We start from the raw sequence: 144,179 nt of genomic DNA, 5'->3' as shown, positions 1-144,179 counted from the left end.
TAGGTCCCAGTTTTGTTGTTTTCTGCATGGTAGTTGTATGTTTCTGAGATTGCACTGTTAGCTGTTTTGCAAAAATTCCTAGTTTATCTATGACATTGTAGAATTAAGGAGGGTTTCAAACTTATTCTGCATTATCATTTGTAATATATTAGTTTTGTGCACTCAATCTTGTATTATTGCTTACTGAGAGACATTACTGGCATTTCTTGTCAACTTGCCAAATGTGCAGATTATCATGAAAATGATTAAGTAAGTGATAAATGGTTTCCTGTATACTGTAAGGATTGATATAAAGTGAAAGAACTGTAACATAATGTTTTGTGATACAATGTGATTCATCATTATGTTACAAACTGCACTGTGGAAATCAAATGTTCATATATTATGAATCCGTAAACTGAAGCATTTGATATTTATGTTGATGAATTCATATAATATTTTAAAGCTTTACAGTGATATTATGTTAAAAAATAATCCAGAAAGCCATTTTAATTTAACTACAGTTTTCCCCAAATTAATTGATCTTAGCAGAATACTGGATTCATTGAAATGCATTTTGTTACTGCACAGACAGTTCATTATGACTAGGCTTTAAAGATTTTTGATAGAAGCAGACACCACAGTTGCCATGTCCACTACTGCTTCAGGTTACTACACTTATGATTTGATCCGTGTATTTTCTACGTTTTGGCTATACATGGAGCAGTTTTCCATTTTGCATTGTCTGTTATTTAATTGTAGGTTATTATTACAGTATAATGCTGTAATTGATAAGTGGACTCGCACAGTGACAACATCTGGAATTAGCTGGGATTTTTAGATAGAGACCTACATTGCACTGAGAATCACATATGGTTGCGTTGTGGTATATAACAGTAATGATTTGGAATAATCTGTATGGATGTCTGGCGATTTAGATGATTGAGGCATGTGTTGTGCAACATGATGCAAAGTCAGTTACTGTCACTGCCATAGAAGTACAGATGCATTATAGTCATACATGAGAACTGTTACTTATGTATGTACGTATTAACTGGATATATTTTTAATTATGGATCTTTTTTTTTTTTTTGCATCATTCAAACTTTAAGATTCAGATTTATTTCAGTACCTATAAGTTAAGCAGTAGTGCAAAGTGTAAAAGAAATAAAAATAAACAAATAATGACAAATGGTTCAAACAAATATAGCAGAATATAGCAAAAACAGAAGATTTTTTTCTATCTTTACCTGTGTATTTTGTCAGAGTCCCTTAGTTATTTTTCATAGGTGCACAGATTGGAGGTATCTGCCAATGACAGGACTGTTAGAGAATATCTGATAATGTATGTGGTGGAGCAGGCAGATGTTTGTTTAGGTCTGGAATAATTAATTTATTACACTAAAAATTCCAGTGAGTTAGAGAGCAGATGTCAGGTTACTCAGCCTTGCATATAAAACATTAGTAATAAGTGAACATTCTGCCTTTGCCCACATATAGTGCTACAGGTGCATAGATGAGTACCCTAAAGGGTTTTACTATTTGTATATAAGAGACTGTGAATGGGTTTTTTTATAGTTTCTTAAATAAACAGAATATTGATATCTCATTGAAACATAACTAAAGTAAGTCTCACGGTGTCTTGTAAACATTGCTGTTGAGGTAGTTCAGTTACATTCGTGTTTTTGTGAAGACTGGGGATTCGAGTTTGTCACAGGAAACAATTTTTGTGCCCTTTTACCCTGTTCATGTAGAAATCAACAGTTCTTGGTAATGCCACTAATGGCTTCCTGTTAACTTATTTGATTCATTGTTTTGCTGTAGAAACCATAGTAAATCATTGCTAACAGGTAGATGGTGTGATAAGCAGTATTTACTAGAACTTGTTTGCCTTTTATTGTATATGTTGTAGCTTAGTTTATATTAAGGATGTACTAATAATCCATGATATCTGAAGATTTGTCAGTCTGCATTGCAGAGGATGCATGCAATGAAAAATGGGAAAACAGTATGAAAAGGAAAATCATAAACATGTCAAGATTTGTGTTTTCTGGCTGTTTATCTCTACTGAAGAGCTGCCTGCTTTGTGTGTGTGTTTTTAAGGTTGTAATTCAATTTATGCTGGATTTAGACTGTGTATAATGGTGTGATTTACAAAGAAATTAAATTAGAAATGCTTAGTGTATAGAAACTTAATCTCTAAATTTATAGTTTCAATACATTGCACCTAAAACAGACCCCAGGAAGCTATTGTGCTTAGCTGGTAAACAAAATTAAATAAACATCCATTGATTATCACAAGAAAAAGAAGATGAAGAGAAGTATACCCCTCTGTTGTGAAGTGGTTGATGTCAGGAGCCTGTTCTATATCAAACTGCTTATGATACTACTGAAAAATAGAACTGTTTATAAAGCCTTGTTGATGTTTGAGGCTTCTAATATACATAAAAATAAAAGACTGACAGCAAGCTAAATGATGAATACTCCTGAGTGAATGGCCTAGAAGACAGTATGTTAGGACTACAAACACAGGTAATATGCAGCTATGCATTCATTTTACTTTACTTCTTTAAAGTTACCATCGACCAGCAGTAGATTTTGAACTTTAGTCTGATAACATTTTTTTCGTCTGCAAACTACTTATTTTGTGCCTGCCAGCTAGGGGTGTAGGGTGGATTGTCCACTGGATAGAAACAGTTTTTAATGCAGGACCTGGGGATTAAACCTCTTTAAAACAAGTCTTCTGGCAGCTGAGGGACAGTCAGCAGTGCAGAATTAATGTAAGAGTATCTTCCAATGTTGGATTAGAGCTGGTTTACATAGATAAGCTGCAGAACATCTGACCAAGTTTTACGACCATACTGTTATAAAGGAGCCAGACTCATATTAGATCAGCTAGATGTGTCCCATTGTACTGCTCTAATATTCGTGTATCTTACAGCTGCTGAGCTCTCCTACTTATAGGCTGTGTCCGAACCATTGCAGGTGTTTGTGTGGTATAATACCAAACTGGGACTTGCTGTGGAATGTGGATCTGAGACCAAAGGAAAGACAAGACAATAAAATATAAAATGCCCACCTTACAATATGCAAAGCAGACACTCATATGCCTGTATTACCAATATTGACTGCTCATTCCAGTTGTCTTTCTTGCATATGAATATGAAATTTGATAATCTGCTAGTTACAGCTCATGTGTGATTGTAGCCTACATAAAATGAAGCAGTGTTTTAGTTTTCCAAAATTTGAGTGTCGTTTTTCATTCACATCTGTGGTTTCATGTTTGCACTAAGACTTTGGATTATTGTACATTCGCATCCTTATTGCGCAATCACACTTTATTTACAATATTATGTTTAGTGGGATTATCATCTCAGCTTCCCCTGATCTGGTGAGAATAAACCTGGTAGACCGAATCTGAAATATATAAGCTGATCTCATTTATTAAAAATAACTGTACTTTCATTTTTTTCATCAGTTTCCTTGGATGTTTATGTGGTTTTCTTATCTGCAACCTTTACTGTAATCTGCAGGGTGTATGTAATGAGGGCTTTCACCTACTCCCACATGATTCGTTGCCTTATTCTTCTTGAGTAAGGTAGGACTACTCAGATTCAAGTTGTTTCTAAAGTCTCTTGAAAATATAAGATGTACAGCTGACATATTCAAGATTATACTTTCCAAGTGTTCTGCTTTGTTTTACATCCCACTCTGATTTACCATTTTGTTAGTCAATTTTCCTTACAATCAGATTTATGTTTTGGTTTGACTTTTGGAGTTAAGATTATTGTGAATTTGATGTTGGTGGTTAGTTGTTTCCAAGTGAGTTCCCACTTCTACATCGAAGCTGTTGTGCCCATCCCATTTGAGAATACACTGTGTGTGTGCTGTGTCCTGAACTGGTTCCAGCAATGGCTGTAATAAGAATGACCTTGTGATTGGAGAATGTGGGCACAATAAAATTTCCCATTTAGCATAAGGTTTAAATAAGTCCTCTGTCCAATTATCTCTCTATCTTTCTCTACCATTCAGAATGCACCTTGTTGTCTTTTATTCCTCAGCATGAGATGCTGGCCTGTTTTTGACATCTGAATGGGCACCTGTGTCTGGAGTTTACCAGAGTACTTTTCCTGCTGTCAAGTTGCTGCAGTTTTAATCACTCCTCTTGCATAGGGTGCTAATGCTGTACCTTTTCTGGACACCTATATGTTTTGTGGAACTGGGTTTGTGAGTATATTCTTATGTTTTGAGTTAGTGCTAGTTCAGGTGGATGTAAAGATTACATGAAACCTATCAAAAAGGGTCCTTTATTTTACAAAAAAACTTTACAATATTTACAGTATTATGTACAATACTATTTACATTACATATCTAGATATGAATAGAATGTTCATCACTTACTATATATATATATATATATATATATATATATATATATATATATATATATATATATATATACGCACATACCCACACACACACACACACACACGCACATCTATATGTACATACACTATTATTTAATTTCTGACCCCCATTCTAGCTTCCAAAACCAAAACCTTATCTTTTTTAACATCTCTGCTAAATCCCATTTAACATTATACATTATTTCTTTAACTGTTTGATTCTAAATAATCCAAGTCACATTAAAAACCCTTCTATCTGTTTTGTATACATATTCTTTGCTTATATCTTTATAAAAACATATTCAGTCATGTCCATATTTATTTACTAGCATTTACATGGCATTCCATATTATTTTATTATGGATGGTTGTAGCTAAATAATATATTTTTCAAACATAACTTAATGTTTTATTTTTGGGAAATATTTACTGTCAAACATTAATTTAATTCTTATTTTTTATGTTTTGTGGCTATATTGTGAGAATACAGGAAGTGATGTCAGGTCACCTACTTTCTATTTCCTATATATATGACTCATTGTGATGTTGTAAAATTAGCCACTGAAGAAAGCTAGTTGCTGAAACCGGTTTGGTTTACAATAAACTTTATGTTTGCTACCTATGCTCAGGGTGCTGGATTCTTTTCGCTTCAATCAAGGTTGGTTTATCCGTGCATCTACCGTACTTGCTAGCCTGCTTTGTACTCATGTGATTTTTTTGCTGGCTGTTGGTGTCTGAGGAGTAGCAGGTTTGACAGTGGATTCGATGTTCGTGGTGGGGATTCTTTCCTTCGAGTTTTGGATTTATACCAGTACCATTCGTTGATTAACATTCAACTCGCATAAGGGTGTATGTTTTCACGGAAATGAGTTGTTTTGACCTGTTTTGGTCGCCATTTGGATTTATTCAGCATTTTGGTGCATATATGGTGCTTCTGTTTTTTTGCTACTAACATTCGTCAACTATTTCGGAGGGCATTTGGCACCCAGTGCGGCTGCAGGTACATTTAACTTTGTTTGGCAGAGTTTACTAACTTTTGAGTCAGAGTTATAAAAAATCTCTGACTTTATCGCGTTTATTTGCCGTTTTTCAGCATCCGTGCTTCATCTGGATGCCATTTTTTGTTTGGGCTTAGCTGTCATTGCCAGGCTTGTTTTACGAAACGGAATTAACAGGAAAGGGCCAAGAAAAGTTTTGGGACTAGCAGTGTGATACCACATTGTTGTCATTCATGCTTTAACTATTCATCTTGGATTAAGGATTATTGTTTCCTGGCCATCGGTTAATTGTGGTTATCAAGCTTCAAGGACACAAGTACTGTTCAATATATAATGTTTTTCTGACACTTTTATTTTTAATACATTTGTCAAAATGAGGTGTTCCAGCATGTTCCATTCGGAAATTAATATTGGGTCCTAGATATCTGTTCTAACATTGCATATGGGTGTATGCTATATATATATATATATATATATATATATATATATATATATATATATACATATTTTATATGGACCTTAACCTGTTTTGGCTGCAGCATTTAATACTTAGTTCATTCATCAGTAGCAGTTTAGATCATAGTCCTGCATTTTGGATTTTTGTTAATTTCCATGTTTTTTATTAATGCAATTTTGCCAGGTTCAATATTTCATCACATTTGCAGGTTTTACGTTATGCTTTGATGAATGCTCTATCTAGTGTTTTTATGTTAATGAATAGGTTATTTTAGGCAAATAGCATTGGCCATATTACTGAGGAACAGAGAATTACGAATTCCCCTTGTATATGTGGAATTTGTTTCACAGATTGTGGGCTCCATCCTTTTTTGTCTATCAATACCGAGACATACAATCATTGCTAGGGTTAGTATCACATTTTTTATAAATAATTTAACAAGGCATTTGCAGTATGTAAGGTGTGACATGTTCTTCTACACTCAGTTTCTACATTGTATTCTCCAGTTGGTGCACAATAATGTGGGTCGAACCATGACATAATATTTTATGGGAAAGACATTCTATTAACAGTGCACTGCTAGAATTTATGATAGACTCATCGATTTATTTTGTTGGGGGCGTTTACCCACCTTTCTCATTTTGAACATCCCTATTGAACAAGGTCAGCTTACCCATAGTATGTGTACCTATGGTTCGTGGATTTTGAGTCTGCATCAGTTGTCATATACCTTTGATTGAACAATTTATTGGACTCATATTTATACTTGGTTATATCATCACTGTAAACAGGCCATTTTGACTTCTTTAAATCAGGGAGAATCCTGTTGTTTCCATCCTAAGTGTTATTAATCCCGGTCTTTTCTACTATTGCTACAGTTTCTTTAAACTAATTAGTAGAAAACTGTAGATGGTGATGTATGATTATATTTTCTTTCTTCTTTATGTTGTTTTTAAGCCAGTCCACATCTATGTGGATGGGTTTATGACATTTAAACACTAGAACTGATTATTATAGCATTATTCATCAAACATACATCACAGGAACAGATTGTTTGTCGTCTTATGAATCCTCTCCTTAGAGTTTATTCATTCCAGTCAGTATTTCTATTAGGACTGGTATGTTCATCACTCCATGCACATTAAGTTTTTGGATTCTGATGATATTGGGTTCCAAGTACTTCAGTTTTGGATATTTGAGCTTAGACAATTTGGCCACAAGATCACACCATTTTTGTGTTTTTTTTGTGAGTCTTCTTTGTCTCTCTGCTTCTTTACAGCCCCTCAATTTTAGATCAGTTTATTGACCTTCTCTTTGTGGAATCTTTTTGGGGGTCGACAATTTTTTGAGCATAGTTAGACTTTATAGACATCATACAGATCAAGTGGATTTCTCTGGATGGGATATTGAACACATCACATTTGGCTTTAACATACACAATTTATTGTCATGGATCTCAATAACATGGTACAAGGACTATGCACAGATAAAGATGATATACATATCTTTGGGATTGAATCCCACAGGGGGTCATCTACCAATGGTATAATTGATCCAGTTGACGATTGTGATATGTTATTTACTGAATTTGCTAAAAAAAATCAAAACATTAAGATCCAATAGATGGCATTCCAGATTATTTAAAGCATATAAACATCAAAATATTGCCCCTAGAGGGCTTAGAAGCAAGGTGCAACCATTGGTTGGTAAACCGGATGAGGTACTTATTAAAGAGTGGAATGCTGCACAACAAGATTCAGCTATGATGTTTGCTAACATCCTTTCTTCTTATTATGATAGAACGATTCAAGCCAATATCTGTGATGTGCAAAAATTGAGTGAGGAGTTAAAATCATATGAGAGTCAACCCAACTTTTCTGGATTGTTGATTAAACTATCCAAAGAATTGTCGGCCTCGGAAAAAATTCTTAAAGAAAAGAAACTTAAGAAATTTTCAAGAGATATGGAGGATTACCAAAGGGGGAAACCCTTTGAGCTTCATAAAGGGGTACGATTTGCAGAGGGTACAAAGAATTTCACATATACACGTAAAAAACAGCCCAGATCCATTCTTAAGAGGGGTACATCACCCAGCAGGAGTTCTGGGGATGAATCGTCCACCACGGATACCGAATCCATTCAACTGTCAGATTCACCCACTCCCAAAAGAGTACGCAACATGGGTCACCCTTTAGGCGTAGACATAGGGGAGGATGCAAGCATAAAAACATTGGAAGAACTGTTTTTGTCAATAGTCAAATGAACACCAACACTTTAAATGTGCATAACATTTCTGATTAAGTATTAACACCAATGGAAGAACATTTGTTAAATAAAGGACTTGGTTTTATTCCTGGCTTTTTGGTTGATGAAAGTACCTTTGTATTTGATGTTATGAATTTCTGCAGAAAGTTAAATCTAAAAATTTTTTTTGATGAGCAGGATTTTACTCAAAGATCTACTGAATTTAAATTTCTACCATCCAAGTTTAGTCCTCCGATTGAGAAACATGTAGCCATATTTCAGAATGCAGTTATAGAGGATTTACATCAGCAGTTAGGTACTGGATACATTATCAGAAACAATCTAAACATCAATGAACAACAGGCTCTTACAAACCTGAAAAATAATACTGATATCACTATTCTTCCTGCGGACAAGGGTGGGGCCATTGTGGTGATGAACTCCAGTTATTACTGGGCTGAAGGGTTAAGACAAGTGTCCATCACTCAGCATTATTTACAGATGTCCATTGACCCAACGCCCAATTTCAAAAAAGAAATTGATGATTTTTTGCAACTCGCAGTTGATGAAGGTATCATCAGTACTAAATCTAAATTTCATCTTACTGTCCAGGATCCAGCCAAGCAATACCTGTATTTACTCCCCAAAATTCACAAATCATATTTTACACCTCCAGGGAGACCTATAGTGTCAGGTATTGGTTCATTGACGGAACATCTGTCTGCCTTTCTTACTCAATATCTCAAACCTTTGTTACGTTATATTAGGGCCAGATTACAGGATACCACGGAGTTTCTGCAGATTGTTTCTGAATCACAGCTCAAAGAGCACTGGATGATATGCCCTTTAGACGTTACATCATTTTATACCAGTATACCACATTGGGCAGGGTTAACAGCTCTTGAATATTGGTTACAGAAGATTAACATTTACAGTCCTGGATTTAACACCCTATTGATTTGCGTGGTGGAACATGTTCTTACCGAAAACGTGTTCTATTTCAAAGGCAATTGTTACTGGCAGATACAGGGTACTGCGATGGGTGCGTCTTTCACACCCATTTATGCAGATCTCTTCATGGGATATGTGGAAGATCAAATCATATACAATGAATTGCACAACCTATATCTGCCAGACATGGATATCTGGAGACGCTATCTTGACGATTGCTGGCTAGTTTGGAAAGGAGGTATTGAGTATCTTAAATAATTTGTTGAATATTTGAACAGCAATAAATGGGCTGTTAAATTTACAGTCAATTATGATACACAAGAAATGGATTTCTTGGATGTACACCTTTCTCGAGAAGTAGATAATACACTATGTACCACAGTACACAGGAAACATCCACAATATAACAGTTTACTACATGCTTCTAGTTTACATCCCAAACACATCATCAAGAACATTCCCAAATCACAGTTCATTAGGATTAAGAGAATTTGTTCATCGAACCATGATCTTAAATGTTGTCAGGATGATCTTTCCAACAGATTTACACAGAGGGGTTATCACATTTCAGACATTCATTCAGCAGTTGGCATGACTGCCAACTTGTCTAGGGATTCCCTGTTATGTTACAAACCTAAGGCTGTTCAATCACCTGATCAGACACCGAGATTAGTTACCACTTTTGGTAGAAACACCTATCAACTACAAGACATAATAAATCATCACTGGAGCATACTAACTAATAACAAACATCTAGCAAAATGGCTAGATGACAGATGCCTTTTCTCTTACAGGAAATGTAAAACCCTGGGATCATATTTTTCGCATTTCAAAAAAATCACTCCCTTGGAAGTTTCCAAGATTCAAACCACCATTTTAGGGGATAAACTAACAGGTTGTCACCCTTGTGGTCATTGTGCCTTTTGCAAATTTGTTTTTACAACCAAAGAATTCACTAGCAAAAACACAGACGAGATTTATGACATCAAACATTTTGCCAATTGCAGCACGGACTGGGTGATCTATTTAGCCACGTGCACATGCAGGGCCTTCTATACTGGACAAACATCCAGACAGTTTTGTATTCGCATTTCTGAACATTTGGGGGATATCAGAAATGCTAGGCAAACCAATGCATTATTTAAACATTCCATCATACATAAAACGGCCCATTTTTCCTTTGTTTGTATTGACAGAATTGTTGGCAACAGAATGTACAAAACAGGATGGCACAAAATATTGGATAACAAAGTGACCAAATGGATAGTGAAATTAGGTGGCTTATTCCCACCAGGTCTCAATAATAAACTACAATGATTCACTCAGTATTATTCATCACATTATACTAACAATGGTATTTTGGTCAATAATTACAAATTTTTTGAATGCTTGTTATTATATTTACTAGCATTTACATGGCATTCCATATTATTTTATTATGGATGGTTGTAGCTAAATAATATATTTTTCAAACATAACTTAATGTTTTATTTTTGGGAAATATTTACTGTCAAACATTAATTTAATTCTTATTTTTTATGTTTTGTGGCTATATTGTGAGAATACAGGAAGTGATGTCAGATCACCTACTTTATATTTCCGTGATGTTGTAAAATTAATAAACTTTATGTTTGCTACCTATGCTCAGGGTGCTGGATTCTTTATGTCCATATTTATATCATTTGTTCCCTTTACAACATCAAAATACATTTTGTTTCTTAATTTTTCCCATAACTTCATAATTCTTTCACATTTAAAATCCTGACTACCAAACATGTTTTTCCATCTTTCATTTCTAGCATTTATAGCTTAACTTTCATATGTTCTAATTCTTTCCATGGATATATATATATATATATATATATATATATATATATATATATATATCTATATATATATATATATATATGCTCCCCCCTTCGCGATCGAATTTTTCTAAAGTCTAAAGTCAAAAAACTGAAACAGAATCTTGAATTTGAAGAAACTAGAACATGAAAAGGAACAAAAAAATATAATAACAACACCTTTTTTTCGGGGCCCCCTGGGCCCCCTACCACCATACTTAAATATACATCATACTCCAATTGAGTATAGGAAAGGAAAAAAATCTCCCATTCAGCTATAAATACGGAAGAAAAACGGAAGATTTTCCATTCCTCCACTATAGTGTGGGTCACGGAATTACATTTGAAGCTGCTAGGGTATATAGGGGGACCGGCCCCCAATAAGTAAACTTTTAACTTTTTTTTTTTTTTTAATAAGACTCTCATTCACATTTTTCAGTGAATGGGTCTCGAGATTATAAATTTATATATATATATATATATATATATATATATATATATATATATATATATATATATATATATATATATATATATATATATTTCCAACTTATATATATTTTGTTATGTCTTTATGTCATCATTTTTATAAAATCTTTCTTTAATATTTTACTTATTAAATTCTCATTATTTTCTCTTCACCATTTAAGCACATTATGCAAATTCAAGGATGCTACATATACAATAGGATTTATTAACCCTAAGTTCTCTTTACAGGGTTTAATCTTGATCCTCATATAAAGGAAAGCATAATATCAATAATTTCCTGTTCATATATTGTCAGCATATTAAATACATTACCTAAATAAGCTAATTTTCCTAATACTACAATACTGAAAAGGTTTTTATAAATGAAAGTCTGAATATTTTCCAGTAATCACACGTTTACCTTTTTCTATTATAATCATCTATTGCAAATCTATAACATCTTGCTTCCCAATTGTAATTCATAATGCTTGTATTTCTTACATATTGATATCCATTTCTTTTATTTTCCTATCATACCCCAATCCTTTACTCTTCTCTTTATTCAGATTTATACTGTTATTTGTAAATATTTATTTAAATGCTCTATCACTTTTTCCATTCCACTCATCTGTCTAGTGATTAAAATAGTATTATCAACATATGATAAAATCATAGGTATCTCAATTCCTTCTGTCATTTAACTTACATTTTCTAACTCCTGAATAATATAGCTTGCTACTACATTCATTACTAATGTACATATTGGGGTCTGTATTACATTATCGAATAGTAATTTAATCAAACAGGATTTTTCATAGAAATGCCTTTCATTGAGTTGTTTATAGTGATATTGCAGTACATTGAAGATTGGAAAATTTGCCTTTTTTTCACTGTAGTGTGGTCTTGGAGTTGGTATATATAATTAGCAGGGGTTGTGGGGTCACAGTCCCCCACAAGAGCGAATTTGATAAATGGCATTTTCGATGTAAGTGCCATTCAGTTAGATTACATTTTGATTATGTAATATAGACCCAAATATTGTGCTACTCAATGGGCATCTTTGTCTCATTCCTCTCTTAATATTTATTTCCTCACTTAAGCAACCATTAATTAATAATTTTACTTTATTATATTCATATGAAGTCACACACATATTCTTTATCTTATAACTTATATTATAGAGCTTAAAATGTGTCCCATAAAGTTCCATGTTGTATTGTGTCAAAATCTTTAGTTAAATCTCCTACAATGATTTGTAGTTCTTGTCCATTTAAGATATCATCTAACTCCCTAGCAGCCATTATCAATGTTAAGCTTCCTCAACCTCTAATACTATATATTGTATCTTTTATAATACTCACAATTTGTACTTGAGTTCTTTTTTGTGTAATTTTCATAAAAAATGTATAATACATATTGTTCATTTCTATAGGCCCCCAATTCCTTATTTTGTTCCTTTCACCCTTTTTACATTTAAATGTAAATATCCCACTACATAGTTCCGTATGTTTAAAACCCACATTCAAACATTCTTTTAACATTTCTATAAAGCATTTATTCTGTTGCGTTGTCATGTTTTTATACATTTGGTATAGTATTTCACCAGGTCCTGCTGCTGTTTCTACATTTACTTGTCTTAATGTCCTTTGTAATTCCTCCAATACTATTCTCTTTTTCAAATCCATATTATCTTGAGTTAAAAGTTTTTACTGTCCATGATGTTTCTCATTTCTTCCTTTTATCTTCAAACATTTCTTGCAAATAATCCACTATTTTCATTATATTTTTATCTCCCCGTATCACTCCCTTTTCATCTTTCAATTCTCTCATTAGAATGTCTTTTATTATTTTACTTAAATATGGAAAAACCTCTTCTTTATTTCCTTGAAGAAAATATATTTGCTTAAATAATAAATTCTTAATTTTTCTTTATTTATCCCATACATTTATTTTTCATTAATGAAATATTTATTGTTATTTTTTTCTAAATTATTGAGTGCCTCTTTGTATATATTTATTTTATTTTATATTTGTTTACCAGGAAATATCCTTTTTCAGCAGAGGCCCAGAGAGAAAAGCTCCACATGTAACAAACAGTAACATAAAATAACATTTAAACAAAAGAGAAAAACATACTGATTACATATTGACTGCATAAGCCTGATCAATTTCACAGTATAACACCCCAGTGCTCCTGACCCAGATGGCTGTCCTGCTGTAAACTTGGTATTGTCTCTTCTCACGGCTCCCACCCTAAAAGGCTCACAATTAGAAGGACTGTATCCAGCTGGGCATTTAAAAAAAAAAAGCATAGACACACTGGTCTACCCCCAATAACAAACTTAACTAAGATATTATCTCTTCTCATGGCTCCCACCCTGAAAGGCTCACACAGTTAGAAGGACTGCATCCAGCTGGGCATTTAAAAAAAAATGGATAGCCAAATTGGTCTACCCTCAATAACAAACTTAACTAAGATATTATCTCTTCTCATGGCTCCCACCCTGAAAGGCTCACACAGTTAGAAGGACTGCATCCAGCTGGGCATTTAATAAAAATGGATAGCCACATTGGTCTACCCTCAATAACAAACTTAACTAAGGTATTATCTCTTCTCACGGCTCCCACCCTGAAAGGCTTGCACAGTTAGAAGGACTGCATCCAGTTGGGCATTTAAAAAAAACTAAAGAAAAACGGATAGCCATTTAAAAAAAAATGGATACCCATACTGGTCTACCCTCAATAACAAACTTAACTAAGGTTACTATTTTTTCTAAAGTCTTTCTGCTTAAACTGTTTAATTCAGCCATATTGGGTCAACAGCACCAAACTTCCCAGCCCTTAAATAAGGTTCCTAATGCTAAAAAGTTCCACCAAATTGTACTGTTAAAGGTGCTGTCTGTGTTCAAACACAGAACATAGATTAGAATTTAAAGCAAGTAAAAAAGCCTCTTACTTTAATCACAGGCTCTGTGGATTCTTCTGGTGTGGTTAAGCCACATTCTGCTTGCCCTCCAGTCTCGCTTCGCACCTGTCCCTGCCCCCTATTCCCACCTGCCCCCAGTACCTCTGAATTTTATAAGCCCTCAACCCCCCCCTCCATCACCAACCATTAACAGAAATTCATTTATAACCCACCACTTCCACTATTTCCCCACCTACTATTACACCTAGGTTGCCTACCTCTTAGGAGTATATTCCCCCAATTATCTCTTTAATACTTATTAAGTCTTCTAAAATATCACCTCTACTCTACACCCTACCTTTACTAATCACCCTTTATTCTCTCACCGTCTATGAAAACTAATCCCATATAGTATTCAACCATCGCAAATGCCTTACTACCACCCCAATCCACTCAAACCTTTCTGCCCACACATTCATGTCCATCGACGCCAACTCCTTTACCCCTGCTAACACCCACCCTGTTATACCCAGATATGTTAACACCAAAACTAAATACTACCAAAAACTGATAAATAAATTTCTAAAGCTCATAGCTAGTTGGCCCCAAATCCTTACTATTGATGGGGACATCCACCCCAAACCTGGGCCACCATCCCCAGACAACACTAACTCTAATCATAACAGCCCAAACATAAGATAAAGCCTAAACAGACCCCCCCCAACTCGCTATTGACTTGCCACTTAAACCTTAGAAGCATCAACAATAAGGTCAACAACTTTCATGCCATCCTGACAACCTACTCTCCCAACATATTTTGTCTCACCGAAACATGGTTAAAACCAACTATGCCAGATAATGAAATTCTACCTCCAGGGTATAATATACTCAGGCTAGATCATACTACCAGGAAAGGGGGAGGGGTTGCTGTTCTCTATAAAACCACCCTAAATGTTACTCTAGACAATCTTCAACCACCTATATTTAACAAAGCAGAAATTATGATTTCCAAACTACAAATAAATAAAAATAAATGTATAACATAGGTAATAACTCAGGGACCCTAGAAGACATCCTCTACTGACTATCCAATGCCTACCCCAAGAGACCATTGTTCTAGGGGACGTCAATATAGATTGGAACACCTGCACTGTAGAGACCCCAACCACCCACATAAACCTTCATGGTTTTACACAAACTATCACCTCTCCTACTGGGATCAGCAAGCCTAACAATAAAGAAAGTATCCTAGACTGGATACTAATTAATAGATCCCACCACATGTACAAATCAGGTACTCTCCCTGAAGATCTAAGTGATCATTTCTTAGCGTATACTATTAGGCATAAAGTTGAATGTCCGCATCTACCCACCTGTAAAACAATAAGAAATAAAAACTTCAACCTTAATAAATTCTTAGAAGAACATAAATTATGCATTCGGTCAATTCTAAAACAACTACCACTAGATGAGGCAGTAACACACTTTAATAACACATTCCTGGCCATCCTTGACAACCATGCACCTGCACGCTGTATTAGAATTAAAACAAAAGCTTCCCCCTGGCTCACTAAGAAACCAAACTAAAGATCATCCAAAGAAATAATGCCTGGAACACCTGGCGCTCCTCTAAAGCCGCACAAGATCAACTCAAATTTCGACAATATAGCAATGATACAAAAAAAAAATCCATATTACTAGACAAAAAAATATTTCTTCCGTCTACAACAGAAACACCACAACAAGCCACAGAAGTTCTGGGCAGGTTTTAACAAACTCCTCCACACAAGGCAATCCACAACTCCAACCCCCTCAGCCCCAGCCCAAATATCGTCAGAGTCCATTGCCAAGACCTTCAACAGTTTCTTTACAGAAACCATCCAGGCCTTTGCTAGCAAACTTAAACCCACTCATCCTAATGCTGATTCCCTAAACCCAGCGACAGTCTCTCCTTTAGCTTCCAAAAAGTTCCAACTTCACTCATAAGAGCCCTAATTAAAAAACTCAAACCAACCACCCTTTCAGCTGACCTTCTCCCTGCAGACTACCTGCTGAAGCTGCTGATGTTATAGCATATCCTGCCTCCATTTTGATAAACAGAACCATAACTGAAGCCATCCCCTCCTATGCAGAAAATAGGTTCATAGGTTCATACTAGGCTATCTGCCCTGGGGCAATTATAAGCCTAGCCCGATTTTGTTTGGCTTATGCCACCCCTTGATTTGAGTATACTGTGCCCTTTTTAAGGTTTAGTTTGCTGTGCCTCTGTCTAATAGTGACACGGAAGTAATCCTTGGGACAAACCTATGATCCCCCATCCACTCATCAAGATTCTTCTTGAAGAGATACAGTGAGGTGCTCTGCCTAACATGAATTGGAATTCTGTTCCAGAGCGAAGGGAGCCTCTGGGTTATGAATCTGTCCCTCCAGCAAGTTCTATTTATTTCAGTGCTGTGGTTCAAGTCCCTTGAGCGTGTGGCTCTAAGGGATTTAGATTTACTGAGGTGGAGCACGTCCATTAATTCTGGATTGGACATAGCTTTATATGTCAGGCATAGATCGCCTCAAAGTAGGCAGTATGCAACTAAGTAGAGCTGGAGTTTTTTTAACTGAGCAGCATATGGCATCTGTTTGAGTCCCTTGATCCTCTTGGTAAGGTACTTTTGGTGTCTTTCTAATTGCTGCAGGTGTCAGGTAAGGTACATCCCAAAAGGGGCATTGTATTCTATGATGGGCCTGATGAGGGATGAATAAAGGGGCACGATTACCTCTCTTGATCTAGAGGTGAATCCTTTTATGATGAGGTGGGCTATGTAAAAGGTCTTTCTAACCACTTTGGCAATGTGGTTGTCAAAGGAGAGATTGCTATCAACTTGGGTCCCCAGATCCCTAATTTCTTTCTCTGTACTTAATGGGTTACCGCCTATGTGGTAATTTGTGGGCACATTGTTTTTGCCAAAGGGTATGACTATACACTTTTTGGCATTTAGCTTTAGACCATGGCTCTGGCACCAGTTATCCATCTCTGTGAGAGCTTTTTGAAGGATGTTTGTGTCAGCTGGAGAGTTGATTATGGCGCCTAGTTTGCAGTCGTCTGCGAACTTGGTGAGCCATAGTCCTCCCACATTGGCCTGTACCTCGGAAAAGTATATACCGAACAAGAGCAGTCCCAGGACAGAACCTTGTGGGACGCCACTTGTGACCGGTTTCGAGTCTGACATGGCTCCAGCAACTCTCACTCTGTGGGTTCTGTCTTTGAGCCAGTTTGCGACCCATCTTGTGACATAGGGGTTTATATTTAAGCTGGATAGCTTATCTATGATGCCCGAATGGGGTATTGTGTCAAATGCCTTTGCTAGGTCCAGATAGGCTGTGTGGACTACCTTCCCTTCATCTATGGCTCTGGTGACTGTTTCGAAGAAGTCAACCAGGTTCAAAAGGCAGGATCTGCCCTTGACGAAGCCGAACTGGGTAGGATCTAGTGTCTGTAGGTCCCCAATGTCTTTGCTTATAAGTTCCATGATGATCCTCTCCATAGCCTTGCAGACTAAGCTAGTCAGGCTTATGGGGCGATAGTTTCCAGGGTCCGTAGAGGCTCCACCTTTGTGGAGTGGGACCACTGTTGCTGTACGCCATTCTGTGGGCACATATCCTGTAGTGAGGCTGAGATTGTACAGCTGTTTTATTTGAGGGATTAGTTCTTCTTGGAGTTCATGTAGGATGCAACCCGGGATGCCATCTGGTCCCATGGAAGCAGTGTTTTTTGCTTTGGAGAGGGCAGCCTTCACCTGAGCATCAGAGATGTTTGGGAGGCAGCCCTCTGCCGGGATAGATACTTGCTCTTTTTTTGGGGGGAGGGGGTGGAGAAGTTTGCACTGAACCTGTCTGCCAGGATATTGGCGATGTCTGTGGGTTCAGTGTATTTTTTGTCGTTTAGAATCAACTCAGAACAAGTCTGGGAGTTGCATCCCAGGTTCCTAACCATAACTGAAAAAAGCCTTATGATTGTCTTTAGTGTCTCGAAGCTGGCCTTGGAGGATTTTATGAGGGATCGTAATTTTTTGCTAGTACTGATCAGAGATGCCTTCCCTATTAGGGATTTTGCTCTATCATGTAATAGCTTCCTCCTTCTTTTGTACAGTTTATTTATGGCTGGGGTCCACCAGACTGGACTCCTGCCTTTGGATGTTTGGGTTTTGTTTTTGTTTGGGATAGCATGATCCATGCATTCCTGGAGATGTCCGTAGAATGCATTTATATAGGATTCTGCAGTTTGGGCCATAGTTTCCACTGGCCCTGGGGCCTTGAAGGATTCCACTTCGGTTTTGAGAAGTGAGAAGTTCGCTTTTGAGAAGTTTTTCACTGTGGTTTTCTGGGCTGGGGGTGGGGTCGGGATGTGGACATCCAGTGAAATTAATTTATGGTCTGATCTTACCAATGAGGGATATACTTCAGGTGTGGAGCATAGAGTCCCCATGTTGGTAATGATCAGGTCTAGTATGTTATCCCCTCTTGTGGGAGTGGTGACTAGTTGTTCCATAGCATTTGAGTTTATAATTTCCAGGAACCCTTGGGCTAAGGTGCTGGGGCTTGAGTAGTGCGCCCAGTCTATGTTTGGGTAGTTGAAGTCACCCAATATAATGGAGTTCGGCGAGATCTTCATGTTCTCCAATGTTTTCAGGAAAGCCGAGTGGGATTCCTGACTTTGAGAGGGTGGTCTGTAGGATGCTATAAACTGAAAAGCAGTCTTGCCCACTGTTAGTTGCACATGGATGGTCTCCGATACTTCGTGCAATGCCACTAACCTGGAGGTGTGGATATTCTTGATAAATATGGAAACTCCCCCTCCTTTTGTGGTTCGGTCCAGGTTTTGGGGCCGAAAAGCATGCTATGAGGTATAACCTGGTAGTGCTGGGGTGCTGTCTGGAGCCTTGAACCAGGTTTCTGTCACTGCACAGATATCGATGTTCTCCATACTGAGGAGAGCTTCAAGTGCGTGCATCTTGAGGTTAAGACTTCTGGCATTTAGCAGCATTACCCTTAGTTTCTTGTTTCTTGTGCTGTCTATGGAGGTGGGTTTGACTTTTGAGCCTTGCCTAAAAAAGGCACTATTGGGGTGGCAAGAGCCTTTGCCAATATCCAAAATCCCAGTGGTGACAGGTGCAAGCCATCCCTAGCGAAGCAACATGGCTTGTCGAGCATGTCATCCCAGGCTGACAGACACTGGATCCCCTTAGAATGACACCAAAATTTTAGTCAATTGTTAAAATCGATCATTTTGTCTTTGTACTGTGGCATCATTCTAGGTGAGGGTAAGATGCTGCTCAAGATCAGGGTCATACCAGCCTGGGCTACATGATCAGAGAGCTCCTCTATGTCTCTTTTCATGTAGTCCAGGGAGGTACGTCTCAGGTCATTCACACCAGCATGTACAATGACTGAGTCATATTTGTATTTGCTTTGGAGTGACCTGAGTGCTTGCGTTATGTGGCGGATCCTAGCACCCGACAGGCAGCTCACTGTGACCTTCTCTTTATTCAGAATATCACGTCATACCACTCCACAAAGGGAGCAGCTCCATTAAGCTGTCAAACTATAGACCAATAGCTATCCTTTTCCCTCTGGCTAAAATTATGGAAAAGTGTATCCATAAACAACTCTTACACTACCTTATTCAACATAATCTTCTGGCCAACTCCTAGAATGGATTTAGACCACATCAGAGTACCACTTCAGCCCTCCTCTCCTTTTCTAATGTCATAAATTCCAAAAAGTAACAACCACAAACTATTTTCTGCCCTATTTCTCAATCTTTCCAAGGTCTCTGACATCAGAGAAAGGTCAGATGGGAGTGAATTCCAGGTTTTGCCTACTGAATTTGCTGTACCCATTAGGGGTAGCAACAGCGGATCACCTGTTTCCATTTCTTCCTGTCCTCTGCATCTTGCTCTGTCACACCAACCACCTGCATGTCCTCTCTCACCACGTCCATAAACCTTATCTTAGGCCTTCCTCTTTTCCTGTTACCTGGTAGCTTCATCTTTAGCATCTTTTTCCCAATATACTCCGCATCCCTTATCAGCACATGTCCAAACCAATGTAATCTTGCCTCTCTGGCTTTGTCTCCAAATCTTCCAACCTGGGCTGACCCTCTAATATACTTATTCCTAATCCTGTCCACCCTCTTCACACCCAATGCAAATCTTAACATCTTTAATTCTGCCACATCCAGCTCAAACTCCTGCCTTTTTGACAATGCCACTGTTTCCAACCCATATAACATAGCTGGTCTCACTACCCTCTTGCAGACCTTCCCTTTCACTCTTACAGGTACTCGTCTGTCACAAATCACTCCTGACACTCTTCTCCACCCACTCCATCCTGCCTGTACTCTCTTCTTCACCTCTCTTCCACACTCACCGTTACTCTGAACTATTGACCCCAAGTATTTAAACTCATTCACCTTCGCCACCTCTACTCCTTGTATCCTCACCATTCCTCTATCCTCCCTCTCATTCACACACATATATTCTGTCTTAGTTCTGCTGACCTTCATTCCTCTTCTCTCTAGAGCATATCTCCATCTCTCCAGGGTCTCCTCCACCTGTTCCCTACTCTCACTACAGATCACAACGTCATCTGCAAACATCATAGTCCATGAGGACTCCTGTCTGATCTCGTCTGTCAACCTGTCCATCACCATTGCAAATAAGAAAGGGCTCAGAGCTGATCCTTGATGTAACCCCACCTCCACATTAAACGCATCCGTCACTCCCACTGCAGACCTCACCGCTGTTACACTACCCTCGTACATATCCTGTACCAGTCTTACATACTTCTCTGACACTCCTGACCTCCTCATACAATACCACAACTCCTCTCTAGGCACCCTGTCATATGCTTTCTCCAAGTATACAAAAACACAATGCAACTCCTTCTGACATTCTCTGTACTTCTCCATCAACACTCTCAGAGCAAACATCACATCTGTAGTGCTCTTTCCCGGCATGAAACCATACTGCTGTTCACTAATCATCACATCCCTTCTTAACCTAGCTTCTACTACTCTTTCCCATAACTTCATGCTGTGACTGATCAATTTAATCCCTCTGTAGTTACTACAGCTCTGTACATCACCCTTATTCTTAAAAATCAGTACCAAAACACTTTTTCTCCATTCCTCAGGCATCCTCTCACATTCTAAGATTTCATTAAACAATCTGGTTAAAAACTCCACTGCCATTTCACCTAAACACCTCTATGCTTCCACAGGTATGTCATCTGGGCCAACAGCCTTTCCATTCTTCATTCTCTTCATAGCTATCCTTACTTCCTCCTTGCTAATCCATTGTACTTCATGATTCACTATCCATACATCATCCAACCTTCTCTCCCTCTCATTCTCTTCATTCATCAACCCCTCAAAGTACTCTTTCCATCTTCTCAACACACTCTCCTTGCTTGTGAGTATGTTTCCCTCATTATCCTTTATCACCTTTACCTGCTGCACATCTTTTCTAGCTCGGTCCCTCTGTCTAGCCAATCGGTACAGGTCCTTTTCTCCCTTCTTAGTGTCCAACCTTTCATACAACTCTTCATATGCCTTATCCTTAGTCTTCGCCACCTCTCTCTTTGCCATGCACCTCATCTCCTTATACTCCTGTCTACTTTCTTCATTTCTCTGACAATCCCACTACTTCTTTGCCAACCTCTTTGTCTGTATACTCTTCTGTACTTCCTCATTCCACCACCATGTCTCCTTGTCGTCCTTCCTCTGTCCCGATGTGATATCAGCAGCTACTCTTACTTACCCTAAATAAAATATCCCTAAACAACCATGCCATACAATGGTTTCAATTTTATCTTAGTGGAAGACCGCAGGCTGTCCTTTGGCAGGTCAAACTCTCCAACCTTCTCCCCGTTACCTTTGGTGTCCCTCAAGGCTCCATATTAGATCCCCTTCTTTTCTCCCTCTTTATCAATGACCTCCACACTGTAATCCCAGACGCAGCCAGTATACAATATGCTGATGACTCCACCCTGATTTGCTCAGGCACTACCCCTACAGATCTTCTAACTTTAACCCAGAAAACCTTTAATACAGTGGAAAACTGGATCTCTAATCAACAATAACATCAATACATATTAAACCCTAATAAACAAAGCTATTGCTCTTCTCCCCTACTCGCAAATCCTCTCAGCCTTCATTTACTATAACATCTAACATCTAACAATGGGACCATACTCTCACCAGATATGTATACCAAACTCCTGAGTGTTATAATAGACAACAACCTCAAATATGATATGCACGTAAGCCAAACTATTAAAACCGTTAATAAAAAACTTGGCTCACTATACGAAAATAAACCTTTTCTCAACCCTCTAGCTTGGACTGCCATTGCCCATACCCATCTGCTTTTAACTCTACTCTGTGCCTCGCCAATACTCACTAACTTGAACAAAACTGATCTCAGCAAACTCTGTAGCTGCTACAATCAAATTGCCAGGTTTGTCCCAGGAACTCCCTACAGGACGCACCATTGTCAAAACCTAAACCTCTTAGGATGGCTAGAACTCCCCAGGCTAATTCAATATAATCAACTTACTGTAGCATTCAAGGTTATTAACCAACCAGAAGAAATGCCCTCAATTAAAAATGTTATCCATCCCTACAAAAATGCTAGGCCACTTCGTTCCACTGCAAAACTTTTAGTTCAGTCTGTTAAAGCTAACAACCTATCTGGAGAATCTTTGTTTGCAAATTCAGTAGGCAAAACCTGGAATTCACTCCCATCTGACCTTTCTCTGATCCCCTCCTTTAATAAGTTTTAAAAAATCTAACCCAGTATTTTAAAACTCACTGGTTATGTTCCTGCTCTAACCCTGACTAAAGCCTTATCTACTTACATATCCCTGCAATTTTTATTCACAGCGACTTACCTCTTAGACTAAAAGGTTTGAAAAGAGAAACTGTAACATCTTTGCAGATACTTTGTATGTAGCTACACCTATAGGTTTGATAAGAGAAACTGTAACATATTTGTATATATATCTGAATATAAACTGTATTCTTCATAGGCTTGAAATGTAAGACTGTAACTTGTATGTTAATACAATATGTTTGTGTATATACTGTAACTTGCTTGTCTTTATCTGTTTGTAAGTTTGGAGCTTTTCTCGCTGGGCCTCCACTGAAAATGGACATGTATCCAGTTGGACTATCTCGGTCAACAATTGTAAAATAAATAAATAATAAATAAATAATATTTAACAATAAGGGAGAAATTAGAAAAAAATAGACAGTCGCAGTTTTAGTTTGAGGAGTAGGGATCAGGTAAACATATGTTAGTTAAGAGAAGTAAGGTTATAATTTTGGCAGACAGTTTACATGTTTACAACTATTTACACAAGCTGTTATTAAGGTCAGAGTTTGTCATCTAAGGTAAAATGGCCAATTTAGCATTGTTAGTAAGAATGTAGATGAGGTAATTAAAATCTTCAAAGAGATGGTTTAGTCTGGAGTAGAGCAAGGGCATAGCCACTTATGTAAGTGTGTGTTAGCATTCTTTTAAACTGAGAGAGGGCTGGGGGAGATGTCATTTCATATAGTAGTGAACTCCAGACTTTGCCTTTATAGTTAGAAAATAGTGATTCTCCAGCTATTTATTTGGCTGTATTGATTTCAAGGAGTGGTTTGTTGATGGGGCGTAAAGTTCTGGTACTAGAGTGTGGTAGCAGTATATTTTGAAGAGCAGGTGTTTTTTCACCTTGATAAAATATCTTGTGGGCCATGATTAGCTGATTATAGAGCAGAAATTGAGGGAGTTCTAGCCAATTGAGCTTTTTTAAGGGATATACGGTGGTGAGCTCTCGATGGGAAACTGGTGGTGTATCTAGCTATTTTATTGTAATAGGTTTCAAGCTTTCCTATTTCTGATTTTCTTAGGTTTGTGAGTATGGGAGATGCATATAACAGTGTAAATATCAAATGAGATTGGACAATTGTATTTAGTGTCATTTGTAAAGTAGTGTTTGTTCTTATATAGTGTTCCAAGTTTTTTTATGTGCTTTTTTTTTGTTTGGGATATATGAACATCAAATCTCATATTCAATTTCTACTCCTAACAGCTTGGTGTGAGGAGAGGGGGAAATGCTTATGTTATCTAATGAAATAATCTTAAAGGAACACATGAATATAGTTGACTTAGTGGGTTGGAATATCATAAGTTTGTTTTTTGGGCAGTTAAGAATTAGTTGAGAGTTGGTTATCCAAGTTTCCACTGCTAGGAAGGATTGTTGAGTTAGTTTGTGAAGTTCCTCAATAGTAGTAGCAGCACAGATGACTATTGAATCATCTATGTACTGAATGAGTGATGCTTACGGCGTTGAGCTGTGTAGGTTATTACTGAATACTGAGAAGAGTAGAGGGCCTAAGATTGAGCCTTGTGGGACACCTAATGTAACAGGGAGAAGGGGTGATAATGTTTTCTGCCAGTGTACAGCTTGCTGGCGTCCGGTTAGGTAGTCATAGCACCAGGCAAGGGTTGATTGGTAAAGGTTAAGGTCAGAGACGACATTTAGAAATGTATTGTGTGAGACTGTATCAAAAGCTTTTATAGCTCTAAGAAGATAGAGGATACATACGTACCATTGTTTCTGTGGATGTTGATAGTGTTAGTAAATGACATTAATGTGGCAGTTGAGTTGTGAAATGGTTGAAAGCCATGCTGGCTATTAATTTGTTATTATGCAGGTAGATGTGATTTGCTTGTGAACGATTCTTTCTAGGATCTTAGAAAGCGGTGATAATATTGCATTTGGGTGATAGTTAGAGAGGTCATTTGATGGGCCTCCTTTATGAAGTGGTATAATATGTGAGGTTTTCCATATGTTGGGGACTTGGTGTTCTGTTAAGGGTCTATTAATAAGGATGGATACTAGATAGGCAACACCTTCAGCAGTTAATTTTAGGAAATCAGCTGGTAAGCTGTTTACTGCTAGAGTGGATGTGTAGAGTTTTTGATTGTATCTATTGGTACTGGTTGCAATGAGAATATGGTTTTATTTTTGTCCAGTAGAGAATTAGTTGATATATTGTCATTATTATTGGTTGTTGTAGGGGTGTGTGTGCTAACTTTGCCTGGTAGGAATATATTGTTTATAGCTGTCCAAAATTTCTGTGGATTATTGCGGTATGTAGTTTGGGATTTAGAGTAGTAATTTATTCTGTCCTGTTCAATGTGTTTCTTTGATTCATTTCTTAGTTCACAATAGATTTCTAGCACAGACTGAGATTTAGTTATGTGCCAGATTTTTCAGGCTTTATCTCGATATTAACAAGGATCTAGTTACTTTAGTTAGCCATGGTGCAAAGTTTGATTTAACTCTTATAGTCCTGGTAGGGGCCTGGGCTTTTAGGGTAGATATGTAGGTAGTATTAAAATACTGTACAGCTTCTTCTAGTGGGAAATGGGTAAGTAGTGTCAAGTTACAGTGTTTAAGGTTATGTATGAGGTCATTGAGGTTGAGGTGTTCTTTACTCCTTATTTGCTGGTAAATAATTTGTTTGGTTGGATTGATAAAAGAGTTTGTTAATATTCAGTCAAGTGTTGATTGCTTGTTGGATGGGCTATTAAACCTATTGGGTTGTTGTATGAACTGGGTGAAGCCGTGCAGATTGATGTAGTTTTTTGGGATTTGGTAATTACAGTCAGTCCAGTCTATATTAAAGTCACCTATAATTATTGTTTCCTGAGGCAGTTTTTTTGATAACCAGTATAGCATGTGTTCTAGTCTATGAATATTATCTCTTGGTGGGATATAAATGCCAATTATGATTATATGTTTCCTGGGATTAATGATCAGTTTAGTGAGTAGTAGCTCTGCATTATCAATATTCAGTGTTTTAATGTCCAAGATTTCTAACGATAGTTTACTTTTGAAGAGAAGAACTACTCCACCTCCTCTTTTACCTAACCTGTCCTGATGAATAATATTATATGGTAGGATTTCATTGTTTTAAATATCTGGTTTTAACCATGTGTGTTTATTGTAATTCTCTGAGATAGTTTGTGTGTTAGAGCAGGATATAAAAATGTTTGTAGGTTTTGACCAGGTAGATGTATAGAGTGAAAAGGGATGGGTTCTGCTAGGTTGTATGTGGTAGGCGGTGCTATAATGTACCTGTAGCTAGAAGCATAAGCAGGCTTATGAGTAGGCATATGTGTTCTTTCAGTGTACTGAAGATTTGTGGAGGCTTGTTGTTTTAGTTTGTGTATTTTTATTAGGTATGTTAGTGTGATTTAGAAGTGAAGTCAGTATAGTTTGTTGTTCAGAAAGGGTTGAGATATGTGTAGTGAGCTATGTAGTGCTAGTGATTTAGTGGTAGTGTGTTTGATTTGCTGGAGTAAACAAGGATGGCTGGTATGTAAGGTGATGCATCCTTGATTTGATGGATAAAGCAGAGGGAGGCTGATGAGTATAAATTAGAGGAGAGGTGGGAATGTAGGAAAGAGTGAGCCTGACTACTTAGCCCAGAAATGGCACAGTGTGCAAGCTTCAAGAAGAATAATCTATTGTCAGGTGGGTCATAAGAGTTTCCTGACACCAGACTATATTTGCTACCAGTCCAATGTACCACCTATTTGGTAGCTAGGGGCAAAGCTTGGAGGTAAATATTGAGTCTGTGCAATTTATGGCATTTAACTGCTAATGGAGAGGTGGGGAGGGCTCTGACAGTTATTTGCTCTGTGATGTACCCTTCTGAACAGGAAATGTATTTGTGTACACATGCAAGTTAATTTAGCTATTGTTTGCAGTCATCTACATAATTCAGTTTTGTTTGTAGCTCAATTGCTTTGTACTTTTTGATTAAGGATGGTAGGTAATTGCAACAGGTTTGTTTAAGTTTGAGTACCCAAATAAAGAAGGTAAACAGAGTGGGGAGCCAGGACTGAGCCCTGTGGGACACCACTTGTGACAGGCTTTGAGTCTGACATGGCGCCAGCAACTCTGACCCTGTGGGTTCTGTCACTCAGCCAGTTTGCAACCCATCTTGTGATGTATGGGTTAACATTTAAGCTGATGAGTTTTTCAATGATACCGAGTGGGGTATTGTATCGAAGGCCTTAGCCAGATCGAGGTAGGCTGTATGGACTGCCTTTCCCTCATCAATGGCTTTGGTGACTGTTTGAAAAAGTCAACCAAGTTTAAAAGGCATGATCTGCCTTTGACAAAGCCAAACTGGGTTGGATCCAAAGTCTGCAAATTCCCTATGTCTTTATTTATGAGGTCCATTATGATCCTCTCCATGGCTTTGCAGATAAGGCTTGTCAAGCTAATGGGACGGTAATTTCCAGGGTCGGTGGAGGCACCGCCTTTGTGAAGTGGGACCACAGTTGCAGTGCGCCACTCCCTGGGTATGTATCCAGAGGTAAGACTTTGATTAAACAGCTGTCCTAGCTGTGGGTTTAATTCCTCATTGAGTTCGTGGAGCACACAGCCGGGGACACCATCAGGTCCCATGGATGCTGTGTTTTGCTTTGGAGAGAGCAGTTCTCACTTGGGCGCTGGAGATGTTTGGGGGCTGCAATCGTTTGGTATAGATATCTCTCCTTTGGGGAGGGTAGAAGTTTGCACTGAACCTGTCAGCCAGTATGTTGGCAATGTCTGTAGGATCAGTAATCTTCACATCATTTTGAACTAGTTCTGAGCATAGCTGGGAGTTTCCTCCTAGGTTTCTAACATAGCTAAAGAAGGCCTTATGATTGTCTTTTGAGTCTTTAGCTATTTTCTCTCAAAATTTGCTTTGGATGATTTTATGAGAGCTCTTAGTTTTTACTTATAGTGATCAAGGGTGTCTTACCTTTTAAGGATTTTGCTCTATCTTGTAGTAGCTTCCTCCTTTTGTTGTAGAGTTTGTTTATGGCTGGGGTCCACCAGACTGGGCGCTTGCCTTTGGTACAAAGAGTCTTTGTTTTGCTTGGGATTGCCTTATCCATGCAGTCCTGCAGTTGCTGGTAGAAGGCATTTGTAAGTGATTCAGCGGCTTGAGTACTGTTTTCCGCCCGGTTCGGGGCTTTAAAGGAGACCACACTAGTCTTTAGAAGTGTGAAGTCGGCTTTTGAGAAGTTCTTTACTGTGGTCTTTTATTTCAGGTGGGGTTGGTATGAGGACCTCCAGCAAGATTAGTTGTGATCTGATCTCACCAGTGAGGGTATACTTCGGTGTTGAACATTGTGCTCCCATGTTCGTGATGATGAGATCAAGTATGTTATCTCCTCTTGTGGGATGGTGACTAGTTGTTCCATGGCATTTGAGTTTATGAATTCCAGGAACTTTTGGGCTAGGGTGTTTGGGCTTGAGTAGTGTTCCCAGTCTATATTAGGGTAATTGAAGTCACCTAGTATGATGGTGTTTGGTGATACATTTATCCCTCTAGTGTTTTCAGGAAGGCCATGTGAGGTTCCTGAGTTTGTGAGGTGGCCTGTAACATGCTACAATTTGCAGAGCAGTCTTGCCTAGGGTTAATTGCACCTGGATGGTCTCCGATGCATCATGCGTTGCCACCAGTCTTGAGGTGTGGGTGTCCTTGATGAATATGGATACCTCCTCCTTTCTTGGTATTGTCCGGATTTTGGGGCGGAGCATGATATGAGGTAAAACCTGATAGCGCTGGGGTGCTCTCAGGAGCCTTGAACCAGGTTTCTGTCACAGCACAGACATCGATGTTCTCCATACTGAGAAGGGCCTCGAGTGCATGCATTTTGAGATTTAGACTTCTGGCATTGAGCAGCATTACCCTTAGTTTTTTTCCTTTTTTGTGTTCTAGGGTGGTAGGTTTAGAATTTGAGCCTTGCCTAAAAAAGGCACTATGGGGGTGGCAAGAGCCTTTGCCAATATCCGGAATCCCAGGGGTGACTGTACAGCTTCTTCTAGTGGGAAATGGGTAAGTAGTGTCAAGTTACAGTGTTTAAGGTTATGTATGAGGTCATTGAGGTTGAGGTGTTCTTTACTCCTTATTTGCTGGTAAATAATTTGTTTGGTTGGATTGATATTTTTCTCTGAGTAAATGTCACTAAGACTGTCTGGTAGACAACCACAGTGAGATGAAAGAGTTGACGTATTTGTTAATATTCAGTCAAGTGTTGATTGCTTGTTGGATGGGCTATTAAACCTATTGGGTTGTTGTATGAACTGGGTGAAGCCGTGCAGATTGATGTAGTTTTTTGGGATTTAGTAATTACAGTCAGTCCAGTCTATATTAAAGTCACCTATAATTATTGTTTCCTGAGGCAGTTTTTTTGATAACCAGTATAGCATGTGTTCTAGTCTATGAATATTATCTCTTGGTGGGATATAAATGCCAATTATGATTATATGTTTCCTGGGATTAATAATCAGTTTAGTGAGTAGTAGCTCTGCATTATCAATATTCAGTGTTTTAATGTCCAAGATTTCTAAGGATAGTTTACTTTTGAAGAGAAGAACTACTCCACCTCCTCTTTTACCTAACCTGTCCTGATGAATAATATTATATGCCAATGGTAGGATTTCATTGTTTTAAATATCTGGTTTTAACCATGTTTCTGTGATAAGTACAATATCTGGGGAGTATAGTGCAAGGTTAGCATGCAGTTCATGTATTTTGTTGTTAATACTTCTTATATTAATATTTAGTAGAAGGATGCCAGTTTTATTTCTTGGAGGAATGGATGTTGATTGGGAGAGGTTGCTGTTGTGTGCAGGTGAGTTGCTGTGAATAGGGGATGGACCTGTGTTACGGTGAATGCCCCCACTACAGGCTACATTGGCTGTTATTTTGGCTAGGGGTTTTAAGAATTTCAGTATGTGTTTATTGTAATTCTCTGAGATAGTTGGAAATTTTGGGTGGGAAAGAAGGATGTAATGTGTGTGTTAAAAAGCTGTGATGTTCATTAAAGAGCAGGATATAAAAATGTTTGTAGGTTTTGACCTTACAGGGTAGATGTAAGAAGTAGAGTGAAAAGGGATGGGTTCTGCTAGGTTGTTGTTGTAGGCGGTGCTATATGTACCTGTAGCTAGAAGTATAAGCAGGCTTATGAGTAGGCATATGTGTTGCCTGTAGTGTACTGAAGATTTGTGGAGGCTTGTTGTTTTAGTTTGTGTATTTTTATTAGGTATGTTAGTGTGATTTAGAAGTGAAGTCAGTATAGTTTGTTGTTCAGAAAGGGTTGAGATATGTGTAGTGAGCTATGTAGTGCTAGTGATTTAGTGGTAGTGTGTTTTGATTTGCTGGAGTAAGCTACAAGGATGGCTGGTATGTAAGGTGATGCATTTTGATTTGATGGATAAAGCAGAGGGAGTGGCTAGATGAGTATAAATTAGAGGAGAGTGGGGTTGGGTGGGAATGGGGGTAGGAAAGAGTGAGCCCGAGCCGAACGGGTTAGCCCAGAAATGGCACAGTGTGCAAGCTTCAAGAAGAATAATCTATTGTCAGGTGAGTGTAGAAAACATAAGAGTTTCCTACACCAGACTATATTTGCTACCAGATCCAATGTACCAGCTATAGTGATAGCCTTATATATAGGGGCAAAGCTATGGAGGTAAATATCTTGAGTCTGTGCAATTTATGATTGTGACTGCTAATGGAGAGGGTGGGGAGGGGAGCCACTTCGAAATGACAGATATTTGCTCTGGTGATGTACAAACTTTATAAGAACAGGAGCAAATGTATTTTGAAGGTAATTACACATGCAAGTTAATTTAGCTATTGTTTAAAGACCTCTGCATAATTCAGTTTTGTTTGTAGCTCAATTGCTTTGTACTTTTTTGATACAAATTTAAGGATTGGTAGGTACTGCAACAGGTTTGTTTAAGTTTGAGTACCTAAAATAAAGAAGGTAAAGAGAGTGGGGGGAGAAATGTGAGGGGTTAGTCAGAGAGGAGAAACTTCTGTGGATACCAAAGGAGAGAGCACTGACTAAATTGCATTTACAAAACTACCGTTTTGTACTATAGCAGGTGTCCATGCATGAAAGTAACACCCTATATACCTGGAAGATGCAGCTGCAAAACAAAATAAGGTAGTACAATGACAGTTGTTCTATTACTAATTAAATCTGAGTACTACAAATCACTTTCCATGCTTATAATTAGATAATGCATCCAACTGTAAATTAACTACAATTTGCGACTAGTAAGATTATTAAGTAGACCACTTAAAACAAATTAATAACTGCAATTTATGACTAGTAAGATTATTCAGTAGACACCATAGTCTGGCATAAGAATTGGTTCATAGCAGCAAAGATGCAAGGAAAAGTTCAACTGTCTATATAACCCATACAAAAATAGATTAATGATTTATACTGAACATTGTAAAACCAAACACTACTTAGCATTTGCAGCCATAGGTATACTATACATGTATAGCACTTTAACTGAAGAGCCTGTCAATAAACATTATACAGTACTGTAGTATAAGTTATGCTATGCATTCAAGCTCGGATGTACTGCTTATAAAGCAATTTAACTGAAAAGCCTGCTGTTTTTTTAAATAATACTTGAACTACTTCTAATCCTGTACAGTAGGCAGAGTGAGATTGAAAGAGAAGCTGAAAATATACCTTATTGCCTTGCAATATACTTAACCAGTGATATAGCAAGAAAAAAAAAAAAAGCTAGTTTCAGTGTCTACGCTTGCACATCAGCTTTAGCTATGTTAGAAACCTGGGTGGACACTCCCAGATATGCTCAGAATTAGTCCAAAATGATGAAAAAATCACTGAACCCACAGACATTGCCAACATACTGGTAGACAGGTTCAGTGCAAATTTCTCCCCTCCCTCCCCCCCAAAAGGAGAAATATCTATCCCACCAGAGTCTAGCCTCCCAAACATCTCAGATGCCCAGGTGAGAGCTGCTCTCTCTAAAGCAAAAAACACAGCATCAATGGGACCGGACAGTGTCCCCGGCTGTGTGCTACACGAACTCAATGAGGAACTAAACCCACATATAAGGCTGCTGTTTAATCTTAGCCTTACTACAGGATACGTACCCAAAGAATGGCGTACGGCAACTGTGGTCCCACTCCACAAAGGCGGTGCTTCTACGGACCCTGGAAATTACTGCCCCATAAGCTTGAAGAGCCTTTTCTACAAAGCTATGGAGAGGATCATAATGGAATTCATAAATAAAGACATTGGGGACCTACAGACACTGGATCCTACCCAATTTGGCTTTGTCAAGGGCAGATCCTGCCTCTTGAACTTGGTCGACTTTTTCGAAACAGTCACTAAGGCCATTGATGAGGGTAAGGCAGTTCACACAGCCTACCTTGACCTAGCAAAAGCGTTCGACATAATACCCCACTCGGGCATCATAGAAAAGCTCACCAGCTTAAATGTAAACCCATATGTCACAAGATGGGTTGCAAACTGGCTCAAGGACAGAACACACAGGGTTAGAGTTGCTGGTGCCATGTCAGACTCTAAGCCAGTCATGAGCGGTGTCACACAGGGCTCAGTCCTGGGCCCCCTCTTGGTCGGCATTTATTTTTCTGAAGTGCAGGCAAACATAGGGGGATTGTGGCTGACAAAATCTGCAGATGACTGCAAACTGGGCACCATAATTGACACTCCATCAGACACAGACATCCTCCAGAGAGGTCTCATAGAAATGGATAACTGGTGCCAGAGCCATGGCCTTAAGCTAAATGCCAAAAAATGTATAGTCATACCCTTTGGGAAAAACAAGGTAACCCCTAATTACCACATAGGTGGTAATCCATTAAACACGGAAGAAGTTATCAGGGACCTGGGGACCCAAGTTGACAGTAACCTCTCTTTTACACTCACATTGCCAAAGTGGTTAGGAAGACCTTCTACATTGCCCACCTGATCATGAAGGGAATCACATCCAGATCAGGAGAGGTCATTGTACCCCTGTACTCTTCACTTATCAGACCAATGATTGAGTACAACGCCCCATTCGGAATGTACCTTACCCGACACCTGCAGCAGTTGGAAAGACCCCAAAAGTTCCTCACCAAAAGGATAAAGGGGCTCAGACATATGTCATATGATGCCCGACTGAAGAAACTCCAGCTCTATTCAGTCACATACCGTCTGCTCAGAGGTGATCTGTGCCTGACATACAAGGCCATGTCCAACCCGGAATTAATGGACATGCACAACCTCAAAAAATCCAAATCCACCAGAGCCACGAGAGCAAGAGACTTAAACCTCAACACGGATATAAATAGGATGTGCTGGAGGGACAGATTCATCACCCAGAGACTCCCTACACTATGGAACAGAATCCCAGTCCATGTGAGGCAGAGCCCCTCACTGACTCTGTTCAAGAGAAATCTTGACGAGTGGATGGGAGATCGTAGGTTTACCCCGGGAATCATCTCTGTGTCACTGCTGGACAGAGGCACAGCAAACTAATGGGTATAGTATTCTCATCCTAAGGGGTGGTGAAAGCCACACACACTCTGGCTAGGCTTATAAATGCCCTAGGGCAGATAGACTAGTATGAACCTATGAACCTATCACCAGAAGCTGCAAATGTGTTTCAGGAGTGGAGTAATAACGCCAAACGTTATTTTTGGAGTTTTTAGATGGCACAAAGGGTGTAAGGAAAGAGGAAGGATGGCAGACTGCAGTTTCAAATCCTGAATGGTATGTAGCTTATTTGGGCCTATATTATATTATCGCACTCTTACATAAGCGAACGATAATTAATCGACACCATGTAAGTGAAAGCTTACAATGTTGAAACCTCAGAACAGCGATTTTTTTCCTAGGAAAACAAAATCGCTGTTCCAAAATAAAAAAAAAAAAAAAAAAAAAAATTTAAAACATTACATAATTGATGTGGGGGGGGGGGGCTGTGCCCCCCACACAACCCTACTTAAATATATCAACTCCGAGATCACACTACAGTGCCAAAAATGGCAAAGTAACGAAAGCGGCCAAGCAAATTCTTTCCTAGGGTAAGAATTCGGTGAAAAGCCGCTTCGCTATTTTGCCGTTTTGTTCTTTTAGGTTCAATCAAGATGCATCCAACAAACTGCGTCTGCGATAATGCAAAAGGAACCCATTTATTTATACCTATTCTTAGTTTATTTGTACCTATTCTTCGCTTCTTTTCTCTTATTTCTTTACCACACAATATAATCTTTTTCATATTTTTTCTTAAAAGACATCCACCATTCAGACCAATTTATTTGTAAAATGGTCTCATATTAATGTGATCTTCCTATGATTCCTATTTCCCGTTTTCCTTCCCATACTGTCATTTAACTTTTTCAACCTTTTCTTATTTTAATAACATCTTTTTTGTCTTTTATCGCTATCCAAATAGCTCTATGATTTGAAAAATCCTGTTCCTATTGTACCTTCTTCCATAGTCTACAATCTTCAGATAGCAGATAATAATCTATCTACATTTTATATATTCCCCTACTATATGTCCATTCACTGTTATTCCAAATACTCAGTTGACCACATATCATTGACATCACCTCCGTTTTTCTTACACCACAACTAAAATACCCTGCTATAATAATTCCCATGTTTATAGCCACATAGTTCAGAATTTGATTAAACATATTTCCCTTTCTTCATTTGTAACATGTGCATATAAAGCAATTATTCTATATACCTTCTCTTTCCATCTTATATCTATAATAGTTATCCTTCCCATTATTGCTAATGTTATATCCAGAATTTTAACTGTCTTATTAATCAGAATTCCTATACTTAAACAAGTATTTTGACCTAGATTGCAAACAATATCCTTTCCCCATAAAATTTCTGTTTGTAACCTAAGTTCTTTTGTTAATAATTTAATGTCTTCTAATATTATTATGTCCATATCCAATTCTTGACACCATTCTATAATGGCTAGCCTTCTAATAGTGCTTAGGTTCATAGGTTCATACTAGGCTATCTGCCCTAGGGCATTTATAAGCCTAGCCAGAATGTGTTTGGCTTTCACCACCCATTTTAAATTTATTTTGCTATGCCCTTTTTCGAGGTTAGTATACTGTGCCTCTGTCTAACAGTGACACAGAAGTGATACTCGGGGTAAACCTACAATCTCCCATCCACTCATCAAGATTCCTCTTGAAGAGAGTCAATGAGGGACTCTGCCTAACCTGGACTGGGATTTTATTCCAGAGTGAAGGGAGCCTCTGGGTTATGAATCTGTCCCTCCAGCATGTCCTATTTATTTCAGTGCTGAGGTTCAAGTCTCTTGAGGGTGTAGCTCGATGGGATTTGGATTTTCTGAGGTGCAGCATGTCCATTAATTCTGGGTTGGACATGGCTTTATATGTCAGGCACAGATCGCCTCTGAACAGGCGGTATGCCACTGAGTAGAGCTGGAGTTTCTTTAACCGGGCAGCATATGGCATCTGTTTGAGCCCTTTGATCCTCTTGGTGAGGTACTTTTGGGGTCTTTCCAGTTGCTGCAGGTGTCTGGTAAGGTAAATCCCAAAAGGGGCATTGTACTCAATTATGGGCCTGATGAGGGATGAGTAAAGAGGCACGATGACCTCCCCTGATCTAGATGTGAATCCCTTCATGATTAGGTGGGCTATATAAAATGTTTTTCTAACCACTTTGGCCACATGGTTGTCAAATGAGAGATTGCTATCAACTTGGGTCCCCAGGTCCCTAATTACTTCTTCTGTACTTAATGGATTACCACCTATGTGGTAATTTGTGGGCACTTTGTTTTTACCAAAGGGGATGACTATACACTTTTTGGCATTTAGCTTGAGGCCATGGCTCTGGCACCAGTTGTCTGTTTCTATGAGGCCCTTTTGGGGGATGCTTGTGTCGGCTGGAGAGTCGATTATGGCGCCCAGTTTGCAGTCATATGCGAACTTGGTCAGCCACAGTCCTTCCATGTTGGCCTGTACCTCTGAGAAATATATACCGAACAAGCGAGGTCCCAGGACTTCCTTGTGGGACACCACTTGTAACTGGTTTGGAGTCTGACATGGCTCCAGCAATTCTAACCATGTGGGTTCTGTCCTTGAGCCAGTTTGCAATCCATCTAGTAACATAGGGGTTTATATTTAAGCTGGTGAGCTTATCTATAATGCCTGAGTGGGGTATTGTATCGAAGGCTTTTGCGAGGTCCAGGTAGGCTGTGTGGAACACCTTCCCCTCGTCAGTCACCTTGGTGACTGTTTCAAAGAAATCAACCAGGTTTAAGAGGCAGGATCTGCCCTTAACAAAGCCGAACTGGGTAGGATCCAGTGTCTGTAGGTCCCCAATATCTTTATTTATGAGGTCCATGATGATCCTTTCCATAGCTCTGCAGACCAGGCTAGTCAGGCTTATGGGGCGATAGTTTCCAGGATCCGTTGAGGCACCAACTTTATGGAGAGGGACCACTGTTGCTGTACGCCATTCTTTGGGCACATATCCTGTAGTAAGGCTGAGATTGAACAGTAGTTTTATGTTTGGGTTTAGCTCTTCTTGGAGTTCATGTAGGCGCAGCCCGGGACACCGCCTGGTCCCATTGATGCTGTGTTTTTGCTTTGGAGAGGCGGCTCTTACCTGAGCATCTGAGATGTCAGGGGGGCAGCACTCTGCTGGGATAGATATTTGCCCTTTTGGTGGGGAGGGGGGAAGAAGTTTGTGCTGAACCTGTCAGCTAGGATGTTGGCAATGTCTGTGGGTTCAGTGTATTTTTTGTCATTTTGGACTAATTCTGAGCATATCTGGGAATTACCACCCAGGTTCCTAACATAACTAAAGAAAGCCTTGTGATTATCCTTAGTGTCCTGTGCAATTTTTCTCTCAAAGCTGGCCTTAGACAATTTTATGAGTGCCCGTAGTTTTTTGCTAATACTGATCAGGGATGCCTTCCCTTTTTGGGATTTTGCTCTATCATTTAGTAGCTTCCTCCTTCTATTGTATAGTTTGTTTATGGCTGGGGTCCACCAGACAGGACGTCTGCCTTTGGAGGATTGGGTCTTGGTTTTATTTGGGATCGCATGATCCATGCATTCCTGAAGGTGTTCATAGAATGCGTTTATAAATGATTCTGCAGTCTGGGCCGTACTTTCCACAGGCCCGGGGGCTTTGAAGGATTCCACCTAGTTTTGAGGAGTGTGAAATTTGCATTAGAGAAGTTTTTCACTGTGGTTTTTTGGGCAGGTGGTGGGGTCGGGATGTGAATATCCAGTGAGATTAGTTTATGGTCTGATCTTACCAGTGAGGGATACACTTCTGGTCTGGAGCATAGAGTCCCCATGTTGGTGATGATCAGGTCCAGTATGTTTTCCCCTCTTGTGGGAGTGGTAACAAGTTGTTCCATAGCATTTGAGTTTATAAATTCTAGGAACCTTTGGGCTAGGGTGTTGGAGCTAGAGTAATGCTCCCAGTCTATGTTTGGGTAGTTGAAGTCGCCCAATATAATGGTGTTTCAAGAGACCTTCATATTTTCCAGTGTTCTCAGGAAGGCCGAGTGGGGTTCCTGGGTTTGGGAGGGTGGTCTGTAGCAGGCTATAAACTGGAAGGCAGTTTTACCCACTGTTAGTTGCACATGGATAGTCTCTGATGCTTCGTGCTTTGCCACCAACCTGGAGGTGTGGGTATCTTTGATGAATATCGATACTCCCCCTCCTTTTGTGGTTTGGTCCAAGTTTTGGGGCCGAAAAACATGGTATGAGATATAACCTGGTAGTGCTGGGGTGCTCTTGGGAGCCCTGAACCAGGTTTCTGTTACTGCACAGATATCGATGTTCTCCATGCTAAGGAGAGTTTTGAGTGCGTGCATCTTGAGGTTTAGACTTCTGGAGTTGAGTAGCATTACTCTTAGTTTCTTATCCCTTGTGATACCTATGGAGGTGGGTTTGTCTTTTGAGCCTTGCCTAAAAAAGGCACTATGGGGGTAGCAAGAGCCTTTGCCAATATCCGAAAGCCCAGGGGTGACAGGTGCAAGCCATCCCTAGCGAAGCATCATGGCTTGTCGAGCATATCATCCCAAGCTGACAGGCATTGGATTCCCTTTGAATGACACCAGTACTTAAGCCAGTTGTTGAAATTGATCATCTTGTCTTCATATTGTGGCATCATTCTTGGTGAGGGTAAGATGCTACTCAAGGTCAGGGTCATACCGGCCTGGGCTACATGCTCAGAGAGCTCCTTTATGTCTCTTTTCATGTAGTACAGGGAGGTACGTCTCAGGTCATTCACACCAGCATGGACAATGACTGAGTCATATTTGTACTTGCCTTGGAGTGACCTGAGTGCTTGTGTTATGTGGCGGATCCTAGCGCCCGACAGGCTGCTCACCGTGACCCTCTCCTTGTTCAGCCTGGTGAGCGGGATGTCAGTGTGCCTGACGATAGAGTCACCTATTACAAGTGTATCAGGTGTGTTGTTTAGTCTTAAGGGCTGTGACTGTTCGGCACACTGGCTTTGTGAGATATGTGTTGCACGTGTTTTGTTTTGGGGTAGCGGTTGCTTGGGTGTCTGCTTTGGAGGTCACTGCTGCTTAGGCAGATCTTTATTTAGAGCCTCCGAGTATGTTTTTGTGTGATTATGTGTTTGGTTTGCTGTCGTTTTTTCTTTTCATGGACGACTCAGTCCTGGATAGGCAGATGTATCCAAGTCCAACATAATGCAACTGCATCTAAAACTTTATTTGCTTTTGTGATTTTTTTTTTTCCAAAATGTATACTGTTACAAAACCTGTCCCATTATGTTTCCCTTTGAATTGTAGTAATATTGACAACATTGCCTGTGTTTAGAACTCTGGCCACCATTACTTTTTGGCTTTGTATAGAAATCTTGATAAAAGGAGTTTTGAGGTATGCTTTCTTCATATATTGTATGTGAATGTTTGTAGCACACATGCTGTGATGAATCATTTAGGATTATAGCAGGGTTATAGTCACTTATTAATGGTGGACATAAAAGCACAATGCTGTGTATTGTCATTAAAGTGAATGTTTCCACTTGGAGTGAGCAGTAGTACTGCAGTGAAAGTACAGAAACATTTCTCTTTGTAAGCTTTTTGCTGCATATGATACATGTTGACATGCCTGTCCGAGTAGACATAACTCATGCTGTGTGGCATGATAGTGTAGTTATAGCCATGGTTTTGAAGACAAGGATTCCATCTAATCAGCTCGTTTCTAAAATATTGACCTTACTAATGAACACTTTTTCTGTGTTGCTGTCCATTCCATAATGATTTATAAATCATCATCATCATCAGCCCTTCTTTTCCCATTTTTCTACATGGGGTCTGGGTATCATGTTAACAGTTGCCAGCTCTCTCGATTCAGTACCACACTCCTGCCTTCTTCAACACTCATGCCTGACTGTCGCAGATCTTCTTTTACACAATCCATTCACCTCTTTGCTGGACGTCCTCACTTCCTCTTACCTTCTTCCTGTCTGTCCCAAATCTTCCTCACCAGATTGTCTTCTGCTTTTCTACACATGAGCCCAAACTACCGTAATCTGTTCTCTTTGATCTTTTCTGCAGTTGGAGCTACTTTGGCTTCTGCTCTTATGTCCTCATTTCTTCGTCTGTCTCACAGTGTGTATCCTACCACCCTTCTCAGACACTTCTTTTCCATCACCTCTAGCTTCTTCAACTGTTCTGCCTTAACTGCACAGGTTTCTGTACCATATAGTAGTACTGGTCCCACCACTGTCTTGTACACTTTACTTTTCAGCTTCTATGGCATTCTTCTGTCATAGACTACACCTGATACTGTATGCTAGTTGGGTGCAGCCCCTCTGATTCTAGCTTTGATCTCTTCATTCAGACTACCCTTCTCCTCAACTACTCCTCCCAAATACTTGAAGCTGTTTACCTGTTCCACTGTCTTCTCTTCTATCTCTATTCTCAGCTTCTTCTGATTTCCCCAGTTTGCTGCCATTACCACCATCTTATCTGTGCTTAGTTTTATCCCATGTGCCTTCAGATTTGAATTCCATTCTCCTATCCTTTGCTGAAGTTCTAGCTCAGAGTCTGCCTGTACTGCCACAATGTTCACATACAGCAGCTTTGTTGATCTGTACGCTCCAACGTTTTCTAATGTAGTCCATCACCAGTATGAACAGCAGTGGGCTCAGAGCTGAACCCTGAAGTACACTCCCTCCCAGTGGGAACCCCTCTATGAGGCCGAACACTGTTCGTACTTGAGTCATTGGGTCCTTGTACATAGCTTGCACTAATTCTTCCAATGTTTCTCGAACTTCAAACCACCGCAGTACTGCCCAGATCAGCTTTCTTGGGACCTTGTCATATGCTTTCTCCAAGTCTAGGAATGTCCAGTTGGACTGTCTCTTCATTTCTAGCTTCGTTTCAAGTATCTGTCTCAATGCAAACATCAGGTCAATTGTGCTGTATCCTGATCTGAATCCATACTGCTCATCTCCCATCTTACATTCTACTACTCTGCATATCTGTTTATCAATCACCCTCTCCAGAGGGATTGTTAGTAGTCTGATGCCTCTGTACTGCCCACAGTTGTGGATGTCCCCTTTGTTCTTGTACACTGGCACTAGTATGCCTATTCTCCAGTCATCTGGGATATGGCTTTCTCTCCACACTGCTATTAGTACCCTCAGGAGGCTTTTCTGCCCTATCTCACCCAGCATCTTTATCATATCTGCTGTGACCTCATCTGAGCGTGCTGCTTTCCCTGACTTCATCTTCCTTAGTGCTGTTCTTACTTCTTCTATGGTGGGCTCCTCTTCTTCTGTCATTGTAGGCTGTTTCTGGGGCAGTACAGCTTTTGTGGGGTTTTCTTCATTCAGAAGCTTCTGGAAATACTCCTATCTGCCTTCGATGTCCTCTGGACTGGTGAAATGATGTATAAATATCAATATTTAAACTACCCTTGTCAACCCCATGTGTAAACAGGCAGCCTTAATGATTTCAGAATACCAGTGCATTCTCCACCAATGCATCTTTACAGATCTTGAGATCTTATAAAACTGCTAAAGGAACAGATATGGCCATTTGGGGTACTTAAGTCAGTAATTAATTTAAATGCACTCCATCAAGCAGCCAACTGCTCATAAGTGAATAGTCTCTGTGTGACATATCAACTTGTATAAGTTTCTTCTGCAAACAATGGGGTTATTCATTGCCAAAATTAGTGCTGAATTCTGCCACTGTGAGCAGATTTAGTGCAATAAGGAAGTAGAGGAAGGCATTATGGATGAGGGACATTTGCTGTGGAGGAGTACAACTCACCTGACTTTGCCATTCCCTTGGAGGATAGTGACAACAATAACAGTCAAGACAGTATTGAGAACATCGTGGATTATGAGGGTGAGTCACGAGGCATCACTGACATGACTGTAGATAGTCTGAATGGAAAAAGGCCTTACACCCTGACATATAAGGAAGTTGTTGTGATCCGTGGCAGCTGCAGATAGCCTCTCACATACAACCATTCCAAAGTTGGTGCATTCTAGGGCTGAGTGGAAAAAGAAGGCAGTTTTTTCTACTAATAGAAATCATCTATGTTACATAGTGGGGTGCAGCTATTACCAGTTAGGGGTAGTCACCCACAGCAAATACTCCACTTTTTGTATTGGGTGAGATTGCAGAAACACTGGTCTTCTTTCTTGCCTGACCTACGTCAGTCAGCAGAACACCATGCTCTTAAATGGTGAAAGTAGCTGCACTTCCAATGTCCTTGAATTAGAGCTACAGTCTGACAACATCGCGTTACATTTAGCTCTGCCATGTGATGAACAACTGCTCTTTACAATACACACTATTGTGTTGTAAATAACTGTGCAGTCACCTGGTGATGGCAGCAGTATTTCATATCACCAGGACTTGGAATTACACTCATCACACAATGCCATGGTATCACAATTACCATGTGATTAAGTGCTGTCCATGGTGACACCGTCTGGTCTGTCTTCAGGTTGCAGTGACAAAGCTGCATCAGGCCAGGAAGAGCACTTGTTTCTGGATGACTATGTGAATTCATTCCACAGAGAGGAGACTCCATGTAATAGTAGTGCTAAAAATAAGTTTACAGGAGATAATCCCACAGATTTCTGTCAGTGTTAGACTACATTTCATCATGTACATGCCCATGAGTTTGTGAGACCTGTTGGTCCAACAACTAATTTGACTAGTGATCAAAATGAAATAGACTTCTTTAGTCTTACATTTCTGCATTACTGTGCCAACACATCACACAGGAGACTAGTATAGTGTGCAGTGTCAGCAAGCTGTAGGGAAGGTAGATTCATAGGACACCATTCAATGCTGATTGCATCAATGCTTTCCTCAGAATGCAGACTGACATGATAATGGTCCCTCTTCCCAACTGCAGGAAATACTGCAAAACACACCCTTTGTATGCAGTTTCCTATTGCAAAGGTTATGCCATGTGTAAGACTAGAAACCATTCAGCAGTACTTCCACCTGAGTGATAACAAATCCAGCATACCCAGAGGTCAGACAAACCATGAAAAATTGCACCTCATATGGCCAGTAATCAATGTGCTACCAGAGACATTCAAAAGGCAATATAACCGTCATAGACAGGTTTCAGTCAATGAAGCTGCTGGGCATTTGAAGATGTCTGCCACTCTGCTAGTACATGCCAGCCAAGCATGGTGTGAATGTGTGGATTCTGACTGATGGTCACAACAATGGTATGTCAGTGACATGCAGGTTTACACAGCAAGGGAGGAAGGGACCCCTGAGGTTGAAGTCATACACTGCGTAGTCATGGATTTTACAAAGGATTTGCATGGTAGATATCCCCACTTGTATTAAGATAATTTCTTCACATCAGTAATCTTGGAAAGTGCACTACTGCAACATGGACTCTACAGCTGTGGGACTGTGAGCATCAGTCATGGAGGATAGCTATGGGATTTGAGCAACATGTCCAAATAGAAGCTCCAGAGAGGAAATATTATTCAGCAGCAGAGTGAGCACTTGCTTTTTGGAAAGAGAACTGGACAATTTTTTTCTCTCAATTAACAGAGATATAACAGAATTGAAAGCTACTATGTGGAGAAGGTAGTGAGATGGCACATGAGTTTAGATTCCCTGTTTGCCTCTGTAGGCACTCTACAACAATTTCATTAATGGGGTTGATGTGGCAGATCAAGTATATGCACACCGTACCAATGGAAGACCAGCAGTGAAGTGGTAAACATACCTGTTGTAGTTTCTGTGGGGATGTGGCTACTGCTAATGCATTCCTTCTGTTTTAAGGCAGTACAAACCACCAGGTTCATTCCAGATATTCAATTTTCACCTATAAGCACAAACTGATTTCCATGAACAGTTGCCAATATTATTGCTGGCTCAATATCTGCCTGTATCTCTGGTCTAACATAAAAAGATCCACACATTGAGGGGAATGAACATGCCACTGCAGACGGAACCATATTTTCCTATACAAATGTAAAAAGCCAGATGCTGCGGCTGTTTCTTACAGAAAAACTGTACAGAGACATTACACAGATCGTGACGTGACATCAGCTAATGTAATGTATGCTTTCCAGGATGGCTACATTCTGACATGGTAAAATTAATAGTGACTGCACATGGAAATGAAAGTATATATCATAATCCTAAACAAAAACCTTGTAATTCAGAAACTAATTATCAATCACTAGGGCTGCCAACTTTTCATGTCAAATATTCTGGACATGTATATGAAAATAAAATGTGTGTAATGTTGGTGCACCCCCAACACAGCCATTCCAATGTCCCATTACTTGGCTATTTCTCCATTTCTCCCCAGTTTCCATAAACACTGTTTAAAACTCTCGGTGTGCATACTACTACTGCAATGATTACAGATATTTAGATTTAATTTCAAACTTTTATTTCAAATTTTATAGCACACTGATAGACATTTGCTAAACAAAGCAATTCAGTCTCACAATGAAAACAGACTTAGCATTAAAACTTCTCTACCTTTGTGATTCACATTCACTGAAACAGCATTGGAACCCACATTCAAAGAAAATGCATCTGGCCAGTGGTGGATTAAATTTACCTTTGGGCTGTTTTCAAATCATAGCCCCCTTGCACACATTTTTAGGACCATGCAAAAGTTCTTTGTTTTACCTTCCTGACTGTATTAAATTATAATATATAATAATTAAATTATATCCCTTGTATAATACAGCACCACTTGTTTTAAATTTATAGTTTTGAACATTTTTCCAGTAAGCAATGAAACAAAACATATGAACAAATAATGACAAAACTGCCAAATGCAGACATTTCAAGCATAAAGCATAAAGGGACACTCACATTTCTGTCATTACAATCCACCATTTTCAGTCAATATGCACAATCTCTGCAGAAATTAAAGTCATCTGAATAATTCCATATTAAAGAGATCTGTAACTAAGTAAAAGGTTGTTGCTAGAACAGTTTTATATTTCAGTGTTTCATCTACAAATTTACTGCCTGCTGCCCTTGAATCATAATTTGCCTGTGTTACATTAAAAAAAAGGTAAGCTGGTAATATTGCAATAGAGAATAGATGGCAAACTGAAAACAAGTTCATAATTACTAGGTGTCTCATCCAAAGGAGGACATATGCAGGACTGCAGCACCCCACACCCTTAAAATACAACACAGTATCAGCAGTCTATCTACATGCTGTTGGAGTAGAATTTATTTATTTATTTTATTTTTATTTTACATTTATTAACTGGTAAAGTCCGACTGGATATAGGTCCATTTTCAGTGGAGAACCGGGGAGAAAAGCTCCAGACATACATAACAAGTATAAATCCAGTGAATTATTACAAAATGGACATTTGTTCAACAATATATACACACATATTCAAGATTTTCTAAAATACACACAGAAAATAGTTGGACATTATTAACTGAATAGGATATAGTTAGAGATTACAACTGATAAGGGAAATCACAGACATTTATAGTGTTTAACATACATGGTTGAGACAAGATATCATCCTTAATGTAATACTTTCCAGTAGGTGAGAGACATATACTCAGTCTTCTAAACTACTCAGTCTTCTAAACAGTTAGAGAATCAGTGTTTCTTTCCTGTAATAGGGTTTTCATTGATAGTTGATGTTTGAGTGGGGGTTAGTCAGGGTTTGCACAGAGACAAAGCCAATGCATTTTAGGTGTTTATTAAGAGATATTTTGAATTGGGTTAAGGAGGGAACTGTAGTAAGTGCTGCAAGAAGTAAGTTCCAGATTTTACCAGCAGAGTTGGAGAATAATGATTCACCAGCTGAATTGTTGGCTTTAACAGTTTGTACTAGCATTCTGTTGGAAGAGCGGAGAGCTTTTAGGTTACTGTAGGGGGCGATAATATTTTTCACTATGGGTGTAATGTCTGGTTGGTAGAGAATTTTGTGAACAACTATAAGTTGATTATACTGAAGTTGGTAGGGTAGTTGTAGCCAGTCTAGCGATTTAAGTTGTTGACAGTGATGGGTTCTATAAGGTGATCCTTGGCAAATCAGGTAATATTATTGTAGCAGCTGGTAAATTTATTGAGGTCTGATTTGCTTAGGTTTACCAAGGTGGGTGAGACATAAAGAAGGGTTGATAGCAAATGTGTACAGGCAATCACAGTCCTAGCTGATGGGGTTAGGAATTGTTTAATCTTGTATAAAGGGCCTAGTTTCTCATTAACTGTTTTAATAGTTTTATCGACGTGAGCATCACACTTAAGGTTGTTGTCGATGATTACTCCCAGTAGTTTAGTACAAGGTTCTTGGAAAATTATGGTACCATTGTTAGAACCCACAGCCTTCTCCATAAAGATGCAAGTATACTACCTGTTGTGCTACAAACACAGTTTTAAAATTCAATACCACAACAGTGACACCAATTGTTAAACAAAACAGTTGCACATTGTAAACAGACATAGCATGCGCAGCAGTAAACTCTTCCCCTGAAGCTCACAATTCCTTGAAAATGTACTTGAAACTAAATTCCTTGAAAAATGTACCTGAAACTCAGTTCCTTGAAAAATACAGCTTGGTTATTGAGGTAGAGGATTCAGGCTCTTGTTTCTTGTAACTAAGGTACAGAGTTTGAGCCTAAGCAAATTACTAACCATCTGCTAACCCTAACTAGGGCATTTTACTCTCTCTGTCTCTCTCTCTCTCTCTCTCTCACACACACATGTCAAGCTCTGAGTATAAGAAATCTGGACAAAGCCTAAAATAAACAGGGATAGATTATAAATATTGCTCTCATAAACTTAGAAAATTGCTAGAATAACAGGACTTGTGTTAGTATGCATTTTTCTAAAGGATATAAACTCTAAAACTCAAATGTCTGTCATTATTTAGCATAGCAACTTCAATCCTTTTTATGAGGAACAAGCAAAAATATGGGGCAAAAATATGGACATTCTGCGACAACCTGGGTAGTTGAGGGGGTATGCTACTTAACGTCTCTCTCTCTCTCACACACACACACACACACACACACACACACACACACACACACACACACACACACACACGCATGCACCTTCCTCCCTCTTAAAGACACACAACACACAAGCACACTCACACCTACCTTCTTGTTACACAAACACACATGTAGGCATGCAACTACCTCCCTCCCTCTTACAGACACACACACACACACACACACACACACACACACACACACACACACACACACACACACACACACCTAGCTCCTGTCTATACACACACACACACACACACACACACACACACACACACACACACACACACACACACACAAACACACACACCATACCTTTCAATCTCTTAGCGCAAGAAATATGGACAAAGCCTGTCATAATGGGGGGGGGGGGGGCAAAGGCCCAAATCTAAGAACACATTTTAAATATTGCTCTTATAAACTCAGAAAATTGCTAGAATAACAAGATTTGTGTTAGAATGTGTTTTTGAAGGATATGAAGTCTGAAATTCAAATGCATGTCATTATTTAGTAACTTTAATCCTTAGATCATCCCAGTGATTTGTCAAAAATAAAAGACAATTTTTATTAGGAACATACCAAAATATAAGGCAACAATCTGGACATTCTGTGAAAATCTGTACAGTTGAGAGGTATACCACATACATACATCCCCTACCTCCCTCTTACACTCCTCCATACCTTTCAACAAGAAATCTGGACAAAGCCACAAATAATGGTGGTGGGGGGGGGGACAAAGGCCCAAAAATGGGGGCACCTTTTAAACATTGCTCTTATCAACTTAGATAGTTGATAGAACAGCAGGTTTTGAATTAGTATGAATTTCTGAAGGACTTCATTACTCAGTCATTTGCCAGAAAAACACAATTTTATGAGAAACAGATCAAAAATATGAGGCAAAAATCTAGACATTCTGTGAAAATCTGGACAATTGAGAGATATGACCCCCCCATCTCCCTCTTACACACACACACACACACACACACACACACACACACACACACACACACACACACCCCACACACCTACCTCTTACTTGTCTATACATGGTCTGCTGCACAGTCCAAACGTCTTCTGGAATTCAAATTCTGCACACAGAGAAGACAAAGATCTAAGCAATTGGTCGCACAGACACATCAGGTGTTTTCAACCTGTTTTCATCTTCAGTGTCTGTGTGACCGGACATGAAGGACATTCTTTAAGAAGAACACCCTTTAAAAAAAAATATTTTTTTATTTTTCAATTAAAATAAAATTAGCCATATGTACATCTCATCCATCTGTGTCTCAGCTGTTGGGCCATTTGTGGGTGTCTCTGTTCTTGTGTGGTGTGACCTCACCTGTAATGGAAAAATGCAGCGCACACAGCACTGTAACTGGGTGTTCCCTGAAAGACCAGGTCTCTGTGTGTTGGGTGTGACTGCAGTGGCCATGGGTCTGCCACTTGGTCCCATGTGCATGGATATGTGTGTGCATGTAATGTGACATGTAGCAGAGAACTTCAAGGTCACACAGCACAGATGCAGAGTCTTCCCTGGAAGACCCAGAGTGTGTCTTCCATGGCATGTGGGGCTGTCTCTTGGTCACATGTGCCATCACAGCACAGGTGGAGAGGTGAGCCTTACACACCCATCTCCAGTGCACTGGATGCAAGTGCATGTAGTGTGGTCAGTAACAGAGAACTGCCGAGTTACACAGCACTGACACCGGGTCTTCCCTAGGAGACTCAGTCTTAGTCTAGTGGGTGGGTCTACCATGGTAGGTAGGGCTGTTTTCGATCCTTTGTGCTATTGTAGCATAAGCAAGAAGTGGGCCTTGCTTTTCCCCTCTCTGGTACTTTGTGTATGTGGGTGTTTTTGGTGTGACTTGTAATGAAGAATTACAGAACCAAAACTGAGTCTTCCCTGGGAGTACAGTTGCCAGTGCATTGGGAGTGACTGCCATGGCACATGGGGCTGTTGCTTGGTGGAGAGGGGGTCCTTGTGCCACTCTTCTCCAGTACAATGTGTATGTGTGTGTGTGTGTGTGTGTGTGTGTGTGTGTGTGTGTGTGTGTGTGTGTGTGTGTGTGTGGTGTCAAGTGGTTAGTCAGATTTTCAGTTCATTGACTCATGATACACAAGGAGTAACAGAAAACATATTACACAATTTCACTGTTTATTGCTTTTCCTGAAGTAGTGTATTATTTTCTTTTCTGCAGGTATGGAATCTGCAAATAAGTGCAATTGTATATGTGGACATTATATATATATTATATATATATATATATATATATATATATATATGTATATATATGTATGTATATATATATATTATATATATATATATAAATGTAAATCACCACACTGGCCGAACAATAAAGGAAACCACCAGCAAATAGCAAAAACAGTTTAATATCGCTTTCGTCTTCAAAAGACTTCTTCAGGAACATTCATATGTACATTGGACAGTGATGAGAGCAAAGGAGGCATTGGAAGTAGATGTGGTTGTGTGATGAGTTTTCAGAAAAGATTGTGCAGGGATAGGCTTGACCCTCTACTTAGGGACAAATGGGATGTAGGCATGAAACCCTATTTTTTTTTTGGTAATGCACATTGGAGGCAGCAATATTCCACTGCAGCTGCTATGCTGACTGGAGGTGCATAAATTGTTGGAAGTGCATTCATGGTGGCCAGTGGCCAGAATAATTTGGGATACTTTTTTTGAACAATATGGTTTGGGGGTACTGTGAAGCAGAAAGCTGCTAAAAAATTGCATGCAGGTCAATGGATATGTGAGGACTGACAATGATGGCATTTGGATGGTCAGCATGTAGGCACTTCACCATAACTACATCAATGGGGTGCATCTGACAAATGTAGGGATCCATTACTTCATAATGGACATCAGGAAGGCAAATTTGTGGAACTTTGTCCAATGAAGTTTAATTGACAGCACACAAGAAATGGTGAAGCTTTCTGTTTAATTTCTTTCTTCCCTTCTTATTCCTTTAGTGAATAAAAATATATTTGTGGTAACAAAGTATTTGACTTGCCTGCATCTGACTCTGTCTCCTAATTCTATAGGATGTGTAAATGGATGTATGCAGTGCTGCAATGCTCATGTGTGCACATGTGGTACTCTATAAAAGTTGTGGATGAAATCTGTCTGCCACCACACTGCAGATATTTACACTTGGGTAGTAATACAACATGTATTATTTGCATAAATATACTTCTGTAAATATCTTAGGCATTGTCTTTCTGGACACATTGCAAAGCAGATTTTTACATGCTCAGTCAGTATAGAGGGCAGGAGTGGCTTATCAGACATGTGGTGTTCTCTGTACCAGGGAAATCAAGGTTACTTTTAAAAAATACTTTGAATTTAGGACATATGTTAAGAATTTTATTAATGTCTTAAACTGGAGGGTATTTATAGTATACAAATAATGCTGAGAAAAATTTGCACTGATAGTTTATGTCCAGCCAGCACTGGTTTGCAGATATTTTCGGTTACTTGTATGTCAAATATGCAGATATGTATAGCATTCATAATTATGCAAATATCAGAAAACCTGAGTGACATATACAAAACTGCTTCACAGCAAAATGATGAACACATCTGCACAAACAAAAGTTGTACTTATAGTCAAAGTCTCTCCACTATGGTTACATACATACATATTAATGCCTACTTATTTTTAAAATTTAATGTTTCAACTAGTACAGGGCATTTTACCATAGCAGTGTGCTCCCGTCTCTCCTTATCAACACCACTCTATACCATCAACCAAGCGTACGGGCAAAAAAAATGCAGCCAGGAGCAAAACCCAGTCCACAGAACTCATAGTAGTTCTCTCCTTATCAATGCCACTCTATACCATCAGAAAAGTGTACAGGCAGAAAAACTGCAGCCGGGAGCAAAACCCAGTCTACAGAACTCATAGTAATTCTCTCCTTAACTACACCACCCTATCCCATCAACCAAGTGTACGGGCAGAAAAAATGCAGCCAGGAGCAAACCCAGTCCAAAGAATCCAAAGAACTCATAGTAATTGTATGTCATAGCTTTATAACTGTATACATAGCATTATTCCTTTGGGAACACGCTGCTACAAAACCTCTATAAGACAATCCCTCACCTCTCCCTAGTTTTTCTCTTAATCTTCATATGGTCATACCCCACCCCCTACCTCTCGCTAATGTTTGTCTTAACCCTCCTAAGATCATATTTTAAGACAATGTTCTGACTTTCTCTCTAAATCTGAATTTCTATAATAACTTTTTTGAGCTTTCTAATATGCCTGTCTTTTCCACACATGTACACCCTTCTATTTTAAATCCACCCTTTCTAGTACACCCTTGTATTTTAAATAGTTCCAGCCACTTGCAAGTTTTGTTCTTCCTATCTTGCTTGTTGACTCGTGGAGATAATTTTTTTTTTGCCTTCACTTGAAGGTGGGTGCAACCCACTATGGGCTCACAGTGCTCCCCTACCCAACCTCAATTCCCACCCACCCTCTGTTTCATTACATTTATACACCACCCTCTCTCCGCCTGACCAATAACATACCTCATATCATTAACAACCCTTACCCATCTCCTACCACATCCCCTCCTGTAACACAACACTTTCTAAAATCTCATTTAGCATACCAACCAACTCCAACCCTAAATTCCAGTATGAGTCACTTACTAAGACTCTTATTTATCTCTCTTGTTCTTACTACTTTACTACTCTTACTATCCCACTCCACCACCATCCACACCAAATTAAATACAGCTACTCCAGTGTCTGCAACACTAGCTACACCTTTGCAACATAATTTAAATAGCTAATCCAACATCTCACTATCTTTATTAGTAAGCAATATCGTACATCTAACCAAACCACAACTTTCCCCCACAAATACTAAAATAAAATTAACACAATACTATCAACATACACCTTTGATAAAATAAAAGCACTCCACCAACAACCAGTACTGAATCTTCTGCTTGCATTAACTCAGTGTGGAGATGTTCACCCCAATCCTGGTCCAAATAACTTGCCAGAAAACACTCAATCCTCTAAAACTCATGATGTATTTCTGGTAACAATTAATGCATGAAGTATCTGCAACAAAATTACTGAATTCTAGTCCTGGCTATGTCACCATTCACCAGACATAGTAGCAATAACAGAAACCTAGCTAAAAACACATGTCTGACACTGAAATCCTTCCACCAGGATACACCATTCTTCATAATGACAGACCCCACAAAAAAGGTGGAGGTGTAGCCTTAATTTATCGAGACTGCTTAACAATAAGTATTCATCTGAAACCTGTCCGCACTTTGAATAGCATAGAGATCCTAATTACATCCCTTCATATAAACCCTAATAAACAACTCTGTATTGCTGTTATCTACATTTCCCCAGGTCAAAACATCCCCCATTTGGAAGACTTCCAAAATATCTCCCAGGAAACTATTATTCTAGAAGACACTAACATTGATTGGCAAAATTTAACCTTCAAAGCTCCTGCTACCAGCATAAGCCTCCATAGCTTCACACAACTTGTCACCGAGCCTACTCTTGCTGTAAATACCCGAGCAAAATCTACATTATATTGGATTCTAGTATCTCACCCCCACTACCACTCCCAACACTGGCACCCTCCCGAACACTTTGAGTGATCACCTACCTGTTTACCCATAGAACTCAAATACAAATCCCCAAACCTCACACATACAAATCTTCCAGGAACCTTGTCACTTTGATTAAAACATATTTATCAGTACCCTACAAGCTCAAAACTGGACCCCAATAAAAACGCTACCTCTGGATGATGATGTAGACTATTTCACTAATGTCCTTTTTAGCACGTTAAATAGTTTAGCACCTCTTTGTACAAAATGAACAAAACCTAACCATGCATCCTGGCTAACAAAACAAACTAACAAACTCTCCTGTCTAGAGTCCGAGCCTGGAAAGTATGGCAAAATGTAGAACTCAAGCAAATTAATAAAATTATAAACAACTTTGAAATACTGCAAAAATAACTGATAACAAAATCTATTTCTCCTCAAAAGTATCCTCACAAACAACTAATCCAAAAAAATTCTGGAAATCTGTATCCTCCCTGCTTAATCCAGGAAACATTCAAAATCTGTCACCCTCTCCCGACAAAGTCCCTCATCAGATTGCTCAAATATTTAACACCATTTTCATTGATACCATACAAAAACTAGTCAAGGATTCAGCTACAAAAAGCTACCCCAACTCCCAAAATACCTCACAAATAGATCCCATATCTACCTCTACACACACTGTGGCTTCCTCTGACAATAACCCATCCAATCCTCCTTTCTCACTACAACCAATACCTACATCCCTAATTCTAAAATTGCTAACCAAACTAAAGCCCTGCTCACTCTCCACTGATAATTTACCACCTGAATACTTACAGGGTAAGCTATAGCTTTGGCTGCAAGTTGTAAATATTCTTATTAATCATTGAATCTCTGAATAATATGTCCCCAACTGTGGAAAAAGTCTATTATAACTCCTCTACACAAAGGTGGTAATGCACATGATCTCTCAAATTACCGGCCAATCTCAGTTCTCTCCACACTATCAGAAATCCTAGAAAAAATTGTACAAACTCAACTATTAAATTGCCTCATTAACAACAATCTCCTAGCTCCCACTCAACATGGATTTTACCTGGACATAGCACAAGCACAGCTATACTCTCCTTCACCGATACTGTGAATAAAGTTCTTGATGCTGGCCTGTCAACTTCAGTACTCCTGTTAGACCTATCAAAAGCTTTCGACACAGTATCACACCCTAAGTTATTACAACGTTTAGAAAAACTTGGATGCTGTCCAAGCATTTTAACCTGGTTTTCCTCATACCTAAATGATAGACAACAATCTGTTAGATGGCAAAACCAACAATCAGAGTATCTGGCAAATAACACAGGAGTCCCCCAAGGATCCATTTTAGGACCACTACTTTTTAACTGTTCATTAATGATCTTAATAAAGCCTCCCAACAAAGCATACTCATTCAATATACTGATGATTCAGCTATTATCTCCTCCTCCAACAATTTCGCTAAGCTCCAGAAGATCACCCAAGATGCATTCACATCCATAGAAACCTGGCTAAATGATGCTCAACTAATGATGAACCCCCAAAAAACTAAATTGTTACTATTTTCATCAAAAGCTCCAGCCTCAGAATTCAAGATTTTTTCACATAACAATACAGAAATCGAACAGGTAGAAACTTCAAAACTTTTAGGAATCACTGTTGATAACAAGCTCTCTTTTGAACAACACATTTTTACCAGCCTCCATACATCTCTCAGTAATAAACTGCAATCTTGCTACTACAAGATAGCAAAATTCACCTCTAACATGCCCAACTGCTTACACCACTACAAAGTCATTACAAGCCTGTCCTGCCTTGAATTTCACCACTGTCTCTATTACACTCAATTAACACTTGCCCATAAACTAATTTTCAAACCTGATAGCTGTCCTGCACTCCAGTCTATCTTATATGCATACACCCCAACTAGAACCCTCCAGTCTTCAAACAAGCAACTTTTAAATGTAACTAAACCCAACAAAAGAGTGGGACGATGCCTATAGTCCTGCAACATTGCCAAACTATGGAATGCCCTCCCCTCTTACACTACTCAACTTGACTCCCTAAATGCCTTTAAAGCTGCACTAAAAACCCACTATTTAAATAACCCATCTATACCTGTGAAATACAGCATAAACCCCATTAATCCAACATATTTAACTACTCAGATCCTACTCTTTATCCCTCAGTTATATTATCTTCTTCCTCCACTATATTACTGATTCGCCTACCTATGATATTTGAATTTTACTAATGATTATGATTATATTCTTTTGGATTGAAAAGTATTTTACTTTGTATCTTTACAGATTGATAATGCGTAACTTATACTCCCCCACCCTATGCTAATATATATTTATCTCTGTTAACTTTGTATTTTTCTGTGAAATATTTAAATATCTGTGGAGCTGTTTTCCCCGGACCTCCACTGAAAATGGGTTTCTGACCCAGTGGACTTTCCCGGTCAGCAAATGTCAATAAATGAATAAATAAATATTTTATTTACTTATTTGCTGACTAGGTCAGCAAAACCAAACCTCTTTTCAGTGGAGGCCCATGAAGAAAAGTTCCCTACATCAATATGAAAAAGAAAAAGGTAAGTGTACAAAAGAGAAAAAGTTATAATAATTTTCATAAAGGAAAACATAATGCAGAGTAAGCATAAAAACAAATAGTAGCAAAGTAGATGATAATCCTACAGATTTACAATTGCATTGATAATTTCTCGCAGTTACATATACAAATGATTTATAAAAATCACTGCATACCAAGATTATATATTCCCCATTCCGAAGGAGGGATGGGCCTCCTTGAAACTGATTATATGTATAGATCTGCAGTCATGGGACTCCACACGTATCTGCTGACCTCACAAGACCCAAACGTAGTAAAAGTTTTGAAACACTTCTCTGCTTAATCTAGCAGAAGCTTATCGGCGTCAAACAGGAGTGGAAATCAAACCAGAAGTAGATATAAATCAGGCAGCAACTGAATGTGAATGTGCCAAAAAGCAAAAGAAAGAATATAAGGTGAAGGATCAGATGAGAAGGCAAGAAATGTGGAAAAAGCATAAATATAGTTGCAAATATAGAAAACTTCGGGAAGAACCTCATGTTGATCAGGAATGAACACAGGAGTGGTTAAGGAGAGACGAATTTAAACCAAGAGATGAAAGGTTAATATTGGTGGCCCAAGATAGTGGGCTGCATACACATTGGTTTGTAAAGTCCATTGAACATGTAGGAGAAACAGACAAATGTAGGTTTTGTAAAACCGAATGGAAACAGTTGCACACCTCGTTGCTGGTTGCTACGTACTAATGGTAGAAGGACTGTATACTGAAAGGCATAATAATGTGGTAAGACTGTTGCACTGGGGATTGTGCAAACATTATGGTATTGAAGTGACTGAAAAACACTGGAAACATGATCCACAATGCATCATAGAAATGAAGAAGTTTACATCACATGTGGTCATCCATTCCAAAGACAGATGCTAGAAAACTGGATATGGTGGTCCAAGAAAAGAAACAAAGAGTAGCATCGATCATTGACATGGCCACACCCAGTGACTACAGTGTCTTGTGTACAGAGAGACACACAGTCATAAAATAGCAATGTGGAAGAAAGATACCCAGACAGTTCCAATAGTAGTAGGAGCAACGGGTCTTATAAAAACGAATTTAGAATCGTATTTAGATATGCTACCAATACATGTAACTCCATACGAACTGCAGAAGGAGTCATTACTGGGCACATTGCAGGTGCTGCGAAGAGCACTTCTGGCTGACATCAAAGATTGAAACAATACTAATTTCATGATCTGTAATTGTACTTTGACTTAGGAAAGGGGTCCATTCCCATAATGATATTAGAAACCAAAAAGACTTGGAGAAATTAAACAGATTTTTTGCATATACAAAGCATATAAATGGTAGATCAAGTTTAAAAATCAGTCACATTCCTGTACAGTTGCATAGCAGCATCAGGGCACAATATGGATAGTAGTTGAAATGTAGTATAGAGCAATAAATAGGAGCAGTAGAGAGTGTCAGGTGATAACCTGATAGATAGTGCAGAGAGTAAGCAAGGAGAGAAGAACTGAGGTCTTGAAGAGTTACAATAAGTGAATATAGGAAAGACAAGGAAGAAAGATTAAGGAAAGAAAAGCTAGGCAAGATAGTTCAGCTGGAGAGGAAGGAAAAGTGGAGTAGAATAAAGTAGGCAGGAAGCATTTTGAGTGTGAACTATGAGTAAAAGTAGAAAAAGGGAAATGAAAAATAGAATAGTCAAAGGCCTGCTGTAAATTAGATTTAGTAGTTTTATAAAATATTATGTGAGTGAGGAGAGAAGACAGTGCAGGGTTAACCTGGTATGGAACAAGAGCTGTGCCATGTATCCAGTAAGTGTTTGTGTTTCATTTTAAAACGTTTGTTACTGTCAGTTTGTTTAAGTAGTAGAAGCAAGGAGCTCCATAGTCTAGATAATTAGGAGTACATAGAGACACTGTATGCATTATTGTAATTAAATGTAGCTATTGTCAAACTGCTTTTTCAATATAACATAATATAACATTGCCATTATGTCTGACAGAAGTATGAACACAACCACTTTGAAGGGAAGCTTGTGTTGAATAACTTGTACTTTAACTTTTTCTGTAACTTTTATAATTTTTGAGATACAAATATTTGTTTACAAGTAGGCTGGAAAACTGCATCCTCTGACTTTTAACTTGGGTGAACTCTGTCAAGTGAAATCTGCAGGTGTCATGATTTCTGAAATCCTACTCAGGCTAGGTGAGAAACAATTAATCTGACTTATAGGATGGCAAAAAGCACTTTCATTTGTGGGGTTACAAACTAAGAAAATGTTTGCATATTGCTTCTACTGTAGCCCCTTAATTCTGTACTGCACACTAAAGTGTAATAGACCATATGTTTGCTAACTTCCATTGTTTAAAGAATCTGAATTATGTTCCTAATGCATGTCCTTCCACAGATACTACTGGTATTATATATGGCACTGTTCATCAAAAGCATCTTGCTGTTTTGTAAAGGTGAGTATTCAGATTTACCCTGTTGTTTGTAACAGGGGAGCCAGACCAGTTCTCCCTGGAAATATGTCCACAAAATTTCCTGCAGAATTAATTTTTTATAAGATTCTGGTATTTCCTCTTAACGTTGACATTGCCTTAAGGGACCATCATTAAAAGTGAAAGTATAAGCTTTTCTACTTAGACAGAAGGACTCTTTGCTTAGGAACCATTGAGTGTGATATAGGTCAGAGGTCAAAGTCTCCCCTTATTTGCTAAGAACTTTACTTGTAGTGACACAAAAGGGGTGAGCTATCAAACAGTAATATCTGCAGGGCCCTCTCCTGGTTGACATTAATCAGCTGTATGTCACAGCAACAGTTTCATACATTGCATAGTATTGTATCAGGTGGCTCATGAACTGTCTGTGAAAGTGGACACAGCAGTCATAACCTTAGTTTATTGTTTCAGTACCTTGATCTGGACTTAGCAGAAAAGATAAGATTTGCATTGACATTTTCCTGATGGAGTTACACTAGAAGCAGCAAAGACTTCTCTACCAAGATATGAACACTACGGGAATAATTCCAGGCAGTTCACAGATGGGCCAGACACAGCAGACTCTTCTTAAATGCAACCAGATTCAGTGTGACACACTCAGGTGGTGCAACAACAACACATGCAGAAAGTACTGCATTATTACTTCTCCTAGACTAAGAAATGTTACTTAATGGTGAAGGATCAAAGATATACTTCACCAGTCTAAACAATGTCACTAGTCAGTTAACTCCAGTCTAGACAATGCCACTGGTCAGTTAACTCCACCATCTCTTAACTGGAGTGTGTCATTTTAATCAAAAGTGAGGCAATACTGTGTCTGTGCTGTGCCCCATTTAATACTGTACCCAGTTCTCAACAGCTGGTTTCACAAGAAAAGTTGAGAGGCGATAAATAGTGGCCTTTTCAACTCAGCGAATACAGACCCACCAAACGTACTCCCTGCTAAGTGATAAACTGTGACACACTTCCAGGTTTATAAGGTTTTGCAGGACAAACCATACCCACCATGAGTGCAAAAGGCTAGATTATACTTTTCTGACAAAACCAAACTCATTCTTTACAATCAGAGTTATTTCTATGTTTCATAAAATACTAAGGTGTTTCAGATACAGAATAATTGTTTTATATCACTATTAGTTGAAAGTTAGGAAATATTTGTTATAAATCTCAGGGCATTTGCCATTTTTCATATTTTTCCACGGGATGCAACTGCCCAATTAGGGACTGGTCTGCATAAAGAGGCACAGTTGCTAACCCTATTCACTTCAAATCTTATAAAAGCCTTTGTTTAGCTGCTTGATGCCTGTAGTTTGTATGAATTCATTGACGTTGAGCATAACAACATTTCACCAAAGCACCAGAAGACACTTCCTCATAGAGAGGTTACAGATTCAAAATGTATAGAGAATGTCACTTGTCAGCAATGGAGTAGTTAATCCTTGTAATGTGCATTTTGGTCCAAACAAACAGTCTGGATGCTCTTAAGGGAAGCTGACACAGAAGGTGCGAGTTAGTCACTTGGAGAAAATGTATTTGATGTGCTCTTTTTGGTAGTCTGAGCCAAAAGGTTTCATGAGACTGTGAGATGGTTGAACCTGTACTGTCCATTTTGTTTTTACTACAATGCATTATCAGTAGGATCTGCTACTGTATACCTCTCTCCGATCCCAAATGACTTCACCTTTCACCTACTCATTCAACATAAATGCCTACCACTCTTTTCCAAACTAGCACTCAGAACCTCTGCCTGCTCCCTTATAGACACTAATATAGATACAGGCTCAATTAAAAGTCCCCTTTCAAATCTGTATCTGGAGAAAAAGCATTCTTCAATATTGCACCTACCTACTGAAATAACATATCATTAGACATGAAGAAGAGCAACTTCTAACCTTCCCCAAAAAAAGCAACCAACACCTCTTTGTTGAAAATAACTACAGATGTTTCAGTGATTCCAACTGATAGCATTTCAAATCAAAAGTTTCACTGCAATATTTAAGCGATTACACATAACTAAATAATCGGGTGTGCTTTATTGTCAAAGTTTTTCACTTTTTGTGACTGAAAAGGCCTCCGTGGACAGCCCACTGACCTGTTTAAAAATAAATAAATAAAACGAAACAAATATATGCATTACACAAGCATTTATGTGTATACTGAAGGATTCAGAGTTGTGAGCGACCACGTCAATGTCAGTAAAATAGCAGGAAAAATAGTTGCAGACTTCATAGTTACAAATGGCATATTCACTTTTTTTTGTGATTGCTAACACCATAGTATAATCACTGAGACAATCAGTTGTTAATGTCAGCTTTTGATTTTTCTTATTTTATTTCCTGCAAAACAGCAAGGCAGTCTGATTTTGCAAATGTACAATTCTAAGCACTCTCTGCAGTGTTTGCTTTGTTCTTATCACCATACAGAACTGCACTAGTTATCTTCTTGGAAGGGAGCAGTGAAGATTATATATCAATACTAATTCACACATTTAAATCTACATGATTAGAAAACTTGTACAGATCTCATAATATATTATTAACATAGGAAATCTTACAACTGAAAAAATAAAATGACTCAAACGTCCCTTCTTACTTAACAGTAAACATTTACTTTTGTTTTATCCACCTAAATATTTTGTTTTTGTAGCATACTCTACATGTCGAATGTACATCAAATACAGATAAAACTAACGTTGCTCTGTTTTAAAACATGTTGCCCATAGCTTCATGACTCTTCGATTTTCACACCTACAGAACAAAAAGCCCTGTGGTTTTGAGACTTACAGATGAGCGTCATGTAATATATCATCACTGTTCCTCAAAGTGTTGTAGTCCAAATAGATGAGCCTTTGAACAAATAAAATGAGCAGCTCTTGTAAACTCCACTACATAAGCAGAAGTGTTAACAGTTGTAAATGAGAAATACTCTGAAGTAGTATGACATTATTTGATAGTGCATTTATTGTCTCATGAATAAAAAAAAACTGCAGTGTTGTAAGAGTGAAAGGCATTAAATATATAAAGTGATGAACTTAACATCCTACAAACATGAGCTCAGTAGAGTATGATCATGAAATTTCAAACAAATTGCATGGTACATGAGGGGAGTTATACTGATGTTTTGGCTAACATCAAAGAGCGAAACAATACTAATTTCATGAACTTCAATCGTACTTTGACTTAGGAATGGAGTCCATTCCCTTCATGGTATTAGAAACCCAAAAGACTTGGAGAAATTAAAAACAACAAAAACAGTAATAAGACCAAATGGACTTCAAGGACAACCATGACAGATGCCAAAAGTGCCAATACTCAAACATTGAGGACTGCAGTTCCACAATCATAGGAAGCTTGACACCTGCAACAGTAGTACCTGGTACCTGAAGCAGTGCCAGTAGTCCATATACCCCAGTAGCATGGATAAACTATGCTTGCTCTATACTGAACAAAGAATGCAAGAACATACAGACAGTGCAGGGTTGTCACCACACTGAGCTACCTGTGTGATGTGCTTGGTCATGATATAAAGGATACCTACAGATGACAGTGCCATTGCAGTGTCAGAACTAAGAGCAGGCACATTTCTAGAGACCTGCTAAACACACCTTTGAGATTTCACAAGGGTCTGGCAGCAGGCTGAGCAAACTGTTCCAGACAGTTGTGATTCAACATGTACAGGGTCACATCAACATGTCAAATACAGAGTCCGAGCAGACATTGATATTGTGATGGTTCCTCACTATTTATTGGTTACAATAGATTGCATACATATGGACATCTGTGTACCAAGTTCCAAACTGCTATATAAGAACTAGCATGACTACCACTCAGCAAGCATGCAGGCATTAAGTGACCATAATGGAAGAATGTGAGATGTGTGTGCTAACTAAATTCTGAAGAGGAAGCCATGATGCATGCACATGGGATATGTTGGCACTGTACCATACTGGGAAGAGCAATGACATGCACCAAAGGTGGCACACTATTCAAAGTGTATCCCCCTTGACAACTGTATGGGCACCCAGTATAGAGGCTGAGGAAATTTACATCAGTCTTATGGAAAACCAAGATTACCAATGAGTATGTTTTGACCATCTGAAGGAGAAAGTCATGCATTTCAGCTGTTCTGGTGCTACTCCCTACTACTCCCTAGAGACAATTTGCAGGATATTAATTGCATGTTGCATCCTCCATGTTGTGATCTTGCACAACCTAAAAGAACATTGGCACACATGGTTCCCGTGCTACAACAGGATCACCAACAATGTGAATTTCAAGTACTAGACTATGCCAGTTGCATCAGTCAGTCACTGCAGACACAAGCTGAAGTCATTCATCCATCTTTTGCTGCAGATACAGGCAGTGCGTTCCATGAGTTCTCTGTAAGTTGAATGTACAACAGTAATGTGAAACATTTAGGGATTAAGCAGCAAGCATGAGATCAGAACGTTTGTCAAGGAGCAACTAAAGGATATTCATCATTCCACAGACAAAGCTCTAGCAAACAGAACATTGTAGCTAGCTAGAAGAATATGTGACGTCTGTGCTAAATTCTGGACACCTCATAACTCTGGAGAGATCCATTGTAGAAACTCCATCATGTCCTGCCTTGGTGCCAGACATGTTTGACACTAGCCACAGTGGGTCTGGCAGTCACCTAACAAGCATGACTAGACCAATATACTTCCACCTCTAGCCAGTGGCAGATATGAATGTCCTTCATAGAAAGATCCACATAAGATTGAATAAAACCCAAAATAAATTACCTATGTCCCTACAGGAGGTGGAAACTTGGCCAGTTAGTGGAGTGCAGAGTATTGAAGCTGCAGTAAATGATAATGACTCATACAATGCAGGTGAAGGCTGCAGACGTTATGCATGAGAAACAGTGATGTCATATGTGACACCATGTTGGCAGCCTCTGGCAAAGATTATAGATTACATCAGCAAGGCCATGTCCCACATGGCAAAGATGCATAACAGCACCATCTTTGTCTGCACCTGATGGACAGCAGCTGTTTACATCTGATCCATGCACCTGTCTGCTGACAGACATAATTAAGATTGTAACTCACACTGTGGAAAAAGATGTGAAAAGAGACATACTGCATGTGTTTAGGATGACACATTGCTGTGTTTTATGTTGATGTGTTGCAAAAGAGCATCACCTGTGGCAATGACTCTTGCTGCACCTGCCACAACAACAAATGGTCACTTCCATGGGTGAATAAGCATCCTTCTTTGTATCAGTATTATGAATTTCAGCTTCAAGGGAGGACCCTGCCCATGTAATGTGCTGCAGCCTATGTCCAGTGCCACAACCAGTACCGTGAATACAGGCAGGTTTGCACTCTGTAGTTCCATGAAGCAGCTACTGTCCAGCAGAATCATGCCAGCCCTCTGGCCTTGGTGCTCCCTACAACAATTTAATCAGTGTTGTGCAGCACAGTCTGGGTGGCTGATAGAAGCATGGCTAATCCCCCAGAGGACATACACAAAAGATTTATCCAGAACTGTCTCATCAATTATGCTATCAGCCCTATAGGGCAAATGCTTCAAAGTGGCAGCTGTCATCCCCTGTAACTGACAATACTGTGGACCTATGTTGATGTATGCCCATGGTTGCCTGAGTAGCTCTTGCTGTAGATGACTGTAGTAATCTGTGATGAAAACCATGTGTCTGTATCAAATAACAGAGCATCAGCAGATCAGAATGCAAAACTGCTGAGACTGAATGGGGCTAGCCTGAACATAGTCTATGTATCTTCTATCTCTATGACTGTGTTTCAGCCTTGTTGTATCTACCTGGAGGGTTGAGCTGCAGTTGTATCAGTGACGCCTCTGGGAAACAGTGACAGGGAAATGAAGTTATACCAGAGGTACCAGTACAACACTCCATTTCTGTTGCTGAAATAACCTACCCGGGTGGGGCTGTGCACCTTCATTAGTGTCACTCTGTGCATATACCATGGGTAGCAATAAAGGTCTGGCATCCAATATATCCTATCACAATCTAGCTGTAGCCTTATCTTATCTGCCTTCATTTTGGACCAATATTTTACATCTGCTTCCAACACTGATTTGGCTATTTTCATTCCATCCACATCACTGGCATTCATGACCAATTATATCCGGTGAGAGTCTTGTTGCTTGTGATTGTTCCCTTATCTTATTAATGACATTGTATCAAGCTGAACTTCAGGTGGGCTACCAGCCACAACTCTGAGCTGAGATACCAGATGATTAGAGGTCTCTGAGCTTCTCCAAAAACCATAAGATGCCTGTTTATTTGCTTTTTATTCTGTTTACTACACTTCTTATTGCCTGCCACCTACTTTAATACTGTATTTATATACTGTGTACTAATCTCCACTGTTGTACTGCAAATGTCTGCCTTACTATGCCTGCTAAATCTTGCTGTTTTCACTGTTTAGAAAGATCTTTTTGCAATTTTCACTGTTTAAGTATTTCTGGGTACTTTGTACTGTTGCAAAACAATCTGTTCTGCTTTTCCTGCCTTCTTCTTTTTCTTTTGACTGTTCCCATTAGGGGTCGCCACAGCGGATCATCTGTTTCCATTTCTTCCTGTCCTCTGCATCTTGCTCTGTCACACCAACCACCTGCATGTTCTCTCTCACCACATCCATAAACCTTATCTTAGGCCTTCCTCTTTTCCTCTTACCTGGCAGCTTCATCCTTAGCATCCTTTTCCCAATATACCCAGCATCCCTCCTCAGCACATTTACAAACCAACGCAATCTCGCCTCTCTGGCTTTGTCTTCAAACTGTCCAACCTGAGCTGACTCTCTAATATACTAATTCGTAATCCTGTCTACCCTCGTCACACCCAGTGCAAATCTTAACATCTTTAACTCTGCCACATCCAGCTCTGACTCCTGCCTTTTTGTCAATGCCACTGTCTCCAACCCATATAACATAGCTGGTCTCACTACCCTCTTGTAGACCTTCCCTTTCACTCTTACTGGTACTAGTCTGTCACAAATCACTCCTAACACTCTTCTCCACCCACTCGCCCTGCCTGTACTCTTTTCTTCACCTCTCTTCTACACACGCCATTTCTCTGAACTGTTGATCCCAAGTATTTAAACTCATCCACCTTCACCAACTCTACTCCCTGCATCCTCACCATTCCTCTGTCCACCCTGTCATTCACACACATATATTCTGTATTAGTCCTGCTGACCTTCATTCCTCTCCTCTCTAGAGCATATCTCCACCTCTCCAGGGTCTCCTCAACCTGTTCCCTACTCTCACTACATATCACAATTCTGGTTTCATCACAATCACATTCACAATGTGGTTTATCACAGTTCTGGTTTTCCTGCCAAGCAGTGTTAAAATAAGTAATGTGTTAGCTGTTTACAGCATTCTTTAGAGTCTACTTGCTGATTTTCTGCTGTTCTAAACATTTTATTTAGTGTCTCACTGCTATTTTTCTGCTGTGTTAACCATTCTCTAGTGTTTCCCACCAAAGCTATGGTAGTTAGTAGCTGTAGCATAGTTCAGATACAGGTTTGCTACAAATGGGTCTGTTTGTAGTGGCTGTTTGTTCTGAGCACTTTTTTCAGGCCATCTTTGATTGGAAGGAGCCCTTCTGCACTCTAGTGAGAGGAGTATGCTGATTGGAACCTGTCTGGTGAATGGTGGTTGGTCCAGGGTTTGGAGTAAACCTCCTCATTGGTCCTTTTGAACCTTTTTAAAGTTTTTTTTTCACATTTTTAGTTTCTGGTATTTAGGCCCTGTGTTTGAGCAGGTTTATGCTTGTTTGCACATCCTGCAGCACCATTCACTGTCATGTAATTGTGTGCCATAGCTGGACGGATAATTCTGACAATTTTTCCCTAAGATACAGCTGTAATACATTAGCATACTCCTCAACATTAGTACATCTCTGGTCTAAGAACTATTGCTAGTGAGCTGTAAGGTATTATTATACCACCAGCAAAAAAAAAAAAAAAAAAAAAAAAAAATGGCAGAAATATCCATTTACTGAGCTCCTCCTTATTCAATCTTTTAATTCCTCCACTTTGTGATAACAGTCTTCAACCTAGCAATATGGACAATTAGACTACCCTTGTTTCTCCTGCCAACCTTGTTGACTTGGGTCTGTTGAGACAGTGTAGCAATTCCCTCATGTGCACTGAGAATCCTCTGCTAATAACTCACTCCAGTACAGAGTGCGAGAGATGTAGCTACACTACGAATCTTGAATCCATGCTGTCCCGCTCTGAAAACAGTAACACTGAAGAGGTTGTCAACCCACTCCCCCACTACTCATGCACATAGTACCAGTACTCATACACATAGTACACATCCAACACAAAAATCAACATGTGCAGAATTTCTCTCAAAAAACTTACAGAAATACCAGAAACCTCCAAAACACAAGACTGCTACAACTAACAGTTCCCACAGCACCCATGACACATAGTAACACCAGTGTCTCACCTACCATGCCCATACAGCTCAGATGGTGTAGCGGTACATTGCTGTGATTGTAAGGTGTAACACTCAAAAAACAAATTTTCTTGTCATTGGAGACTCTGTAGTGAGACACATGGATATCCCATTCACCAGGTTGGACAAGGAGAAAGTCACAGTCGGCTGCAGGTCCGGTGCCAGGATTCATCAGATCACACATGCACTCAGGTCTCTCAGCAACAAGTCCATTTATGACACTGTCATAGTTCACTCCAACATGAACTATGACACTGTCATAGTTCATGTTGGAGTGAACGACCTGAGATGAACCTCACTGGACTATATGAAGAGAGACATGATTGAGCTCTTTGAGTATGTGTCCCAGGCAGGTTATGTCCCTAGCCTTGAGCAACATACTACTCTCCCCTAGAATAATGCCACAGTATAAACAAAAAAATTATTAATTTCAATAATTGGCTTAGTTTTTGGAGTCATTCAAAGGAGATCCAGTTCCTGTCAGCCTGGGAAGCCATGGTCGACAAACCTTACTGCTTTGCCAGAGATGGTTTCACCTGGCATCTCTAGGCTTTTGGCTCCTGGCAAAGGCACTTGCCTGCCTCATAGTACCTTTTTTAGTCATTGTCTTGAAAACAAACCTACTGGCATGAAATTTGCCAATCATAACAAAATAAGGGTCATGCTTCTAAATACTAAGAGCTTAAACCAAAAACTGCAAACCCTGGAAGCACTTCTGTTTCTGGAATATGTAGATGTCTGTGCAGTCACAGAAACCTGATTCAAAGCCTCAGAGAGTACCCTGGCCTTACAAGGCTGTAATGCCTTCCCAACCTTCAGACCACAAAACAAACATGTGAGAACCAAAGGAGGCAGTGATTTTATCTATATTATAGATAAATTCACCTCCTGTCTAGTTAGATGGGACAACTCCATGGAGTTACTCCAAGTTCAGGTTACAGTGTGTAAGACCCCCATTTAAGTCATAGCCAGTTATAGACCCCCTCCCTCCTTCGGTCATGATGCACATTAATCCTACTTGACCAAATTAGAGACAATCCAAATATTACCGAACACATGTCTGACAGATGCACTGCCGGAACTGTCGGATCCTCATTAGTTAAATCTGACCACAAATCAGTCACCTTCAAGCTGGCACTAACACCAGAAATCACAAAGGACAACATCAGACTAAAACTTTACCAAGGCAAACTATACCATTCTAGTTAAAGGTACCAATGCATTCCAAGCCCCACCCCAGCTGGAAGTGGTAACTACACTGAAGCTTACACTAAAGTCCTGTACAATCACTTGCATAAGTGTATAGACTCAGCTGTACCAGAAAGAATTAAAGCCAGATCCCCAAGTAAAAACAAGCCACTGCGGTGGACATCCAGCATTAACAAACTACAATAAATGCAAAAAGTTGCTATCCAAGAAAACAAGGGGGAGAGCCCCAACAATAGCACCATCCTCAGCCTCAACAGGCAAATAAGAACTTGTCAAATCCTCTAAGGGCTTAGCCATCACAGCCAAGGATAGCCATAAAGCCTTTTACAACTATGTATGTAGCCTAAAAGGTAGGCTCCAAGCATGTGCGGAACTAGTGATCAATGGTATCAAACACACTGACCCCACAGAGATAGCAAACCTGCTAGCACATAGTTTTGGTGAAAATTTCACTCTCTTATCCCCTCCAAACCTATCACAAACCTTCCCCCCACCCTACATATCTGAAGAGCAGGTCATCAAAACCTTGTCCAAGGCAAAAAACGCAACCTCTATGGGACCAGATGGCATCCCAGGCTGTCTTCTAAACAGGCTAAAATATGAAATAGCATAACCATTAAGTACTTTTTCAGTCATAGCCTAACCACAGGCTTTGTTACTGAGGAATCGAGAACAGCAACAGTTATTCCCCCTGCACAAAGGTAGCCTAGCAACAGACCCGGGGAATTACCCGAGGTCCTGACCAGCCTCATCTGTAAAGCCATGGAACTTACCATTTTGGACCTTATAAATAAAGACATAGGTGGCCTCCAAACCCTGGATCCTACACAATTTAGCTTCATCAAGGGCAGATCCTGCCTGTTGAATCTGGTGGATTTCTTCAAACATGTGACCAGGGCCATTGACTAGGGCAAATCTGTGCACACAGCATACCTTGACTTGGCAAAGGCTTTTGACACAATCCCACACTCAGGCATTACCGATAAACTTGCAAACTGAATGTAAACCCCTTTGTTGTAAGATGGTTTGCTAACTGGCTCACAAACTGGACACATACTGTCAAAGTGGGTGATTTCACATCAAGCAGTGGACCTGTTACCAGTGGGATGCCACAGGGGTCAGTGTTGGGCCCCCTACTTTTTGGTATATACTTCTCAGAAAATCAGGTCAAAACTAAGGAGTTGTGACTGACCAAATTTGCAGACGACTGCAAATTGGGTGCAATTACTGAATCCCCAAACAATGTCAGTATACTCCGGGAGGGTCTTGCTCAGACCACCAACTGGTGTCAGTCATGGTCTCAAACTGAATGCAAAGAAATGCATCATTATTCCCTTCAGTACAATCAGTGTCTGTTCACAATATCAAACCAGCAACAATGCCCTAAGTACTCACAAAGTGGTAAGGGATCTGCGATCACAAGTTGACTGCAACTTTAACTTCGACCATCATGTGTCTACTGTAGTGAGGAAGGCTTTTTAGGTAGCACACTTGATTAGTGAAGGCATCGCCTTGAGAACAAGAAAGGTTATAACCCCTCTATACTCGGCACTACTCCAGCCCATAATTGAGTGTGACACCCCATTCGGCATGTACTGTACAAAGTGCCTGCAGTAATTGGAGAGACCTCAGAGGTTTCTAAAAAGAAGATCAAGGGACTCCAGCACGTGCCTTACACAAACCAACTGAAGTCTCTGCCACTATACTCTGTATTGTATAGACTTCTTAGGGGAGAATTATGCCTTGCTTACAGAGCAGTCTCAAACTCAAACCAAATGAACTTACTGTATATCCGTAAATAAACAGGACTTGGGCTACCAGTTCCTAAGACCTAAACATGGCCTGCAACTTAAATAGGACATGCTGGAGGGACACATTTGTCTCCCAGTGACTGGCATGTCTTTGGAATAGGATACCAGTTCATGTGAAACAGAGTACCTCTATGACACTGATCAAGAGGAACCTGGACGAGTGGATGGGGCACTGAAAATTTTTACAGGGGATAGTGCCCACAACCCTCCTGGATGTGGTCAGTTATTACTAAATGCAGTCTTGGATATTTTCCAGCACTTCTATGGTATTACATTGGGATGAAATGGCTAGGCTTGAAATGACCTCTGGGTCAGTAGCCTAGTAATTTTCTATGATCCTATGAACTTACCTGATGTACTTACATGATGAACAATTTACCCTCTGTCTAGGATTTCAGTTATAAAGAGATAACAACTCCTTCACTATCAGGCTGCTTCTGTCAGACTATATCTGCTTTTTGTTAGATGGCAACAGTGTGGTTAGTGTAAAATTCATAATGTCCTGTAATCTCTTTCAGTTTATATAACACTCCAGTCATGCCATTCCTAACATGTAGTCAGTATGATTAGGGCATACCACAGATAAAATGAGATATAAATAAGTTTTGTAGGCCTCAGATACATGTCCTATGAGGTGAAGCCACAGAAAGCATAACAACAGGTAAAGTCCTAGCTGGTCCACAATACTGTGGTGTACCAAATTGTAGTGTGTATGTATAGAACAATTATGTATGTTACATACAGTCAGTATCCATGTGTTGTGCATGTATTGAAGTAATAGTATCACAGCATAACATGATTTATGTGTGAGCTGCATGCAGACATCAGCTTTTCCTGTGCTACATAAACATATGGTATAATACAATGTAGCTGGTGCACCATGCCTCACAATTGCCACTTCATACACGATGCAAGCACATATCTGTGGTATCACTCAGTCATGCTGCAGTCAGAGGTGACAGCACACAACTACTTAATCACTATGTGCCCTTTATGTTTTTTGCCATCTAGTCATGTACCACACACACACACACACACACACACACACACACACACACACACACACACACACACACACACACACACACAAAACAGAGTCACACACACACAAAACAGAGTGCAATTTGGCCAGGGAAGGATAGGTGCATATCAGTATATTGCAGCCATGGAATACAGCATTACATGCTGGATATTGTGAATTAGAGTATGACATACAGTATACCATGGAGTAAACATTACATACAGGGTACTGTGAAGCAGACTACAAAATGCAGTATATCATGGAATACAGAACTACATGCAGGGTATTGTAAAGTAGAGTATGACATGTAGTATACCATGGAATATAGCACTATGTGTAGGGTAGTGTGAAAGAGAGTATGACTCTCAATATTTCAACAAATGCAGCACTACATGCAGGACATTCTATGTAGAATATCACATGCAGTATTCCATAGAATAAAGTCCTACATGCAGGGTATTGTGAAATAGAGTATAACATGCAGTGTACTACAGAGTACACTGCAGTACATGTAGGGTATTGTGAAGTAGATTATGACATGCAGTACACCATGGAATATAGCACTACATGCAGGGTGTTGAGAAGTAAAGTATGATATGCAGTGCAACATAGAATACACTGCACAAAATACAAGGTATTCGAAAGTACAATCTGATATGCAGTATACCATAGAATAACTGCACTACATGCAGGGTACTGTGAACTAGAGTACAACATGCAATATACCATGGAATAAACTGCAATAATGCAGGTTATTGTAAAGTAGAGTACAATATGCAGTATAGGGTATTGTGAAATAGATTAGAGCATACCATGCAATATACTGCACTACATGCAAGGTATTGGAAAGTGGGGTACAACATGTAATATACTACTCACTTCTGGTACTTAGAAGCAAATTTTATTACATAAAAGCAAGTAATAAAACACCTAACTAGCATCTTGACTTACACCTTCCAGGTTCAAATTTTGTAAAACACTCAAATATATACCAGACTAATTAGTTAATCCATAATTCAATTATTCAATTACAATTCTAAAATTCTTAAATAGGCAAAGACACAGATAGCTACAAAATATACAGACACTGCAGAATATATATGTTATTATTGCTGTTATTCCCACTTCAAAAGGTTTCAAAACACATGCTTATCATAAATTAATAACTAATATATCCAACTTTACAATATATTATATTAAATTACATAAAATCCTATCAAATTAAATATTTCATAAGAACTTGATTGTAATGTAAATATAAAATGCAGTACGTGCAGGGCATTGTGAAGTAGAGTATGACGTGCAGTACAGCATGCAATACAGCACTACATGCAGAGTGTTGTGATGTAGAGTACGACATGCAGTGTCCCATGGAATAAACTGCACTACATGCAAGGTATTGTGAAGTACAGTAAGACATGAAGTATACTATGGAACAGATTGCACTGGGTATTCTGAAGTAGAGTATGATATGGAGTATACCATGGAATGCACTGCACTAAATGCAGGGTTTTATGAAGTAGACTACGATATGCAGCATACTATGAAATGCAGCAATAAATGCAGGATATTGTGAAGTAGAGTCCAACATGCAGTATACCATGATATACAGCACTACATCTCAGGTATTGTGAAGAAGAGTACAACATGCAGTATACCATGGAATGCATAGCACTACAAGCAGGGTATTGTGAAGTAGACTATGAAGTGCAGTGTACTATGGTGTACAGCACTATATATAAGTTACTGTGAAGTAGAGTATAGCATGCAGTATAATGTGGAATGCAACACTGCATACAGGGTATTGTGAAGTAAAGTACAATATGCAGTATACAGGACTGCATGCAGAGTATTTTAAAGTAGAGCACAGCATACAATATACCATGAAAAACACTGCACTACATGCAGGGTATTGTGAAGTACAGTAGGACGTGTAGTATACTATGCAATACAGCACTACATGCAGGGTGTTGTGAAATAGAGTGCAACATGCAGTATACCATGAAATACAGCACTACACATAAGGTATTGTGAATTAGAGTACGCCATGCAGTATACCATGGAGTACGACATGCTATAGCATAGAATACAGCACAACATGCAGAGTAGTGTGAAGTACAGTATGACAAGCAGTATACCATGGGAAACAGCACTACATGCAAGGCATTATGAAGTAGATTATAACATGTAGTATACCACAGAATACAGCGCTACATGCAGGATGTTGATACATAGAGTATAACATGCAGTATACCATGGAATACACTGCACTATATGCAGAGTATTGTTATGTAGACTATGACTTGCAGTATACCATGGAATACAGCACTACATGTAGGGTATTGTGAAGCCGAATATAACACGAAGTATACTGTGGAATACACTTCAGTACATGTATGTTATTGTGAAGTGGAGTATGACATGCAGTATATCATGTTATACCACATTTCATTTAGGGTATTGTGAAATAGAGTACAACATGTAGTATAAGATTGAATAAAGCACTCCATGCAGGAGATTGTGAAGTAAAGTATGACATGTAGTACACCACTAAATACACTGAACAAAATTCAGAGTATTGTGAAGTACACTAAGACATGCAGCATACCATGGAATAACTGCACTACATGGAGGGCAATGGGAAGTAGAGTATGACATGTAGTATACCATGGAATAAACTGCACTAAATGCAGGGTTTGTGAAGTAGAGTACAACATGCATTTTACCATGGAATATGGAACTACATACAGGGTGTTGTAAAGTAGACTACAATAGACAGTATTCAATGGGCTATATAGCACTACATACAAGGTATTGTGAAGTAGAGTATGATATACAGTATACTATGGAATGTACTACACTAAATAGAGGGCATTGTGAAGTAGAGTACGATATGCTGTGCAGCATGAAATAGAACAATAAATGCAGGATATTGTGAAGAAGAGTACTTCATGAAGTACACCATGGAATACAGCACTACATGTGGGGTATTTTGAAGTAAACTTCAACATTTAGTATACCATGGAATACACTGCACTATATGTAAGGTATTGTGAAGTAGACTATGACATGCAGTATGTCATGGAATATACTGGACTACATGCAGGGTATTCTGAAATAGAGTATGACATGCAGTATACCATAGAATACACTTCAAAAAGGCATGGTAGTTTGAAGTACTGTACAATCAGAAGTATACCATGGAAGTATACCATGGAATAAATGCACTAGAAGAAGGCTACTGTGAAGCAGAGTATGATACACAGTATACCATAGAATACACTGCACTACACACAGGCTACTGTGAAGTAGAGTACAGCTTGCAGTATACTAAGGACTGCAGCCCTATATGCGGGGTATTGTGAAGTAGAGTATGACATGCAGTATCTCATGGAAAACAACACTACATGCAGGCTAATGTAAAGTGGAGTAAAACATACAGTATGCCATGGAATACACCACTACATGCAGGGGGTTGTGAAGTACAATATAACATACAGTGTTCTATAGAACACACTTCAGTACATGGAGGGTATTGAGAAGTACAGTATGATATGAAGTATAGCATGGAATATAGTAGTACATCCAGGGTGTTGAAAAATAGAGTCCTGCATGCAGTATACCATGGAATACATTGTACAAAATACATGGTATTGTGAAGTGCAGTACAACATGCAGTATACCATGGAATAAATGCACTATATGCAGGGTAATGTGAAGTAGAGTACTATATGCAGTGTACCATGGAATACAGCACTGCATGCAGGATATTGTGATGTACAGTGTGACATGCAGTATACCGCAGAATACACAGTCATATATGCAGGGTATTTTGAAGTAGGGCATGGCATACTGCATATCATGGAATACAAATACTATGGAATACAAAATTGCATGCAGGGTATTGTGCAGTAGAGTACAAAATGTAGTACTTCATGGAATACAGTGCTGCTTGCAGGGTATTTTATTTTAGAGTAGAGTACAACATGCAGTATACCATAATATACAGCACTGCATCTCAGATATTGTGAAGAAGAGTATGACATGCAGTAGACCATGGAATACACAGCACTAAAAGCAGGGTATTGTGAAGTAGACTATGAAGTGCAGTGTGCCATAGTGTACAATGCTATATGTAAGTTACCATGAAGTACAATATGACATGCAGTATAACATGGAATGGAACACTGCATACAGGGTATTGTGAAGTAGAGTACAATATGCAGTATACCATGGAATACAGGTCTGCATGCAGTGTATTTTGAAGTAGATTGCAGCATACCGCATGCCATGGAAAACACTGTACCACATGCAGGGTATTGTGAAGTTCAATCTGACGTGCAGTATACTATGCAATACAGTACTATATGCAGGGTGTTGTGAAATACAGTATGACATGCAGTATACAATGAAATGCAACAATAAATCCAGGATATTGCGAAGTTGAGTACAACATGCAATATACCATGAAATACAGCAGTACACATAAGGTATTGTGAATTAGAGTATGCCATGCAATATAGCATGGAGTAAGACATGTGCTATAGCACAAAATACAACACAACATGCAGAATATTGTGAAGTAGAGTATGACTTGGGTGGCACAGTGGTGCAGCGGTTAATGCTGTCACCTCACAGCAAGAGGTTCTCCAGTTTGATTCTCGGCTGGGGTTTCTTCTGTGCGGAGTTTGCATGTTCTCCCTGCATTTGCATGGGTTTCCTCCGGGTACTCCGGTTTCCTCCCACATTCTAAAGACATGCTTCTGGAGCATTTCTCCCCTGGCCTCTGCTGAAAACAGGATCTGTGGAACCTAGTCGGACTTTCCCGGTCAACAAATGTTAAATAAATAAAAATTTAAAAAAAAAAAATGACAAGCAGTATACCATGGAAAACAGCACTACATGCAAGGCATTATGAAGTAGTTAAACCAAATAAAATGAGAGAAGTAGGGGTAAATGCTCTGATAACTATACCAATTAAGTTTAAAAGAAAGAAATAGCACCAGAGCACGCCACGGCAATTGGACCATACACAGAGAAAACTAGTAGCACTATAAGTGATAGTTCAAGCATGTAGTATAAAATCCAAGGTTTATTGGAATTCCAGGTTAGCGCTTTCACCCTCATGGACTTCTTCAGACCTTTTACATCTCATAAAAGTAATGCTAACATTTTTACTAAAGCTTCTATGACATCATTCTTTAATTAAGTAAAATAGTGTTCACCTGTAAGGCTTCATTCAAGAACAGTTTATAAATACTTGACCACAAAGCAACTTCTAAAGTTAAAGTATACATATATTAATATATATGTACTATGCACGATATGCTGTACAACATGAAATAGAGCAATAAATGCAGGATATTGTGAAGAAGCGTACTTCATGAAGTACACCATGAAAGACAGCACTACATGTTGGCTATTTTGAAGTAGACTTCAACATTTAGTATACCATGGCATACACTGCACTATGTGTAAGGTATTGTGAAGTAGACTATGACATGTAGTATGTTATAGAATATACTGCACTAAATGCAGGGTATTCTGAAGTTGAGTATGACATGCAGTATACCATAGAATACATTTCAAAAATGCATGGTATTTTGAAGTACTGTATGATCAGCAATATACCATGGAATAAATGCACTACATGCAGGCAAATGTAAAGTAGAGTAAAACATACAGTAGACTGGAATACACCACTACATGCAGGGGGTTGTGAAGTACAGTATAACATACAGTGTAGTATGGAATACACTTCAGTACATGAAGGGTATTGCACAGTACATGAAGGGTATTGCAAAGTACAGTATGGTATGAAAAATACCATGGAAGATAGCAGTACATCCAGGGTTTTGAAAACTAGGGTATGACATGCAGTATACCATGGACTACACTGCACTTTATTCAGGATATAGTGAAGATGAGAACAGCATGCAGTATATCATGGAATACAATGTATAAAATGCATGGTATTGTGAAGTACAGTACAACATGCAGTATACCATGGAATAAATGCAATGTATGCAGGGTAATGTAAAGTAGAGTGCTATATGTAGTGTACCATGGAATACAGCATGCATGCAGGATATTGTGAAGTACATTGTGACATGCAGTATACTACAGAATACACTGCCATACATACAGGATATTTTGAAGTATGGCATGGCATGCTGCATACCATGGGATACACTGCACAACATGCAGGGTATTCTGATATAGAGTATAACATGCAGAATTCCATGGAATGCAACATTACATGTAAGGTAGTGTGAAGTAAAGTATGACATGTGGTCTATCATAGAATTTAGCACTACATGCAGGGTATTATGAAGTAGAGTATGACATGCAGTATACCAAGGAATACAGCACTACATGAAGAGTAATCTGAACTAGAGTATGACATGCTGTATACCACAGAATGCAGCTCCACATTCAGGATATTGTGAAATAGATTATGACATGCAGTATGCCATGGAAAACAGCACTACATGCAAGGCATTAAGAAGTAGAGTATAACATGCAGTATACCATGGAATACAACACTGCATGCAGTCTATTCTAAAGTAGACTGCAATATGGTATGCACCATGAAATACAGCAATAAATGTTGGATACTGTGAAGGAGAGTTTGACATGTGGTACACTATGTAATACAGCCCTGCATGCAAGATACAGCACTGCACACAAGATATTGTGCAGCAGAGCACAAAATGCAGTACTTCATGGAATACAGTGCTGCTTGTAGGGTATTTTATTTTAGAGTACGAGATGCCGCACTACATGCAGGGTGTTGTGAAGTAGAGTACTACATACAGTATACCATGGAATATACAGCACTACAAGCAGGGCATTGTGAATTAGACTGTGAAGTGCGGTGTACCATGGTCTACAGCACTATATATAAGTCACTGTGAAGTAGAGTAAGGCATGCAGTGTAACATGGAATGCAATACTGCATACAGGGTATTGTGACGTAGATTACAATATGCAGTATACCATGGAATACAGGACTGCATGCAGAGTATTTTGAAGTAGATTACAGTATGCAGTATACCATGGAAAACAGCACTGCATGCAGGGTGTTGTGAAGTAGAGTACAACATGCAGTATGCCATGGAATGCACTGCACTGCATGTAGGCTATTGTGAAGTAGAGTACAACATGCTGTATGCAATGAAATACAACAATAAATCTAGGATATTGTGAAGTAGAGTACAACATGCAGTATACCATGAAATACAGCACTACACATAAAGTATTGTGAATTAGAGTATGCCATGCAGTATGCAATGGAGGAAGACACATGCTATAGAATGGAATACAGAACAATATGCAGAGTATTGTGAAGTAGAGTATGACAAGCAGTATACCATGGAAAACAGCACTACATGTAAGGCATTATGAAATATATTATAACATGTAGTATACCACAGAATACAGCACTACATGCAAGATGTTGATAAATAGATCATTACATACAATATACCATGGAATACACTGCACTACATGCAGAGTATTATGACGTAGACTATGACTTGCAGTATACCACAGAATACAGCACTGTATGCAGGGTATTGTGAAGTAGAGCATAACGCGAAGTATACTGTGGAATGCACTTCAATACATATATGTTATTGTGAAGTGGGGTATGACATACAGTATAACATGTAATACAGCACTACATATAGGGTATTGTGAAATAGAGTATGACATTTAGTATACCATTGAATAGAGCACTACATGCAGGATATTGTGAAGTAAAGTTGACATTATCAATTAAGATGTTAGAGTATATATACACTGTGTTCTGTTAATTTCATGTGTTCTGATGAAGACTGTTTTTATCAGTTGAAAGCGCTTAACATTAAATAATTTCTATTTCAACTATTTCAGCGTTGTTGGTCAAGTGGCGTTATTTTCCGTCTGTCATCATCTTGTTATATTGTTGCTGATTACTCGAGTTGTGTTGCAGTTGTTCATTTGAGATGGCGGATCCTGGAGAATATCAGCTAGCTTCATTGTCCAACGACGGTGAGGGCTCACCCAGAGTCACTAATGAATTGAGCAACCTACGAGCCGATGTCACGGCATTGCAGAAAGAAGTACACAAATTATTAACTTTGGTTACTAATTTGGTAACTGCTGGTACTAATGCAGAGAAAGCTAATGTGTGTAATTTTACCGGCACCGAAGTTGCTTCAGTTAAACTAGGTGCAAGTGAAGCCACGGGCTTGGAGATTCGGCAGACCTGTGGTACATTGTTACAAACACCGGACAGAGAGTTTCCAGTGCTATTAAGAGATAAAGGGAGAATGCAGGTTAATACAAACGTATGCAATGACGAACAGCTTGGCGTACACTCTGAGTGTTTTCCTTCACCGCCTATATTGGATTTACATCAAACAAGGAATGAACAAGCCCATTGTACATCACTACATGATTTTACATTTGATTTTTTTGGGAAATTGCGACATGAGGTAGAACGTACGGGTGCGCGTTCAAAGACTATTCCTGTAGTCAAGACCTATGGGAACAATAATCGGACAGAAAGTCGTGTTAATAAGGGCAACATAACTAAAGGTACTGTTTTTCATCTAGTTTCTAGTCCCAAGAAGGACAAATTTGTGCGAAGTGAACATGTTGTTAATGATAGTAAAAAACGGAATATCCATGGTAGCCAAAATGAGTGCCTTATTGAACAGCTTTTAGGGGAAAGCTATGACTTTTGTGATGCTGATAAGGGCCAATTTACCAAATCAAAGTATTCAGGACAAGTAAATTCATCGTTAAAAGACTTAATATTTGATTTTGGTAAAAATTGATTGCTTTTAAAAATACTAAAATTGATACAGCATATTTGTCAAAATGTTTACAAACAAATATTGTACCTAAAGGGATAAGGTTTTTCAAATTACCGTTAGGTATCAGGTACAATCTTGATACCAAGAAAGAATTTAATGATTTGTTTGACAAGTTTGGGTTCTCATTTATTAAGTTATTAATTAAGTTCCATGATGAAAAACTTATTATGCTTGCAAATGATTTGGAATGTATGAACAATAGTATTTTGAAGCATGTAGATTTTGATATGTGGAAGGACTTATACAGTAAGCAATTTTCAACAGCAGACAAGGCTCAGAATATTTTTGATAGAAAGAACAGAAAAATGGCAAGAGATGTTGAATCATATAAGCATGATAGAGCCTATATATGGCCATCAGAAAGGACTCAGGAAGATATATATAGTGTTAATAAGTTTAGGAAACAGTCAAAAGGGTCATATAGGGAGGAAAATTTTCAGGGGGGCAGATTCTTTCCCGCCCGAAATGTACGTCAGCAATGGAATGTCCAAAAGAGATGAAAAAAGACAGTTATGCAACATATGTTGCTGAAGGAGAAGTTGGTAATTTTGAGAATGGGCTAGTTTCTATGAGTTCTGTTGTGAATGATCAACAGGTTGATATTATTGCTAATTGTAATTTAACACAGTATCGAAATATTTTGACTACATATAATGGTTTTAAAGTGTATAATTACACAGATAATACAATTGACCCTGTTTTTTATAACCTAATGAGTAAGGGGATGAAGTTTATCCCATCCATAGGAATTAATTTGGTGGACAACATCAAAGAGGTTAAATTATTTTGTAGGAGACTTAATCTTGCCCTACAATTTGATAAAGTTGACACCAATAAACATAAGGAAGGGGATAACGAACTTAAACAAAAAAGTACATACATCCCAAATATGCACCCACAGGTTAGTAATTACGAGTATTTGGTTTGCAAGGACATCTATTGGTTATACCATCATAATAGGAAACATCATGTGCATAGGCAGGATGATAATTTAACATCCGATGAAAGACTTTACCTTAATAAATATATGCGAAATAAGGATATTAGAATTATGAAGCCTGACAAAGGGGGCGGTGTTGTGGTTTTTTACACTCAAGAGTATAACACACATTTACACAATATACTACATGGTTCAGGTCATTATGAGAGTGTATCCATTAACCAGATCAATATTGGATACAAAAGAATAGATTTGACCCTGGAAGAGTATCTCATTGATAGTAGAATTACATATGAGACATATTCATTTTTAAAACAAGAATTTCCCATTTTGGCCAAAATGGTGGGTATTCCTAATGTTCACAAATCTATTGAACATCCACCATTCAGACCAATAGTGTCAGGTTCACATTCTAAAACATTTAAAATTGGTGTCCTGATCAACAGATGGCTCAAACACATGTACAAAGGGATCCCACACCTTGTTAAGGATTCGTGGGATTTTTTAAGGAAACTCACTAATGATAAATGGAGTGCTAATCTAATTTTCTTGACAATTGATGTTGTCGATTTGTTTTCATGTATTCCCAAGGACATTGGACTAGAATATTTTGCCAACAGTTTAAGATGTTATTCCGGTCTCAGTTGGGATAAGATATGCCTGATCTGCGATATGATGTCTTTAGTGTTAGATCACAATTATATCGCATTTCAGGGGGAATACTTCAGACAAACACAAGGAGTCACCATGGGAGCGTCATGCGCACCCATTTTTGTGAATTTAGTGATGTTGTCATGGGAATTGGAATATTTGTTTAAAAGTCAATATTATGAAGACATAGAGTTTTATGCTAGATACCTTGATGACTTGTTCATATTATGGAAGGCTCCTGTGGACAAGATAGATGAGTTTATTACTTTCCTTAATGGTACTACAGGATTTTTAAAGTTTACTCATAATTATAGTATCAACTAAATAGCATATTTAGATGTTTTGGTTAGTCATCATAACAAAGGATTTTCATCCAGTATATATAGAAAGCCAACTTTTTGAAATGACTACATTCATTTTACTAGTAATCATCCACCACATATTTTTCGTAATGTGGTTAAGGGGCAATGTATTAGAGCAGCCTGGATGACATCATCATTTGAGGGATGTGAGGTAGAAATCTCTAATATATGTAAGCTTTTCCAAGAGCGTGGATACCCAGAACATATGCTGAAGGACATTTCTCAGTATGTCCTTAAGCAGTGGGGGCAAAAATACACTCCATTATTGGGTAAAATTGAGCTGAATTGTTCTGAGTATAAGGAACACAATGAGTTATTAACACATAGGGTTTGTGTTTTGACGTTTACTCCCTTTGTACATGCCATTAAGGAGATATTACAAAGACATTGGGATGTTTTTATTAATCACAATATAGGCCAACAGTGGGATCACATCCCCAGATGTGTATATAAGACAGCACCCAATTTGAAGAAACTATTAGAAAAAGCAGGTAGTATTAAACAGCGGATTGACTATATCAAAGGTACTAGGAAGTGTGGCTCTTGCAATCAATGTAGATATATTAATGAGGTCACTAGTATTAATCTTCAGGATATTAACCATACTATTATTAAATGTAGAAATGGAAATTGTAACACTAAGCAAGTAGTGTATTTAGCAACTTGTACATGTTGCCCTGCTTACTATATAGGAAAAACTGAACGTTGTTTTAAGAAACGTATATATGAACATTATTATAGTATTAGAAAGCAGGATAGCAACAATGCCCTATCTAGGCATATTATAGAAAAAGGGAATGAACATAATTTTGTATTTGCCATTATCGATCAGGTTACGTGTTCCCCTAGTGGGGGGAATTGGAAAATGTTATTAGCATTACTAGAAAGTAAATGGCAGATATTTACTGATGCAACTAGATTTCCTGGTATAAACGATCACATCAGTATCAAACCATTCTTAGTATTAGAGTAATATATATTAGAGTAATACACACATTCATTTTTTAAGTATTTTGTAAGTATTTCAAACATTAGTTTCATACTTTTGTACATAGTGGTGGCATTTAATATAAGATAGGATTTATATAAACATTATATGCCATTTATTTATTGAAATGATTCAATATTTTAATCAAATGCAATACTGTTGCTTTTAGAATTTTGGCGCGTTTTTGCTTATCAATTAAGATGTTAGAGTATATATACACTGTGTTCTGTTAATTTCATGTGTTCTGATGAAGACTGTTTTTATCAGTTGAAAGCGCTTAACATTAAATAATTTCTATTTCAACTATTTCAGCGTTGTTGGTCGAGTGGCGTTATTTTCCGTCTGTCATCATCTTGTTATATTGTTGCTGATTACTCGAGTTGTGTTAAAGTATGACATGTAGTATACCATGAAATACACTGAACAAAATTCAGAGTATTGCATGAAATAACTGCACTACATGGAGGGCAATGGGAAGTAGAGTATGACATGCAGTGTACCCTGGAAAAAAACTGCACTAAATGCAGGGTTTTGTGAAGTAGAGTACAACATGCAGTTTACCATGGAATACGGAACTACATATAGGGTATTGTAAAGTAGAGTACAACATGCAGTTTACCATGGAATATGGAACTACTTACAGGGTATTGTAAAGTAGACTACAACATACAGTATTCAATAGGTCATACAGCACTACATACAAGGTATTGTGAAGTAGAGTATGATATACAGTATACCATGGAATGTACTACACTAAATAGAGGGCATTATGAAGTAGAGTACGATATGCTGTGCAGCATGAAATAGAGCAATAAATGCAGGATATTGTGAAGAAGAGTACTTCATGAAGTACATCATGGAATACAGCACTACATGTGAGGTATTTTGAAGTAGACTTCAACATTTAGTATACCATGGAATACACTGCACTATATGTAAGGTATTGTGAAGTAGACTATGGCATGCAGTAGGTAATGGAATATACTGCACTACATGCAGGGTATTCTGAAGTAGAGTATGACATGCAGTATACCATGGAATACACTTAAAAAATGCATGGTATTTTGAAGTACCGTATGATCAGAAGTGTACCATGGAATAAATGCACTACATGCAGGCTACAGTGAAGTAGAGTATGATACACAGCACTATATACAGGGTACTGTGAAATAGAATATGGCTTGCAGTATATCATGGACTGCAGCACTATATGCAGGGTATTGTGAAGTAGAGTATGACATGCAGTATCCCATGGAAAACAACACTACATGCAGGCTAATGTAGAGTAAAACATACAGTACACCATGGAATACACCATTAAATGCAGAGTGCTGTGAAGTACAGTATAACATACAGTGTACTGTGGAACACACTTCAGTATATGAAGGGTATTGAGAAGTGCAGTATGTTATGAAATAGACCATGGAATATAGCAGTACATCCAGAGTGTTAAAAAATAGAGTATGATGTGCAGTATACCATGGAAAATACTGCACTTTATTCAGGGTATAGTGAAGATGAGTACTGGATGCAGTATTTTATGGAATACATTGTGCAAAATGCATGGTATTGTTAAGTACAGTACAGCATATAGTATACCATGGAATAAATGCACTATATGCAGGGTAATGTTAAGTGGATCTATATTAAGTGATGGAATGATCAAATATTCGAACATGTAATAGTCGACCTGTAATAATCGAAATGCCACAATGTTGAACAGTTCAATGGAGATCTCCGTACAGTGCGGAAATGGAAGTTTTCCATTGTCTGTACTGTAGTGCGATCTCGGAGTTGGTATATTTAAGTAGTGGGAGTGTGTGGGGGGTTCAGGGGGGGCTTGCCTCCCTGCGTAGAGCATTTAAATGGTTTGTTTGGGTGGGTTTTTCTGCTTTTATTTTCCATTCGACATTGTGGTGGTTGTATTATTACAAGTTGACTATTAAGTGTTTAAATATTTGACCATTTGATCACGTAATATAGACCCATGTTAAGTAGAGTACTATATGCAGTTTACCATGTAATACAGCACTACGTGCAGGATATTGTGAAGTACAGTGTGGCATGCAGTATACCACAGTATACACTGATATATATGGCGGGTATTTTGAAGTATGGTATGGCATGCTGCATACCATGGAATACACTACACAACATAGAGTATAACATGCAGAATACCATGGAATACAACATAACTTGCAGGGTATTGTGAAGTAGAGTATGACATGTGGTTTACCATGGAATGTAGCACTAAATGCAGGGTATTTTGAAGTAGAGTATGACATGCGATATACCATGGAATACAGCACTACATGCAGAGTAATCTGAACTAGAGTATGGCATGCAGTATACCACAGAATGCATCTCCCATTCAGGGTATTGTGTTATAGAGTATGACATGCAGTATGCCATGGAAAACAGCACTACATGCAAGGCATTATGAAGTAGAGTATAACATGCAGTATACCATAAAATACAACACTGCATGCAGTCTATTCTAAAGTAGAGTGCAATATGCTATGCACCATGAAATAGAGCAATAATTGCTGGATATTGTAAAGAAGAGTATGACATGTGGTACACTATGGAATACAGGACTGCATGCAAGATACAGTACTGCATTCAAGATATTGTGCAGTAGAGTACAAAATGCAGTACTTCATGGAATACAGTGCTGCTTGCAGGGTATCTTATTTTAGAGTAGAGTACGACATGCATTATATCATGGAATACAGCATTACATGCAGTGTATTGTAGAATATGACATGCAGTATGGCAGGGAATGCAAAACTATTTGGACTGTATTGTGAAGTAGAGTACTGCATGCAGTATAGCATGGAATGCAGAACTACATGCAGAGTGCTATGATGTAGAGGATGACAAGCATTATTTCATTGACTACAGTGCTGCTTGTGGGGTATTATAGAGTAGAGTACAATGTGCAGTATAACATGAAATATAGCATTACATGCAGGGTATTGTTAGGCAGAGTATGACATGCTGTATACCAAGGAATATACTTCACTAGATGCTGGGTGTTGTTAAGTAGAGTTTGACATGCAGTTTACCATTTAATACAGCACTACATGCAAGGAATTCTGAAGTAGAGTACGACATGCAGTATACTATGGCATACAGCACTACATGCAGGGTATTGTGAAGTAGAGTATGACATGCAGTATTCCAAGGAATACAGCACTACATGCCGGGTATTGTGAGGTAAAACATGACATATATTTTGTGATACCATACACTGCACATGCAGTATACCATACAATACAGCACTGCATGCAAGGTATCATGACATAGAGTGTAACATGCAGTGTACCATAGAATATACTGCGCCATATGCAGGGTGTTGTGAAGTAGAGTTTGACATGCAGTGTACCATGGAATACACTGCACCACAAGTAGGGTATTGTGAAGTCCAGTATGAAATTTAGTATGCCATGGAATACACTGCACTAAATGTAAGCTATAGGAAAGTGAAGTATGACTTGCAGAATACCATGGACTACAGCACTACATGCAAAATATTCTGAAGTAGAGTGCAGCATGCAGTATACTATGGCATACAGCACTACATGCAGGGTATTGTGAAATAGAGTATGACATGCAGTATTCCAAGGAATACAGCAGTACATGCCAGGTATTGTGAGGTAAAGCATGATATATATTTTGTGATACCATACACTGCACATGCAGTATATCATACAATACAGCACTGCATGCAAGGTATAATGATGTAGAGTGTGACATGCAGTATACTATGGAATACAGTGCACTACATGTAGAGTTTTATAAAATTAGAGTACAGTATACAGTATGCTGTGGAATACAGCACTACATGCATGGAACTGTGATGTAGAGTTTGACATGTAGTTTACCATGGAATACACTGCACCTTATGTAGGGTATTGTGAAGTAGTATGTGACATGCAGTATGCCATGGAATACAGCACTACATGCAGGGTATTCTGAAGTACAGTATGATATGCAGTATAGCACAGAATTTAGAACTACATCAACTACAGTAAGGTATTGTGAAGTAAAGTATGACATGCAGTATTGCATGGAATGTGCTGCACAAAATTCAGGCTATAGTATTACATGGTGCATACCATGGAATACAGCACTGCCTTCAGGGCATTGTGAAGTGGAGTCCAATATGCTGTATGCCATAGCATTTACTGTAATAAATGCAGCATATTATGAAGTAGAGCTGTCCACTATGAAATAGAGCAATAAATGTAGGATATTCTGAAGAAGTGTATGACATGCAATACACCATGGAATATAGCACTGCATGATAGATCCAGAACTGCATGCAAGATATTGTAAAGTAGAGTACAAAATGCAATATTTTATAGAATACAGCACTGCATGTGGGTATTGTAGAGTAGAGTATGACATGCAGTATACCCTGGAATGCAGCACTACATACAGAGTATTGCTAAGCAGAGTACAACATGCTGTATACCATGGAATACAGCACTACATGCAGAACATTGTGAATTAGAGTATGACATGCAGTATAGGATTTAATAACTTCACTATATGCATAGTATTGTGAGGTAGATTTCAACATGTAGTATATCATGGAATAACTGCACTACATGTAGGATATTGTGAAGTAGAGAATGACATGCAGTATACCATGGAATACAACATTGCATACAGTGTATATTAAAGTAAAGTATGGCACATAGTATTTCATGGAACACACTGCAGTACATGCAGGGTATTGTGAAATAGATCTTGACATAAAGTATATCTTGGAATATAGCACTACATGCAGGGTAGTTTGAAGTAGAGTATGACACAGTATTCCACAGAATGCAGCACTACATGCAGGGTATTGTGAAGTAGATTGTAACATGCAGTATACCATGGAAAAAAGCACTAAGAAATAGAGTACAACATGCAGTATACCATGGAATACAGCACTACATTCAGGGTATTGTAAAGTAGAGTATAACATGTATACTGTGGAATACACTGCAGTACATGTAGGGTATTGTGAAGTAGTGTATAATATGCAGTGTACCATGGAACACAGCATTAGATGCCATGTGTTGAAAAGTAGAATGTGAGATGTAGTATACCGTGGAATATAGCATTGGATGCAGGGTATTGTGAAGTAAAGTGTGATATGCAAAATACCATGGAATACACTGCACAAAATGCAGGATATTTTAAAGTACAATACAACATGCAGCATACTTTGGAACAGACTGCACTAAATGCAGGGTATTATGAAGTGGAGTACATTATGCAGAATACCATAGAATACAGGAGTACATGTCTGGTACTGTGAAGTACATTACAGCATACGGTATACCTTGGAATTTACTGCACTACATGTGGGGTATTGTAAATTAGGGTATGACATTGTCAAATAAATTATTAAAAATCAGACTGTAAAATCATTAGGCTTTTTAAAATGACAGTCAACAACACAGGAGGTTCAGATGCAAAAGTTTACTAGTGTACACCAGGAGGCAAAAGACCATACAATACAAGTATAGAATTTTGTCTAACATAAGGTGGGAAATACTGAATGTTTTATACAGTCTGCATTCAAGTTATTCCCACCTTACTGACGTGGTTAGTCACAAGGCATCTACATCACTTTTACTAACAGTATTCTATTCATTTAATAATGCTGATGTAATGGATTTAAAAAAAATTTCCTTTAACTACAATACGGCCTTGCTATCCATCTGGTCAGTTATAATGTCTTCCTGTAAGTTTACTTCTCTTATCAGTACAATACAATAGCATATTCAGTTTTTAATTCATTCTCTTACACAGCTGCGTTCTAATCTTACAAGGCTGAATTCTGAAACTACAGGAAGGAAAATATTTTATTATACAAGGACTTGGGAAGGGAACGGAAGATTTATATGTTCAATCTCCTGACCCAGCAGATAATCCCTTATGAAAAACATCACATTGAGCTTTCTGAGCTAACAGCTGCCAGGGTCAGGGGACAAAGCACACTGCAGTTTCAGAAGTTACTTGCATTTACACATGAATTTTATCCCTTCTGTTATATTATTAATAGAATAAAACGCATTATTAACTACTTTGCTTTTAAACTAGCATTTCACATATATTTAAATACATATTTTTCTAACATTTACCTCCTATTAATACTTTTTATTCTATTCTGAAGTATGCATAGTGTCATTTCATCTCCTAGCCTTTCCTGCTCAGGATTTTCAGCTAGGTGAGTCATCTAATCTATACTTCAGAAAAAGCATCATCTGAAATCAATCTTTCAATTTCAATATCTTGGTAAAAAGTTTCAGTAACAGATATATCAACAAAATCTTTGATTAATCTTTTCATGCAGGGAATTCCACAGCAAACACATGCTCCTATTAGGAGTATACCCACACAAATAGCAATTAGAATGTTCATTAGGATGGAACCCCACCCCCCAAACAGATTCTGGAAAAAGTCCGTCAGTGGGTTTGGGCCTGGTTTAGTCATGGCTGATACTTGCTGAATTACCTCTAGGTGATTATTTATCTCGTGACGATTGTCAGGGATGAAAGCACAGCATTCTTCTTCGTGTACCACCTCTTGCCGCTAGGGTGAAGTAAAGAGCCATTCGATTTTGTAGCACAACAGTTCTCATTGCATTCAGCTCATCAGTCACCAATTCTAGGGCGGAAAAAGTTGCATTATTCATTACTTCGAGAAGTTTCAACAGCTTCCTCAGCTCCCAGATTGATTTGACTGCTCCATAGGCTGGTAGTATTCCTGCCCAGGATATAACACTGTTACCCAAGTCCATATGAGTCAATTCACTTTTGTCTTTTACTGAATTATGGTCTTTCCAACCAGCTTCGATCTTCCCAACTGGATTTACAGGTTTCTTAACTGGACCTTCAGATTTTTGAGCTGTTTCCCTTACATTTTGTATCTTACCCAAATGTAATTCTGCAGTATGTCTTATTGCTGGAACCAGATAACCCAAAAAACAACTGCCGGACCAATTCTCAGGTAACCATTTATATGCCTTTTTCCCACAAATAAAACAACATTTTTTTACTTTGGTACTAATACGTGTTGTCCCTGCATGAAACATTTTCCTATCTTTAATAGACAATTGTTTAATTAAGACTGGATTGTCACGTACTGCATTTAATGTAGTTTTCATTGAACTCAGATATGAATCATAGTTAGTATTACAAACAGTACCCCCACTTCTGACTTTAATGTAACATTTATAAGACATTGTTATATTACAATTACTCCAGCCCACCTGGAGGGTATCATTTTTGTAGAAACATACAACTCCTTTTTGTGTGACAGGTAAAAATAAAGCTATTTTGTCCTGTAATCTCACAGTTCCTGTATCAAAAAGCAAATTTTCTCAAGTCTCATTTATCCCCAAAGGGACAGCGGACATTAACAGTCCTCCATATGCTGTTGGTACAGCTGTACAAACCCAGCAATTTGAAATGTTCATAGTCTCTGCATACACATGTTTCATGGCCAGGTATGTGTTAGAATTTGGATGCCAGTCTATAGACAGTTCATCACGTCTTCTCACTTTCACTCGTGTGGTTGAGTGCAGGAAAAAACCACAATAAGAGAAAAATTGTCACACTTATAGTCAACAAATGCACAGTTAACAGAATAATTATGCAATAGTTCTGGGGTTGCTCTGCTTTTCTGTTTGCTTTACTCTTGGCCATTTTGCCCTTGTGTATCAGTCACAAAGTTCTTATCAAGTTGAAAGTTCTTTACCGGTTTACAATGCGTCAAATGAACCCAGGACGTCCTCTCAGCTACTCTGACTGCAGTAGGCATTGCCAACAGGACCTGGTACGGACCTTCCCACTTTGGACTCACCCTTTTCGTCACCTTCAACCAGATCCAGGTACATGGTTCCAAAACTGCTTCTACCGGTTTGGTCTGTCTTAATCTGAAAAAGAGTTAAACTGCAAAACAGATTTATTCATTAACAGTTTCTTTATATAATTAGCTAATGAACTGTCAGCCTCCTGCTCTGCAGGCATGAGAACTTTCCACTGAGGCACATAATATGCTCTCCCAAAAAACATTTTAGAGGGAGTCAAACCCTTTACATTTATTTAATTCTATGAAATCCATACAAATAGTATGGAACGGGTATGGTGGTATAGGAAAACTTCCTTGCTTGGTTTTAAATGCTCCTTGTGCATGGTGCTTGTTACAAGTATGACAAGCTGCACAAATTTTTTTTGTATAATTTATGTATCCATATGTTTGGAATATTCGATTTACTAACTGTACCATCCCCCCTGTTGAGACATGGCTCTGCCCATGGCTCAACAAAGCTGCATATCTAAATAAATTAGACGGCAATATTGTTTTTTTCTCTTTGGAAATGTACAGTCCATTTTCAAGAATTGCACCTCGTTTTACCCATTTTTGTTTTTCTGCTTTTGTAGTAAGCGTCTGCATTGTTTTTAACATGTCTAAATCTAAAATCTCAGAGGGTTGTAATTCCTCATTTAAAAGTAAAGTTTCTGAGTCTGAGGCTGCTTGCTTTGCAGCTGCATCAGCTCGTGCATTACCTTTTGAAATCTTATCCTGCTGTTTCGTATGAGCTACACATTTACAAATAGCTACTTTGGTAGGTAACTGAATAGATTCTAATAGCTCCAAAATAAATTGCGCATGATTAATAGGTTTTCCACTGGATGTAATCATTCCTTTATTTTTCCATTGTTGTGCAAATACATGTACTGTAGAAAAAGCATACTGACTATCAGTATATATGTTCACACACTTGTTTTTTGCTAAAGTACATGCTCTAGTCAAAGCTATTAATTCCGCTGCTTGTGCAGATAAGTTGTGTGGTAAGGATTGAGCTTCTAAAATTTCAGTGTCTGTAACTACTGCATACCCCACCAGATTCTTCCCTGTAGGACCCCTTCTGCATGAGCCGTTCACGTAATATGTCACCTCGGCATTATCCAAGGGCATATCTGTAAGATCTTGTCTCGGCAAAGCTAACTGCTTAATTTCCTGTAGGCAGCTGTGTGGCGTGCCCTCCACAGGAGTTGGAAGTAATGTTGATGGATTTAATGTCGTACATCGTTCAATTGTCATATGAGGTTGGCTCAGCAGTATAGTCATACATGAAAGATGTCTAGCAGGAGAAAGGTATGCCATTTTCTCTTGCAGTAAAATTATTGCAACTGCATGAGGCACTCTCAATGTGAGAGGGTGGAATAGCACCACTGAGGCCGAAGCCTGCACTGCCATTGTGGCTGCAACTACTGCTTGTACACAGTGAGGCAAAGATCGCGCCACTGGGTCTAACTGTGATGAATAGTAAGCTATGGGGCGTTGCTTATCCCCATGTTGTTGCGTCAATACTGATGTCATGTACCCTTGCTTACAATCTACGGTCTGAAAGAACCGTTTGTGATAATTTGGAAGTCCTAAAACTAATGAAGAAGCTATCAACTGCTTCAACCTGCAGAAAGCCGTTTCTGCTTCTGTTGTCAATTGTAAAATATCTTGTACTGCCATTGGTGTCTTATATATCAAATCAGTCAGTGGAGCAGATTCCAAAGCATAATTTGGTACCCAGCTCCGACAAAAATTAGTTATACCTAAGAAAGACATAATTTCTTTCTTAGTTGTTGGTTTGGGTGCTTGCAAAATTGCTGTTTTTCTTTCTTCATCTAGTATTCTACCTTCATTGGATATCACATATCCCAAGTATCTAACTTGTTTTCTCCAAAGTTGTAACTTACTTTTGTTTACTTTGTGTCCTTGTATTGCTAAAAATTTTAATAATGCTACAGTATCCGCCCTGCACTGCTGCTGGGTGGGGGCTGCTAGCAAGATGTCATCTACATAAAACAGAATTTGTCTACCTCCCGGTGGGGTAAATCCTGCCAGGTTGCTAGCCATTTCTTGTGCAAACATTGTTGGGCTCTCACAATATCCCTGTGGTAGGCGAGTATACGTATACCTTTTACCCTGAAATGTAAAGGCAAACCAATATTGACTATCAGGATGTATAGGTATTGGAAAGAAAGCATTGCTAATATCTACCATAGAGAAATACTTCTGTTGCGGTTCCAAATCATTCAACAAAGTATGTGGGTCTGGCACCGTAGGTGCTCTAGGTATTACTGCATTATTTACAGCTTGTAAATCTTGTACCATCCGCCATTCCCGCTTGCTTTTTAACAGGAAATAGGGGTGTATCACATGGTGAATCAGGAGATTCTACCAGTACTCCTTCTTTGAGTAATGCTGCTATTATAGGCTTAATTCCTATTTCTGCATCCTTTCTCAAAGGGTATTGTCTTTTCTGTGGTCTAAAAGCTGACTTTGGGGTAATTGTAACTGGTCCTGCTGTTCGAATAAGTCCTACATCTGACTTGCTTGTTGACCAAAGAGTTGTTGGAATTTCACACAAAGCCTTTTCTTCTTCTTCTAATAAAAACGCTAATCAGCTGTCCTCGCTAGATTGCAAGTGTACAGCTGGATGTGTCTGTGTCAACCAATTCAGTTTTTGTTTTTGTATCCCTTGTCCTGACAGTTCTAAATCAGTCTGTTTCTCCCATCTTGTTACTTTTTCTCCTAAGTCTGCCCATTTAACACTTTTATTCTTTGTCAAGCTAACATGTGGCAACCGATTTGATCTATACAATGCAAGGAATTCTTGAGGTAATGAACAGCTAACTACACTGTTCCCCTCTGTATCCCAGTACAAAGTACACAAAACCAATCCAGTTGCACGATTTCTAAACAGTTCTTGCTCATACTCTCTATCAGGTCCTGGTGTAGTACAGTAGTATAGAGTACAGTGTAACAAATGCTGTTGATCAGTGTCAAGGGAGGGGGCTTTACTGATGGCTACGTTCATCAGTTCCTCAGTCACTGCCCCTGGACCAGTCATGACTAGGTCCTGGCTGTACCAATAAAAGGTTTCACCCTCCGATCGCACTACAAAGGTATCCATTTGTCTCTGTGCCTCCATACCTTGTACAGTTGGAACTACTGCTATGCCAAATATCTGCATAAGGTCCCTGCCCAATAGGTTTACTGGACACTTTGCAGAAACAACTACTTTACTTCTCTGGGTCATACCTGAAACAGGGTCAGCTATTGCTATATCATGGGAGAGTGGCTCCCTGTATAGCTGTCTGTTTGCTGCTTTCACTAATATATAATCAGGTGTTTCAGAATGTTCTGGTAACTTGGAGGGGTGTATCAAAGTCCGTGATGCTCCTGAGTCACACAGGAATTTGACTTCCTTCCTCCACCAGAAGTGTCACTTCTGGTTTTGTATCTGCTAGGTAGAGCTCCAGGCTCAACAATGCTAAATCTAAAATTTCATTTCCATTTTCATCTAAGTCAATTTGTACTTCCTCTACTCCTTCTACTACACTGGTATTTGTCTTCTCTATTCTAGCTGTTACTGGTGATTCCTGACTTTCATATGATGTATCCTCACTATCATATAGTCAGTCCTCATCTCCTTTATCTTCTGTCATTGCTTTCTTATTTTGTTTACAGTCCCTAGCTAGATGGCCTTTCTTTCCACACTTGAAGCACTCACCTCTCTTTTTCCTTTCCTCAAAATCTTCTGATCATTTGTCAGACTGTTTGTTTCCCTGGGCATTCTTTTTCTTGCCCTTTTTACCTGACTGTAATACAAATACTTCAGCTCCATCTTCAGCAGTGAAGACTTGCGCCTTCTTTTTCTTTTTACTATTAAAATATCTCTCAGCATGTCTAGCGTATTCGAGTAAGGCTTGTAGCCTCCCTGTTCGATGATCTATCATATGCTTCATAATGAAGCTACTAATAGGTGCAATGCAACCTTTCAAAAATGCATTATTTAATTGTTGTTCATATGGGGAATCATGTGTTTGGTTCTCAGGAACCGACATACCGCTTTGATTATTAAAACATTCTAATAATCTGGTATAATATCCATCTATTGTCTCATTTTCCTGTTGTATGCATTGATTAATGCAAGTCCAGTCTGCTCTAGGTTTCCATTTCTCAGAGATTCGGTCTGTCAGACCTTTCACTCTGTTGTCTAATTCTGCGTCACTATGTGGGAGTGGCCTAAGTTCTGCATTACGAGGATTCCAGGTGCCACAAATCATGTGCCAATCTGGACCTATAATTTGTCTTACTACTTTTTCTACTTCTTCCCCATTCAAGTGGTAACTTAACCTCATGCCTTGTAAATCTTCTAAAAATTTCGCAAAATTAACTTTCGGATGGGGGATTCCCTCAGTAGCCTTCCGGATGCCTTCTGGTGTCCATGGTCTATATACTAGGAGTGTAGGATTTTGCCCTTCTTGTCCTGCCTGAGGATTTGGAACTTCTATAAGTGGGCATATTTCTTCCTCACTCTCATCCTGTAGATTCCTCTCTATCTGGTATGATTCTGTGTCCCTATGTGTTTTACACGTTCGAGACCTAGTCTCAATAGGATCTCTAACAAATGGTTGTGGTCTTACTGAAACTTCAGGATAACGCGGAGGCAGACCAGCCTGTCCACTCGCTTCATATCCTGAAAAGGGTAAGGGAGGGGGCAAGGGAGGAGGAGGAGGCGCTGTAGCTATTACCAAGTTATTATCCTCTTTGTCTAAAAATAATGTTTTTGAATTTTTAAGCTTCTGTTCCCTACGATTTGCTTCCTCAAGCCACCTGTGTGCTTGAGGTATGCCTAGTTGGCATTGCTTTTTTTGCCTGACCTCCTGCATCAGATTTAAGCTGTTTAAGGAGTTTAACTAGTGAAAGTTTATCTAGTTTACCATCAAATTCATATTTGTTAACCCATTTTGTATAATACCTAACATATCAGTATGCTGTAATTGCATGTATTTTGCCTCTCTGGTTAGGGGCGGATCTTGCAAGGTTTTAGTGCACTGATTACCCATGTCAAAGAAAATGTTACGTAACCCTTTTTTATCACGTGATGTCAATTTCTTAGTTCCTGTTTACAGTTTATCTAGAATAACTGTCTACCTTATTCTGTTACCCTGATCTATGACAAAATGTACAGTACTTCCTTTTGTCCCTGATCTGCAAAACAAATCTTGACAATAATATACTGAAACCTAGTCCCTGATCTAAAACAGAAAAAAAGGCAAATTCTTCCTACCTGAGCCTCCTGGTGTTGAAAGTGTTCAAATTCCTCTCTTCGGCCACAGATCAGAAAGTGGACAGCCTCTTTACACACAACAATTCAATTGGAGGTCTTTTCACTCAAGAAGAACCATTTTGGCAACTTCTCCTGCGCAGATTTATTATCACCCATACACTCTGACCTGTAGCTTACCAAGGGAATTCCATCTCAAAAGGACCAAACTGTCAAATAAATTATTAAAAATCAGACTGTAAAATCATTAGGCTTTTTAAAATGACAGTCAACAACACAGGAGGTTCAGATGCAAAAGTTTACTAGTGTACACCAGGAGGCAAAAGACCATACAATACAAGTATAGAATTTTGTCTAACATAAGGTGGGAAATACTGAATGTTTTATACAGTCTGCATTCAAGTTATTCCCACCTTACTGACGTGGTTAGTCACAAGGCATCTACATCACTTTTACTAACAGTATTCTATTCATTTAATAATGCTGATGTAATGCATTTAAAAAATTTTCCTTTAACTACAATACGGCCTTGTTATCCATCTGGTCAGTTATAATGTCTTCCTGTAAGTTTACTTCTCTTATCAGTACAATACAATAGCATATTCAGTTTTTAATTCATTCTCTTATACAGCTGCGTTCTAATCTTACAAGGCTGAATTCTGAAACTACAGGAAGGAAAAGATTTTATTATACAAGGACTCGGGAAGGGAACAGAAGATTTATATGTTCAATCTCCTGACCCAGCAGATAATCCCTTATGAAAAACATCACATTGAGCTTTCTGAGCTAACAGCTGCCAGGGTCAGGGGTCAAAGCACACTGCAGTTTCAGAAGTTACTTGCATTTACACATGAATTTTATCCCTTCTGTTATATGATTAATAGAATAAAACGCATTATTAACTACTTTGCTTTTAAACTAGCATTTCACATATATTTAAATACATATTTTTCTAACAGACATGCAGTATACCATGGGATACCCTGCAGTACATGCAGCATATTCTGAAATAGAGTATAATATGCTGTATATCATGCAATATGGCACTACATGCAGGGAATTGTGAAATGCTGTACAACATGCAGGGTAGCATGGAATAAACTGCAGTAAATGCAGGGTATTATGAAATAGAACACACAGCATATCATGAAACACACTGTATGAAATGCAGGGTGTTGTGAAGAAGGGTATGTCATGCAGTATACCATGGAATACACAGCATTATATGCAGGCTATTGTAATATAGAGTATGACATGCAGTATACACAGGAAGAAAATGTTACATGCAGGGTATTGTGTCATAGATTATGACATGCAATATCCCTGGAATACAACATTACATGCAGGGTACTGTGAAGTAGAGTACGACATGTGGTATACCATAGAATACAGCACTACATGCAGCTTATTGTGAAGAAGAGTGCAACATGCAGTGTGCCATGGTATACACTGCACTACATGCATGGTATTTTGAAGTAGAGTATGCCAGTAGTATACCACAGAATACAGCATTACATGCAGGGGATTGTGAAATAGGGTAAAACATGCCATCTACCATGGAATAGTGCACTGCATGCAGGGTATTCTGAAGTAGAATACAACATGCAGCATACCATGGTATACAGTATTGCATCTATGGTATTGTGAAGAAAAGTACGACATGCAGTATGCCATGGACTATACAACACTACATGGAGTGTTTTGTGAAGTGGGGTATGACATGAGGTATACCAAGATATACAGCACTACTTGCAGTGTACCGTGAAGTCAAGGATGACATGTAGTATACCATGGGTATACCATGGAATATAGCAATACATGCAAGATGTTGTTAAACAGAGTATGACATGTTGTATACCATGGAATACACTGCACAAATGCAGGGTATTTTGAAGTAGAGTACAACATGCAGTATACCATGGAATACACTGTACAAAAAGGAGGGTATTGTGAAGTACAGTACAACATGCAGTATACCATGGAATAAATGCACTATATGCAGGGTAATGTGAAGTAGAAGATGACATGTAGTGTATCATGGAATACAGCACTGCATATAGGGTATTGTGAAGTACAGTATGACATGTAGTATACCATGGAATACTTGGCACTACATATAGTGTATTGTGATATGGAGTATAACATGCAGAATACCAAGGAATACAACACTGCATGCAGAGTATTGGGAAGTAGAGTATGACATGAGATACACCATGGAATACAGCACTACATGCATAGTAATCTGAACTAGAGTATGACATGCAGTATACCTTGGAATACAGGCCTACATTCAGGAAATTGTGAAGTAGAGTATGACATGTAGTACACCATGGAAAACAGCACTACATGCAAGGCATTATGAAGTAAAGTATAACATGTGGTATGACATGGAATACAAGAGTACATGCAGCCTATTGTTTAGTAGAGTATGATATGCTGTACACCATAAAATAGAGCACTAAATTCAGGATATTGTGAAGAAGAGTATGACATGCAGTGCACCATGGAATACAAAACTACATACAGGGTACTGTGAGGTAAAGCATGAAATACATTATAGGATGCACCACACTGCAAATGTAGGGTATTGTGAAGTAGAGTATGACATGCAGTATGCCCAAGGAAACAACAGTACTTACAGGGTATTGTGAAGTATATTTTGACATGTGGTACACCATGCAATACAGCACTGCATGCAAGGTATCATGATGTAGGGTATGACATGCAGTATATCATGGAATACAGTGCACTACATGTAGACTTTTGTGAAGTAGAGTATGACATGCAGTATACTATAGAATACAGTACTGCCTGCAATTGATCATGATGTAGAATATGACATGCAGTATACCATGGAATACAATGCACTTTATGTAGGCTATTGTGAAGTAGGGTGTGACAGGTAGTACACCATGGAATACAGCACTGTATTCTGAAGTACAGTATCAGATGCATATACCACTGATTACAGCACTTCTTGGAGGATATTCTGAAGTAGATTATGACAGGCAGTATAGCATGGAATACAGAACTACATGCAGGGTACTCTGAGTAGAGTAAGACAGGTAGTTTAGCACAGAATGCAGAGCTACATGCAGGGTATTGTGAAGAAGATTAAGACATGCAATATACCATGGAATAAACTACACAAAATGCAGAATATTTTGAAGTAGAGTGTGACGTGCAGTATAGCATATAATAACTTCACTACATACAGAGTATTTTGAGGTAGAGTATGACATGCAGTATAGCATGGAATCACTGCAATTTATGAAAGATATTGTGAAGTACATCCTGTAGCATTCTTTGGAATAACTGCTGTACATGTGGGGTATTGTTAAGTAGAGTACATCATGCAGTATACTAATGGAATACACTGCACTACATGCAAGGTATTATGACGCAGAGTACAGTCTGCAGCATTCTTTAAAATAACTGCTCTACAAGTGGGGTATTGTGAAGTAGTCTGCAACATGCAGTGTACCATGAATACACTACACCACATGCAGGGTGTTGTGAAGAACAGTTTGACATTCAGTGTACTATGGAATATACTGCACTACATATAGTGCATTTTGAAATAAAGTATGACATGCAATATACCATGGAATACACTGCACTTCATGCAGGGTATGGTAAAGTAAAGTATGACTTGCAATATACCAGTGAATACAGCACTACATGCAGGGTATTGTAAAGTAGAGTACCACATGCATGTATGCAGTATCCCATGAAATACAGTACTACATGTAAGGTATTGTGGGATAAAACATGACATACATTATATGATACAGTACACTGCACTACATGTAGGGTATTGTTAAGTAGATTATGACATGCAGTATACCTTTCAATACAGCACAGCATGCAAGGTATCGTGGTGTAGATTATGACATGTAGTATACCATAGAATACACAACAATACTGTGATATAGAGTTTGACATGTAGTATACCATGGAATACACTGAACTTTATATAGGGTATTGTAAAGTAGAGTGTGATCTGCAGTCTACCAATGAACACCTCACTACATGGAGGTATTCTGAAGTAGGGTATGGCATGCAGTATAGCATGGAATGCAGAACTACATGCAGGGTACTATGAAGTAGAGTATGACATGCAGTATAGCATGGAATGCAGAACTACATGCAGGGTATTGTGAAGTAGAGTATGACATGCAGTGTAGCATTGAATACACTGCACAAAATTCAGGCTATTATGAACAGGAGTATGAAATGGTACATGCTATAGAATACATCACTACCTGCAAGGCATTGTGAAAAGTTGTCCAAAATACAGTATACCATTGCATACACTACACTAAATGCTGTGTATTGTGAAGTAGAGTATGATATGCTGTACACCATGAAATAGAGCATTAAATGCAGGATATTCTGAAGAAGAGTACGACATGCAGTACACCATGGAATACAGCAATGCATGCAAGATAAAGCACTGTGTGCAAGATAGTGTGAAGTAGAGTATGACATGCAGTATTTCCTGGAAAACAGGGCAGTATGTGTGGTATTGTAGAGTATGGCATACAGTATACCATGGAATACATTGCAAAAAATGCAGGTTATTGTGAAGCAGTGTATGACGTGCAGTATACCATGGAATGCACTCCACTAACTGCAAGGCATTGTGAATTAGAGTTTGACTTGCTCACTGTCACTGCAGTACTGCGGTGGTTTGAAGTCCCAGAAACATTGGTAGAATTAGTACAGGCTATGTACAAGGACCCAGTGACTCAAGTACGAACAGTGTTTGGCCTCACTGAGGGGTTCCCAGTGGGAGTAGGTGTACACCAGGGCTCAACTCTGAGCCCATTGCTGTTCATACTGGTAATGGACTACATCAGCAAACAGGTTGGAGGGATCAGAGCAACAAAGCTGCTGTATGCAGACGATGTGGCAGTACAGGCAGACTCTGATCTAGAACTTCAGCAAAGGATAGGAGAATGGAATGCAAATCTGAAGGCACATGGGATGAAACTAAGCACAGATAAGACAGTGGTAATGGCAGCAGATTGGGGAAATCAGAAGAAGCTGAGAATAGAGATAGATGGGAAGATAGTGGAACAGGTAAACAGCTTCAAGTATCTGGGAGGGGTGGTTGAGGAGAAGGGTAGTCTGAATGAAGAGGTCAAAGCTAGAATCAGAAGGGCTGCAGCCAACTGGCATAGAGTATCAGGTGTGGTATATGACAGAAGAATGACAAAGAAGCTGAAAAGTAAGGTGTACAAGACAGTGGTGTGACCAGTACTACTGTATGGTACAAAAACCTGGGCAGTAAAGGCAGAACAGTTGAAGAAGCTAGAGGTGATGGAAATGAAGTGCCTGAGAAAGGTGGTAGGATGCACACTGCAGGACAGGCAAAGAAATGACATAAGAGCAGAAGCCAAAGTAGCTCCAATTGCAGAAAAGATCAAAGAAAACAGATTATGATGGTATGGGCACATGTGTAGAAAAGCAGAAGACAATCTGGTAAGGGAGATTTGGGACAGACAGGAAGAAGGTAAGAGGAAGCGAGGGTGTCCAGCAAAGAGGTGGATGGATTGTGTGAAAGAAGATCTGCGACAGTCAGGCATGCGTGTTGAAGAAGGCAGGAGAGTGGCACTGAATCGAGAGAGTTGGTGACAGTTAATATGATACCCCGACCCCCATGTAAATGGGAAAAAGGGGATGATGATGATGATGATGCAGTATCGCATTTACTGACTTCGCTACATGCAGAGTATTGAGAGACAGAGTACATCATGCAGTATAGCATGGAATAACTTCACTACATGCAGGATATTGTGAAGTAGAGAATGACATACAGAATACCATGGAGTGCACTGCTCTACTTACAAGGTATTGTGAATTAGAATACGAGATGCAGTATACCATAGAATACACTGCACTACATGCAAGGTATTGGGATGTAGACTACAGCCTGCAAAAGTCTTTGGAATAACTGCTCTACATATGGGGTATTGTGAAGTAGACTGTGACATGCAGTGTATCATGGAATACACTGCATTACATGTAGGATATTGTGAAGTAAAGTATGACATGCAATATACCATAGAATACCATGCACTACATGTAGGCCATTGTGAATTAGAATATAACATACAGTATGCCATTTAATAGCTTCATTACATGCAGAGTATTGTAAGGTAGAGTACAACATGCAGTAGAGTATGGAATAACTACACTACATGCAGTATATCATGTAATACACTGCAGCACAAGCAGGGTGTTGTGAAATTGAGTTTGACCTGTATTATACCATGGAATACACTGGTGTACATTCAGGGCATTGTGAAGTAAAGTATGGCATGTGGTATATCATGAAATACAGTGCAGAATATGCAGAGTATTTTGAAATAGAGTATGACATGCAGTATAATATGGAATACAGCACTATGTGGGGGGTATTGAAAACTAGAGTATGACATGCAGTGCAGCATTGAATGCACTGCACAAAATGCAGTCTATTGTGAATTAGAGTATGACATGTGGCATACCATGGAATGCATAATTATGTGCAGGGCATTGTGAACTGCAGTCCAACATGCAGTATACCATAGAATACACTGCACTAAATGCAGCTTATTGTGAAGTAGAATATGATATGCCATATACCATGAAATAGAGCAATAAATGCACAGTATTGTGAAGACGAGTATGACATGCAGTACATCATGGAATACAGCACTGCTTCCAAGATATTGTAAGTAGAGTATGAAATGCAGTATACCATGGGGTACAGTGCTGAATACAGGTTACTGTGGAGTAGAGTATGACATGCAGTATAGCATGTATACATTGCATGTCTTGCAGGATATTGTATAGAAGACTATGACATGCAGTATACCATGGAATACCCTGAACAGCATGCATGCATCAAGAAGTAGAATATGACATACAGTATAACATGGAAGAAGCACCACATGCAGGGTATTGTGAGGTAAAGCATGATATACATTATACAATACAGCACACTGCACATGTAGGGTATAGTGAAGTAGAGTATGACATGCAGTATGCCCCAGGAAATGGCACTACTTAGAGAGTATTGTGAAGCTGATTATGACATGTGGTATACCATGCAATGCAGCACTGCATGCAAGGTATCGTGATGTAGGGTATGACATATAGTATATCATGGAATACAGTGCACTACATGGAAATTTTTGTGAAGTAGACTACAACATGGGGTCTATATTATGGCATTGAGATGCTGTAACAGCAAATACCAAAAGGCCGACACGTAGTCAGCAAAATCCATTTCTGTGATTCGCTGAATTCTTACAGGACAAAGATGTAGTTGGCCAACTACACAATTTTGCCCTTTTCTCCACTGTAGTGCAATCTTGGAGTTGGTTTATTTAGTTAGGGGGTGTGGAAGGCACAGCCCCCCACATGGATGGGTTTGGTTTTGGTAACATTAGTTTTGTAGCATTGCAGAGCAAGCATTTGTTTGCCAAGTTTTCAGCGAATTACTGAAATGGACTTTGCTGACTACTTGTTGGCCTTTTGTTATGCAGTGTTACGGCATTTCAACATCATAATATAGACCCACGGCATGCAGTATACTATGGAATACAGCACTGCCTGCAATTGGTCTTGATGTAGAGTATGACATGCAGTATACCATGGAATACACAGCCCTACATGCAGGATATTGTGATGTAGAGTTTGATATGAAGTATACCATGGAATACAATGCACTTTATGTAGGGTATTGTGAAGTAGAGTGTAACATGTACACCATGGAATACAGCATTACATGCAGAGTGTTCTGAAGTACAGTATCACATGCATATACCACTGAATACAGCACTTCTTGGAGGGTATTATGAAGTAGATTATGACATGCAGTACAGTATGGAATGCAGAACTACATGCAGGGTACTCTGAGTAGAGTAAGACAGGTAATTTAGCATAGAATGCAGACCTACAGGCAGCGCATTGTGAAAAAGATTATGACATGCAATATACCATGGAATAAACTACACAAAATGCAGGATATTGTGAAGTAGAGTGTGATGTGCAGTATAGCATATTATAACTTCACTACATGCAGAGTATTGTGAGGTAGAGTATGACATGCAGTATAGTATGGAATAACTGCATTACATGCAGGATATTGTGAAATTGAGAACAGCCTGCAGCATTCTTTGGAATAACTGCTCTACATGTGGGATATTGTTAAGTAGAGTACACCATGCAGTATACAATAGAATACACTGCACTATGTGCAAGGTGTTATGAAACAGAGTAGTACAGCCTGCAGCATTTGCTGGAATAACTGCTCTACATGCGGGGTATTGTGAAGTAGTCTGTGACATGCAGTGTACTATGGAATACACTGCACTTCATGCAGGGTATGGTAAAGTAAAGTATGATTTGCAGTATACCACTGAATACAGCACTACATGCTGGTTATTGTAAAGTAGAGTACGACATGCAGTATATGCAGTATTCCATGGAATACAGTACTACATGTAGTGTATTGTTTGATAAAACATGACATGCATTATATGATACAATACACTGCACTATATGTAGGGTATTGTGTAGTAGATTATGACATGCAGTATACCATTCAATACAGCACTGCATGCAAAGCTGAGTTTGACATGTAGTGTGCCATGGAATACACTGCAGTACATTCAGGGCATTGTGAAGTAAAATATGGCATATGGTATACCATGCAATACAGTGCACAACCTGTAGAGTATTCTGAAGTAAAGTATGACATGCAGTATAATATGGAATACAGCACTATGTGCAGGGTATTGCAAAGTAGAGTATGACATGCAGTGTAGCATGGAATGCACTGCACAAAATGCAATCTATTGTGAATTACAATAAGAAATTAGGTATAGCATGGAATACATGACTACATGCAGGGCATTGTGAACTGCAGTCCAACATGCAGTATAACATAGAATACACTGTGCTAAGTGCAGCATATTGTGAAGTGTGAAGTAGAATATGATATGCCTGCCATACACCATGAAGTAGAGCAATAAATGTGCAGTATTGTGAAGAAGGGTACAGCATGTAGTACAACATGTTATACACGACTGCATCCAAGATATTGTAAAGTAGTGTATGAAATGCAGTATACCATGGAGTACAGTGCTGAATATGGTGTATTGTGGAGTACAGTGTAACATGCAGTATAGCATGTATACACTGTCCTTCTTACAGGATATTGTAAAGAAGACTATGACATGCAGTATACCATGGAATACCCTGAACAGCATGCATTTACTGAGAAGTAAAATATGACATACTGTATACCATGGAATAAGCACTACATGCAGGGTATTGAGAAGTAAGAGTATGATATGTAATATACCATTGAAAACAGCACTAAATGCAGGGTATTATGAAGTAGAGTAAAACATGCAGCATAATGTGGAATACAGCAGTACATACAGGATATTGTGAAGTACAGTATGCAGTATACTATGGAATACACTGCAGTACGTGCAGGGTATTGCAAATAAGAGTATGTCATGGAGGGTATTGTGAAGAAGAGTATGTCATTTTGTATACCACGGAATACAACACTACATGCAGGATGTTCTTAAGTAGAGTATGAGATGGAATACACAATACTACATGCAGAGTATTGTGAAGTAGAGTATGACATGCAGTATGGAATGGAGTACACTTCACTTGATGAAGGATATTGTGAAGGGGAGTATGACATGCAGTAACCCATGGAATACACTGTACTGTGTGTATTGAAAAGTAGTGTATGACATGTAGATGCAGTATACCCTGCAATACAGCACTACATGCAGTGGTTTGTGAATTAGAGCAAGACATGCAATATACCATGGAATACAGCACTGCATGCAGGGAATTGTGAGGTAGAGTATGACAGGCAGTGTAGCATGGAATGCACTGCAAAAAATGAAGGCTATTTTGAACTAGAGGGCAACGTGTTGTATACTATGGCATTCATCATTACCCATTGAGCAATGTGACGTCCAACATGCAGTATGCCATAGAATACACTGCACTAAATACATCATATTGTGAAGTAGAGTATGATGTGCTGTACAGCATGAAATAGAACAATAAATGCAGGATATTCTGAAGAAGAGTATGACATGCAGTACTCCATGGAATATAGCACTGCATACAAGATACAGTGCTGATTGCAAGATATTGTGAAGTAGAGTACAAAATGCAGTATACCATGGAATTCACCAATGCACGTGGGGTATTGTGGAGTAGAACATGACATGCAGTATACTATGGAATACAGCACTACATGCTGGGTAATATGAAGCCGAGTATGACATGCAGTATAGCATGGAATGTAGTGCACAAAATACAGGATATTGTGAAGTAGAAAATGACATAGAGTATATCATGGCATGCACTGAACTGCACTACTTGTAGGATATCATAAAGTAGATTGCAAGATGCAGTATACCATGGGATACAGTATACTGCATGCAAGGTATTGTGAAGGGGAGTATGACATGCAGTATACTTTGGAATAACTGCTTTACATGTGGGGTATTGTAAAGTAGACTACAACATGCAGTGTACCATGGAAAACAGTTCACCACATGCAGGCTGTTTGAAAGTAAAGTATGACATGCAGTATACCAAAGAATACAGTATACTACAGCAGTACACAGAGGGGGTTGTGAAGTACACTATGCAATATTCTATGGAAGACACTGCAGTACATGCAGGGTATTGTGAAGAAGAGTATGATATGCAGTATACAATGTAATACACTGACATTCATGCAGAGTATTGTGAAGAATAGTATGACATACAATATACTATGGAATACAGCACTACATGCAGGATAATGTGAAGCAGAGTATGACATGCAGTATACCATTGGAATACACTGTACAAAATGCAGGATATTGTGAAGTAGAGAATGACATAGAGTATACAATGGCATGCACTGCACTATATGCAAGGTACTGTGAAGTTTAGTATAACAGGCAGTATGCCTTGGAATACAGAATTACATGCAGTGTATTGTGAAGTAAAGTGTGGCATGCAGTATACCATGGAATACAGCACTACATGCAGGGTATTCTGAAGTAAAGTATGACATGCAGTATATGATACAATACACTGCACTACATGTAGAGTATTGTGAAGTAGAGTATAACAGGTAGTATGCCATGGAATACAGCACCACATGCATGTATTGTGAAGTAGAGTACAACATGCAGTATACCATGAAATACAGCTGTACATGCAGAGTCTTGTGAAGTAGAGTATGATATGCAGTAAACCATGGAGTACACTGCAGTGCATGTAGGTTATTGTGAAGTAAAGTATGACATGCAGTATACCATGGAATGTACTGCACTAAATGCACCATATTATGAATTAGAGTACGATATGTATAGCCCATGAAATACAGCAGTAAATACATGCAGTATACAATGGTATACAACACTATATTCAAGGAAATGTGAAGTAGAGTGCAACATGCAGTATGCTATGGAATACAGCACTACATACAATATATTGTAAAATAGAGTAAGAAACACAGCATATCACAGAATACAGCACTGCATGAAGGTGTTGTGGAGTAGAATATGACATACAGTATGCCATGGAATACAACACTACATTCAAGGTATTCTGAAGTAGAGTACAACATGTAGTATACTATGGAATACAGAACTACATACATAGTTCTGTGAAGTAAAGTATGACATGCATTGTAGCATGGAATACATAGCACAAAATGCATGCTGTTGTGAAGTACAGTAAGACATGTGTTGTATCACAGAATACATCACTACATGAAAGGCTTTGTGAAGTAGAGTATGACATGCAGTATACTATGGAATACACTGCACTAAATGCTGCAAATTGTGAAGTGGAGTATGATATGCAGTGCACCATGAAATACAGCAATAAACAAAAGATATGGTGTAATGGAGTAGGACATGAAGAATATCAAGGAATACACTGAACTACATAGAGGGTATTGTAAAGTAGATTACATTATGCAGTATATCATTGAATACTCTGCAATGCACATATGGTATAAAGAGGGTATGAAATTCAATATACTATGCAGTGCAGCACTACATGGAGGGTACTATGAAGTAGAGTAAGACATGCAGTACACCATGTAATACACTGCACTACAAGTAGGGTATTGTAAAACAGAGTATGGCATACAATATATCATGGAATGCAGCATTGCATGCAGAGTATTGTGAAGTAGTCTATGATAAGCAGTATTACATGGAAAACACTGGTCTTCATGAAAGGTACTGTGAAGTACAGTGTGTCATGCAGTATCCCGTGAAATACAGCAGTATATGCAGGGGATTGTGAAGTAGAGTATGACATGCACTATAACTTGGAATGTAGCACTGCATGCAGAGTATTGAAAGTAGAGTACAACATGCAGTATACTATGAAATACAGCACTACATACAGGTTAATGTGAAGTAGAGTATGACAAACAGTATATCATGGAATACAGCACTGCATGCAGGGTATTGCGAAGTAGACTATGGCATGTAGTAAACAATGGAATACACTGCACTATGTGCAGGGTATGTGAAGTAGAGTATGACATGCAATATACCATGGAATGCAACACTACCTGAAGAATATTGTGAGGTAGATTATGACATGCTTTTTACTGTGGAACACACTGCATTATGTGTACGGTATTGTGAACTAGCATATGAAGTGCAGTATACCATGGAATGCATCTATGTCAATTGATCGAGTTTTCAGAAACTCAAAATTCATATCAGTGAGATGATATGATCGAATTTCCAAAAACGTAAAGATTAAAAAACCCCACAAAAATCTGTTTTTACATTTTTTGCAGGGGGACAATCCCCCCTGCACCCGCACATCCCATACATATTATATATACCATCTTTGAGATCACACTATATTGAGAACAATGGTAAATTTCTTGATCCTCACAGTACCACAATCTTCCTTCAAAAGCTTTGAATTTTTGGAAATTTAATCATATTGTCTCGCCAATATGAATTTCGAGTTTCTGAAAACTTGATCCACTGATAGGGATCACATAGAATACACCACACTACATGCAGGGCATTGTGAAGTAGAGTATGACATGCAATCTAGAATGGAATACATTCACTTCATGCAGAGCACTGTAAAGTGAACTGTGACATGGAGTGTATCATGTAATACACTGCACTGCATGTATGGTATTGAGAAGTAGACAACGGCATGCCATATACTGTGTAATACAGCACTTCATGCAGGGTTTTGTGAAGTACAGTATGACATGTAGTACACCATGGAATTCAGCACAACATGCAGTTTATGGTGAAGTAGAGTAAGACAAAAAGTATACCATGTAATACAGCACTGCGTGCAGGGAATTGTGAAGTAGAGTGTGACATACAGTGTACCATGGAATGCACTGCTTAAAATGTAAGCTGTTGTTCAGTAGAGCATAATATGTGGTATACCATGGAACACATCACACTACATGCAGGACATTGTGAAGAAGAGACTGACAAGCAATCTATCATAGAATACATGGCACTAAATGTAGCATATTGTGTATTAGCACATGATATGCCATGCACCATGAAATACAGCAATAAATGTAGGTTATTGTGAAGAAAGGTATTACATGCAGTGCACCATAGAACACAGCACTGCATACAAGATATTGTGAAGTACAGTATGAAATATAGTATGCCATGGAATACACTGCTGCATATGAGGTATTATAGAGTAGATTATGACATGCAGTTACAATGGAATATACTGCACTGCATGCAGGGTATTGTGAAGTAGTGTACAACATGCAATATACCATAAAATGCACTGCACTATATGCAGGGTATTGTGAAGTAGAGTATGACACACAGTATACTATATAAAACAGCACTACATAGAGAGTATTATGAAGTACAACATGCAGTATACCATGAAATACAGCAGTACAAACCGGGCATTGTGAAGTAGAATGTGACTTGCAGTATACAATGGAATACACTTCACTTCATGCAGGGTATTGTGAAGTAGAGTAAGATATGTAGTATACCATGGAATAATGCACTATGTGCAGGGTGTTGGGAAGTAGAGTCTGACATGTGGTATAGCATGGAATACAGCAATTCATACAGGGTATAGTGAAGTAGACTATGACATACAGTATACCATGGAATAACTTGCACAGCATGTATGATATTGAGAAGTAAAGTATGACATGCGATATACCATGGAATTCACCACTACATGCAAGGTATTGTGAACCAGACTATTACATGCTGCATAACGTGGAATACAGTGCACTATATGCTGGGTATAGTGAAGTAGAGTTTGACATGCAGTACACAATGGAATACAGCACTACATGCAGGGTGTTGTAGAGTATGACATGCCGGATATTATGGAATACACTGCAATATATGTAGAGTATTGTGAAGTAGAGTACAAGATGCAGTGTCGCATGGAATACACTTCACTACATGCATGGTATTGAGAAGTAGAGTATGACATGCAGTATACCATAGAATACACTGTAATAAATGCAAGATACTGTGATGTAGAGTATGACATGCAGTAGACCATGTAAAACACCACACTAACTGCAAGGCATTGTGAATTAGAGTATGAAGTGCAGTATACCATGACATAATTTCATTACATGCAGAGTATTGTGAGGTACAGTACGACATGTAGTATACCATGGAATAACTGTACTACATGCAAGGTGTTGTGAAATAGAATACAATGTGCAGCATAGTTTGAATAACTGCTCTACATGCAGGGTATTGTGACGTAGACTGAGACATGCAGTGCACCATGATGTAGGGTATTGTGAAGTAGAGTATGAAGTGCAGTATACAATACAATATACTGCACTACCTGTAGGGCATTGTGAAGTTGAGTACGACATTCATTATGCCTTGGAATACAGCACTAAATGCAGGGTATTGTGAAGTAGACTATGACATGCAGTAGATGGTACAATACACTGCACTACATGTAAGTTATTGTGAAGTAGAATAGAACAGGTAGTATGCCAAGAAATACAGCACTACATGAAGGTATTGTGAAAAAGAGTACAAAATGCAATATACCATGTAATACAGCAGTACATGCAGAGTCTTGTGAAGTAGAGTATGACATGCAGTAAACCATGGAGTACACTGCACTACATGCAGGGTATTGTGAAGTAAAGTATGGCATGCCGTGTAGCATGGAATGCACTGTAAAAAAATGCAGGCTATTCTGAAGTAGAATATGACATGCAGTATACCATGGAATGCTCTGCACTCAATGCACCATACTATGAAGTAGACTACAACATACAATAACCCATGAAATACAGCAATAAATGCATGATATATTGAAGTATAGTACAACATGCAGTATGCCATGGTATACACGAGTAGATGTAAGGATATGTGAAGTAGAGTATGACATACAGTAGTCTATGGAATACAGCACTACTTGCAAGATGTTGTGAAATAGAGTACAAAATTCAGTATACCATGGAATACAGCACTGTATGTGTGGAACTGTGGAGTAGAGTTTAACATACGTTATACCATGGAATACACTGCACTGTAAGCAGAGTATTGTGAAGTAGAGTATGACATGCAGTATACCATAGAATATAGCACTACACACAGGGTATTTTGAAAGAGAGTATGTCATGCAGTATATCATGAAATGCACACACTTCATGCAGTAAATTGTGAAGTAGAGTACGATATTCAGTACACCATGAAATAGAGCAATAAATGCAGGATTTTGTGAAACAGAGTATGACATGCAGTATATCATGGAATACACTTCACTACATAGAGGGTATTGTAGACATCATGCAGTATACCATGGAATACACCGCACTATATGTATGGTATTTAGAACTAGGGTATGAAATTTGGGTTCCTATTAGAATGACGAAAACGCATTTTGTCAAATGCATTTTCATCAACACATAAAGAGCGAACAGGCAAAACAGTGAAGCGGCTGTTCAGTGAACTCTTTCCCTGGGAAAGAAGTCACTTGACCCCATTGTTGCTTTGCCATGTTCTGCACTGTAGTGTGGTCCCTTGTCCGGTATAGCTCCCGAGCATGAATGTGCAACAGTTACTGACCTTAGGGTTAGGGTGCGGGTTAAGGTAAGTGCATATGTATGAAAGTGTTTACTGTTTTTTTTTTTGCATTAGATGTATGATTGAGTTACGTGTGTATGTGTTTTCAGCTGTTTACATTTGTTGTGGGGGGGTAGAATTAGGGTTAAGGTAAGTGTGTATGTGTTTGGAACTGTTTACGTAAATGTGCAAGAGTTACTGACCTTAGGGTTAGGGTGTGGGTTAAGGTAAGTACATATGTTTTAAAATGTTTAGTTTAAGGTAAGTGTGTATGTGTTTGGAACTGTTTACGTACATGTGCAAGAGTTACTGACCTTAGGGTTAGGGTGCAGGTTAAGATAAGTGCATATGTTTTAAAATGTTTACTTTTTTTCCATTAGATGTATGGTTGGGTTACGTGCATATGTGTTTTCAGTTGTTTACTGTTTTTTTTTTTTTTTGGGGGGGGGGATTAGGGTTAAGGTACATGTGTATGTGTTTGGAAGTGTTTACTATTTTTTTTTTTTTGGTTGGAACAGCGATTTCTTTCCCTAGGAAAGAAATCACTGTTCTGTGGTATCGACATTTTCAGATTTCACTGAAAAAGACTAGATGAAACATCGTTCACTGTTGTAAGCATTCGATGTTTCAATATAGACCTATGAAATTTAGTATACCATGGAATAGAGCACTATATGCAGTGACTTGTGAAGTGGAGTACAATATACAGTACACCATGAAATACAGCAATAAATGCATGATATTGTGAAATGGAGTACAACATGCAGTATATCATGGAATGCACTTCACTATATAGAGGATGTTGTAAGGTAGAGTGCATCATGCAGTATACCATGCAATACATTGCACTGCATGTACAGTATTATGAAGTAGGGTATGAAATTAAGTATACCATGGAATACAGCACTATATGCAGCAAATTTCAAAGAATATGACTTTCAGTATACAATGGAAGACAATGCACCCAAGTAGGGTATTGTGAAGAAGAGAATGACATGCAGTTTACCAAGGGATATGGCCCTACATTCAAGGGTATTGTGAAACAGAGTATGACATGCAGTATACCATGGATTATAGCACTATATGAAAGGTATTGTGAAGTAAATTATGATGTAGTGTAGCATGTATTGCACTGCACAAAATGCAGGCTGTTGTAAAGAAGATTACAACATGCAGTATACCATGGAATACAGCACTACATGCAAGATATTGTAAAGTAGAGTACCAAATGAAGTATACCATTGAATACAGCACTGTATGCAGGGTATTGTGAAGTAGAGTATTTCATGAAGTATACTGTGGAATACAGCACTGCATACAGTGTATTGTAAAGTAGACTATGACATGCAGTATATCATGGAATACACTGCACTATATGTAGGGTATTGTGAAGTACAGTACAGCATGCAGTGTAGCATGGAATACACATCAGTACATGCATATGTTCAGATGTAGAGTATGACATACAGTAAACCATGGAACACACTGCACAAAATGCAGCATATTGTGAAGAAGACTACAACATGCAGTATACCATGGAATACAGCACTACATGCCAGATATTGTAGAGTAGAGTATAAAATGCAGTATATCATGGAATACAGCACTGTATGCAGGGTATTGTGGAGTAGAGTACGGCATGCAGTGTGCCATAGAACACACTGCGATACATGTAGGGTTTTATGAAGTAGAGTATAACATATAGTATACCATGTAATACACTGCACTATATGTAAGGCATTGTGAAATAGATTACAATATGTAGTGTAGCATGGAATATACTTCACTACATGTATGGTATTGAGAAGTATGATATGCAGCATACCATGGAATACACTGCACAAAATGCACAATATTGTGAATTTGGGTATCACATGCAGTATGCATTGGAATAACTAAACTACATGCAGAGTATTGTAAGGTAGAGTATACCATGCAGTATACAATGGAATAACTAAACTACATGCAGATTATTGTGAGGTAGAGTATGACCTGCATTTTTCCATGGTATAACTGCAATGGATTTAGGATCTTGTGAAGTAGAGTTTGACATGCAGAACAATATGGAATACACTGGACTTCATGCAAGGAATTGTGGAGTAGAGTATGAAATGCAGTATACAATGGAATACAGTATGCATGCAGGGTATTGTGGAGTGGAGTGTGACATGTAGTATACAATGGAATACAGTACGCATGCAGGGTATTGTGGAGTGGAGTGTGACGTGTAGTATACCATGGAATACATTGCACTACCTGTAGGGTATTGTGAAGTAGAGTATGACATGCAGTATACCACAGATGCAGGGTATTTTGAAGTAGAGTACAACATGCAGTGTATCATGGAATAAACTGAACAGCATTCACAGTATTGTGAAGTAGTTTGTGACATACAGTATTCCATGGAATCCACTTCACTGTATGTAGGATGTTGTTAAGTACAGTATGACTTGCAGTGAACCATGGACTTCACCACAACATGCAGGGTATTGTGAAGTAGGATACAACATGTAGCGTAGTATGGAATTCACTTTCCTACATGCATGGTATTCAGAAGCTGAGTACAAATGCAGTATATCATGGAATCCATTGCACCAAATCCAGGCTATTGAGAAGTAGACTATGACATGCAGTATACCATGAAATACACTGCACTAACTGCTGAGCATTGTGAATTGCGGTATGAAATGTAGTATAACTTGGAATAACTTCACTACATGCAGAGTACTGGGAGGTAGAGAACAATATGCAGCATACCATGAAATGCAGTGCACTACATCCAGGGCATTGTGAAGTAGAGTACGATATGTAACATACTGTGGAACATACTATGGAATACACTGCATTACATGCAAGATATTGTAAAGTAGACGACGATGTGCAACATACTTGTATGTGTGGTATTGTGAAGTAGACTGGGATATGCAGTGTACCATGAAATACACTGCACCACATGCAAGGTGTTGTGAAGTAGAGTTTAACATGAAATATACCATGGAATATGCTGCCCTATATTTAGGGTATTGTGAAGTAAATTGTGACATGCAATGTAACATGGAATGTTAAGTATGACAGGCATTATACCATGGAATACACTTCAGTAAATTATGAAATAGAGTACAATATGTGGTAACCCATGAAATGCTGCAATCAGTGCAGCATATTGTGAAGTAGTGTATGACATGCAGTATAACATGGACTAAAGCACTACATGCAGGGTGTTGAGAAGTAGAGTATGACATGCAGTATACCATGGAATTCACTGCACAACATTTAGTGTATTGTGAAGTAGACTAAGACATGCAGTATGCCATGGGATACCCCTGTATATAAAGAATATTTTGAAGTAGAATATTACATGTAGTATACCATGAATACAGCACTTCATGTGGGTTAGTGTGAAGTAGAGTTTGACATGCAGTATACCATGCAATACAGCACTACATGCAGGGTATTGTAAAGTAGATTATGACATGCAGTATTCCATGGAATTCAGCACTACATACAGCGTATTGTGACATAAAGAATGGCATGCAGTATACCCTAGATTACACTGCACTACATGTAGGGTATTGTGAAGTACAGGATGACATGCAGTATGGATGAAATACTGCATTACATTTAGGGTATTGTGAAGTAGAGTTTGCCATGCAGTATACCATGGAATACAGTACTACATGCATATTATTGTGAAGTACAGTGTGACATGCAGTATAGCATGGAATATACTGCACTACATGCAAGGTATTGTAAAGTAGAATATGACATGCAGTATACAGTGGAATGCAATTCACTTCATGCCGGGTATTGTGAAGTAAACTATGACATGCAGTATACTATGGAATACAGAAGCTCTTGCAAGGTATTGTGAAGTAGACTATTACATACAGTATACCATGAAATGCATCACTGCATGCAAGATGTTGTGAAGTATAGTACGAAATGCAGTATGCCATGGGATACAGCATGCATGCGGGGTATTGTGGAGCACAGTACAACATGCAGTATACCATAGAATACACTGGACTACCTGTACGGTTTTGTGAAGTAGACTATGCCATGCAATATACCATGGAATACAGTGCTCTATGCAGGGTATTTCAAGATAGAGTAAGACATACAGTATGCCAGGGAATACACTGCACTACATGCAGGGTATTGTGAAGTAGGACATGACATGTAGTAGAGCATGGAATACACTTCATATATGCATGGTATTGAGAAGTAGACTACAAAATGCAGTATACCATGGAATACCCTGCAGAAAATGCAGAATATTGTGAAGTAGAGTATGAAATGCACTGTACCATAGAATACTCTGCAATAACTGCAGAGCATTGTGAATTAGAGTATTGAATAACATGAAGTATACCATGGAGAAACTTCACTGAGTATTTTGAGGTAGAGTATGACATGCAGTATAACATGGAATAACTATACTAGATGCATGACCTTATGAAGTAGAGTATGACATGCAGTATAGCATGGAATGGACTACACTACTTGTAGGCTGTAGTGAAGTTGAGTATGACATGCAAAGTACCATGGATTACACTGCACTAGTATGACATGCAGTATGCCATGGATTACACTGCACAACATGTAAAGTATTGTGAAGTAGAGTAGGACATGCAGTATGCCATGGAATACACTAGTACATGAAGGGTATTTTGAAGTAAAGTATCACATGCAGTATACCATGGAATACATCACTAAATGTGGGTTATTGTGAAGTAGAGTTTGACATGCAGTATACCATGCAATACAGCACTACATGCAGGGTATTGTAAAGTAGATTATGATATGCAGTATTCCATGGAACTCAGCACTACATGCAGCATATTGTGAAGTAAAGAATGACATGCAGTGTGCCTCAGAATACACAGAACTACATGTAGGGTATTGTGAAGTAGAGTATGACATGCAGTAAGGCATGAAATACTGCATCACATTTAGGATATTGTGAATAAGAGTTTGTTGTACAGTATACCATGGAATACAGCACTACAAGTAGGTATTGTGAAGTAGAGTGTGACATGCAGTGTTGCATGGAATACACTGCAGAAAATCCAGGATAGTATGAAGTAGAGTATAACATGCATTATAGCATAGAATAATCTGCACTGACTGCAGGGCATTCTGAATCACTAAATGCACAGTATTGTGAAGTAGAGTGCTACATGCAGTATACCACAGAATAACTGCATTATATGCAGAATCTGTGAAGTAGAGTATGACATACAGTATACCATGGAATACACTACAGTACATGCAGGTATTGTGAACTAGTGTACAATATGCATTAGACCATGGAATACACTGCTCTACATGTAAGGTATTGTGAAGTAGAGTATAACATGCAGCACACTTTGAAATAACTGTTCTGCATGCAGGGTATTGTGAAGCAGACTGTGATATGCAGCGTACCATGGAATACATTGCACCACATGCAGGGTGTGCTGAAGTAGAGTTTGACATGTAGTTTACCATGGAATATACTATATTACATGTAGGGCATTGTGAAGTAGAGGGGTGACATGCAGTATACCATGAAATACAGCACTACATGCGGGGCATTGTGAAGTAGTGTACGGCATATAGTGTACCATGGAATAAACTGCAGTTAATGCAGGGTACTATGAGGTAGACTATGGCATGCAGTGTACCATGGAATATACAGCACTACATGCAGGATATTGTGACATAGAGTATGACATGCAGTATACCATGGAATACACTGCACTAGATGCTGGGTATTGTGAAATAGAGTACAACATGCAATGTACCATTGAATAAACTGCACTAGATGCTGTGTATTGTGAAGTTGAGTATGACATGCAGTTTATCATGGAATAATCTGCACTAAATGCAGGGTATTGTAAAGTAGAGTACAACATATAGTATACCATGGAAAACACTGCACTGCATGTAAGGTATTTTGAAATAGAGTATGACATGCACTATACTCTGGAACACAGCACTACATCCAGGGTATTGTGAAGTAGAGTATGACATATGGTGTACCATGGAATACAGCATAATGTGTAGGTTATTGTGAAGTACAGTATGGCATGCAGTACACCATGGAAAGGAGCACTGCATGCAGGGTATTGTGAATTAAAGTATGACATGCAGTATACCATGGAATACAGCACTACATGTAGGGTATTATGAAGCACAATACAACATGCAGTGTACCATGGAATACGCTGTACTAGATACTGGGTATTGTGAAGTAGAGTACAACATACAGTTTAGCATGGAATACAGCACTACATGCAGGACATTGTGAAGTAGAGTACAATAGACAGTATGCCATTAAATATAGCAATAAATACAGGATATTGGTAAGTAGAGTACAACATGTAGTAAACCATGGAGAACAGCAGAGTAAATGTAGGGTATTGTGAAGTAGAGCATGACATGCAGTATACCATAGAATACACCACTACATGCAGGATATTATGAAGTAGAGTATGACATTCAGTATACCATTGAATACAGTGTGCTAAATGCACTTTATTGTGTATGATGTGCAGTATACAATGAAATAGAGAAATAAATTCAGGGTATTGTGAAGTAGAATATAATATGCAGAATATCATAGACTATACCTCGCAAAATGCAGTGTATTGTGAAGTAGAGTATGACAAGCAGTATACCATGGAATATAGTACTACATGCATGGTATTGTAAATTAGAGTACAACATGCAATATACCATGGGATTCACTGCACTAAATGCAGGATATTGTAAAGTAGAGAATGACATGCAGTATACCATGGAACACAGACCTAAATGCAGAATATTGTGAAGTAGGGTACGATATGCAGTATATCATGGAATACACTGCACTACATGTAGGGTATTGTGAAGTAGATCACAGCATACAGTATACCATGGAATACAGCTCTAGATGTCTAGACTGCTGAAGTAGAGTATGACATGCAACTTATCATGGAATTCATTGCACTACATGTAGAGTATTGTGAAGTAGAGTATGACATGAGGTATACCATGAAGTACAGCTCTACATGCACTGTATTGTGATGTACAGTATGGCATGCAGTATATCATGGAAGTCATGGCACGGGATGTAGACAGTATCATGAAGTAGAGTATGATTTTCATTATACCATGGAATACAGCACTACATGCAGGGTATTGTGAGTATGACATGGAGTATACCATGGAATACAGCACTGATGTGGAGCTTTTCTCTTTGTTAATTCTTTAGCTGTTATCAGCAAATCAAAGACTATTCATAAAAAAATGCCTGTCTCTGTGTATATCAAGCTTGCTTTGCCATCATCTTTAGTCAGCCTATTAGCACTTGATTTTCTGAGGCAATGTAGCAATTGCAGTGTGTCTATTGATAACACAGTTTTTCTGAGTGTACTGTTTCCATCTGTGAGAGGGGTACTTATTTTTCTAAACTGGAGGCTAATATTTCCATCACACCCACTATCAGCAAACAGCACTAAAACAGCACTGTGTTATCACAGCATCAAGTCATTACTTTTACATATGCTGAAGTAGTATCTTTGGATAAGCCTCCTAGGAATCCTTCTTGTTTACATCAAGCTGTGTAACACAAATAGTTCTACCATACCAGCTCCTAATGTGAGTCACTTGTACCCTTAAGGTCACATAAAGTTGTAGAACATCCCAGAAATGTCTTAGTTATTTGTGACTCTATTGTAAGGTATGCAGACACAATAACTTACCAAGTTGTCAAATGATAAGGTGACAATTAGTAGCCTCCCTTATGGGAGAATTAGGGATGTCACAAGAGCACTTAGGTCCCTGCACTGACCCAGATATATTCATAAGCTTGTAGTTGCCCATGTGGTGATGAATGATCTTAGGCACTCCATCCTGGAGGAGATGCACAAAAACATTCTTGAGTTCTCTGCTCATGTCTTTGAAGAGGGCCATTGGGAGCATTCTACCATCATCAGGAATGACTCCCAAATTGAAGAATAAAATAATTGGCAGGAAAATTGGTGTCATTCTAGGGGATTCAGGCTGTGGTCATATAGGGATGAAATGGTCAGTACTCCTACTTGCTTTCCAGGAATGGCCTGCATCTGTCACCCCTTGGTTTTTGCATATTGGCTAAAGGTTTTTCTACCCCTCATAGTGCCTGTTAGGCAGAGATAACATGATGGACATCACATCATAGCAAACTACAGTCTGGATAAATACAGTCTGGATAATATCAAGGTATCACTGCTGAATGCCAGAAGCTTAAGCTACACCAGAACTTGTGGCCTTCTTTAAACTCAGACACCAGCATTTGTATAATCATAGAAACCCGGCTCCATTGTAGTCACATCACTCCCTGCATTCTAGGGAATGATGCCCATCATGCATTCAGATCCACTAGCGATTGTTGGCAGTATTTCTATTTCTTTAAAACCTCATTACCACAGTTCAAATGATACAAATACATAACAGGCTGAAGTCCTAGTTATACTCAATATAATTATAGATCCTCAACTCTGACTTCTTTACATTATGCATAAAACCTTAGTCAGTTAGAAAAGTTAACAGTTGGACCAAGTGGCTTCATTATGGGTGACTTCAACTGTGTACAATTAAAATGTGTCAAGCATTTACTTCTAACAACAAATATGGTTGGAGATTTCTGGACTTTGTAAATGCCAGTACACATGGCCAAAGTTTCCCCTTACCCAACAGCAGTATTAATCTTTTTGATCATGTTCTCACAAATATTTCTTTCAATTGCACCATCCCTCTTCTTACCGTCTCCTTAGTCAAATCTGACTATCTTGTTGTGATTTTTCCCTACAAAAATGTGCTTTGTGACCCATAATAACTCTTCTACATTCAGGGATTACCCTAAAATGAATTATTTGTTATTTACAGCTCCAACTGATAATCACAAATGATACAGCTCTGCATCAAACCTTATAACCGAGGCTGCTACCTACTCCTTTGAATATCAGTCCCTTTTGTAACACACACACACACACACACACAGATGTATATATATATATATATATATATATATATATATATAATATGCACCAATATGGCATAAGCATAATGAAAAGTTTAAAACCAAACCCACATAGTGGAGATACCACATCAACAGACTCTATAATAAAAAGAAAAAAACAATCATGACCATCAGTAAAAGATGTCTACTCCACAATTATTAAAAGGATTTAAAAACAGTACATCAGTCTCTCAAACTTATCATTAAGAAATGTAAGACCAAATATCAGTCTAGGGTTACAGCATGGAAATGATAGCTATAAGACACTGTTCAGCTATATTAGGAAGCTTAGAAGTAACCATCAATTCTGTACTGATCTTACTTCAAATGATACCTCTGTCTCTGATCAAAGGACATTACTACTATTCTTGTAAACAGATTGTGTTCCAACGTCAATCCACTCACTCTCCACCCTGTTCTCTCCATTCCCCCTCACACCCTTCCTGAGTTCCTTTTGGCATTTTCCAAAGTTATAAACATTATATCCATGGATCCTTTCAAACTCACTGGATGTCTGCTGAGAAGCAGAAATGTCCCAGCTAGTAAAACCCCTCAATCATTGCTTCAACCTGAGTCTCTCCACAGGTTATATATCCCCAAAGTGTGGAGAGTAATAGTTGTGATTCCCTTGTAGGAAGGTGACCTTTGGAATTGCAGGCCTATTAGTCTCATTAGTATTATTTGCAAGGCTTTGGAATGTATTTTAGCTTAACTAACAAACAATAAGTGACCATATACACCCGATACACACCAGTTTTACTTTGTAAAAGCTGTGATGAAATCTGTTTTCTAATATTTTCTTTGATTTATTTTTCTTTTTGAATATTTGATTGCCTTTTTGGAAGTGTTCCTTCTGACATCTGAGGGACTTTCCCCATGGCATTGAGAAGTGCTGAGGTGTGGTGGAAAGCATTTACTCTTTGGTTTAGAGTTCAGCAGCATTCTCCCCAAGTTTGTTCTAGGAGGTTTCTGTTTAATTAGAGGAGCTTACTGCTGCTCTGTATTTCTTCCCTTATTTAGATAAATCAACTTGGAACATGCATTTACTTTTTGGGGTATCAAATCATATTGGAATTGTTTGTATTTTTGTCATCGCATCCACAGACACTAATACATATCAATATCTAATCAATATAGTAGAAAATTGTGTGTAATTAAGTAGCAACTTGTTTTACAAACTTAATGTAGTGACTTCATGTTAACATCTGCTTATCTATTTAAGGTAGTTATTTGTTATTAGAGTACTTATACTATAAATAGCTCTTTATTTTATAATAGATTTTTTCTCTAAACTATGATACCAGAGGGTCTATATTATAAAACCAAAAACTCCAAATAGAAAATACAAGTACATCGACACATAAAGAGTGATGTACAAAAATAGTGAAAGACGTATTGAGCGAAATTCAGAACATCAAACGTATTTGTTTGGCCAGCAGCGCAATCCTGGGGATAAGGAAATATATCCTTTTCCTACTGTAGTGCAGTCTCAGAGTTTGTATATTTAAGTAGTGGGGGTGTGGAGGGTGCAGGGGGCTTGCCCCCCTGCAAAAGATTATTATTTTAATTTTATTTAGTTAATTTACGTATACCTGCATGGCACTGTTGTTTAAAGCAATACGTTCGGTGTTTTGATTTTTGCTTAATACGTGTTTCGCTATTTTTGTACATCGCTCCTTATGTGTCGATGAACTTGTATTCGCTCTTTAGAGCTTTCATCTTTATAATATAGACCCAATACCAGATGCATTGCTTCACTTTAAACTATTTTTGACTGCCAAGGAAATAATCACTTTAATAAATTTGAAGTTGAAGTTGATTATCATAACTTCCAGAAATTCACTGCGAGTGTGAGTTTCTATTTGTGTGTGTCTAAATATGAACTAGTATAATGTAAGACAGAGGGTGTAATCTTGGGGAACCATGATCATAACTCTGCTGTGTAGCCAGGGTCCCTATTAATTTGATGAAACTTTAGCTTGTCAAACTACAAAAGATCGACAGTTAAAGATCGAAACGTCCAAACCGTGAACGATCAGCTAAGCAAAATTTTTCCCATGGAAAGAATTTGCTTGGCTGTTACACAAAACAAAAACCTTTCAACCTGAAATGAATGGGGAGATTTGCCCCCCACACCTCCCCAACTAAATATACTAACTCCGAAATCACTCCACATTGGGGAAATGATAAATTCCCATTAATGGCCAAACAAATTCTTTCCCTGAGAAAAAATTTGCTTGGCTGGCTGCTTGCAGTTTGACTCTTTCGAACTTTAGCTGTCGATCTTTTGTAGTTCGACAAGCTAAAGTTTCATCAAATTAATAGGGACCCATGTAGCCATACAGTGTGAAGCTTTTCTAGGTGTAACAGGTATTGGTCATAACCAATGGTGGCTTTGAACAATTGCAATAAGCTTTGAAGTCCATCCATAGCAACATTAATGCTGCAGTTTTTATATATTTTTTTTACATTACAGCAACAACTTTTGTGTGAGAGGTATAATGCTGATATTGCTATGACGACAGAACTGGATAAATGATTTTTGTACTTTCCATTTTTCAAAAGTCAGTTCTACAAAATCATCCTTATTTATTTACTGGGAAAGTCTGAATGAGCAGTGGACTTTCTCAGTGGACACCTGGCTCTATTATACAGACATTCTGGACATCATTTGCATTATTTCATCATTTACAACCAATTTCATTCAAGAGCAACAGTTCCATTATACAGACATCCTTGTCATCAGTTACATCATCTGCAAACAGTTTTGATTAAAAATAATGGTTACATGGGTTTTCAAATTACAATGTGATATAAGCAGTGCAATATCATAAGTATGCATAGATTGTCCAGTTTTACATAAGAATATTTATTACTATGAAGACTTGTTCAAAATCTAGGACATAGGAAGATAATATAAGATAAAGAGTTAGAGCAGCCCAAAGAAAGGAAGGAAGAGAGAACCCACAAAGAAGATGAAAGACATGAGATGATAGCAGAGGGTATAGTTGTGAAAATTGTACATTACGTTTTATGCAGCAGGGAGTTATGGCACAAATTCATATAGCTGTATTAGCAGGAGTTTAATCAGGGGTAGTGAAGCTGCTGAGGCATTTATCTATCAGGTGTTGCTTCAGTTCACATTTAAAGACTTTCAGGTTGCAGATAGTTGGGATGGTATTCCAGCTAATATAAATGCATTGAGAATACAGGGCATATCTTACATTGCTATTAGGTTTAGTTGCTATTAGGTTTAGTTCTGGAGAGTAATGATATTTCAGTGGAGCACAGAGGTCTCTAGGTAGTATAAGAATGAATGCTGGAGTTAAGAGATATGCATTTTTCAGGGTTTTTCACTAGTTAGGAGATTGTAATTAATTAATTATGAATCTAAATATAATTATTTTGTTCAAACCAGTTTAGTTGTCCAGAGAGAGGCAGTGATATGATCTCTATTGTTGGTTGGTTGCAAATTTGGCTCCTTTCTGTAGCATTGCTCTAGTCTGGCTGATAGAAAGGAGCTGAGATTGGTTAGGATAGGAGAGGCGTATAATAGATGGGGAGTATAAAAGAAGAGGCTATGTTTTGTCTAGCACAGTCAGTAAGGTAGAGTTTTACTATATAGAGGCAGCCAAGATTCTGTCTTCTTTATGGCTTGCTGATGGTGCAAATCAAATTTCAGGTGTCATCTATAATCATGTTTAATGCAGGACACCAGTTCTGTATTGTTCTTGCTGGGCGACAATATATTAAATGTAGTGTTTTGGATGGAGGGAAAGCTGGAGGTGAATAGTAGTAATTTACATTTTTTGTGTTCAGAAGTTGTAAGTTGTCAGGTCAAGCTTTTGTGGAAGAGAAGGGTTTCTGGGAGAGGGTATGGAGCATGGATAGTCAGTATATTGTACTGTGGTGGCCTCTTTGGCTGCTGTGCTTAGGTTATTGATTAATAAGTTAAACAGTGGTCCTAGGATAAGAGTCTTGTTGGACTCTGATATATGAAGAAAAGGGGAGAAATCATCCTGCCATGTCACTGCTTGAGACCTATTAGTGAGGTAACTAAGAAGATGGAGGAGCATGATAGCCCAGTGGAAGATAGTTTAGCTAGGAGAATTTAATAAAAAATGCGATCCACGACAGTGAAAAGTGAGAGCCAGAAGTAATCTCCAGAGGACGTATTTATTAGAACACAAAACAAATCCTTCAAGCGCTTTTGCTCAGTGCAATACTGAGCTTTATCAAGATAGGAGAATTTAATGACTGATTGTGGTAAATGCCTTGGATAGATACAGAAATAGGGCCGAGTTAGTAGACATTAATTACTACTGTGATTTATTATATCTGTGAACCTTAGAAGGGCAGTGTTTGCACAGTGATCAGGTCCAAAACCATGCTGTGAGGGAGAGAGGAGTTTGTGAGAAGTACTATATGTAGTACGTTGAGAGAGAGAAAACATCATTCCAGAATTGTAGGTAAGGGTGAAAGAATGGGGATTGGTCTGTATTTTGTGAGCTCGGGTGATGAGCCACCTTTATGGAGGGGTATTATACAGGATTTTTTCCATAAGGTGGGTACATATTTTTCTTGGATAGAGTACTTTATTAGAACTGAGACAGGCTATGAAAGGCTCTCTGCAGTGAGTTTGAGATATTCAGACGGAAGTTGATCAGAGGCAATGGTTGTTGTCTTAAGGCTGCTTAGATATTTTTTTAATTGCAGATGTTAGCACTGGGGTTAGTTAGTGTGAAGGTCTGTTGTGGCTTCAGTGATTGGAGGAGTGGGATGGCTTGATTTGTTGTAATTTTGTTTTGTAGGAAGGAGGTTACTGTATTTATAAAATGTGAGTCGTCCTGCTAGACAGAGGTCCAGGGAAGTAAATATTGTGGGAATAAATAGCCAGAGAATTGTTATGCCTAGGCTTGTATAGGCCCTAGGGCCGATAGCCTAGTACCAACCTATGAACCTATGAGTTAAACTGTGAATCTGTTTGGAAGTTATTGGCTTGGAGTGGGCTGGGTTGGGTTGAGTTGATTTTCCAGGTTCGGTCAATGTATTTATGGATTTACAGAAGTTATTTTGGATTGTTTGATGATAAATTTTGGATGTTGCTATGATAAGCTTTTTTGTCCTTTTTTATGCATTGTTTACTTCGGTTCCTTAATTACTTGTATTGTTGCAGGGATGTCTGAGACTTGGTTTGTAGCTACAACTTCCATGCTTTATCTCTAAGTTATATGAGTTGCATTGTTTACCAAGGAGCTGGTTTAAAAGCATTATTTTCCTGTGGGGAGTAATGTATCTTCTTATGCACTGCCCAAGATTAACTCAACAAATTCTTTTATGAGAAATTACACTTGCAGATTTGTTCATAATGGCTGTGAGCAAACATAAAACCACACTATATTTTCAGGAATGTTTGACAAAGCATCAAGCCCTGTTGCCTGTAGCTGAGTCATATCCATGCCTGAATCAGAAGCCATAAGGTAGTGCCTTAAAGTTTTCCTTCAACACCATTTTGTTATAGATGAATCTAAATGTTTTCTTTATAGTTATGTTTTCAATTCTGATGCTTTTCTTATTATATATTATTTTAAGATCTACATTGACAAACTGCAACCATAGTATGTTAATGTGGAGTTTTTCTCCCTGTGCTTCCACCGAACATAGGATATTATCCCAGTTGGACCTTCTGATAAACAAATGTCAAATAAATAAAAATAAATAAATAAGCAAATAATCACACAGTGGGGGATTCCAGTCACCAGGTTTGCTGATAAAGATAAAAAAAATACATGTCATGGCAGAGGCAGTGTTGCTGTAGTTGTCAAGTAAATTGCTATAACTGAAGTCTTGCACAGGCATTGGTAAATGAAGATATTATTATAGGTTTATAGGTGTGTACTAGGCTAATGGCCATGGAGCCTTTACAAGCCTAGCCCATAGGATTAACCTGACATTGTGCCACCCAACCTTAGTTCCTAGTGCCTCTGTCGAGTAGAGCCACTGGAGTGATCCCCGGGGTGAATTTTCTATTTACCATCCACTCATCAAGATTTCTCTTGAAGAGGGTGAATGCTCTACTTGACATGTATGGGAAGTCTATTCCATAGCATGGGCAGTCTCTGGGTTATGAACATGTCCCTCCAGGATGTTCTATTGATTGTGGTAATGAGGTTGAGGTCTCTGGAGTGTGTGGTGCAGAGGGATTGGGATTTCTTTAGATGTAGCATTTCTAACAGAGCTGGGTCAGACATGGCTTTGTAAGTCAAGCAGAGATCACCTCTAAGTAGGTGATATGAGACAGAGAATAGTTGGAGTTTTTGAGTCTGTCCATATAGGACAAGTGTTTAAGGCCTAGGATCTTCTTTGTGAGGCACTTTTGCGGCCTCTCCAGTTGTTGCAGGTGTTTAGTGAGGTACATGCCAAATGGGGCATTGTACTCAATGATTGGCCTAATGAGGGAAGAGTAGAGGGAGACAATGACCTCTTTCTTCCTGGATGCAAAACCCTTAGTAATGGGATGTGCCACATGGAAGGACTTTCTGACCACAGTGGCAACGTGGTGGTCAAGAGAGGTTGCTGTCAACCTATGTTCCCAGATCTCTTATAACGTCTTCTGTGTTCAGTGGACTACCATCAATGTGGTAATTCAAGGGAACCAGGTTTTTCCTAAGGGGGATGACGACACATTTTTTGGCATTGAGCTTAAGGCCATGGTTCTGACACCAGTCATTGGTGTCATTGAGGCCTTTCTGTAGGATGTCAACATCATTTGGGGAGCTGATAATAGCGCTCAACTTGCAATCGTCTGCAAACTTTGTCAGCCAGAGTCCCCTTGTGTTGGCCTGGACTTTAGAGAAGTAGATACCAAACAGGAGAGGACCCAGGACCAAACCCTGTGGGACTCCACTTGTGACTGGTCGGCAGTCTGACTTGGAGTCAGCTACTTTCACACTGTGGGTTTGTAACCCACCTAGTGATATAGGGGTTGATGCCTATCTTAGTGAATTTTTCTATGATTCCTGAGTGGGGAATGGTATCAAAGGCCTTAGCCAGATCAAGGTAGGTTGTATAAACCACCTTGCCTTCATCCACAGCTCTGGTGACTGACTCAAAGAAGTCAACCAAGTTGAGCAGGCATGATCTACCCTTCACAAAACCAAACTGTGTAGGATCCAGAGTTTGGAGATTTCCTATATCCTTGTTTATTAGGTCCATGATGATGCATTCCATAGCTTTGCATATCAGACTCGTCAGGCTAATTGGACGATAATTCCTGGGGTCTGTAGTCACTCCTCCTTTGTGGAGAGGGATGACTGCAGCAGTGTGCCATTCAGTAGGGACAAAGCCTGAGGTGAGGCTGTGATTGAGCAGGGCACACAGGTGAGGTGCCAGTTCACTCTGAAGTTCATGTAGAACACAGCCAGGGATATTGTCAGGTCCCATAGAAGCTGTATTCTTGGTCTTGGATAGTGCTGTTTTAACCTGTGCAGCAGTAATACTGGGTGCCTGGCAATCTACTGGTATTGTGATTGGTCCTTTGGGGGGGAGAGAGGGGTAAATTTAGCACTGAATCTGTCGGCCAGTATATTGGCAATATCTATTGGCTCAGTATAGGAGGTACCATTGTGCAGTAGCTCAGAGCAAATCTGGGTATTGCCATGGAGATTCTTTACATAACTATAGAAGGCCTTGTGGTTGTCTTTGCTATCTGCTGCAATTCTGTTTTCATAGCTAGCTTTAGAAAATTTGATGAGGGATCTCAACCTTTTGTTGAGGCTGATAAGGGAGTTTTCCCAGTCTTGGGACTTTGCCTTATTCTGCATCAGTTTCCTCCTTCTGTTGTAGAGTTTGTTTATGGCAGGGGACCACCAGACTGGCTTTCTTTTTCTTTGAGGAGAGCATCTTAATTCTATTGGGTATGGTGAGATCCATGCATTTGTGTATGTGTTCATACAGTGCACTGGTGTATGATTCTGCAGTCATGCAACTATTCTCCATTTGAATGGGTGCAGTGAAGTTAGCCACCTCTGATTTTAGGAGCCCAAAGTTAGATTTGGAGAAGTTGTTCATGGTGGTCACCTTTGGGGGTGGGGGTGGGTGGGAAGGATGTGGATTTCCAAGATGATTAGTTTGTGGTCAGATCTAACCAAGGAGGAGTTGACTATTGGTGTAGAGCAACGGTCTTCCATGTTAGTAATGACCAGGTCAAGGATGTTTCTACCTCTATTGGGGGAGTGGGGATAAGAATGAGCTGGTCCAGAGCATTAGAATTAATGAATTCCAGAAAACATTGGGCAAGTGTATTGGTACATGAGTAGTTTTCCCAGTTAATGGATGGATAGTTGAAGTCGCCCAGTATGAGAGTGTTAGGTTGGACCCTAATATTCTCCAGGGTGCTTAGGAATGTTGAGTGTGAATCTTGGGACATGGTTGGGGACCTATAGCAGGCTATGAACTGAATCGCTGTCTTACCCAGTGTTAGCTGCACCTGAAGTATCTCTGATGTGTTATGTTGGGCTACCAGTCTGGAGGTGTGCACATCCTTTATGAATATGGAAACACCACTGCCTTTGGAGCTTCGGTCCAGGTTCTGGGGCTGAAAGGTGTGGAATGAGTTATAGCCTGGTAGTGCAGGGCTGCTTTCTGCTGCCTTGAACCAGGTCTCTCTTACAGCACAAATGTCAAAGTTCTCCATTTTAAGGAGTGCTTCGAGAGAGTGCATTTTGAGATTCAAACTTCTAGCATTGAGCAGCATGACTCTCAGATTGCATTTGTTTGTAGCTGTTATGGTGGTAATTTGGTCTTTGGAACACCACCTAAAAAGGCACTATAGGAGTGGCAAGAGCCTTGGCCAGTATCTGGAAGCCCAGTGGTGCGAGATGCAGGCCATCTCTGGAAAAGCATTGAGGTCTGTCAATCATGTCATCCCCAGGCAGACAGATACTGGATCCCCTTAGAATGACACCAGAAACTTAGCCAGTTGTTGAAATCAATCATTTTCTGCTTGTACTGTGGTATCATTCTGGGTGATGGTAGGATGCTGCTCAGGGTAGGGACATACCCGCCTGGGCTACATAATCCAAGAGCTCCTCCATGTCTCTCTTCATGTAGTACAGGGAGGTACGTCTCAGGTCATTCACACCCACATGTACAATGACAGAGTCATATTACTTTAATGTCTGTCATGTTTACATTGTGATTATCACCATACAGTAACTCCACTGTGCTGAATGTGCCGTATAAAAAAATATATGTATATGCATATGCATTTCATATGTTATAACGGTCTTTTGGATCAGTGGTGTAGGAGGTATTAACAAGCATTATGACAATGCCCAAATTTACCTCAGTGAATTCAAAAACAGTTGTGAATTTTATCTTTTAATGTTGTTGTGCTAAAGCTGATTAACTTTCACTGTATTCAACAAAAAATAAGTATATTTTAAGCTTGCATTGCACTTTTTTGAACTGTATTTTATTTAATTGCTGCTTCATTTTTGCTGTTTTTACTGCTGTGACTGTTTTTCTAGTACTTCTGTATTTCATAGAATAGGCTAGATTCGTATTTGCTGAATACAGGCTGTTTGGTATTACATGAGCATTAAAACCAACTATCGTACACTAAAAAGGCCCTCCTGCTCCCTTGTGGCAGAAGTGTGTAGCCCAGGACCCATCTGAGTTGGGGATTGCTGGAAAAAGGCTGAGGTTTTGGCTTTCCTGTTAGTTAAATTCTGTTAAAACTGTTTAACTTTGATTGTGTGAGTAGCTGCACACTACTCTGTAGGCTTTAGTGCTGCTGTGTATAGATGCAAACACTTAAAAACACAATTTTCCCTTGATATCTGCTGGTGAACCCTCCTTAGCTCCACTGCCTCTCTGTGTGCAACCCAGTTGCTCATTGCTACCTAGTGAGCAACTCAGTTGTGCATTCTGAGGCTTTGATACAGTCCTCCACCCTTAGCTCTCCACAGAATAGCCACCGTTGTTAGTCTCGCAAGCAAACCCTGGTCGATCTAGCCCATCCTAATTATTACAATATATACCTGCCATAATGGATGGCCAATTTTCCACCATTTCTCCAGACAACCTGATTGACATGGGCATCATGAGACAATGTAGTAATTGCCTCATGTATACTGACATGCACTTGCTCCTAAAGCAAACAAATACAGCATGTGAAAGATGTAAATATTTATTTGTCTTTTGTTAACCAGGTTAGTCCAACTGGGCTGGTAGCCCATTTTTAGTGGAGACCTGAGGTGAAAAGCTCCAAACAAATGATAAAATAACAATAACAAAGTTGCAAATAATATGATTATGAATGCATAACTACATAACTACACACTTTCATGCCATAATGGAAATTAACAAGGTATAAGATTCAGCAGAAAGTACAGCTGAAAAAATAATAGAGGTAGAAAGTGGAATAAAAATGTGGATTTACAATAGGGCATACAGAATAAAAGAGATTATCAGAAAACAAATAAGCCCCCCAAAACATCTTTAATATCTAAACCAAGTAGGTAGAGAGGAAGAAGTATTAAATAGACAGATTAAAGTAGAGGGGTGGGAAGGAATGTTGAGGAGAGTCAAGAGAGTGAAAGAAAACAGTTATGAGAAGAGAGAGGGTGGGTGGGAAAGTAAAGTAGCTAAGGAAGAGAAAAGACGAGATTTAAGTATAGTATCACTCAGCGTCATTGCCAAGGTACCATAGTACTAGTTATTATAAAGTTATGTAAAAGTAAGGAAGGAGAATTGCTATAATCTGATGACTGGGGGAGTAAATGTTCGGTAGGGAGGTGACAGGTGCAGGAGGGAGAGTTAGCAAGGTAGTTATTCAATTATCTTTTGAAATGGATCAGAGATTGGGTAGATCATATAATAGATGGGAGTTTGTTCCAAGTTTGAGATATGGAGCATTTATAAAGTAATTTTCCTATTGTTTTGTTAGGCCTGTAGGTGTTAAGTAGCAGTTGGTCAGTGCTATGGAGAGATTATGAAGGTTTGCATAGGGATAGGAGGGTTGACAGGGAGGGACAGTCTGGAAGTTTGTAAAGCAAAGAATGTGTCATCTGTAACTGTGAAAGTTGAAGCAGTTCAGGGAATTCAAGCCACTGTAGTTGTTTAAGGGCAAGGCAGTGATGGGATTTGTAAGGGAAGTTACAGGCAAATCTGGCTATCTGGTTGTAAGTTTGTTCAAGTTTGGTTAAAAGATTTGCTTGGAGGTGGGTAAAAATAGAAGAAACAAGGTAGGGGGCAAGATAGGCTTGAGCAAGTGCAGTCCTTGAGGTGGTGGATAAGATTTTTTTGTGTCTATACAGTAAACTGAGTTTTTGTTCATCTTTTTGATGAATTGTTAGATATGATGGTCAAATTTCAGTTGATCCTCAATTGTAATATCTAGACGTTTGGTATGGTAGTCAGCATGAATGATGGTGTTGTCTAGGGAGGACAGACTGAAAGAAGTTGTAAGGTAGGACGTAGATTTTGCAAGGAAAAGAAGAAGCTTAGTTATCTTTGGGTTAAAGATGAGTTGGTTATCAATTAACCAGTGTTCAATGGTGTTAAAAGAAGTCTGTGTGAGGTTGTGAAGATCAGAAGGGTTGTCGGATAGGGTAATTAGAGTAGAATCATCAGCATACTTGATCAGAGGTGAGATACAGCAGGTGGAACGTAGATTGTTAGTAAAAATATTAAAGAGATATGGCCTATAATGGATCCTTGGGGGGACACCTGTCTGGAAAGGTAAGAAAGGTGAGCAGGAGGTCTGCCATCTAACAGATTGCTGTCTGTTGTTAAGATAACTAGAGAACCAGAGAGTGGTGGATGTGGAAAGGTTGAGTTCAGTTAGTTTAGTGAGGAGCTTAGGGTGGGAGATGGTGTTGAATGCTTTGGAGAGGTCAAGAAATAGACATGACACCAGTTTATTGTTAACTCTTGCCTCTGCTGTACCATGACATTAGAATCAGTCCTCTCACATAACAATATACAAGACATACACACTGGTGGCTGGTGACTTCAAATCAAAGGGGGGCTGCAAGAGACAGCTGGATGGGTGTGGCCAACAGGAAGGGGTGTGGCCAGCCAGAAAGAGGTGGGGCTATGCCCACAACCACAAAAAACTGGAACTTTAAATACACTGCCTTGGGTGCCAGACCATCATTATGAGAGTCCAATCAAGACAAAATGAAGTGTAGAAGAAAAAATAGTTCAATGCGTTGGCTACATGACAGCTTACTTAATATCTAGATGGAAACAAAAAGGATGTGAGGCATGAAAAAGTAAATTACTTTTTAAATACATTACTGGAATGCCAGTCAAAATCAAGTATAAAAAAACAAGCAGCACTCAACTCAAACCACTTCTCATTGCACTGCAGTTCTAATTATAATTTATATTCAGCTTTATAAAAGTACCAAGTAACATGCTGAAAGTAGCAATCTCTGTGATACCCCCACTTGTAAAAATGTTTCTTATCCAAAAAAGCTGCCTGACAACAACTATCTACTTGGTTCATGGGGAAAACATGATCAAAGTAAAAAATGAACAGCAAACAAGAAACAAGCTCAGTACCTAATGCTTATACTTTATCTAGTTATGTAAATATTCTCTGCATGGCAACAACAAAAAGGCATTCAATGCTGGTATTTTTTTAACAGAATGATTATTAAAGCTTACTTGCATCTTACAATCTCAGACAAGCTTAACTGATGGGCATTATCATTGCTACTTAAACACAGAGCAACAGACACTGCAACAACATGCATTTTCTGAATAATAAAACTGTCTTTCAGCTTTTCCCGGTTAGGGGTCGCCACAGCGGAACTCCGGTCTGCTAATGATTGGCAGTAGATTTTTACGTGCTGGCTTGCCGGGCCCAATGCACAACCTTCAATGAAGGAATGCCCATTCATGCATGTCGACACACAGAAGATGCACTAATTGAGAATCGAACGTGCAACGTCTAACTGTGAGGCGACAATGCTACCGCAGCACCACCACCACAGTTTTTCTGAATAATAAGAAGCATAAATCAGCAGTATAAAAATATCACAGAAAACCAGAACATTCTGCAAAATCAAGGACATATGAAAAGCCACTGTAGTACTTGTGTCTACCTTGGATGGGGGGATACTCTGTGCACTTACACTGCATAACCGCTCCTTGCCTTGTTTGGACACATCCAGAGTCACTACATAGGGGAGTGGGCTGCAACAAATATGTCACAATTTGGAATATCTCTGGCTGATGGTGATGGCCCTAACACATTTGTCATACCTCTCAACTTCAGAGGAAGAAATCTGGACAAAGGCATACATAGAAGTGGGACAAAGTCCCAAAAATAAGGACAATTTTTAAATATTGCTCTTATAAATTTAGATAGATAATAGAATAGTAGGTCTTGCATTAGTATGACTTTTCTGAAGGGTATAAAATCTGAAACTCAAATTTCTGTCATTAATTTCTAACTTCAGTCTTTAATGATTTGCCACTAAGTTGCTAGAAAAAACACAATTTTATGAAAAATGGACCAAAAATGTGATGCACAAATAAAAAATAGCCAAACAATACAGCTGGGAACCTGTCAAAGAAGGGACACTTTTTAAATATTAGTACTGTTAACTTGAGCAGCTGACAAAATAAGAGAATCTACATGCATTTCTGAAATAAAAATAATCTATAACTCTAATCATTACAATTATTTATTAATTGCAAACCTTCCATGTTTTCTACCAAAATTGCCATTTTGCAGAGGGATTATTAGGGGGAGAGCAACTGAGCCAAACTCGGGGACAGTTGAGAGGTTTGGATATGCCTAGTTCTATAAAGTGATTTATTTGCACGTACCTCTAAACATCTTAATGCAGGAAATCTGAACAAGGCCAAATATATTGGGGGAACATACAAACAGTACTAAAAATTGCTTTTGTATAAACTTAGACAGTTGATAATATAACAGGTCTTGCTTTAGCATGCATTTTCTGAAGGGTATGAATCTGAACTTCAATATCTGTCATTATTCAGTGACTTCATTCCTAAATGATTTGCCAGAAAACTACAAATTTTATGAGGAGCAAACCGGAAATAAGAAGCAAAAATCTATTAATTCTGCAAAAATCTGGACAATTGGGAGATGTAGTTCAGCAGGGGCTGTCTTTGAGTTTGCTGCCATTCCTGCCTTACAAAATCATGGTTGAATGCAGTCGCCCCCCTGCGGCCATTCCAATGTCCCATTACTTGGCTATTTCACCTTATTTACCATTAACACTGTAATGTGCATACTGCTTTACTTCTACATTGATTTTGGATTTCATTTGAAAGTTTTATTTTATATTTTGCAGCACAAACACTGATAGACATCTGCTAAACAAAACAATGCAGTCTCACAATGAAAATAGACTTAGCATTAAAACTTCTCTGCCCTTGAAACTCACATTCATTAAAACAGCATTGAAAGCCACATCCAAATAAAATACATTTGGCCAGTGGCAGATAACGATTAACTATGGGCTATTGTCAAATCATAGGCCCCTTGCACATGAAATATACGTGTGTTCTTTGATACACCTTCCTGATTGTTTTAAATTATATTCCTTGTATAATACAGTACAGTTGTTGGAGGGAGTTTTAAGTGTATTATTTTGAACATTTTTCCAGTAAACAATGAAACAAAATGCATGCACCAATAATGACAAAACTGCCCAATTCAGAACATTTCTATCAAAAAGTCTACTCCAACAGTCCACCAGTATCAGTAAATATGCACAAGGGGGCCCAGAGAAGTAAATATCGTGGGACAAAATTTCCAGGGAATTGTTATGGCTAGGCTTGCATAGTGCTTAGGGCCGATAGCCTAGTACCAGCCTATGAACCTATGAACAATCTCTGCTGAAGTAAAAGTCATCTAAATAATTCCACATTAAAGAGATCTGTAACTAATGAAGAGGTTGCTGCTAGCAAGCAACTTTATATTCCATTGTTTCATCTACAAATAAGGTGCCTGTTGCCCTTGAGGAATAAATTGCCTATGTAACATTAAAAAAATGGTAAGCTAGTAATATTGCAATAGGGAATGGATGGCAAACTGATAACAAGTTCATAGTTACTAGGTATCTTTGCCAAATAGGACATTCACAAGACTGCAGCATCCACCCCCTTTAAAAGTACAGCACAGTACAGCATCAGCAATGCATCTACATACTGTGGGAATAGACCCCGCATCCTTCTGCATCAAAAGCAAGTATTCAGCATATTATGCTATTAGCAATGCAAGCAGACTCAGCATAAGCAATACTTAACTCCTCTTCCCCCGAATCTCTCAGCTCCTTCTAAAATCCATTTGACTCTCAACTGTATCTCTCAACTTTGCAGGGCATAAAAATCTGGAAAAAGACAAAATTTATTGGGGGGTGGACAAAAGCCCAAAAACCAGGGACACATTTTAAACATTGTTTGTATAATCTTGGAAAGTTGCTAAAAATAAAATACCGTGTTACCACCATGCATTTCACTGCCAAGACTTGGCCCCAGAACCCTGAGCACTACAGTCAGAGCAACATACCACCATGCCAAATCAGCTGTTCCTTGAAAGAGAGGAAGACTGAAACTTAAATGGCTATCATTTGGTGAATTCAGTTCTCACCATAGCTCTCAGCCTCTTAGCGCAAAACACCTGGACAAAGCCAATAATAGGGGAATACAGCCCCCAAAGATATTCAGTGAATTCAATTCTCACCATAGTTCTCAACCTCTTAGCACAAAACACCTGGACAAAGCCAATAATGGGGGAATACAGCCCCCAAACTTAGTCAGTGAATTCAGTTCTCACCATAGGTCTCAACCTCTTAGCACAAAAGAAACTAGATGAAGCCAATAATGGGGCAATACAGCCCCAAAAATAGGGACACATTTCTAATATTATTTTATAAACTTAGAAAATTGCTAAAATAAAAGGTTTTGTGTTACTATGTATTTTCTGCAGAATATGAATTCTGAAATTCAAATGTCTGTCATTATTTAGTGAATTCAAAAACCAAAGATTTTATGAGGAGCAGAACAGAACACAAATATGAGGCAAAAATCTGAATAATTTTCACAAGTGGTGATGGGTAGGGAATTCAGGCTCTTGCTACCTGCACCCAAGGTACAGGGTTTGAGCCTGAGTTATTCTTTAGCTACCAGGTATATTTCCTGAGTTTCTCTCTAGCCACCAGGTATACATTAACACACACACACACACACACACACACACACACACACACACACACACACACACACACACACTAGCTACCAGGTATACATTAACTGGGTCATTTTACACACACACACATCAGTACCTGAGTTTGGAGTCCGTTGTAGTCATGCATCTGAAATGGATTAATAAACATCTATGGTGAGGCTCATTAAATACATGAATATATGCAGCTTTTGTATGATTTAATGCAATGTTGAAGGTTGTAGTATATGCAGAATAAACCAAATATATTCATGTAAAGAAGATGTCATTGATTTCCAACAATTGTGAACTAAAATGTAGTAAAAATGCTTGATTGGCACAGTTCAGTTCAGTTTTGCCACAGAAGAGATGCATTTATATATACGTGAATACATGCGCCATACCAAGTTATCTGTTTGCCAGCCATGTTAAAAATTCATACATTTGCATTTCATTTCACTATCATTGCCCATCTTCGTCTTCTGCAGGCAGATTTGCTGGAAACAGTACCTTGTTCAGCTATCAGATGAACAGAATGAAGAGTGGTGAGAATATCAGGAGCAGGTTATAACCAACAAAGCAGTTTACCAGCCTGTCTTCTGTTTTGATCTCTATAGGCTTTGTAATAAAATGCAGTTCATTATATTTAGTATTAAAAATACTTTTAGGAAGGACAATAATGGAACCATTGGTGACCTCATGGCAGAGCAATAAAGTAATTTTAAAACATATATGGAATAACACATTAATAGATGGTGAAGGTTTCACTGTATTATTCTTACCTGTACCTTTTATAGTGATATTCTTTGCATCATTGTCAGGTTATATCTTATCCAGCAAATTCAGAAAATATTATGTATGTGTGTTTATATGTGTCTGTGTGTTTCTGTATATGTATAGGTAGTTACTACATGTGTGTGTGTGTGTGTGTGTGTGTGTGTGTGTGTGTGTGTGTGTGTGTGTGTGTGTGTGTGTTGTTGGTAGGTTATACAGTAAGTGATGTATTAGTTTCATTAAAACACATTTAACTATGCAAATCTGCTATATATTTCTCTTCATCAAAGCGTAAACCACCAAAAAAACTCTTAAAATGATGTGCTTTGTCTACTTCCATAAACAGAAACAGTAGCTGAGAGTTCAAAAATATTGTATGTTGTTGTGTGCGGGTGGTAAATGTCCAATTAAAAAGAAGTCTGGAAAGGTAATAATAATAATTGATCATTGCAGAAAAGGGATTGCCAAAACAGATCAGACCTTAAGAGAGTTTCTGGATTACTAAGGAAAATATATATGTTTCCATCCAAGTATTGCTAAATAAGAAGTAATAATGTACATTTTTTTACATTTTGGAACAAGTGAAAAAGTCATAACTTTCCTTATTGCAGTCCATTTAGATAAAAGAGTGGAGTATAAACACCTAATAATTTAACAAGCTCTTTACCTAACTGCATTGCTCTTAGGCTCTTCAAGTTTGCAATGCTGTATGACACAAATGGCGTCACAACATTTAGTGGCAAACTGTTACCACCACTTGTGTGTATATAGTATGTAATCTAGATGTACATATTTTATCCAGCATTCCCAAATCTGTGTTGAAGAGATTTCTTTACAGATCCATTTCTCAGAGTGATACTGTTATAACAATACTTTACTGTACACCCCAGGATAGTGTACACCCCAGGACAAATAAAATAGGGAGAGGCCAATTCCAAAGCTGTGATACAAAGAATGACTTACATCTGCTTTTTAAAACTGTAAGTTATATAGCTATGGTGTATGACTCACTCAGTTATCCTACAGTACTCCTATATCTAAATCTACTTGGTTGGATGTTTTGCTGTTTTTCATCTTTTCTAAATGAAGACATACATTTTACATAAACAAGGTGTTACTCCCGAATCCACAGGGTTATACCATTACTCTTTTACACTATACATGCACTTTTCAAATGCATAAATGCAATGAGCTGCATAAAAGGCATATTGCACGATAATAAAAGTTTGCAGTGCTGTACATAAGCAACTACTAACAGCAAACATTATCGTTTGTGCTGGGTCCTAGCTTCACATCTCAGATTACAGCTGTTGTTACTGCTTGCTTGTTAAACACATAAGCAGTATCTGTTCTTTTGTACACTAAATAAAATAGGAGGCACATTATTTGAGGTTGTTTTAATTATTGATGGTGTCTAATATATGCATTCTAAGCATATATTAGCTCTGAAACAGTTTAATGTTATAAAAACTATATATTAATAATTAAAAAACTAAAAACTCTTTTTATCATAATGAATCCGAGGGTCAATTATACTAGTTAAATGTTGATTTACCAGAACCAAGATAAGCAGCCTGCTAAAAGATGTGATATGAAATTTCAACCTCGGCTTCAGCGTAATGCACTTATGGCATCAGCCAAGCTTCAATGACACACTTGGTGCCAGCAATAAGTTGTTGAGTCTGTTTCATCCATGTACTCCAAGCTGTACATCTGAATAACACACACACACACACACACACACACACACACACACACACACGCAGACACATGCATTCTGCTGTATTATTATTGTCTCATCGGTGGCAGGTGAACAGAGTTCTAACAAACGTAAACAAACGTATATAGTTTTACCTGACTGTGGAAATCGTATCCAAATTCATTTGTTAGCGATTTTGCAGTTTCTGGTCTCACTGGAATTTCTACTGCCCATTCATTAACGCATTGTTTATCGGAAACGACAATGCCCACAGCATAAAGCACACCACGCACATCAAAAGCAACACATTTCACACCCATAACCCATTATAGATATTTGTACCACAAAGCCTGCAGTCAACTCATAACAAAAATTAAAAGACTTTTGCTAAAGCAACACCCTGGATAGCAAAACAAAGCTGGGGGAAGGTGGAGGATGCTGACTGAACCATAGAACAGTGCAAGTCTTCAAGAATAAAAAAAATAATCAAATCCCAAGAGGTTGGATGGAAATGAGAAAGGCATATCAAAACTACAAAAGTGACTTTCTGAAGTCAAATCCATTCTACCTGCTTTAAGATCAATAGAGCACTGTTCCCAAGACAGGCATGCTACGGTCCTCTTCCTCAGCCCCTCGAGATTCCAGCTTCAAAGTCCCTAGGCCCGCAAGAGCAAGCTAAGCTATCTAGACTGCAGATGTTGCAGTCCAGTTCTCTTCCAGTCCATGTGGTTCTAATCGCATAGACTTCTGGGCATCTTTGTAGTCTGATGCCTTCTTCCTAATCTGGACTGGTTTAACAGCAGTCCAGTTCCGGGAACACTGAGCATGCATGTGTGGAGTTCTGGGACTCATTATTATTTTTTTTTCTTTCCTTTTCTTTTTGCAGCTGGGGGGGGGTTCAGTTCTTCAGTCCAATAGCATGTGCCACCCTGGATATACAGCAGTTTGTCAGCACACACAGGTCATAGATGACTCAATAGTGAGACACAGAGATGTCTCCCTTACCAGGCTGAACAAGGAGAAGGTCACGGTCATCTGCCTGTCAGGTGCCAGGATCCATCAAATCATGCATGCACTCAAGTAGCTCAGCAACAAGTACCGTTATGACTCTGTCATAGTACATGTTGGTGTGAATGACTTGAGCTGTACCTCTCTGGACTATATGAAAAGAGACATGACGGAATTCTCAGATTATGTGCCCCAGGCAGTTATATCCCTAGCCCTAAGCTCAATTTGACCTTCACCTAGGATGATGCCAAAATACAGACAAAAAAATGATTGATTTCAATAATTTGCTTAGCTTCTGATGTCACTCCAAGGGGGATCCAGTATCTACTTGCAACACAAGAACAGAAAAACACACAATTGCTTCACCACAAAACGAAAACCACAAAAGCCACTGCAATTTTATTTCTCTAGCACCTCGGCCACAATCAGCCTTCAAGGAGTAACATACCAGATTTAAAAAACAGTATATATAACCCCAGCTCCAATTTGATAAACAATTAAACAATCAAACAATTAAACAATCCTCACCTTGGAAGATACTGACATCTGTACAGTCACTGAGACTTGGTTCAAGACCACTGACAGCACCCCAGCCATATAAGGCTGCAATGTCTTTCCTACTTTCAGACCCCAAAACAAGCGTAAAAAACCCAGAGGTGGAGGTGTATTAATCTTCATTAAATCTACACCTCAAGACTGATGAAACAGTCAGACAGAATGCACTTCAGGTCCAATTAACCATAGTTAAAATACCTCTCCACATCATCATTAGCTACAGGTCTCCTACCATGAACCAGGAAAAGCACACCACCTACCTGGACCTGGTAGAGTCTCTCAGTATACAGCCGAACACCTTGGTCATGGGAGATTTTAACTATCCTTCCTTTGACTGGGTGACTTACATGAGCACAAACACGATCGCTATGAGCTTTCTGGACTTTGTTAATTAAAATGCCTTGGAACAGTTGGTCCAAACCCCCTCAAGGGACTCAAATGTCCCGGACTTAGTGCTCACCAGCATTGCGGGGGGGTCACTGCACTACACCCTGTTTGTTGCCCTCCCTGGTAAGGTCAGACCATAAATCTGCCTTGTTTGAAGTAAAGATCAAACCTGACACCCCACAGAAGTAAAAAAACTGAAAAATGTATCCAAAGCAAACTATTGCTTGCTAAGTGATGTAATAAAAAGGCTTCAAAACCCCTGCCAGCATAGCCAACAATGACTCCTATGCATAGGAATACACAAATGCCATAAACAGCTACTTAAACAAATGCATTGATTTAGCTGTACCCAACAAAAAAAAAACAGACCTTCCTGAAAAAAACAAGCCACCCTGTGGACTGTAAGTATAAATAAGCTGTACAACAAAAGAAAGAAACTGATATCTAAGAACAGGAATAAACTTACTCCTCCACAGCTTGTACAAGCAAATCAGATAGCTTGTTAAGTCTTCTAAGGCTACCTATGAGTCTAAATTAGCATCCCTAGCTAACAGCAATCATAAGGCATTCTTTAGCTACTTCTGAAACCTAAAAGGGAATGCCCACCTGTGGGCCAAACTTATAGTGGGTGGTATCACTCACACTGAACCTGAGGAAATTGCCAACCTGCTAGCTGACAGATTTGGTGATAACTTCACCCACCTGTCCCCATCAGACATACCCAAAAGCATTCCTTACACCAGTCTTCCACCAAGTATCTCCAAAGAACAGGTCATACAAGCACTCTCCAAGGCTAAAAACACGGTCTCTATGGGACTAGATAACATTCCAGGCTGCTTACTAAGCAATCTGAAAAACAACCTAGCAGAACCACTCGGCACTCTCTTTAACCATAGCCTGTGAACTGGCTTTGTCCCAGCAGAGTGGAGAACAGCAACAGTAATCCTCTTGCACAAAGGGGGTCTTCAGCTGACTGTGGGAACTATCAACCCATAAGTCTAACCAGCCTTATCTGCAAGGCCATGGAAAGAATCATCATGGATCTTAGCCACAAGGACATCAGCGACCTTTAAACCCTTGACCTGACCCAGTTTGGTTTCATCAAGGGTAGATCTTGCTTATTACACCTAGTGGACTTCTTTGAGAATGTCACCAAAGCCCTGGTTGAGGGCAAAACAGTATATATTAGCCACCTTGATTTAGCCAAGACCTTTGACACAATCCCCCATTCAGGTATCATAGAGACACTCTCCCAGCTGGAGATTAACCCATACATTACTTGATGGGTAGCAAATTGGCTTACTGACAGAATGCACACTGTCAAACTTGGGTAGTCCACCTCCACCAGTAGACCAGTTACCAGTGGAGTACCACAAGGATATGTGCTGGGCACTCTACTGTTTGGAATCTATTTCCCTGAAGTCCAGGAGAAAGTAGATGGCCTGTGGCTTACCAAGTTTGCAGATGACTGTAAAGTGGGCACAATCACAGAGTCCCCCAGTGATGTTAACATTATAGAAAGGTCTGAAACAGACACATGATTGGTGCCAAACTCATGGACTAAAACTTAACACAAAAAAATGTGTCATTATCCCCATTGGCAAAGAAGTAGCCCCTGCTAATTATGATATAGATAGCACCCCTCTAAGCTCAAATTCATTGGTATGAGAACACAGGTTGACAGCAATCTAAACTTTGATCAACATGTGTTCGTAGTGGTGAGAAAAGCATTCTACATTTCAAAGCTCATAAATAAGAGCATCATATCTAAGACCAGGGAGGTTATAGCTCCACTGTACTTGACACTTATCAGACCACTAATTGAGTACAATGCTCCCTCTTGTATGTACCTCACCTGACACTAACAGCAACTGGAAAGGCCATAGAGGTTTCTAACCAAGAAAATCCAGGGCTTCCAAAATGTGAAATACATTGAGAGACTGAAAGCCCTGTCACTGTACTCTGTATCATAGAAGCTGCTGAGCGGCGACCTGTGCCTGTCCTGCAGGGCAGTCTTGGACCCTGCCCTAATGAAAATACTGTAGATCCAGAAAAAAGAGTGGCAGGACGCTGCTGGAATAAATCCTTCTTTATTAAAAGACACAAAAATCAACCAAAGTTGAGCGCTTTCGGGTGTGATACCCTTCATCAGATAGAGAAGACAAACATTTCCATCAATTTAAATTGATAACCAACCAATCAGTAATCAGTATACTACCCACCTTTTTTGTAGGGCGGGCTTCAATGGTACCATATCATTTAACCCCGGGCTCCTATGAGCCATCAGCTCCAAGATCCACTTAGATTCAAGGGATTCTGTTAACAACTTTATATCCCCTCCCCTGTTGTTTAACCTAACGTTAATCACAGCCCTAAAGCTAAAGGTGTGTGTGGGGTACTTTTCAATGTGCCTGTATAGGGCATTGTGCATGTTCTTATTCCTTATATTAGATAGATGCTGTAAAATTCTGATCTTAAACATATTGTTGGTCATCCCAACGTAATAGGCTGTACAGTGTTCACATGTAGCCAGATAGACTATATGACTGGTCCTGCAAGTGGCCTTTGCCTTAAAATTGTAAATCTTGCCAGTTATAGGATGTATAAAGGCCGTATCTTTGTTGATAGAGGGACATGCTTTACACAAGCCACAAGGAATGGTACCAGGGCTTTCCTTGAACGAGGTAAATGTTGTAGTAATCCTTTCAGTGCAGAGAATGTCCTTTAAATTCTTATTTCTCTTGTACCCAAAGCTGGGTCTGGTCCCTATAAGATCTCTCAGCTTATTGTCACTCCTTAAGATATTCCAGTTTTTGAAAACAACAGTTTTAATATCTTTTATATTGCTGCTATAGGTAACAAATAACTTGGGTTCCCTTGATGTATATCTAGGAAAAGCATTTGCCGTATCAGCAACTTGGCCCTGTTTGAGCCATGGTTGGTATTTATTACCTCTTTTCTGTCTACTATCCCTTATGACATCACATATCATGCCTTCTTTATATCCCCTGTCCAGAAAACAATGCTTCAAAGTCTCAATGTATTTCTCATATTGTGTGTCATCCATTGACAGCCTGGATATCCTCCCAGCCTGACCCTGGACAATATTGGGGAACATGTAACGGGGATGCATGCTATCAAAACACAACAAGCTGTTCTTCCAGCACTCCTTATACAGCTTAGAGGAGAAACCATTGCTAGTTTGTATAATGCTGACATCTAAAAAGTCTATGCTGGTATCTGAAATGTTCAGCTTGAACCTGAGGAATGATGTGGTGGAGTGTAGATAACCAATAAACTCTAATAACATGTCTGCATCCCCCCTCCAAAAGAAAAAAAACATCATCAACAAAACGTGTATACATGTATACATGTTTTTTCCATATTGGATGATCTAAAATAACATCTCTCTCCCAAAACCAAAGGACCAGGTTAGCATATGTATTAGCACAGGGGGTGCCCATGGCAACCCCCTGTGCCTGTCTATATGTCTGCTTGGCCCCTATGAA

Source organism: Protopterus annectens, chromosome 3.part0, assembly GCF_019279795.1.
Source record: "Protopterus annectens isolate FY-2018-M chromosome 3.part0, PAN1.0, whole genome shotgun sequence".
NCBI classification, from domain to species: domain Eukaryota; kingdom Metazoa; phylum Chordata; order Ceratodontiformes; family Protopteridae; genus Protopterus; species Protopterus annectens.
This window is presented reverse-complemented; position numbering follows the sequence as displayed.